We start from the raw sequence: 143,405 nt of genomic DNA, 5'->3' as shown, positions 1-143,405 counted from the left end.
CATTGATATAACTCACATAGGACGCCAGTCACACTGATGGGTGCGGTGCACAGTGTCTGTATGCAACCTATTGATGACGCCCCTTGTATTAACAGGCGGGCTGCCCAGTGTGCATTTGTCATCAGACAGGGTTTTGGGAAGGCCGTATCTCATGGTATGTATTTTTTCTGAGTTTTTTCTATGTTAGCTGTTTTTGATATTAGTGTTAGGACCCGCAATATTATGGGGACCCTTTACGTTGGGTTGCGGGCTTACTTTATTTTGGCCAAAATATTAAACCAATACCTCATATAGTGTATGTGTTTATCATATGCATGCATTTTTTTGCACTATATCATATCCTTTTCTGCAGGATGTGGCCAGGCCTCTTTATGTTGGCTAGGTTTTTCTGGGGCGTCTTTCACTGTGCGCTGCATTTTATAGTGCTGGGCAGCCCGCCTGTTAATACAAGGGGCGTCATCAATAGGTTGCATACAGACACTGTGCACCGCACCCATCAGTGTCACTGGCGTCCTATGTGAGTTATATCAATGTGTATTTTTTCTGCTAGGCAGCCAACCCCTGCAATATTTGGTTGGGGTGGTTGTTTTTATCAAGTAGTTTGCACCTGTGCCGCTCCTAGCCTTTATCAGTGGAGGCCTGCTGCATCCTGCTAAGTGTGCATTTGTCATCAGACAGGGTTTTGGGAAGGCCGTATCTCATGGTATGTATTTTTTAGAGCTACAATAGAATGCTTTAGAGCAGGGGTGGGGACTCTTTTTTCTACCAAGGGCCATTTATATATTTATACCATCCTTCGGGGGCCGTACAAACTCTGCCCACAAAGTACATCCTGACTCTGGCACTGGTGTCAGGACATAATCTTTCATTGCATGCCCTTCACTGGACACTGCATGTGTGTGCTAACGGTCCGGGAGCCTGAGGTTCCCCACCCCTGGATTAGAGCAAAGCATATTCATGTGTTTAAAAGGTCCAAAGTCCTGACCTAAATCCCATTGAGAATTTGTGGCAAGACTTGAAAACTGCTGTTCAAACGCTCTCCATCCAATCTCACTGAGCTAGAGCTCGTTTGTAAAGAACTATGGGCAACAATGTCAGCCTCTAGATGTGCAAAGCTGGTAGAGACCTACCCCAAAACCCTGAGAGTGGCCTGAATACAAATGCACATCACAATTATCAGATTTATATTTTTAAGTAATTACAAAACCATGTATCATTTCCTTTACACTTCAAAAATACAAAGTTTTAGGCCAGCGAGGAAAAAATGTTACACTGATTGTAATATATATATAGATATATATAACTATAAACATACACACACACATTTTTACACACATATACTGTATATATATATGCAAATATTATTATGTAAACTGCATTATCACTTTCTTGGGATAGGAAATTTGGTCCAGGAAATCATTTCAAAATTGAGCCAAGTGGTAAATTCCACGTCACACGGAAATGCTGGATTATGTAACACATTGTGCAAGAAGCATCACTGCAAACTTAAAAACATCTGTGTTTCCAGCTGCTGTGTAGCCCCATGGGATGTAATATTGTGGGAATGTTAGCTTGGCTTTATATACCTCTACAACTTGGAGGTCACCAGATCTACATCATAAAGCAGGTGTAAATGATATTGCAAAAATACCAAATATATTTCTAGTGTACAGATTTGCTTGGAGAAGAATCCATTTAGGCTTTGCAGCCCCCTTGGTGCTCACTTGTGGCATCTGCAGGATTTTTTCACAGTTGAATTGCTCTAAGAAATAGGGATGAGAGAATAGCTTCAGATAAGTGAGCGCTCGGGAGCGCTCCAGGTGTCCGGGTTCCTGATGCAGCGGTTCGGTAAGGCTGTAGCTATTCGGATAGGGACTTATCTGAATCTATGCGCTCATCCCTAGCAAGCAACCCTGAGGGTGTGAAGTTGTTGGGGACATCATATACAGCAGCACCCTCCGTATAGGCTTCCTATAGAGAACATTATTTTCAAAGTTAGGCAATGAACCATTTGGAATATTTACATGCAGTAAGGCTAGGTGCACCCTGCGCCTCTGCCCACTATCGGGCGCATACATTCAGAAGGTATGCGGCCTACAGGCCTTTGTATTATCAGGCGCAAGGTGGATTTTATACAATTGTCTAGTGGTGGTTTTGTGCCTTTTTTTTAGTGTGGATGAATGTGCATGCTACTGTATATCTTTAACCCTGTATATGAGGTGATGACACACTATTTTATATTTAATTTAGACGTAATATACTATCAGAGGAGGATTATAATGTGGGCAGTCTGGGCAACCGCCTGGGGCTCTGGGGGAGGCCCATGGCCAGATTGCCCTCTCTATAATATTGTTTGCGCCACCATCGGCAGCATACATCATTGAACAGGAAGCTTTCCTGTAGCTCCTCTTCCAGGAATAGAAAATCAGTACAGGAAGCTATTCTTGGCTTTATGCCTGGCGTTTTCTCTATGACTCAGCTAGCGCAAAGTCATCTCGCCAGCTGCGACATTTAGCACATACTCACTGGCAACAAGAGGAAGAAAGCTCAACATTGTTTGGAGAGGTGTGTGATTCTTTTTTTGTTGAATGAATTAGGGTTTGTAGGCGAGAGGACATGACATTATAATGAATTGGGGGCAGGAGAGGGGACATGACATTATAATGAATTGGGGGTGGGAGAGGGTTTCATGACATAATGAATTGGGTGTGGGAGAGAGGTCATGACATTATAATTAGTGATGAGCGAGTGTACTTGTTGCTCGAGATTTCCCGAGCACGCTCGGGTGGTCTCCGAGTATGTGTAACTGCTCGGAGATTAAGTTTTCATCGCCGCAGCTGAATGATTTACAGCTATTAGCCAGCTTGATTAGATGTGAGGATTACCTAGCAACCAGGCAACCCCCACATGTACTCAGCCTGGCTAATAGCTGTAAATCATTCAGCTGCCGTGATGAAAACTAAATCTCCGAACACTAACAAATACTCGAAGGTCACCCAAGCGTGCTGGGGAAAACCCGAGCAACGAGTACACTCGCTCATCACTAATTATAATGAATTTGGTGTGGAAGAGAGGACATGACATTATAATGAATTAGGTGTGGGAGAGAGGACATGACATTTTAATGATTTAGGGTTGGGGTGTGAGAGAGAGGATATGACATTATAATGAAGTGAGGGAGAGGACATGACATTATAATGAATTGGGGGTGGGGTGGGAGAGAGAATATGATAGTATAATGAAAGGGGGTAAGATGGAAATTATATGACTTTATAATGAATTGGGGGGTGGTGACAGAGGACATGACAATGAATTTGAGGTGAGGGGTGGGAGAGAAGACATGACATAAGTTGAGGGTGGGGGAAAAAAGTGGCCAATTATAGTTAATGGGGGGCACAATTCTGGTTCATCAATTTATTTACAGCTCTGGCAAAAATTAAGAGACCACTGCAAAATTTTCAGTTTGTCTGATTTTTCTCTTTATAGGTATATTTTTGAGTAAAATGTAAATTGTTCTTTTATTCTATAAACTTCTGACAGCATGTCTCCGAATTTCCAAGCAATAAATTTTGTATTTTTTTCTGAAAAGGAGAAATGGTCAAAATAAAAAAAAACAAAAAAACAGTGCTTTCACGCCTCAAATAATGCAAAGAAAACAAGTTCATAATCATTTAGAAACAACAATACTAATGTTTTAACTCAGGAAGAGTTCAGAAATCAATATTTTGTGGAATAACCATGATTTTTAATCACAGCTTTCATGCGTCTTGGCATGCTTGCCACCAGTCTTTCACACTGCTTCTGGCACAAAAAAATGAAGCAGTTTTTTGTTTGATGGCTTGTGACAATCCATCATCTTCTTGATTACATTCCAGAGGTTTTCAATGGGGTTCAGCGCTGGAGATAGGGCTGCCCATGACAGGGTTTTGATGTGGTCTCTTAATTTTTGCCAGAGCTGTATATTGCATCTTTAAGTGCACAATTCCATCATTTCTGCACCTGAAAGCCCATAAAAAAAAAAAAAACTTCAAATCTGCACAAAAACATATAGAAAATTGGAAATGTATAAAAAAAGGCAAAACCACATTATTCAGAACAGACTGCGATTGCATATTTAGTTATTTTTTTGTGTTTTCACAAGTGGGAACATTACCTAAATTTCCAGTTTAGTGCCCAGATCACACAATAACTTCCAGCAGATCGATATAACCCAATATGTTGTGAGAAGTGGATGTGTGTCAAAAACGCATGCCATTTGAAGTCATGTAAAAAGACATCAAAGTACATGGGTAAAAATCTACTTCTGCTTATTCCCGTTGGCACCCTGGCTTCCTCTGCTGGAGAAATGATCTTGGATGAAATGTGACAGCTGACGCCAATCAGTGGCTACTGATTGGCAGCCGTGGTTATGGAACATTCCCCACTGGAAGAACCACCTAGAGACTGGCAGGGAACACATGCAAAGATGCATGTTTATATTATTAATATTGTTGCATTTTTATGCTTTTTCCATTTATGGATGCTTTTGGTGTGTATTTGACACAGCATTTTGTTTTTGTTGTGATTCTGCTCTTAAATGGAATCTGTCAGCAGGTTTTTGCTACCTCATCTGAGAGCCGCCTAATGTAGGCAAAGAGAAGCTGAATCCAATAATGTGTCACTTAGATTACTGGGTGCAGCCGTTCTGACACAATCAGTTTTTAGATTTAGCAAAGAAGCTGAGCTGAGAAAGCTAACCCCGCCCACACCACATCTAACCCCGCCCATACCAGGCTCTGCATATACAATTCCTATAGGCAGTGAGGTACTTATCACAGAAGGGGGCCAGGAGACATGCACTGCTGTGTCCTAGCAATAATAAGCTCCTGGTGCTAAAATAATTGCAAGCAAACAATACCAGAGAGTTTGATAAGAGAGGCAAACGGTGTTTTAACCTCTACAATATGCTGTCTTCAAATTATATAGCAAAAACCTGATGACAGATTCCCTTTAACCCCTTCTCGCAGAGGGCAATTTCTTTTTTTTCCTCTCTTTCTCCTGCAATACCACAATTGTTTTTTGCTTCATTTTTTCTCATTACAGTTTAAATACAGCGTTAATGAATTTAATATTTTGGTAGATCTGACTTTTACGGACATAGTGATACCAAATGTGTATTTTTTTTATTGTTTACTGGGAAAAAGAGAGGGTGATTTGAACTCATAGGCTGTGTGCACACGTTGCAGATTTGGGTGCAGAATTTTCTGCACAAAATCTGCATCTCCTGGCTGTGTTTTTGATGCATTTTTTGTGCGTTTTTTGCGCGGTTTTGACTCGGTTTTTTATGCGGTTTTTGCACTGTTTTTATGCGTTTTTTGTGCGGTTTTTAATGCGTTTTTGAAAGCTAAATAAAGATGTATTATTGAACAAAAAAAAAAAAATTTGTGATGTCATTATTGTCCAGCCTCCTCTTTTACATTTGTCCCACCCACACTCCATTACACACATAGATAGATAGATAGATAGATAGATAGATAGATAGATAGATAGATAGAAGGAATGAGATAGATAGATATATCTATTGATAGATATATGGATAGTGTAGGGTAGGTGTCCACGTTCAGGATTACATCCGGATTGGATGCTCCGTACAACCGCAGCGTTCAACCCACAGCGTCCAGATGTTACAGCATAGTGGAGGAGATTTTATGACATCCCGTCTCCACTATGTGTGCGAACACGCATTCGGCGGCCCTGCGTTTATGGACATGCGGCGTGTCTTTTCAGAGTGCAGCATGTCTGTTTACCTTGCGGGAACACTCCATCGCCGCAAGGTAAATCACAGGGTCTTATGTATGGGGTGCGGAGATTCCGGATGTGTGCAATGAACACATCCGGAATCACCGCACATACAGAAGGGTGCGGCGCTTTGGGTGGAGAGAGTTTTCCGGCAATCCGGCCCGTGGACACATACCCTATAGATATATGGATAGATATATCTATAAATATATGTATAGATAGATTATCCATGGATATATAATAGCAAGGCCGATGTTTATTAATGTTTAATTTTAAAAAATGGTAAAAAAATGGCGTGGGCTCCCGCTCAATTTTCTGCACCAGAGGGGGAAAGCCGATGGCCGGGGGCCAATATTTGTAGCCTGGGAAGGGGGCAATACCCATGGCCCCTCCCAGTCTATGAATATCAGCCTGCAGCTGTCTGCGTAGCCTTTACTGGTTATTAAAATAGGGGAACCCCCTCCCCAAAAAAATGACGTGGGGTCTCCCTATATTTTATAGCCAGAAAGGCTATGCAGACAGCTGTGGGCTGATATTCATAGCCTAGAGAGGGGCCATGGATATTGGCCCCCCTGGCTACAAATACCAGCCCGCAGCTGCCCCAGAAATGGCGCATCTTACATTCCGGCACTTAGCCTCTCTCTTCCCACTCCCGAGTAGCGGTGGGATATGGGGTAATAAGGGGTTAATGTCACCTTGCTATTGTAAGGTGACATTAAGCCCGGTTAATAATGGAGAGGCGTCAATAAGACGCCTATCCATTACTAATCCTAGAGTAGTGAAAGGGTTAAAAAAAAAAAAGACACAGCCAGAAAAAAGAGTTTTATTATTCTAAATTTAACCATACTTACCATACTCTATCACCTGCAAAAAATGTAAAATAATAAACTGTATACTCCCTGTCCAACGCAGTCCAATTAATAACGAGTGTCCCACGACGATCTCCCCTATAGAACAGTGACATCGGGTGATGGCTCCTGCAGTGTATCACTGAGGTTACCTTAGCTCAAGGTCTCACTTTATGGCATTGCTGCGTGGGAATTTTCCCACACAGCAGTGGCACAAGTGAGACTAGGGACTATTTTTTACAGTGGCGGAGGAATACAGCGCGGAAGGATACCTTCCGTCAGTGTATTCTTGGAGCCCCTGGAGAGCGGTCGCATCAGCTGATGCTGCTGCTCTCCATGGGAGATCATCGTGGGACACTCGTTTTAATTGGATATCTGCGGATCAGGGAGTATAGTGTTTGTTTATTAATTTTAATATTTTTTACAGGTGACACTGGCTTCGGGGATCAAGGTGACAAGTGATGGTGAGTATGTACTCTATTTTGTATGTACTGTATGTCTATATGTGTGTATTGTATGTATGTATATACTGTATGTGGCATGTTGCGTGTTGTATGTACTGTACATGTGTTTTTTGTTTCTTTTTCACATTCAACACATAAGGCTACGTTCACATTAGCGTCATGCGACGCTGCGTCGTCGACGCACGACAACGCATGCGTCATGCGCCCCTATCTTTATCATTGGGGACGCATGCGTTGCGTTGTCGTGCGTTTTCGGTAAAACGCACGACGCATGCGTCGTTTCACCGCACCTGGGTGGCGTCGGAGACGCTACATGTTGCATTTTTGTAGCGTCCAAAAAACGCACGCGTCGCACTTGCGTCGCTCGTGCGTCGTCAATGCATTACAATTTCCCATTGAAACCTATTGACAACGCACTTGCGTCGCGTGTGTGCGTCGTGCGTGCGTTGTGCGACGCATGCGTCGTTAGATAAAATTAAACAAAAAAGTGTCTAGACAGTGTCTAGACAGTGCAAACAGTGATAAAAACATCCCCCATATATAAAGAAAATGTTTGGATTGTTTGTCACTTCTGCTGCAGGCTACACAACAGACAACATCAGACCAGACTGTCTTTTCATCCGCTGTCCAGAGATGTAAGTATAGAATGATTCTGTGCATTTTCTACATGTTTTTTGTTTTTGCAAGTTGTGTATTATATTCTGCACTGTGATTTTTTAAAGATATTGTTGTATTTTTAGTCTGGTTGTGATGTATGGCGTTGTATAGGATGGCGTTTCATTGTCTGCGGCCTTGATTATTGTTCTTTACAGGATAGATTTTTCTTTTCCATTTTTTGGTTTGGTGGTGTTTTTTGTATTCAGTTGTGATGTTTTATTCTTGCGTTATATGATGGCGTTTAATAGTCTCCGGTCCTGTCGGTTATTGTAAAGTATGGTAGTATAGAATGATTCTGCGCCCTTTTATTACATGTAATAATTTTTTAATGCAAGTTGTGTATTATGTTCAGCACTGTGGTTGTGTAAAGACATTGTTGTATGTTTCTGGTTGTGATGTATGGCGTTGTATGGCCTTTTATATTGTATCCGTCCCTGTTGGATTTATTGTAAAGTATGGTGTGTTAATGTTTCTGCCCTTAATTTTTGGGGGTTGATAATTTTTACCTTTCAAAAATCTATTGTGTTTTTTGGGTTTCTACATGCATACTGTACTTTTTAAACAAAAAAAATACTCTTTTGGGATTACTACATAGGGTCTGTTGTAGATTAGTTTTCTTATCTTTAGGCTTTTGTTTACTTTGGCATTGGGTTGTCTCTGCCATTGTTTCTTTTAATCAATGTGGCAGTGTTGTTTGCTCAGCGTTAGTTCAGTTGGAGTGCAATGTTCTTTGTGGTTGAAATGAAAATGTTTTTTTTTTTTTTATATTGCTGGATTGTGCATATGAGCATAGGATCAATGTTATTTTGTTTTTTTTTTCAGAATCAGAATTGCATTATGGCCAGCGATACCAGCAACACCCCACCGCTGACGAGTCCGGTGAGTACATGATCTACTATTGCTTACTATATTCGCTGTCATTTGTAGATGGGTCACTCAACTTTTTGGTAAACTATTTTGCAGGCTTCTTCAAGTGAGGAGGAGAACCAGGAGGAACAGAGGGAGCAGGAGCAGGGACCACGGGGCCAAGCTGTGGTTGCAGGACGGAGAGTAAGTTTTTATTTCAAACCTATTCATTTTTTTCTGTAATTTTTTTGTTTTTGCGGGTACGGGGGGTGGTGGGAGGGGGTGGTGGTGTTTGTGGTAGGTGGCGGTGGAGGAGGTAGGGACAACTTTTTTTTTTTTTCCTTGCAAACATTAATATTTTCTTTTTATTCTAGGTTTCACAACGGGCCCTGGATGAACCACTGGATATTGACCTGATGGTGGCATCCATAGAAGCACGGGGCCCGTTGTGGCACAGCCGTGACCCCCGGCACGCGGACCAGGGCATATTGCGGCGTCTGTGGTTAGAGGTGGCACAATCGCTGTGGGATGGCTTCGACAGCGCTTCCCCCAAGGCCAAAGCTAGTTTCCGTAAGTATTTCCAAAATGCTGCTGTGACCCATCATGCCAGGATTACACAACCGTCTGTGATGTCTTCTATTGGTATTGCACACGGTTGCGTAATCGTTTTCAATATATTCTCTAAAACATTTTTTATTTTTTTAATTTATACACAGTTAAACAATTGAGGACCAGATGGCGCTCCATGAAGGACCGCTTCAGGAGGGGCCTGAAAAAGGAGGGACAGAGCCGTAGTTGTGCTGCCGCTTCAAGGACCTCGGTGTACAAGTACAACCGTATACTGCAGTTCTTGCGACCGGTCCTTGAAAGCAGAGAGTAAGTATAGTACCTATGCACACACCTAGTTTTTACAACATGCATATTCACCTACTATATTCCAGCCACGTAGTTTATTGCCCAGCCAGTTATTTTGGCAAGTACAAAGTATAGAAATGAAGAAAAAAAGGAAATCTCACCGAGGCGTGAAAAGTAAAAAATACATACTTTTATCCTCTTCAATAATAAGCAGAGGATGAAACCTCAGCACAATACAATAGACACTATCTACGCGTTTCAGGTGACAGGGAACATCCGACCTGAAACGCGTAGATAGTGTTTTTATTGTATTGTGCAGATGTTTCATCCTCTGCTTCTGATTGAAGTGAATAAAGTATTTATTTTTTACTTTTCACGCCTCGTTGACCTCGAATTTTTTATTCATTTCTGGTCTTCTCACACTTGACACAGCGGCTCCCTTCTGTGATTACTACAATGGAGAGCTTGACTTACTAGTAATTTCCCTGAAATCATAAGTATACAGAAAACAGAAAGATAGTAGATTGGCCATGCCCAGGCAATATTTCATAGTGGAGTAGTATAGTGCCCATCCAGTTGTATCCCAGATTTTTTATACACAAAAAATTAAAATATAATAGACACGTCATACCTTCAACTGCAAGGCAGGTTATGTTCCCATGGTTGCTCAGCTCGCAGGACCTGTGATGTTGTCTCGGTCACATGACCGTGACGTCATGGCAGTTCCAACGTAAGCATAATTGTCTGGCGTTACAAACCGCAACCATGGGTGACTATTTGTAATTAAATAAATGCATTTTTTTTAATATTGATGGTGCATATGCAGTGTCAATATTAAAAATAGGTTAATATTAATGGCGGCAATGGATACCTGGCGGTAAAGTTAATTAATGACGCATGTGAAATGTGATATTTAGTATACTAATGGTTTCCTTATGTTTTCACAGAACACACAGCAGCACCCGCAAGGCTGTCCGACCCTCTGGAGCGGTCCTTTGTGAAGCGCCATCTGAACTGTCGCAGCCATCCCACAGCGAGAGCAGGTCTGCACCACCACAATCTGGCGAACCGGCAGCCGGTCCATCAGATGTTCCCCTGGCCGAGGCCTCTGGCGTTCCTTCCTTCGGGTCTTCCCGACAGCGTCAGCGGGCCTCGGACAGGGCGGTCATGCCCGAATTTTTACATTTGAGCACCGTATTTCAGAATGGTTTCAAGGCGCTGTGCGATAAAATGTCCAATATCGAATGGCGTCTTGAAAACATCGAAACGGATCTCTCGAGGCCGGCCAAACATTTTTTTAGTGCCATTCACAAGGGCATGGTTGAACAGCTTACGCCGGAACTCCAGATTTCGGTCATGCAGGGCTGCAATAATGCATATGTCACTGCTCTGCAGCAGGCTCGGGTCATGCAGTCAGCGACAAATGTGCCCGCAGTACCATCGCTGGCTGCCATGACTCCGACTCCTGCTGCAGAGCACCACCACAGAGCTCCGCGTGCCGAGGGCCACCGCCACCACAGAACAGAGCCCCAAAGTTCAGAGCATGACAGGCCTTCAAGGGCACACAGACGGGAAGCCGACCCACACCCAGAGGGAGAGAGGAGGCAAAAAAAGAAGAAGACGACGACGACAAGCACTACGACCTTGGCTATGGCTGCTCCCAAAACTACCACCAGAACACAGCCTGGGTCGACCCGGAGCACACCAAGTACCCAGGCTGGGTCTACACGGAGTACACCCAGTACCCAGCCTGGGTCTACAAGGAGTACACCATCACAGCCTGGGTCTACCCGGAGCCGGAGTAGCCAGCCAAGGACACTGGTCGTCCCTCCTCCTCCCTCACCTCCTGCTTTGGCAGTCTCGCCACCATCAACTGCCTGGATTGATGTCGGCATCCCGTCTAGTGTCATAGACTATGCTGCTTCCTCCCCCTCGTCCTCCTCCTCGGTCTCCTCAACACCCCCAAAAAGTGGGGGATATCAATCCCCTTTAATCGCTGATGTTGATACCCCTAACATTTCCCATTCCTTTTTTTTTTGTGTCCCTAAATAAAATTTATTTTTTTTTTTAAAAAATTAGTTTTTATTGTCTCAAATAAAGTTTGCACCAAATCACACCTTGCGCCGTATACACAAATCTTGTCTTTGTAACACCTGATGTGCAATGTCTGACAATATTTTTTCAATTTTTTTTTTTTCATTTTTTTATAGGGCTGTCGCTCATTGTACTATCAGATGTTACAAACACAAACAGCATTGCTCATTATGTCAAGTTTACAATGTACCATCACACAACGATTTCAGTATTGATAAAGTTGGTGTTTGTGTGTAACCGACGTTATCTTTTCTGAAATCGTAAAACGATTAGGCCCCTGCTGTGTCAGCGAATGATTTGGAATTTTTTGGGGTAACTGGTCACACGCTGTCATTGTTGGATCGGCGTGTTTGACACCGATCCAGCGATGTCTTTGTTTTAAACAAGGGAATATTGGGTTACTAGCGCAGTGTTTTAAACACTCAAATAAAATGTGAACAATACCCCACAAATATAAAAAGGTGTCAACCACGTCCCTCGCCGTCATCTTTCCGCACTGACTGACACTGTGATTCCCGCCCGTAAAGCAGAGCACACCGTTGACTTAATAATAAACGCTGTGCTGTGCTTTAGGGCTGGCACAGTACGGAAAGCTGACGGCGATGGACGTGTCACACACGTAAGGGTTTTTTGTATTTTTTAAAATTACATTTACAATGGTAAACATCGTGAGTGCGGCCATAACACGGGGACTTGCTCTTTTTTGGTCGCTGGAGAGCTGTCTGTGTGACAGCTCTCCAGCAACCACGCGACAAATAAACAACGATCACGGTCCGGTCGTATCACTGGTCGGTCTCGTTGGATAATAGTTTTATTAATGTACATTAAGAATATTGGTCAGGTGAGGTGGTAGCAATGTTCACAGTGTCGCCACTATTTGACTCTGGACGATTTATAGCATCCTAAGTACAATAGTGTTAACTCTGTAGAGTTTTGCAAACATGATCGTCTCCCTCCTTGTCAAGCCAGGTTCCATATGCAAATAGTCTGCAGGATTAAAAATGGTTGACAAGGTGGGAGCCGATTATGTTATACGTCAAAACTATGGAACACACAAATTTTGTGGGACACACATTACTTTCAATAAAATTGGATTTTATTACTATTACTATGGAAAAACGTATGGGAGATTTGTTTTTTGAAAACGGAAAGGCACAAGAACTTTATTTCAAAACACAACGCATTAGACAATCAGGGGACATTATAGGATGGTTAAATGACATGGACTCCACAGTGTTTACATGACATCATAATAACAAGAAGAATTAAACCATTTGATCTTGCCATGAAACACGGCCAACATCTGAAACAAAGTATGCAGCAAATTGGTCCCTCATATGAGCAATCTCCACAGTTGTCCGCAGAGGATGATCTTGATAATCAGGCAATGGATTTGGTATGGGTTCATCGAGTTCCACGTTGACTCTCTCTTTATCAATAATAAAATTGTGGAGAACCACACACGCCTTCACCACCTCATCCACTGTCTCAATTTTCAAATTTATAGCGGATCCTAAGATACGCCATTTGGAGACAAGGATTCCAAAGGCGCACTCCACAGTTCTTCTGGCCCTGGACAGTCTATAATTAAATATAGTTTTGGTGCGGTCCAACCCCCGACTGGAGTACGGTTTAAGTAGGTTGCCACTCATTTGAAAAGCCTCATCCCCAACAACAACAAATGGCAGGGCCGGGCCTTCGGTGTTGGGAAGAGGTCGTGGATGGGGGAAATTAAAATTGTTATTGTACAATCTTCGGCCCATATCAGACTCCTTAAATGTCCGTGAATCATTTGCACGGCCAAACGCTCCAATGTCCACAGCGAGAAACCTGCAGTCCGCACCTGCAATTGCCATCAGCACGGTGGAAAAGTATTTTTTTATAATTAAAAAAAAGAGATCCACTTCTTGAAGGCTTGGTAATCCTAATGTGCTTCCCATCCACGGCTCCAATACAGTTAGGGAAAGAACACACTTGTTCGAATTTTTGGGCGTTGGCCTGCCATATTTCTTTTGTAGGGATGGGTAAAAATTCCTCCCGGAGGTTGTCCCACAATGCGCGGCATGTGTCGGCAATAATACCAGACAGTGTGGAGACTCCAATCCGAAACTGGAAATGCAGTGATCTCAATGTCTCTCCGGTAGCAAGGAAACTGACAAGAAGAAAAATAAATAAATGTAATTAATTAAATTGATTTGAAAAAATTTTTCATTCATAATTACAATCCCCCATCCCACAATAGCAAAACACATTACTTTACAAAATAGAAAGAACATATAAATCCTTCACATTGCATTACGTACCGTAGAGTCACCAGCAGACGTTCCTCGGGGGAAATCGATTTACGGAGCTGCATGTCCTGCCTGGAAATGCTTCCTTCCACCAGACGCAGCAGATATCAGAAGCTGTTTTGTGACATCCTGGTGTATTCGAAGTATTTCTCCTGGTTCTCATTTAATTCACCAAACAGACAATGGTAGGCTCCACGACTCTCTCGGACTTCCACTATAGGGTGTAGCCAAAAACGCCGACGACTCCTTCTCCCTAGTTTGTCTCTTTTCCTCTGTTCATGACAGGCAATAGCATAAGCAATAGCAAGGGCTAATTCCAGCTCAAAATTGAGGTAGATACTCTCCATGGTACGCTCCATCCTGATGCTGTATGGTTGGAAATAATCTATGTCGGGGTATATATACCACTATTACATTAATACCCACCCTCATCTACCCATTGGTGGCATTATCTATTGTCTAGACACTAGACCCACCCTCTTCTATTCATTGGTGGTGTTATCTAGTGTCTAGACACTAAATTGTGTGTAAAGATATAATCATTGTTTGACAACGCATGCGTCGTAAAACGCTGCGTTTTTTGTAAAAACGCACAAAAAACGCTGCGTTTTACGACGCATCCGTCCGACGCTTGCGTAAAAAAAGGTGCGTTTTTGCGTGTGTTTCCGATCCGTCGTGCGTTGCGTCGGCGACGCAGCGTCGCATGACGCTAATGTGAACGTAGCCTAAGTCGGATGATTGCACCACTACTGTCCCATCATTGGCTACTGTGTCACTCACTGTCACTGTAGCAGGCATACAGTAGCCCGATGGGACTTGTAGTCCCATCGGAAGATGCCTGCACACACACACCCCCTAAGACCCTCCACACAGCCCCGCACACACCAAGACAGCCCCACACACACGCGCACAGTACCGCATACACCCGCACAGTCCCGTACACACCCGGACAGCCCCGCACAGTCCCATGCACACCCGGACAGCCCCGCACAGTCCCACGCACATCCGGACAGCCCCGCACAGTCCCACACACACCCGCACAGTCCAGCGCACACCCGTACAGTCCAGCACACACCCGCACAGTCCAGCACACACCCGCACACACCCAAACAGTCCCACGCAGCGCCACACACACCCGGACAGCCCGCACACCCCGCCCACACACAGACATGCACACAGTCACCGCCCACACTCTGCCCACACTTTTCCCTCCTCCCGAACTGCAGCGTTTCTCGGACCCACATCCGCAGCAAAGCCGCAGATCTTTTTTACATCTGCGGTTTTGCTGCAGATGTGCCCACCCGACTCAATGCAAGTCTATGGGTGCAGAAACACTGCAGTTCCGCACAAAAGAAGTGACATGCTGCAGAAAAAAAGCTGCGTTTCGGTGCGGCTTTTTCCGCAGCATGTGCACATCAAGTCTGAGGCTCCCATAGACTTACATTGGTTGTGCACTACAGTGCGGATTTGATGCAATTCCGCGCTGCAAAAAACGCTGCGGATCCGCAATCAAATTCACTTGTGCACACAGCCATATTTTTTTTTTACTTTTTCATGTTTTTTATAACATTTTTTTTCCACTTTCTAAAGCACACTCCCAGCCATCATGGCAACTGATTGGCATTTCATGATCACATCACAGGAGCGCCAATGTGCACATATAGAAGTATACTGCCTGATGATCCAAATTAGTATTTAACAAAGAAAAACAAAAAACTAATATATCCAAATAACTTTATTTATAACACTTTTAGGATTAAAAACTAACACAACACCCAAACCCAATGTAGCGGGAGTGGGTAATAAAAGCCTGGCCCGAATGTATCAAGGGCAAAGGGTGGGAGTAAGTGGACTAAAATACAATACTATGTGTCCCTATACTGCTCCCTGCCTATCTGCGGAGGTTGGCACCCTCTTGGACGCAATATGGCGCCCCCGCTCTCGTCGACTGTCCCTTAAAACCCTATGGGTCCCTATACCTAGGTGGGAATGCTGTACCTCTACCGATATTACCAAATAGCCCACAACCTAGGGCCCAAATAATAATACTAGTCTATACCAAACCGACGCCAGGTGGTAATTCACCAAAAACAACATACAACACCCGGTCTGACCGTACACAAACCCTATAATAAAGCACACACATCGGAGATGTATGCTGTGCCTGGTTGCTCCTGCAAAATGGAGTTCCGTGTGCTTGAATCACATCGGAGATGTATGCTGTGCCTGGTTGCTCCTGCAACCAGGCACAGCATACATCTCCGATGTGATTCAAGCACACGGAACTCCATTTTCCCATATGCCTCCTGAGGAACCACATCATGGGGGGAAACGCGTAGAGGCAAGACCTGAACACAGATAAGTGTATCAGGTTTTTTAATTGTTTTTGGTATTTCACCATTTGTGTATCGCTGACCAGCTCAGAGGTTTATATGAGTGCTTTATTATCTGTGATATAATTTCAACTTGTATCTTCCAATATACATTAATACCTGATTACTTGTGGTATAATTCTAACTTGTATGTTCTAATATCTAGGTATATTTTGCTCTTTGCTTGTCTAGGTACTTTTCAAGTTATCTATTTATATAGTTTTCTGGGGTCTGACCGAGTTACAGGGCACCGTCACTATAAGTCACTAGTGTAGCCCCTTAGGCACCACCCAAAGACGGTATCCCTAGTTTTTGAGGGATTGTGTGAGGGTAAGCTAGGTGCAGCCGCCGAGGAGCGGGGGCGCCATTTTCGTTCAAGAGGGTGCCAACCTCCGCTGGTAGGCAGGGTTGTCTGGTTAGGGACTCTATAGGGTGTCCTAGCCTTTAATAGTAGGCGGTGTATAAGTGTATAGGGTTTGTGTACGGTCAGACCGGGTGTTGTATGTTGTTTTTGGTGAATTACCACCTGGCGTCGGTTTGGTATAGACTAGTATTATTATTTGGGCCCTAGGTTGTGGGCTATTTGGTAATATCGGTAGAGGTACAGCATTCCCACCTAGGTATAGGGACCCATAGGGTTTTAAGGGACAGTCGACGAGAGCGGGGGCGCCATATTGCGTCCAAGAGGGTGCCAACCTCCGCAGATAGGCAGGGAGCAGTATAGGGACACATAGTATTGTATTTTAGTCCACTTACTCCCACCCTTTGCCCTTGATACATTCGGGCCAGGCTTTTATTACCCACTCCCGCTACATTGGGTTTGGGTGTTGTGTTAGTTTTTAATCCTAAAAGTGTTATAAATAAAGTTATTTGGATATATCAATGTGCACATATAACATAATGTGCCCCTCTACCGGCCTGCTGTAAATGCCGCCATCAGATATTGACAGCAGTATTTAACAGCCATGGGTGGAGCTCCATTCACAGCAGTTAGAGGCAGATAATTGGCCGAATATTACAGCATGCATCAAAGTCAGGGGGCCGGCGTAATACCTGTGTATCATACGTCAGTAAGTGGTTAAAAGAATATTTGCAATTTTACATAAAAACATTTTTAGGCTCCCCATAAAAGCCTATGTAAAAAAAAAAAACCTTCCAGAGTGACTGCAGACTTTTATCAGATGACCGGACAACACTGTTAAAAAAAAGCTAAAAACACTGCACATAGGAACAGCAAAGAGGTTTTACAAGAGAAATGAATAAGAAGAGTCTTTCAAGCATCTTTAGGCAATTTTATGACTGTCTGTGAGAAAAAAAATAAAACTTCTTCAAGTAACTTAAGAGACATATTGGCATGGCAAGCATGGTTGATGTGACACTGACAACAGTCATATGAGGGACAGTGTAAGGGTATGGTCACACCAAGTCTTTTTACTGAGTTTTTAAAGCAAAGACTTTACAAATCCTCCAGAAAAATAAAATCAAAACTACTCAAAAACTTGGGAGTTCCTGCTAGGTTTCCACTACAAGAACTCAACAAATAGACTGGTGTGCACATACCCCAAGAGCCCATCACACTAGCATTGTCATTTTATTATTATTATTTATTATTATAAAGATGGATCGCCCCCCAGTAGGGCAGTGGGGTACTCGGATCTGGGCCCTTCGGTTCTCAAGGGGGATGTCACGGTGGCTGACCTGGTCCGTGGCCCTAGTGGATGTCCGTTGATAAATGGGGGAAAGGTCTTTAAAGGGGAAATATTCGTGACGCCACCTGTGGTATTCGGTCAGGGTGACCGACGCTGCTTAGGGGTCCGCTGGGGCGATGTTATGGCAGCTAGATGGTATACCTTCCCACAGGTGAAGTATATCCCCAGGGCTTCCCGAAGTGTAGATGGTGATGGTGTGAGGCGCAGTGAAGAACGAGGACACAAGGTTGCAGTCTCTTTACCTTTTTACTAAAGGCTTCAGCATCCACAGTCCAGAGCACCAGATCACAGGACAGGCAGAGTCCGGCCGGTCTGAAGGCAATTCCAGAGTCCCTTTATCCAGGTGGAAATCAGTAGCCTTCCTCTAGCGCCTGAGTGTTGTAGTCCCTCCCTGCTGAGCTTCTTCGTGAGGTCCTCACAACTGTTGTTTGTGTTCTAGATGTTAAGTCTTTCTCTTTGTCCCCCTGATGGTAAGGATAGGACAAACCCGTATGACTGATGGCCTGAGGCTTTTTACAGGGACCCTATCACGCCCCAGCCCCAAGTTGCCACCGTGCCTCCTGAGTATAAGGCCGGGCAGCCAACGTGGAATTAACTGTCCTGCCAGTCTCTGAAGTAAAGCGTAAAGATCCTTACTCCCTCAGTGTTCTGGCTACTGGCTTCTGCGCCTCAGAAAGGAGGCAGCCTTTTACAGGGCAGAACTCCTTCTGATTTCCTCTCCTTTTGCTATGACTTCGTTTCTCACCCGCTACAACACAATTCTCTTCGAGTCCTTTCTTAGGATGCTGCTGCACGTGAGGCAGGCGCAGCTCCGTGGCCTTCTATCTAGGCCTCTGACAGGATCCCACCCATCAGGGACCACTCTGTCTGCAGCTCTTAGATGTTCCTCCTCCCCCTGTCTGCCTGACAGGTGCTGCCTGGGTGAAGCACAGTCAGCTTCTGCCTAACTTCCTATCCAGCCCACCAGTTTTACCTAATTGTGAAGAGTGCCCTACTAAATAGGAGCATAGTTCCCCCTGGCGGACTGGAGTGTGAAGTGTGGTGTATGGTTTGTGATACCTGGTAAGATTTCCTTTATTGCCATCAGACGTAACATCACTTCCCCCTAGAGGAGAACGATATTACTGCTACGACCAGGACCCTGGGGCGCTGCAATAGCACCATTTATGTCATGGCGCTTTACATGTGAGGAGGGGTAAATATAATAAAAACAAGTACAATAATCTTAAACAATACAAGTCCCTACTGGTACAAGAGGAGGGAGGACCCTCCCTGCAAGGGCTCACAATCTACAAGGGATGGGTGAGGATACAGTAGGTGAAGGTAGAGCTAATCATGCAGCGGTTTGGTGGATCCGTGGTTATTGCAGGTTGTAGACTTGTCGGAAGAGGTGAGTCTTCAGGTTCCTTTTGAAGGTTTCCATGGTAGGCGAGAGTCTGATATGTTGGGGTAGAGAGTTCCAGAGTAGAGGTGATGCGTGGGAGAAATCTTGTATGCGATTTTGGTGAGAGGGGAGTAGAGAAAGAGATCTTGTGAGGATTGGAGGTTGCGTGCAGGTAAATACCGGGAGACTAGGTCACAGATGTATGGAGGGGACAGGCTGTGGATGGCTTTATATGCCATGGTTAGGGTTTTGAACCGGAGTCTTTGGGTAATGGGGAGCTAGTGCAGGGATTGACAGAGGGGAGGCAGGGGAATAGCGGGAGGACAGGTGGATTAGTTGGGCAGCAGAGTTTAGAATAGATTGGAGGGGTGCAATAGTGTTAGAGGGGAGGCCACAGAGCAGGAGGTTGCAGTAGTCAAGGCGGGAGATAATGAGGGCATAGACTAGGGTGTGTGCAGATTCTTGGTTGAGGAATGTATGGATCTGGGAAATATTTTTTAGTTGAAGTCGGCAGGAGATGGAAAGGGCTTGGATATGTGGTTTGAAGGTGAGATCAGTGTTAAGGATTACATTGATGCAGCAAGCTTGTGGGACTGGAGAGAATAAGCAGCCATTTATGTCCATGGATAGGTCTGTGGGGGAATCAAGTGAGATGAAGAATTCTGGGGGAGTCAAGAAAGATGAAGAATTCTGTTTTGTTAATATTAAGTTTTAGAAATCTTGCGGAGAAGGATGAAATAGCAGATAGACATTGTGGGATTCTGGTTAGTAGGAGGTGATATCTGGTCCAGAGATGTAGATCTGTGTGTCATCAGCATAGAGGTGATACTGAAAACCGTGAGATTCTATGAGCTGTCTCAGGCCAAAGGTGTAAATGGAGAAGAGCAGAGGCCCTAGGACTGAACCTTGCGGGACCCCGACAGATAGGGGGGAGGTGAGGAGGTGGTGCGTGAGTGAGAGACGCTGAATGTCCGGTCTGTTAGGTATGATGAGATCCAGGATAGGGCCAAGTCTGTGATGCCAAGGGATGAGAGGGTCTGTAGTAATAGGGAATGGTCCACTGTGTCAAAGGCAGAGGACAGGTCTAGGAGGAGGAGGACAGTAGGGTCGCTTGCTCTTGGCGGTTAATACGTCATTGGTGACCTTAGCTAGGGCAGTTTCAGTGGAGTGATGCGGCCAGAAGCCAGATTGTAAGCGGTCGAAGAGGGAGCAGGAAGAGAGATGGGAGGACAGTTCAAGATGGAAGTGATGTTCCAGTAGTTTTGAGGCATAGGGGAGAAGTGATATGGGGCGATAGCTAGATGCAGAGAATGGGTCAAGAGAAGCCTTTTTGAGGATAGGTGTGATTGAGGCATATTTAAAGCTTGAGGTGAAAACACCAGTTGTTAGTGATAGGTTGAAGAGGTGGGTTAGGGTTGGGATAAAGACTGTGGTGAGGTTTGGGATGAAGTGGAATGGGATCGGGTCAAGTGCACAGGTGGTGAGATGTGATCTTGAGTGGAGAGCCAATCTTCTGTAATGGTGGAGAAGTTGGTTTTGGAGGAGGAGGGCTGAGCAGTTAGGAGAAAGAGCTCTGATGTTATCAATCTTCTGCTTGAAAAATGAGGCAAAGTCTTCCGCTGAGATGAGTGGAGAGGGAGGGGGTGCTGGGGGACGGAGGAGAGAATTGAAAGTGTTGAATAACTGTTTAGGGTTGCGAGACAGGGAGGATATGAGAGATGAGAAGTAGGTTTGTTTTGATGCAGCGAGTGTGGCCTTGAAATTAGTGAGGGACTGTTTGAATGCAATGAAGTGCTCATTGGAGTGGGATCTTTTCCATCTCCGCTCAGCAACCCTGATCATTTCCTACTAATGAGGATGTCCAACTGCTATTCTTCTAATCTCAGCTACCAAATCGTGGTATCCACAGCAAACCTACATTTGTCTGTGAGACAACCCTTACGTTTATTGCTTGATAAAAAAATAGATTTTTTTAATGGAAATATTGCTTGTAATATCAGTCTAATGTCTTCAGCACTTTTTGGTTAATGGCCATCCTGCAAATGCTGTGATGGTAAAATATTTGAAATTCTGTTGGAAAACCAATGATGCCCCTTAGTGGAGCAACATGGTGTAACATTTATTCTCCAACGGATGTCATTTTTGTAAGAAAAAATTAGGTATAGAACACAAAATTGTCCTTTTATACAGTGCTAAAGTAACTAATATTTATGCTAACAACACTTAGTACTATATACTATACATTTGACATCTTTTATGTACATGTGAATGATGCATATCAGTAAGACTTTGTTCACACACTGCTACTAATGGGTTACCTATGAATCTGTTTTGAGGACATTAAAGGATATATCTGAGACATTGTGAAAAACTAAAAATGTGCCGAAGCACTAACAAGCAGGTAGTTGCTAATGTGGCACCCCCAGGGGTATTTGCCACAAAAATAGTTACTGACAGTAAATACAAATACTAAAATAGCAAGACTGCACTACCACCTCCGGCCAGAAGGGGGAGCTCCAGAGACTCCCCTTGATCCATTCTGGTCTGAGAGAAGAAATGGCAGTTGGGCTAAGGAGCTGATAGTGAGAGGTCATACAGTTGAATCTCTAACAGCCCTGTGACTGTTACCAGGCCTAAATCACCGGCCTGAGGAGAAGAGGGATAGAGAAAAAGGACATTGTGAGAACCGGGTAGCATTAATCACTACCCAGAACAGGCGCAAAGACGGATACCGGATCCGTGGCTGTATTCATTATATATAACTAGATGGCAGCCCGATTCTAAAGAATCGGGAGTCTAGAATCCATATATACTTTATTTATTCAAATGTAAGAATAATACAATTAATAAATAATAGTAAGAAAGAACAAAAATAATAGGCAGTATATGGAGAAAACACCAAACAAAAGTTCAAAATTGGTGTGAAAATGTCACTGAACCACTTCACAACTAAATATATATAGTTTTGGTAAATGGTATTATCATTTTTTTGACGAAATTCGGCAGGAGCTTGAAGAGCAACGTCACTGGGCCCGCCTCCACGCAGTAGAAACTTGCTGTGAGGTAAAAATTCAAAAATCACACCAAAATGGCGGGCGGAGTGTGTCATAGTACGGCACGTTTCTGATTGGTCGCTCGCAGCAGGCGGCAACCAATCAGACACTGGACACTGTTGACGTCACTTATCTCCGGACATTAGCTCCGGACATTAGCTCCGGACAAAGCCACGGAAGTTGGCACAAATTGCAGGAAGTAGTATTCTAGGCAATTATATATTAGATACAGCAACCGGAAAAACGTGAAGTGATATCAGTTTCACTAGGGCCGGACGCAGCAACAGATACAGAGTTCAGCGGTACTCCCAGAGGGGGTAAACCGATAAAAGGACTCGGGTTGCCCGTCGAACCAGGACCCGGAGGGGACAGATTGGGCCGGCAGCCAGTTCACATACAGCAGCAGGGCCACACAGAAATTGCGCACAATAAGAGGCGAAGACCCCGGCAGGGTCAAAGTAACTCAGAGTTCCCATACACACTCCGGTGACAGGACTGGTTGTAAATCCTTTTATGTTAAAGTAAACTGGTTAAACGTTTCAGTGCCTCAGTCTTTCATTTGGACAATAGCCATCTATCCAGGATCGGGATCGTCACCGCTGGGAGAACCTGCTGCTGATCAAGTAAGTGCCTGTCCCCTCACGATACCCCTTACACTGTGCATTGCCTGAGGCCACAGCACCGGGTCAAGCCACCCGTGACATCCCCCTCAAGAGACAGACTCCATTGGTCCGGTGCTGGGTATCCCGGTCTCCTGGGCGTCACAATTGGCGTCACGAACAGGATCCAGCCAGCCCGTATACCGGGTATTGTGTGCCATGATTGGAGTCCAAAATTGTGAAAACTTGGATGAAAAATCTTGAAAATTGACTTTATTAAAGAAAATTCAATTTCCCATTGAAAACTATTGAAAGTGACTTTTCCCCATTGGTTATAATGGAGTAAAGATGGCCGCCATCCCCTGAGGTAATCACTTCATAACCGTTAGGCACGAGACTGTTAATTGAGCTACGCCATCACCTGAGCCCCAGTCTAACTGAAAAACTTCAGAATCCGCCATTACAGAGCGCGGTGGGTGGGTGTCATTGTGGGCGGCACCAAGCTGAGCGCTCTGACATCAGAGCAAGGGGAAAATCGATCCTGCTGCACAGCGGAACGAATCTACACTATCCCGACGGAAGCGGAGGACCGGAAGGGTCCGGATTAACTAAGGGGGCACAGTATGTCGCAGCACGGAGACGCCGCAGCACCCGGCGACGCTAATGCAGCTGAAAGACAGAATGTCGATAGAGAGTCCGGTAGCGCAGCGGTGCAAGGAGTGGCGCCCATCATGTCGGTGCTGATGCCATATACCCCGGGTGGCCCATGGCTTCCAATGTATGAAGGTGAGCCTAATACCCTTGACGATTTCAGAGAAAAGATGCTGGCCCATTTTGACATGTTCCCCGTGGGTGAAGTTCAGCGTGTTAGTCTCCTGATGATGCAGTTAAGTGGCCATGCTAAGCGAGAAGTCACAGCATGGGCAGCTGATCTAAAAGGCACTGTTGAACGCATATTTGCTGGATTAAAAGCTACATTTGAAACCACTGCCAGCAGCAAAGCTAAAGTACGATTCTTTAATTGCAAACAAAAAGTTAATGAGTGCGTGAGAGACTTTGCCTTAAACCTGTAGGAAGCCCTTAAATCACTTACACTGGCTGAACCCATTTTTAACACCGGAGCGGATAAACTGCTAAGAGATCAATTTATTGAGGGACTCTACACCCCTTCTCACCGGGGGCATGTGAGCATGCTTGTTTTTAAGAACCCTGAATTGACATTTGCCCAATTAAAGGAGAGCGTTATACGTCTCCAGCTGGCAGAAGCACCTCGGGATCAGGAGCCTGCGCAACTCATGGCAGAGGCTCCTCAACAACATGGAGTACCAGTGACATCAGCTATGTCCGGGGCCATTGCTAAGCCCCTGGGGCCCACTACTAATGAGGCTCTTCAACAAAAGCTTGACTCTTTAACTGATGTTGTTGCTTCAATGGCTAAAACCATGCAGGAGATGAGAGGACCCAAGATGGAGTTGGCAAACCGTAGAGAAGATGTTCCATGGATGAGACCCCGGAGATACCCGACATGGAGAGGACGACCCCGCGACCGCTACCAACCGGATGGACAGCCCATTTGCCGCCGTTGCCAGCAGCCAGGCCACTTTGCACGAGATTGTGATTTAAATGGGAATCCCCTGGGAATGCGGGCCGCTTCGCAGGAATGAACTTTCAAGGCCCAACACCCTGGCACGACAGGTACATCGGAGGACAACCCATTATCCCTATCGTGCTGGACGGAATGCCCCTCAACGCTTTGCTGGACACAGGTTCCCAGATTTCATCTATACCATATATCCTTTATAAGAGGTACTGGGCTGATGCAGATATTGATAAAGGGCCCTCTGATGTTGAACTAGATATATGGGCCAGTAATGGTAAGTTGGTACCGAAACTAGGATTCAGGGAGATGACCATAAAGATTGGTAAAGTAGAATTGAAGAAACAGGGTATAATTGTTGTTGATGTTGACCGGCGGAACTGTGAACCAACTGTATTGATAGGAATGAATGTGTTAGAGAACTGCTTTTCCGAAGTCATTTCTGTCTTACAGCAAATTGCTGAAACTGCCCAATCCTGCCAGCAGAGAGTTCTCCGGAGGGAAATAAAAGTATTGATGTTAAGGCAACAGGTAGAAGTTGCAGGTGGAGAAATCGGCAGTGTGAGGGTAAGTGATCCAACGTCTATTGTAATCCCACCAAAAACAGAAATGCTGGTATGGTGTAGAGCAGCCATTGGTACTAAGGGACGAGATTATCAAGCCTTAATAGAACCAGTGTACACCGACAGCAGGCCCACTATACTCACAGCACGAGGGATAGTCGAGGTACACCGGGGACGAGTGCCGGTACGACTTTTGAACTGTGGAGAGGAAGAGGTCACTTTGCCAAGGTATGCTACAATGGCAAAGCTATATACTGTTGACAACAATGCCATCACAACCATTGAGCCCTTAGAACCAACCTGTCAGGTGGAAGGCAATGGCTCAGATGGAGAAATGGAGGATTGGTGCCAACAGCTACACGTGGGCATAAATTCAACACCTACCCATCAAAAACAAGGGGTTTATAGGCTAGTGACGGAATATGAACAAGTCTTCAGTAAACACCCATTGGACTTCGGACGGATAGAAGGGGTAGAACACACAATCCCCACAGGTGACCATCCCCCAATAAAAGAAAGATATAGACCCATACCGCCCGCTCACTATCAATGTGCAAAAGATATGCTGAGGGAAATGAAACAGGCCGGGGTAATAAGAGACAGCTGTAGCCCCTGGGTGGCCCCTCTAGTGATTGTCAAAAAAAAAGATGGAACTATGAGAATGTGCGTAGACTACCGGCAGATTAATAACATCACCCATAAAGATGCCTACCCCTTGCCTAGGATAGAAGAGTCCTTGACTGCTTTGAAATCTGCTAATTATTTTTCCACCTTAGACTTAACAAGCGGGTATTGGCAAGTCCCTGTGGCTGAGAGAGATAAGGAAAAGACGGCATTCACCACACCAATGGGTCTAAGTGAATTTAATCGCATGCCATTCGGACTCTGCAATGCATCCGGTACCTTCCAGCGGCTGATGGAATGCTGCCTCGGACACAAGAACTTCGAGACCGTCCTCCTGTACCTAGATGATGTGATCGTCTACTCAAAGACTTACGAACAACACTTAAAAGACTTGGCAGAAGTGTTCGAAGCCTTATCCAGGTATGGCATGAAAATCAAGCCATCCAAATGTCACCTTCTCAAGCCAAAGGTACAGTACCTGGGACACATCGTGAGTTCGGAGGGAGTAGCACCGGATCCCGAGAAAATAACCGCCATAAGGGATTGGCCGAGACCTACCAGCGCAAAAGAAGTGAGGCAATTCCTGGGATTGGTGGGTTACTATCGCAGATTTATAAAAGGATTTACCAAGTTGGCAGCACCCTTGCAAGACGCCTTGGTAGGGCAGACGAAGAAACCTTCAAACTGAAACCCTCCTTTCCAGTGGAACGACGAAAGGGAAGACTCCTTTGAACAACTAAAGAAGGCACTAACCGGAGAAGAGGTTCTGGCATACCCAGATTACCATCAACCTTTCATCCTCTACACCGATGCCAGTAATGTGGGACTAGGAGCGGTGCTGTCACAAAAGCAAGAAGGTCGGGAGAAAGTCATCGCCTTTGCAAGTAGAAAGCTCCGGCCTACTGAAAGAAATCCAGAAAATTATAGCTCCTTCAAATTGGAACTACTGGCAGTAGTTTGGGCTGTGACGGAGCGTTTCAAACACTATCTGGCCGCTGCAGAATTTATTGTCTATACTGACAACAATCCGTTGACCCACCTGGACACAGCCAAATTAGGTGCGTTAGAACAGCGATGGATAGCCCGGTTATCTAATTACAACTTCAAGATCAAGTATCCAGCAGGTCGCAAGAATGGAAATGCCGATGCCCTATCCCGGATGCCACACTTGAGAGATGTAGAAGAAGAAACGGGGGAGCTTGAAGAAATTGAACTACCAGCCTTCCATCATCCCAAGGCAAAACATCATCAGTCAAGTACCTATCAGAAACAACAAGAGGTGAATTTTAATCCGTTAGCACACCATAGATGGGCTGACACCCAAGACAGCAATCCGGCTGTGAAGTTGGTGAAGGAACTGCTGACTGAGCAAAGTGCATATCCCGATGAGGATGCCCCAGAAGAGACGCATCAACTCTGGAAAGAGAGAGGCAAAATGTTCCTGTATCAAGGGAAGCTCTGTAGAAGGTACACCAATCCGAAAACACATGAATTGGTTTGGCAGATTATCGTGCCTAAACAAGATGTCAAGATGGTCCTCGAAGCTTACCATAATGGTGCTGGTCACTTTGGTTGGAAAAAGTTAGAAGTACTTCTAAGAGAAAGATTTTATTGGGTCGGGATGAGAAAATCAATCGAACAGTGGTGCAGAAATTGTGGCCCGTGCAACCTCAGAAGAAACGATCAAAAGAACCAAAGAGCACCACTGCAGCCCATAATCACCAAACAACCACTTGAACTTGTAGCCATAGACCACGTGAAGTTAATACCAAGCCGGTCCGGCTATGTCTATGCCTTGACCATCGTGGACCATTATTCACGCTTCTTGGTAGTAGTACCCGTAAAAGATCTGACAGCAAAAACAGCAGCCAAAGCGTTCCAAACGTACTTTTGTAGACCCCATGGATATCCGGAACAGGTTCTCACCAACCAAGGTACAGCCTTTGAATCAGAGATCTTCGGAGAATTCTGTAATATGTATGGTTGCAAAAAGATCAGGACGACAGCCTATCATCCACAAACAAACGGCTTATGCGAGAAGATGAACCATATTGTAATAGACCTACTAAAGACTTTACCTGAGACAGAAAGGAATCAATGGCCAGAGAAATTGCCTGACTTGGTGGATCTGTATAATCATGTCCCGGTGAGCTCCACCAACTGCACCCCAGCTTATCTTATGCGTGCAAGACCCGGCCAATTACCAATCGATCTAGAAATGGGAATTCTGAAACCAGACGCAGAAGTTCAAGACTCCAATTGGGATATCATACGGCAAAAGCAGTATCGCCAAGTGCAAGAGAGTGTGGAAAGAAGCCTTCAGCAAACTAGAGAAAGACAAGAGCGAACTTTCAACCAGAATGCTCTAGCGACCCCATTAAGACCGGGTGACCAAGTGCTCAAGAGAAATCGTTGAACCAATAAACTGGACAATCAGTGGGAAGCCGTACCCTACACAGTTTTACCAACAAGAGTGGATAATCCTAAAATGTGTCTCATTAGCAAAAACGGAGGCTTAACATCTGTACTAGTGTCAAGAGACAATCTTAAATTATGTCCGGAAGCATTGAAAGAGCCAGACGATGTCCAGCCAGAACCAGAAGTTATTCAACCCATACAGGTTCAACCAGTAAAGGAAAAAGAAGAGGAAGTGTATCACACCTGTATAGGAGACTTTCCCAAAACCCTACTAACATACCATGGTGCAGTAGTGGTTCCCATGGTGGCCTTTTACCCAACACCGAACCCAATACCAGAAGTCCCAAGACAGGAAGAGGCTGACCCCGTACTACAGGAGGTTCCAGGCCAGGAAGAACAGATTCCTGGTCAGAGTAATCCCATTCACGGTGGACTTGCCAACTCCATAGTCGTGGAATTATCTTTAGCAGAGCGGGCAGATACTACATCCGCAGTAGACAGTAGCACACCACATGAAGAGACATCACTATTACGTAGATCACAGCGTAGTACCCAGGGTCAATTACCGGCCAGGTATGCAGATTACCAACTATAAAGCTCATAATGTGAATTGTATATATGTTATGCCGTATATAGTTAAACAGAAAATGTAGTATAGTCATTGTTATCAGTCTGCAACGTTTAAGCCCAGTGCCTACAGAGACTTGTCTGTATGAACTTCTTGCATATTCTTGAACTTTTTATCAGCCCGGAGGCACTAAATCAAAGCTCCGGAAAGACTGCTTTTTGAACTTTGCTTTTTGCTCTTTTTGAACTTTCTTTAGACTTTATATTGATAACTCCGTTGGAAAAATGGAACTAAATTCCTGGACACTAAGTACAGTGCCTTTCCTAATACCTTCAAGGATAGAACTGTATTAATGGACGCTATTTGAAGTGACTTTTTACAGAACTCTATTTTTGTTTCCTTGAGTGGTTTTTGTAACTTTTCATTTTTAAGACTCTGTACATATTAATTGTTATTTCAAAATGTTATTGTCCCACAGTCCCGGAGTACTGTTCTTAACTAAGGGGGAATGTGGCACCCCTAGGGGTATTTGCCACAAAAATAGTTACTGACAGTAAATACAAATACTAAAATAGCAAGACTGCACTACCACCTCCGGCCAGAAGGGGGAGCTCCAGAGACTCCCCTTGATCCATTCTGGTCTGAGAGAAGAAATGGCAGTTGGGCCAAGGAGCTGAAAGTGAGAGGTCATAGAGTTGAATCTCTAACAGCCCTGTGACTGTTACCAGGCCCAAATCACCGGCCTGAGGAGAAGAGGGATAGAGAAAAAGGACATTGTGAGAACCGGGTAGCATTAATCACTACCCAGAACAGGCGCAAAGACGGATACCGGATCCGTGGCTGTATTCATTATATATAATACAGCAACCGGAAAAACGTGAAGTGATATCAGTTTCACTAGGGCCGGACGCAGCAACAGATACAGAGTTCAGCGGTACTCCCAGAGGGGGTAAACCGATAAAAGGACTCGGGTTGCCCGTCGAACCAGGACCCGGAGGGGACAGATTGGGCCGGCAGCCAGTTCACATACAGCAGCAGGGCCACACAGAAATTGCGCACAATAAGAGGCGAAGACCCCGGCAGGGTCAAAGTAACTCAGAGTTCCCATACAAACTCCGGTGACAGGACTGGTTGTAAATCCTTTTATGTTAAAGTAAACTGGTTAAACGTTTCAGTGCCTCAGTCTTTCATTTGGACAATAGCCATCTATCCAGGATCGGGATCGTCACCGCTGGGAGAACCTGCTGCTGATCAAGTAAGTGCCTGTCCCCTCACGATACCCCTTACACTGTGCATTGCCTGAGGCCACAGCACCGGGTCAAGCCACCCGTGACATCCCCCTCAAGAGACAGACTCCATTGGTCCGGTGCTGGGTATCCCGGTCTCCTGGGCGTCACACTACCTACATGCCTTTTGTGCCCGGAGCTGTCAGATGACATTGCATCCACAATCACCCAACCTCAACCCAACTGAGATAGTTTGGAACGAAGAGTGAAGGCAAAGCAGCGAACAAGAGCTCAGCACCACTGAGAACTCCATCAAGACTATTGAAAGCCATTCCATGTGAATACTTAAAGAAGGCGCTTGAGAGGATGCCAAGGATGTGTATAGCAGTGATCAACGTAAGGCTGGGGACAGACGAACTTATCAAAAGTAAAAAAAACTCAGGCGAGTTTCATCTGTGTGACATCTGCTTTTAACATCCGTGTACGATCTATTTTCATACATTTACTTTCAGAAATGTAAATGATCAATTAAAGTTTTCTAGGTTAAGAATGAAAGTATCCGTAAAAATCGGATATCAGCACCCATAGACTTGAATGGGCAAGTCTCACTTGATATACACAAGAAACTAGTGCATGCTGTCATTTTTTCTCACAATCAGACTGAAAGAAACATCATTAATGTCATATCTCATCAAAATTCGCAGGCGTCCGATTTATACTCTTGTCTGCACAAGCCCTAAAAGTGGTACTTTGCGGAATCTGAGGTTTAAGGAAGTTGTCCACTACTTGGACAACTTCTTGTCATACCCCTCGATAAAATAATAAAGTCTATACTCACCTCCCGTGCCAGCACCGTTCCCGTGGTGTCGGAACCCGCTATCCCGAGGATGTTGTGCGGTTGTTGTGACGTTGGTGTCCAATCAGCACAGGCGTCACTGTCTCCACCTTCAGACAAACCGAACATGAAGAGTAAGTCAGAGATCAGCTGCAGCCTGGACTTCCTCTTCATGTTCGATTTGTCCAAAGGCGGGGACACTGACGCCTGTGCTGATTGGGCACCGGGGTCACGTGTCACACCACATGAGAGCCATGGGGAGAGCAAGTGTTGACACCGCGGGAACTGCGCCGGCACGGGTGGGGAGTATAAGCTTTATTATTTTATGGGGACTAAAATCAGAGTTACTTACCGATAACGGTATTTCTCTGATCCCATGACGGCACCACGTAGAGATGGATCCGCCCACAGGGACAGGAAACCTACAGGTGAAAAAGGCGGTACCTCTCTCCCACATCAGTTGGTTTACAGAGCATTATACAGAAGTTTCAGCTGCAACTCAAATGGTTATACAAAACAAAATTTATTCAATTTAAGCTTAATAGAGGTACCGCGTGACTAAATACTAATAACTCACTCTAGTGTGCATACGTGTGTGAAAGGGAGGGAATGTACAGGTGCCGTCATGGGATCAGAGAAATACCGTTATCAGTAAGTAACTACGATTTTCTCTTTCCGCATGACGGCACCACGGATAGAATTACAAAGATTGTACATTAGGGGAGGACCACTGCCTCCAGAACCCTTTTCCCAAAGGTGAGATCTGAAGAAGAGGTCAAGTCTAGGCGGTAATGTTTGAAAAATGTAGAGAGAGAAGACCAGGTGGCAGCTCTACATATCTGGTGTATTGAAGCGCAGGCTCTCTCCGCCCAGGATGATGCCACTGGTCTGGTTGAATGGGCTCCTATGTCCTCCAGGATGGCCGCCCCACAAGAGGAGTAGGATAGGGTGATGGCATCTCTTATCCATCTCTCCAGTGTGGCCTTTGACGCTTTTTGTCCCTTTCGTGGACCCTGGAAGCAGACAAACAGAGCCCTATCCTTCCTACACTCTCTTGTGGCTGTTAGATATTTGATCAGGCACCTTTTTACATCTAAAGTATGCAGTGCTTCTTCCCTTTCATTCTTGGGACTGGGGCAGAAGGAGAACAAGGAGATCTCCTGGGTCCTATGAAACTGTGACGAAACTATGGGAAGGTAAGCTGGGTCGGTCCTAAGAATTACTATCTTCAAGTATTTGAATGAAGGGTGGGTACGCCGATAAAGCTTGTATATCACTAACGCGGCGGGCAGAAGTTAAGGCTACAAGAAGGGAGGTCTTAAAGGATAAGATTTTTAAAGGAACCTGACAGGGGTTCAAAGGGGGTCTTAGTTAGTGCATTTAGTACAAGATTTAGGTCTCAGGGAGGAGTAGTATGGAGATGGATAGGCCTTAATCTACTTGAGGCTCTAATGAATCTCATAATCCAGCGATTTTTGGCTAAATCATGGTTGTACAATGCTCCCAAGGCCGCTACCTGTACTTTCAGGGTGCTGGTAGCCAATCCCTGTTCTAACCCTTTCTGTAAGAATTCAAGTATTTTGTCTATTGGGATTTCTCCAATGCTTTAGTGGTTACTAGCTTTCTACTCTGTAGTAGAGTGGATACTAATTTTGATGAGAAACCCCTACCGCTTAGGAGTTCCCTCTCAAAAGCCAAGCTGTCATGTGTAAATTTCTTCTGTGCGGGTGATACACTGGTCCCTGGCATAACAGATCTGGAGTGTCCGGCAGAACCCAGGGGTCTGAAACAGACATCCTTCTCAGCCAAGAGAACCATATTCTCCGGGGCCAGAAAGGAGCTACTGCGATTACTATTGCTTTGTCCTCCCGTATTTTCCTCAGTACCAAGGGGATGAGGGATATTGGTGGGAAAGCATAAGCAAGATGATAATTTCAAGGTATTGTGAAGGCGTCTAGAGCTACTGGGCCCCCCAGGGAACGATTGAACAGAAGGTTTCTATTTTCCGATTCCGACTGTTCACAAATAAGTTTATTTCTGGCTGACCCCAGAGTTTTACAATCTGGTTGAATACTGACTGGTTTAGTTCCCATTCTCCTTGTTTTAGACGTGTTCGACTTAGAAAATCCGCAGTTCGGTTCTCTGAGCCTTTTATGTGGATAGCTGTCAGAGACCCTAGATTGTGCTCTGCTAGACGAAGGATGGACTTGGTTACTTCTATCAATGCTCGAGACCTGGTGCCCCCCTGGTGGTTTAGATATGCTACCACTACCTGGTTGTCCGAGAAGACCCTTACGTGTTGGGAGCAAAGAAAATCCAGAAAGTGAACGAGAGCTAGCTTTACTGCCAGCAACTCCTTCATGTTCGAGGAGGCTAATTTGTGTTCTTGAGTCCAGGGACCTAGTGCTACCTGATTGTCTAGATGTGCATCCCACCCCCAGGGACTTGCATCCGTGGTTAAGGTTTTTGCTGCTGGTAATACCCAAGGAACCCCCTTGGTTGAATTGACTGGGTCCGCCCACCACGCTAAGGAGTGTACTGTCTTTAACGAGATGTTTAATTGTCCGTCTAAATTTCCATGCAGAGAAACGCCTGCATCTAATATTTCCCACTGCAGGTCCCGGTTATGGCTTTGTGCCCACTGCACTGCCCGGATGCAGGCTGTCATTGACCCCAGCAGGAATATTGCCTTTCTCAGGGTAGTGAATGGGGAATCTGTCATTTGTGATACCATCGGTGTCATTTTTTGGATCTTCCCCTGTGGAAGATATCATTTCTGTTTGATCGAGTCTAGGATTATCCCCAAGTACTCCTGTGCCTGACTTGGTACAACTCTGGATTTGGGTATATTCAGCATCCATCCTAGACTCGCTAGAGATCTCATGACCATATCCAACTGTTTGCAGTGGTGGGAGGAGACACCGACCACCAAGAGATAGTCCAGATATGGGACTATTAGAATGTTTTGTTCCCTTATGTGGGCCATTACTACTGACATTATCTTTGTAAATACTCTTGGTGCAATGGCTAACCCGAAGGGGAGAGCCCTGAATTGGTAATGTTTTACTTCCCCCTGGATTTCCACCGCTACTCTGAAGTATTTCCGGTGGTCTCTGTGAACGGACACATGGTAGTATGCTTCTATTAAGTCTAATACAGTCATGAAACACGAAGGAAAAAGCATCTTTACACAAGATTTTATTGTCTCCTTTTTGAAATGTTGGACTTCCAGGAACTTGTTTAGTCTTTTTTAGATTTATGATTGCCCTGTACGTTCCATCTGGCTTTCTGCGAAGAAAGAGAGGGGAGTAGAAGCCTTCACCTTTCACCTGGTAGTGGACTTCTTGTAATACCCCTTTCCCTATTAGATTCAAGATTTCTTCTTGAATTACCGACTGTTCGTGTGATGTTTTTTGGGGAGTTACCATGAAAGAATTGTTTGGAAGGGCACGGAATTTTAATTTTAGACCTTCTCTGCTCAGTATCCAAGAACTCGTGGATATTTTTTCCCAGGCCGGGAGAAAGTAGGCCAATCTCCCTCTGACCCGGGGAACACCTTCATTGTGGCTTTTTGTAATCAGGGGGTTTATTGAACATAAAGCCTTTGTTCTTATTTCTTTTATCCTCCCATCCATCTTTGTTCCCCTTTGGGGGCCTTCTTCACATAAATCTTCTGTTCCGAAAAGGCCGCCTGTATGATTGACTGGGGAACCCGGAGAAGGATTTTTTCTTGTTTCCTGCCTTGTCCAAGATGTTGTGTAAGGTTGAACCGAATAGGAACTCGCCTTCATACGGAATTGAGCACAATTTAGTCTTAGTCTGCAAGTCTCCCGGCCAGTACTTTAGCCATAGGGTGCGTCTTGCGGCGTTTGAGAAGGAGGCTAACATGGCTGCTAACCCAGCATAGTCCACTGATGCGTCCACCAGGAAAGCTGCTGCTTCTTTCATTACAGAAACTGATTTTTGAATTGTTTCTCTTGAGACTTTCTCTTTTAGTTGGGAATCTAAGTGATCCAACCACACCATTAGGGCGCGGGCAGTACATGTGGCTATGGCCGGTTTTAATCCTCCCCCTGCCGCTTCCCAGGAGCTCTTTAAAAAAGTTTCTGCTTTTTTTAACCATCGGGTCCTTCAGGGTGCCCATGTCTTCGAAGGGAAGGGCAAATGTTTTAGAGGCCTTTGCTATAGCCATGTCCAACTTTGGTGCTTTACTCCATAGGGAGCAGGCCGGATCGGCAAAGGGATATTTTCTCTTAGGTGTTAGAAGAACCTTATCGGGCTTTTTCCATTCTCTTTTAATTAGGGAGTGGATTTTCTCATTTATCGGGAATGCTCCCCTTTTTTTTGTTCTAGGCCACTGAACATTAGATCTTGGTCCGTTTTTTCAGGACGTTCGTCTACCAGCCCCATAGTTGTCCTTACGGCTTTTACAAGGGCATCTGTCTCTTCAATAGGGAAGCAGCTGCATCCCCCTTCTGAGGATGATGAAGAAAACTGGGAGGATGACGAATTACTAGAGTCAGACAGTTCACTCTCTGACTCACTCAATGTTAGATTCTGGAGGTCTATGCCTGGACCTACGTTTTTTCTTTGAGGTCTTAATGCCTTTAAGGGCATCTTCGACCTGGCTTCTTATCAGTGTTTTAAGGTCTAAAGCAAAAGTCGGAGATTCCTCCTGGATTGTTTTTTCTATGCACGCGCCGCAGAGCTTTTCCTCCCATGTAGAGGGTAGCTCTTCAGTGCATATAGCACATACCCTGTGCTTGGATTTCGCTATGCATTTCTTCCCCTAGAAAAAAAATAACCCCACATTAACGAGCGGACTTTCACAGAGATCACTCACCCTCCTGTAGAAAGAGAGATACCGTCTCAGGCCTAGGGATTATTTCCACAACTGGATCCACTTCTGGCCGTGCCACCTTGGTGGAGCTTCGGCTGTGCTGTGATCCCGAGCGGCTACTGCTGCGCTGCTGGGAAGAAGTGTCCCCTTTGCGCTGGCGCTATGGATGCTGGCGCTTCTGCCGCTGCATCTACACCTGTTCAGGGGACTGTTGTACAGCCTCCTGCACAACTTGCTGTTCATGGTCACTCATCGTGACTACAGACGCTTCTATTCCCCTTCAGGGGGTTTAAATAATTTTTCTCCCGCCAGGAAGCGCAGCGCAATCACAGTGATGCACCGCCGATGGAAATGACGGTTAGTGCATGCGCACTGCGTGAACCCCAGCACTATCCTGTGCCGCTCGTTTCTTTGGGGGGGAATGCGCGCACGCCAATGTCGGCGTCTTCCGCTGTCTCCCCGCCCTGCATGTCTGTGGGTTTGTACAGTGGCCCGGCGCCGTGTGCATATAGAGGCCGCTTCCATCCTCATGCTGTGCAGCATCGACCGCAAATGCTGGCATCTCCCCCCTCCATCGGTTCCAGCGACTGAGAACTTGTGTCGCATGAATGCAGTGGCTGCCGCCACCCTCACGCTGTGCGCCGCACGCTGCTATGGAGGACCCCTTTCAAGTGACCGCCGCCACTATGGGGAAAAAGCTCCTCTTTTTTTTTCCCTCGGGAGAGGCAGACTTGTTCCTCCTTCACTGCCTCTCCCCACTCACCCTCAAGGTCCGACCCCGGCTGTGGTGCTTCAGGGGAAGAAAAATGTTACCAACCCTGCCGAGGCAGGGAGCCCCACTGCCTGAGACCGTACTGGATCGGCCCCTGGCATCTCACGAAGATTCCTTAGGTACGTGCTGTAGGTTCCCCATCAGGGACAGGAAACCAAGTGATGTGGGAGAGACGTAGCGCCTTTTTCACCTGTAGGTTTCCTGTCCCTGAGGGCGGATCCCTCTCTCTCCGTGGTGCAGTCATGGGGGAAAGAGAAATATTTTGATCGAGAAGGGGTTGACCTAGTAGTGGACAACCCATTTAACACCTATTCTGGTTTGTTTCACACATTTCTTTATACCTTTTTTTCTACGTGTTCCTTGGTGGTTTTGCCACCATCAAAATGAACAGGTGTATATAGCACGGTTATCGGTATAAGTAGACTTAATAGCATTGTATCAGCCAGAAATATGTCAAGTGGACTGACATCTACCATCATTAATATCTATCACTGCTATCACTTTAGGTGGACTGTGAAGCATTATCTAATTAATATATAGGTCTGCTAAGGACTTCAGGGTATTGCGATAACCAGTGTTCTACAAATGGGACTGACGACTTCTATTAATACTCTTTTTGACACTCATTGGATCACCTCTTTACCATAGTTGTAATTGTCTATTTTCCTGTTCCTTTGGCTTGCAGGAAAATTTGAAAAACGAGAGGTCAAAAGAAGTTGGGAGTTAAAACAAATTTATTTTAAAAACTATATACAAAATAGCAGTATGTACATCATTTCTTGTGAACACGAACAACATAAAACAAAGCAGCATTTGATGGTTCTCCCTGAATGCAAGTGTAAAGACATTAAACAAAAGTTAAAATCACATAAAACCAAGAACATAACCTAGATAAAAACGTTAACTTAGAAATGGATAACATATCACATTTCAAATATGGAGTTTGTGAAATAATTCTGTAAAGCCACATTCACTCAAGTTTTTGGTGCGTTTTTCACAATGCATTTTGTCAAAATATTTTACTTCATGGGTGCAGAAAACCTGCAACATCAAAAACTCACCAAAGCCTCATCGTGTGACCATGGCCATATAAGTAAAAGCATATAAAAGCATAGGTTCTTGTGTGACACACAGCCCTCGATTTTTATCTAGCAAAGCCTGGGAAGAATTCATACGTTTCATTCTCCCAGTCATCTGCCTGCCTTTCCAACACAGGTTTATCAGCTATACAAGAATGGACATGCCAAAAACAAAACCGACTGCTTGAGGGAGAATAAGAAGGCAAGAATGTACTAATACGGCCCCTGTCACATAATTCAAACGGCAGCTCGCCCTAGCCATGTGTCAGAATGGGCTGCAGTCTGTAGAGACACTGCTCCTAAGACCTGTGTCTCAGTGTCAGAGGAGCTGTATTGTAAGCACATTTACCTCTGTGAGCCGTCGAGAAGTGTGTGACAGAAGAAGAAAAAAAATCTTCTCGGCTGACTGGGCAAGTAGGAGTGAGGGTGGAGACGAAATTAATTTGTGCTCAGTCAGCTAAGATTTATTTCCTCTTGTCACGCACTTTTCATTGGATCACGGAGGTATGATGTAGCTCTTGTCTGTTGAGACACAGGTTTCAGGAACAGTGAAACAGTGTTTCTTCAGACTGCAGCTCAATACTGACATGACTAGTATGGGCTGTGTTTGAATTATTTGATGGGGACAGTTTTATTATATTCCGGGAGAACCCCTTTCAAGTGCAATTCTGCACGCACAGTTTTTATTCATTACGAAAATCAGCAACAGGACCCTGAAGTTTCATCACTTTGGTCTGCCCATAACACCATGAAGCATTCCCTGCCATGGAACGGTTTTCCATGCAGTCTTTCCTTTGCTACTTTAAGAGCCTTTCATACATATTTATAAACTGCATGTGGCTATTACTCTTGATAGTTATGTAGTCACACTACACTTTTCCTGCCTCCATTTAGAGCCTTTGCAAACTAATTAAAGGGGTTGTCTGCATTTTATTTTACTTCGATGCATGTATTTGAGGCTAAAAATCATTTTTGCAATTATGCTTACTAAACAAAATTGTACAATTTGCTTCTGTGTTGCACTGTCTGTTGCTGGCTGCAGAATAAGTTAACCGAGTGACCATCAGTGAGCTCGCTCGAAATGTCTTAAGGGGAGAGCTTTTAGAGCTATAATCTGTCCTTTTCTGAACTTCTCTCAGACCACATCAAAGTTGAATCTGCAGGAAAAGAAAGAGCTTGCGACAGCCAAACAGTGAAAAATAAAACCCCCAAATTATTGTTAATCTTAAATACAATGCATTTCAATAAAAAATAATAATTTATAAAAAATGTACTATATTACTATATATAGTATATATCATCATTTTGTCATCTCCTGTGGTATTATGTACATATATTGCATAAACCAACCTGGAAATTAGCATTCTGACATGGAATAGGACCCATGCCCAATAGTCTCCTGCCATGGTGTGGTAGCCACTAGAACTTGACCACCGAGCATGCTGGAGTGTCTCATCACACCAGAATATGAGGACCAAAGTACGTATTATAGTTGTAGGAGAGGACAAAGGACCCTCTGACTGGGGGAACCCAACCCAACAGACATTTATGATTTAGCCAATTAAAACTGGTACTTGTCAGAATGTTATTTTAAGCAATTAAAACGATATATATGTTGAAATTCTCTGCCCTCCGAATCAAGTGTTACAGTAGAACCATGAGACTTTTACAGTAAGATAACCCTTCCAATGGCAATCCTAAGGAATAAATAAATAAAGAGGAGCTGTCTGGTACATTGGGTAGTTTGGAGTAATTGTCAGATTTTCACGTTTTCCCCAAATCCTCTGAAACATATCCATGAAATCAGACATGGACTTGCTTTCTTGTAATTTCCTTCTGTGTTGTTTTCCCAATAGGCTTTAGCAGGTGGCGCCCAAACTACAAGTGGAGAACATAGGAAAAGTTAGAACAGATATACATCCATATATACAGTACACAAGGAAAATTAGTGAAGGATCAATCAGCGAATCAAATCGTTGGGCATAAGAGCCTGCAGTCAGACGACAGCATCTATTGTATTGGGGGCACTCCTCCAGCCTCTAGCTGCCCCCTGGGCTGTCCAGGTCACAGTTGTGGGAGGCGATCGAGGCCATTTTGTTGTAGCTCACAGCAAACGCTGTGGGCTTCGTTTTGCCCGTCATTGCGCACAGTGCTTAGTGTGTGCGATGACAGAAGCACTGAGCAGCCGAGGAGAGAAGGTGCCGGAGAGCGCAGGTCTCAGGTGAGTATCTGCGGCGGTGGTTACAGCCTGTTAGTATTACACTACATGCTGAGATCACTGCCCACTGCCGACCTGTTCAGGGCACAGCAGTGCGATCATCCATGTGCTGTGCTCTGAACAGACTGACAGTGGACACAGTGCTGAGTGGGAGCGCAGGGAAGGTAAGTACAAATGTATATTGCTTTGTTTCTATGCATTGAATGGATGGGTGAGACATATACGAGGATGGAAGAGGCCCATATACCAGGATGGAGGAGGCCATATACCAGGATAGAGGAGGTCATATATCACGATGGAGGATACCATATACCAGGATGTGGAACATATAGCAGGATGCACTATATGGGGCCATTATACTGTGGGGCACTAAATGGGGCCATTATACACAGTGCCCGGAAACTCTGATGGTTTACTAACGCCACCTCTGTTCAGACTAATGGAGCGCAGCGGGACCCGGAGTGGCTCTTGCTACAGCCTATGGAGCGTTGTTTTCTGAGAATGCCATGGAATACATCGGACCTGCGTGGGATCTTTTTGAGTTCTAATAAATTGGTGAATGAGGTATATTGACTTGTCTTTATTTCTCATTTCATTTTTTTTCAGGTTTCCATCTGTGGACTACGTCGGATTCTCAGGACCATAGTGCACCAGACTTTTTTCTTTTTTTTCCCCAAAAATAAATTGGTGAACCAGAGAACATGGCGGGGAGTGTTTTTTTTATAAATAAAGTTTACTTTTCTGCCTATTTTTCTTTCATTACCGGGTTAGTAATGGGGGTGTCTCTTAGACAGCTCTCCAATACTAACTCAAGGGCGGGATGTCAGATGTGATTTTTGACAAATTTTTGACAAATCACAGCTGTCACGAACCCCAACTACCATTACTCTAATTGCTAACACATCAGGGCAATCAGGAAGAGCGAAGGAAAAGCTCCAGAATTGGCACATCTAACGTGATTCGCCAATTATGGGGCGGCGATGGGCTGCTACAGACCCATGTATCCAATACATTAACGGACCATGTTATACAGTTGACCTAGTCTTATGACCACTTCACACAATAGATATATTGCTGCCGAGTATATAGTTTAAAGAGATTATCCAGGACTTTTTTTTTTAATTAAAGTATGGGTGAAAGAACTAACAGGCCGATAGTTGCTAGCCATCTGCCTATTGTCCCCGGCACTGATCTCTGCTGAAACAAAGCTGTGACCGCTCCTGTTGGCGATTCAGCGGCTTTTGATGGAGTCACGTCGACAGAGCAGCGACTTCTCTTCTACCCTGGTCTCTTGATGGGGCATGACTGCTGACATCATAGGGACGGCAGCCGACTCCCAAGTTGCCTAACTGCATAAGGTCGGCAATCACACCCTGTGACAGAAGAAGAGCTTCTCTGTTGATGTGGAGCAGCTGAATCACTGGCAGCAGCGGTTGATGACTGCTCTGAGCTTGCACCAAGTACAACAGGCGGGTAGTTGCCTGTTTGAACAACTGAAAATAAGGTGGATGAAAGATCATGAACGGAAGTTTTTCTGCTAGTCATGTAAAAGTTTTACAAACAGTACCATTGGGGCTTCAGGACTGGAGAACGGAGACTCCTCATGAGATCTATTTTCTTTATCGACAGAGTCATCACCATTTCTGTGTGCAAACTTCTGCTTTAAGGCTCTGGCTATAATGGCTGCAGGGTCTGTGGGATCATTGAGCGAACGTCTCTTCTTGTCTTTCCTGGTTAAGGGTGTCCCACCAGGGGATCTAAGGGGAAAAAGTAGTGACCACAAACATCACTGTCACTATGTAACATAAGCGCCGACAGGCTATAACTTAGATCTTCATACAAGCCATTTTTCATGTATTGCGGCTAGGTCTAATAACAATTGTTTCATTCAATTTTCGGAAAAGACATGTCTGAGACACTATTATTGGCACTAGTACAACATGTTAATAATTCGGGACAGACTAATCTGAAATGTTAAATCTAACATAATATTGAAATCATGTTTGCATAAGTTAGTTTCAACTTTGTAAGTGACTGAGTTCCAACTCTCGGCACAGCGCCCTCGCCCCAACTCTGGGTACCAGAATGATTTTGGGTGGGAGTTGGGGGGCCCAGAGTCAAACAGCATAGGGCAGTACGCCTATGCCTGCAAGGGCTCCCCTGCACGTCCGGGCCCCGATGCAGCTGCACTGATTGTATTTCCGCCCCTGCTCTTGTGAACCACGCAACCTTGATAAAGAACATAAAAATTAGCAAGAAAAAAAAAGTACAATTTTTCTGGATTCATATGGCAGATTTTAAAAAACAAAAAAAAGCAGAATACTCAGAAGAGCAGCGGGAAATAAAATAGGAGCAGAAACTGGTCACTTCTGATCTGCTGACAAGTCCTCTTTAACTACTGCTGGACTGCACATAGACTAAACATCTGGGCGGTCCACACATTACTCTGCACTGACATTCTATGGAGTGGGAAGTTGGACAGCAAGACTTCCCAGAGAGATGGCAAACATGGTTTATTACCCGTGTACCTTCTCAACCTCTGCATACATAGTGCTGAACCAGCACTTGTGTATATCGATTAGGAATCTATAGCACTGATTGTGCTTCTTCCTCCAGGCTCAGTAAACATGGGATCTCTGGGTGTAGGGATGAAAGGAGCTTCTATGTAGCTAGGAGATTGATATTCGCCTGCAACTGGGGCTAATGTAACAACCACAGTTCTAGGGGAAATCACTATTAAAAAAAAAAATTATATATATATATATATATATATATATATATGTGTAAAATGCCCCCCCCCCCCCCCACACATTTTTATGACCTTATGGGGGGCATTATTAAATAAATAAATCAAAACTAAAAGAAAAGTAAAAAAAAGAGAGAGAGATACTGCCAGTTTGAATCTTTGTTTGTAGCCATGCCCGGTTGAAAACAAAATGTGTCCTGTATATAAACATTGCATAGCTTCAGCTTGAAAAAAAAAAAAAAAAAGACCTTGGTCTATCAAATTCAATCTTTCTCCCCAACCGTATTTCAGCGATGAGATCTCATCTCTCAAGATCTTGGTCCCAAGATCTCCATCTGCGCATGCGCCACCTCCCGGAGGCCATTTTCCCGAAGTCCACCGCACAGGAAAGCATGGACGAACTGACGGGGGGCTCTGGCCTTTCACGAAATGTCGGCAGAGCCCCATGCAGCACCTGAGACACCCCTGTGGCACAGGAGCCCCCCTCCGCAGCGCAGGACACCTGCACACTCCCTCAGCCCAGCCTGCAGCAACGCTCCACACCTGCCTCCTCCAGCAGCGACCCTGGGACCCTGCTTCACTGCAGCCACCCCCCAGTAAGCAATAAGACGCATGCATTATAAGAAGCACAACCAATTAATTAAAAAAAGGTTTGTTTTTTTCCTATTTTTCTCCTCAAAATTTGTGGTGTGTCTTATAATCCGGAGCGTCTTACAAAGCGAAAAATACGGTATACATTGTTTGTCACTAAATTAACTACCGTATATACTCGAGTATAAGCCGACCCGAGTATAAGCCGACCCCCCTAATTTTGCCACAAAAAAACTGGGAAAACTTATTGACTCGAGTATAAGCCTAGGGTGGAAAATGCAGCAGCTACCGGTGAATTTCAAAATAAATGCTCCATACTGTTCATTATGGCCCCATAGATGCTCCATATAAAGCTAGCTGTGCACCGTTCATTATGGCCCCATATAAAGCTGTGCACCGTTCATTATTGCCCCATAGATGTACCATAGAAAGCTGTGCCATATAGTGCTCTGCACCGTTCATTATTGCCCCATAGCTGTGCCATATAGTGCTCTGCACCGTTCATTATTGCTCCATAGCTGTGCCATATAATGCTCTGCACCGTTCATTCTTGCCCCATAGCTGTGCCATATAATGCTCTGCACCGTTCATTATTGCCCCATATAAAGCTGTGCACCGTTCATTATTGCCCCATAGATGTACCATAGAAAGCTGTGCCATATAGTGCTCTGCACCGTTCATTATTGCTCCATAGCTATGCCATATAATGCTCTGCACCGTTCTTTCTTGCCCCATAGCTGTGCCATATAATGCTCTGCACCGTTCATTATGGCCCCATATAAAGCTGTGCACCATTCATTATTGCCCCATAGATGTACCATAGAAAGCTGTGCCATATAGTGCTCTGCACCGTTCATTATTGCCCCATAGCTGTGCCATATAGTGCTCTGCACCGTTCATTATTGCCCCATAGATGTACCATAGAAAGCTGTGCCATATAGTGCTCTGCACCGTTCATTATTGCCCCATACCTGTGCCATATAGTGCTCTGCACCGTTCATTATTGCCCCATAGCTGTGCCATATAGTGCTCTGCACCGTTCATTATTGCCCCATAGCTGTGCCATATAGTGCTCTGCACCGTTCATTATTGCCCCATAGCTGTACCATAGAAAGCTGTGCCATATAGTGCTCTGCACCGTTCATTATTGCCCCATAGCTGTGCCATATAGTGCTCTGCACCGTTCATTATTGCCCCATAGCTGTACCATAGAAAGCTGTGCCATATAGTGCTCTGCACCGTTCATCATTGCCCCATAGCTGTGCCATATAGGGCTCTGCACCGTTCATTATTGCCCCATAGCTGTGCCATATAGTGCTCTGCACCGTTCATTATTGCCCCATAGCTGTGCCATATAATGCTCTGCACCGTTCATTATTGCCCCATAGCTGTGCCATATAGTGCTCTGCACCGTTCATTATTGCCCCATAGCTGTGCCATATAGTGCTCTGCACCGTTCATTATTGCCCCATAGCTGTGCTATATAGTGCTCTGCACCGTTCATTATTGCCCCATAGCTCTGCCATATAGTGCTCTGCACCGTTCATTATTGTCCCATAGCTCTGCCATATAGTGCTCTGCACCGTTCATTATTGCCCCATAGCTGTGCCATATAGTGCTCTGCACCGTTCATTATTGTCCCATCGCTGTGCCATATAGTGCTCTGCACCGTTCATTATTGCCCCATAGCTCTGCCATATAGTGCTCTGCACCGTTCATTATTGCCCCATAAATGTACCATAGAAAGCTCTGCCATTGCTGCTGCTGCAATAATAAAAAAAAAATTGCCATACTCACCTCTCTTGCTTGCAGCTTCTCGGCGTCCCGTCTCGGCGTCTCTCCGCACTGACTGATCAGGCAGAGGGCGGTGCGCACACTAGTACGTCATCGCGCCCTCTGACCTGCACAGTCAGAGCGGAGAGACGCCGGGAAGATGGAGCGGCGCCCGGCGGGTGGAACGGGGATAGGTGAATATGTTATACTTACCTGCTCCCGGCATCCCGCTCCTTCCCCCGGACAGCTGGTCTTCGGTGCCGCAGCCTCTTCCTCTATCAGCGGTCACCGTTACCGCTCATTAGAGAAATGAATATGCGGCTCCACCCCTATGGGAGTGGAGTCCATATTCATTTTTCTAATGAGCGATCCCACGTGACCGCTGAACAGGGGAAGAGCTGCGGCACCCGGAGACCGTGGGACTGCAGGGAAAGCACCAGGAGCCCCGGAAGCAGGTAAGTATGCCTCAGCGCCCTCTCCCCCTCAACCGCCGACCCTGCCGCCCACCGTGACTCGAGTATAAGCCGAGAGGGGCACTTTCAGCCCAAAAATTTGGGCTGAAAATCTCGGCTTATACTTGAGTATATACGGTATAACCCGCAATGTTATGTGTACTGAGGAAATCATCCAGTCCTTTTTTACAAGCTGTAATAGTGTCTGCCATTACTACCTCCTGCTGTAGGGAACTCCAGTCTGACTGCTTTAGCAGTTAAGAACCCTTTCCTGTTTCTCTACCGGAATCGCCTTTCTTCCACCCATAATGAGTGCCCCCTGGTCCTTAGTATGGTCTTTGGAAGGAATAAGTCATGCTCCACTCCTCTGTACTGACCACACATATATTTATACATGTAAATGAGATCTCCTCTGAGGCATCTTTTTTTCTAAACTAAACAAGCCCAACTTTTCCAACCTCTCATCAGATAAAAGGCATTCAGTCCCTTGTAATAACTATTATTTCAAAGGAAAGAAAAAAAGGGGCTAAAATTATTCAAAAACCCAGACAAGAACATTTTTAGAGCTGTTAAAAACACATGTACAATAAAAACCCGTAAGGGGGTTGGACGGGTCATGCACTGGTTAAAGAAGTAGTCACAGAATTGTATTTTATTTTTTGCAGTTTTCTCCTTCATTCTATTTAAGGCTGCCGTCACACTAGCAGTATTTGGTCAGTATTTTACCTCAGTATTTGGTCAGTATTTTACATCAGTATTTGTAAGCCAAAACCAGGAGTGGGACAATTAGAGGAAAAGTATAATAGAAACATCTGCACCACTTCTGCATTTATCACCCACTCCTGGTTTTGGCTTACAAATCCTGAGGTAAAATACTGACCAAATACGGAGGTAAAATACTGACCACATACTGCTAGTGTGACGGCAGCCTCACGCTTGTCTGTAATAAAAAAAATATATATTTAAGAGAATCTATAACTGATATTACCTTTCGACCGCCCGAAGCTTGATGGAATTCATGCCTTTTAACACATCCATCATACTGGGAAGCGTCTCCACGTTGCCTTTCTCTGAGGCCGCTCTTTCCGTCGGGCTGCATTTGTGCAAAGCTTTACGTTCTCTTATTAGATCGAGTGCAGATTTGGCAGAGTTTAGTTTGGTCGGTGGGGCTGGAGGTGGCGGAGGAGGAGGAGGCGGCGGCGGTGGAACTACTGGTGTTGTACATTGGAAGAACTGTGCGGAAAGTGGTGTAGAAGCTAAAGACGGCGGTGGGAGGGCGTTCCCTGGGCTGCCAAATGAGCACATCGATTCTGTATCTGAGAATAAAAAGAGATCAAATCACACTAAATAGCAAGTTTGGCCTGTTTAACCCCTGAAGGGATTAATAAGGAGACACTAATGGCTTACGAGACTGTGCGGCTTTGGACTCTTGTAGGGCAACGATTGTGGCAATCTGTGCTCGGAGCTGCAGCAGCTCATCTTCTAAAGCCGCTATTTTCTGAATGGTATGATCGTTTGCAGGAAGAAGACTCTTTTCACACACTCTCTTGGCCGACATCATAGTGAGAAATCCTGAGTCTGCGTTATATGGTTCCATGGACTTATTTGATGGAAGATCATATCTGATGAAAGAGGCCACAATCACTACAGAACCATTAAGTAGTAGTTATTAAAGGGACTCTGTCACCAGGTTTATGCTACCGCATCTGAGAGCAGCATGGTATAGGGGCCAAGACCCCGAATCCAGTGATGTTACTGGGCTCCTTGATGTAGTTTTGATAAATCATTGTTTTAACTTCTGCAGCTCTGCTAGTCCTCTCAATGATCAGATATGCAGTCATTGATATTCACAAGCTCCGGCTAACCATGTCAGACAGAAGACTATAAATCAATGGTGCAGGTGGGGCTGGATTGAGCCCATACAATATGGGAGAAGAAAAGAACTCACCATAAGTAATAAGTACCTTGGTATTTTTATTGGTCTTGTTACACCAAATGAAGCACACAATCGCAGGAAACAGTCATCACCTACATGCACCAGCGCTCTCCTGTAACATGTCAGCTGCTAAAGATACCAAGACCCTTATGATGCGTGACACTTTTCTTCTCCATATTTTCATATTGTATTACTGGACAATTTTCTATGGCCGCTAAGCACCACCTATGTTATTTTATGACAGAGGCCATAACGATAATTGTTCAGTGTCAAATATATATATACTAGCTATTGAACCCGTTCTACGCCCGGGTGGCAAGCATTTATATTGGTATATGGTCTCCATCCTGGTATGTGCTGCTCCATCCTGCGTCCCCATCCTGTCATGTGCTGCTCCATCCTGCGCCCCCGTTCTGTCATGTGCTTCTCCCATCCTGCGCCCCCATCCGGTCATGTGCTGCTCCCATCCTGCGTCCCCATCCTGTCATGTGCTGCACCCATCCTGCGCCCCCATTCTGACATGTGCTGCACCCATCCTGCGCCCCCGTTCTGTCATGTGCTGCTCCCATCCTGCGCCCCCATTCTGACATGTGCTGCTTCCATCCTGCGCCCCCGTTCTGTCATGTGCTGCTCCCATCCTGCACCCCCGTTCTGTCATGTGCTGCTTCCATCCTGCACCCCCGTTCTGTCATGTGCTGCTGCCATCCTGCGCCCCCGTTCTGTCATGTGCTGCTGCCATCCTGCGCCCCCGTTCTGTCATGTGCTGCTGCCATCCTGCGCCCCCGTTCTGTCATGTGCTGCTGCCATCCTGCGCCCCCGTTCTGACATGTGCTGCTCCCATCCTGCGCCCCCGTTCTGTCATGTGCTGCTTCCATCCTGCACCCCCGTTCTGTCATATGCTGCCCCATCCTGTCATGTGCTGCTCCCATCCTGCGTCCCCATCCTGTCATGTGCTGCTCCCATCCTGCACCCCCATTCTGACATGTGCTGCTCCCATCCTGCGCCCCCATTCTGACATGTGCTGCACCCATCCTGCGCCCCCGTTCTGTCATGTGCTGCTGCCATCCTGCGCCCCCGTTCTGACATGTGCTGCTCCCATCCTGCGCCCCCGTTCTGTCATGTGCTGCTGCCATCCTGCGCCCCCGTTCTCATGTGCTGCTGCCATCCTGCGCCCCCGTTCTGACATGTACTGCTGCCATCCTGCGCCCCCGTTCTGTCATGTGCTGCTGCCATCCTGCGCCCCCGTTCTCATGTGCTGCTGCCATCCTGCGCCCCCGTTCTGACATGTGCTGCTCCCATCCTGCGCCCCCGTTCTGTCATGTGCTGCCCTATTCTGTCATGTGCTGCTCCATCCTGCGTCCCCATCCTGTCATGTGCTGCTCCCATCCTGCGCCCCCGTTCTGTCATGTGCTGCTCCCATCCTGCGCCCCCGTTCTGTCATGTGCTGCTCCCATCCTGCGCCCCCATCCTGTCATGTGCTGCTCCCATCCTGCGTCCAAATCCTGTCATGTGCTGCACCCATCCTGCGCCCCCATTCTGACATGTGCTGCTCCCATCCTGCGCCCCCATTCTGACATGTGCTGCACCCATCCTGCGCCTCCATTCTGACATGTGCTGCTCCCATCCTGCGCCCCCGTTCCGTCATGTGCTGCTTCCATCCTGCACCCCCGTTCTATCATGTGCTGCTTCCATCCTGCACCCCCGTTCTCTCATGTGCTGCTTCCATCCTGCACCCCCGTTCTCTCATGTGCTGCTGCCATCCTGCACCCCCGTTCTGTCATGTGCTGCTCCCATATGCCCCATACGCTGCTCCATAAAGGTTTATGACCCCCATCAGGTGGCGTAAAACAAATAGCCCGCCCATCTCTCACAAAAAAAACATAAGTCTTTTATCATCTTTTTATTTATTATTAACTACTTCAGCACATATCTCCCCTCACATAGTGCTCCTGATTATATATATATATATATATATATATATATATATATATATATATATATATATATATATATATATATATATATATATATATATATATATATATATATATACACACACACACACACACACACACACAGTACAGACCAAAAGTCTTGAAGCTCATCAAGAGAATGCCAAGAGTGTGCAAAGAAGTCATCAAAGCAAAAGGAGGCTGCTTTGAAGAATCTAGAATATAAGACATATTTTCAGTTGTTTCACACTTTTTTTTGTTAAGTATATAATTCCACATGTGTTAATCCATAGTTTTGATGCCTTCACTGTGAATGTACAATTTTCTTAGTCATGAAAATACAGAAAAATCTTTAAATGAGAAGGTGTTTCCAAACTTTTGGTATGTACTGTATATGTGCATATGTATATATGTGCGTATGTAATATATATATATATATATATATATATATATATATATATATATATATATATATATATATATATATATATATATATATATATATACACACACACACATACATACAATACAGACCAATAGTTTGGACACACCTCTTTTAACAAAAAAGTGTGAAACAGCTGAAATTATGTCTTATATTCCGGGTTCTTCAAAGTAGCCACGTTTTGCTTTGATGACTGCTTGCACACTCTCGGTATGTGTGTGTGTACGTACGTACGTACGTACGTACGTACGTACGTACGTACGTACGTACGTACGTACGTACGTACGTGTATATATATTCAAATTGTTCAGAGACCTGGTAGATCTGCAGCTGATAAAACGGGAGCTTAAGTGAAACTACCGGAAGAAGCCCATTAAGTGATACATCACTGGAGTCAGGGTCTCTCTCCTTTTCAGAGGATAAATCTCATGATAGATTCCCTTTGTAAGTAGTACGTTAATATTACCGAAATCTGGTGTACATCAGTGCATTGTCATCAAACAAACATGGGGAATCTGCCAAGGAAGCAATGCCAGGTCTCTCACACTCTTTAGCTTCTAATACTCCGGGTCCTATGAATTTCTGCAAGAGAGAAATAAAAGATATTATGCCAAAAAGCAAAGCTTTTGTATTAATCTCCATAAAGGGAATCTGTCACCTAGTTTTTAGTATAAAATCTAAGAGCAGCGTGGTGTAGTGATGGAGACCCTGATTCCAGCAGTGTCACTTACTGGACTGATTGTTGTCATTTCAATAAAATCAGAGTTATATCAGGAGAAGATTATCACTAGAGGACTAGTTGTCTTGTGTTATGTAGTCTTCCTGCTCTAAGTAACCTCACCCCCTCCACTAATTAATAGTTTTCTGCATATGCAGAGTGTACGCAGAAAGTTGCCTATCAGTGCAGCGCAGGGTTATTGAAAGCTCAGAATTCAGAGAACTGCTATATCTGCAACAGATAAAACAGTGATTGCATCAAAAATGCATCAAGCACAGCCCAGTAATGATATCGTTGGAATCAGGGTCTCTGCCAGTATATCATGCTGCTCTCAGACTGAAAATAAAAAACCTGGTGACAGATTCCTTTAAACACTTGGGCTATTTTAACACAAAGTGATATTATTAATCGGGGTTGTATTATTTATTTTTAATTTATTAAAAAGGTGCTTGCCAAGAGGAATAATCCATATAATGTACTAGCAGCACTTTATCAGCCTCCTAATAAAGTTCTTAAAGAAGCCCACCTCCCATCAAAGTTTTTGTCCTCTTAATATATTGCATTCATCCTATTATATAGCACTGTGTACTTACAATTGCTGATTTTGGCTTTCTACCCAGCTAATTCTTCTCTGCTCTATAAAGACACAGGAAGTCTTTTGTCCCTACATTTATCATTCCCCTCTTCACCTCCTGCCAAAGCTGCTCCGCTATTCACCCCACCACAGACTTTTGCACTGACTATGACTCATACAGGGAAATTGACCTCCTGCTAGTACACCACGCTTAGAAGGATTCAGCTAGTCAGTTTTTAAACATGTGGTGTCATAGGCCTAATGGAAAACAGAAGAATTACCTGGGTAGAAAGGCAAAATGAGCAATTGTAAGTATACATGACAGCTTTATTTTGCAGTCATTACAATTACAGGGATACTAAATCTACAGTTTAAGGATTTGCACATTGTCACGATAAAAGCATTTATGAAAAAAACAAAACAGTTTTTTGTGTTGTCAAATTCCAAGAGCTGCACCATTTCTATACTTTTATGGACTGAGCTGTATCAGTGCTTGTATTCTGTAAGACGAGTTGTAGTTTTCAGTAATACCTTGTTTGGGATATAGGTGGCTTTTGATACATTATTTTTTGGGAGGTCTGATGAACAAAAATACCAGTTCTTTATGCTTTTTATTGCATTTAGCATTTAGTACAAATAACATGACTGTTGTCAATGTAGATGCAGCAATACTAAATATACGCTGGCCCTATAAGCTGAGGCTTGCAACTTGCCAAAGAGCCACAATATCCAAATCTGGGCAGCTTCATGCAGTCAGTCCTAATAACAAACATCCTGGTAGGTCATGAGTGCATGAGGTGACATCACCAGGGTGTTTAACCCCTTTACTTCACTGTCACGACCAGGCCAACTGTTACAATTCTGACCAGTGTCACTTTATGAGGTAATAACTTTGGAACGCTTCAATGGAACCCACTAATTCTGAGACTATTTTTTGTGACATATTGTATTTCATGATAATGGCAAAAATGTATTAGACATGAATTGTGCAAGTCAAAAAATGTATTTAGTAGTCCATGGATGTGTTGTACAGTTAGGGGCAAGAGGACTAGGCAGTTGCCTAGGGTCCCCACTACCCCAGCCAGTGGCGTTCTGCTAATAGCGGCAGACAACATGGCCACTATGGGGCCCGTGAGTGAGGGGGGCCTGGCGCAAACGCCACTCCCCCGAATTCAACTGCATCAGCATCATAGTTGCTGATACAGTTGAAATCTCTGATGGAGGAGAGAGGGTCAGCTGACAATCCCTCTTCCATCATTCCCCCTCTGCCGCAGCGGGCGCAATGACGTCACTTCATCGTGCACCACACTGAGTCGACACAGTCGGCACAAGTGTCCAGTTAGAAAATTACATAGTGGTGTTATGGGCCAAAAATTACTGGGCGTACAAATTTGTCTCAGCCACCATGAGATTTTCAAAATCCTCAGAGAAAAAGACATTGAAACACCAAGGTTACTTACTGGTAGCCGGTTTTTCCGGAACCCATGACGGCACACCTGAGAGAGGGGATCCGCCCAGTCAGGACAGGAAACCCTACTGAAAATAAAAGGGCGGTACCTCTCGTTCGCTTCAGTTGGTTTTCAGAGCATGAGAGGCCCCCCTGGTTAGTACACATGGCAATCCAACACCACATCATATTAACTAAAAAAGCACCCAAAACAATAGTGCACACCGAAAAGGTGATAAAAAGGGGGGGAATATACGGGTGCCGTCATGGGTTCCGGAAAAACCGGCTACCAGTAAGTAACCTTGGTGTTTTCCCTTCCCCCATGACGGCACACCTGAGAGACTTTTGTAGAATGAAACCTTAGGGAGGGACCACCGCTTGGAGTACCCTTCTACCAAAGGTTAGGTCAGCAGAGGAGGAAAGGTCTAGCCGGTAGTGCTTGAAAAAAGTTGAGGGTGAGGACCAGGTAGCAGCCTTGCAAATTTGATCAATTGATACCTCAGCCCTTTCCGCCCAGGAGGTAGCCACGGCTCTGGTAGAGTGAGCCTTGATGCGTTCAGGAACCGGAGTGCCACCCGCAGAGTAGGATAAGCTAATGGCCTCCCTAATCCATCTAGCAATAGTACTTTTAGCTACCCCACACCCTCTTTTGCTACCCTGAAAGGCTATGAATAGGGTTTGGTCTTTCCTCCACTGACTAGTCATAGATATGTATTGTAACATAGATCTTCTCACATCTAGCATGTGGAACTTTTGTTCCCCTGGATTTCTAGGATTACTACAGAAAGATGGTAAGGTAATCTCTTGACTCCTATGGAACTTTTGAACCACCTTGGGGAGATAAGCCGGGTCTGGTCTTAGGGTACCGTCACACTATACGATTTACCTACGATCACGACCAGCGATATGACCTGGCCGTGATCGTAGGTAAATCGTAGTGTGGTCGCTGGGGAGCTGTCACACAGACAGCTCTCCAGCGACCAACGATGCCGAGGTCCCTGGGTAACCATCGGGTAACTAAGCGCAGGACCGCGCTTAGTAACCCGATGTTTACCCTGGTTACAAGCGTAAAACTAAAAAAAAAACAAACAGCACATACTTACATCTGGTGTCCGTCACGTCCCTTGCCGTCTGCTTCCCGCACTGTGACTGCCGGCCGTAAAGTGAAAGTGAAAGCACAGCCGCTGTGCTCTGCTTTCACTTTACGGCCGGCAGTCACAGTGCGGGAAGCAGACAGCAAGGGACCTGACGGACACCAGAATGTAAGTATGTGCTGTTTGTTTTTTTTTAGTTTTACGCTTGTAACCAGGGTAAACATCGGGTTACTAAGCGCGGCCCTGCGCTTAGTTACCCGATGTTTACCCTGGTTACAAGCAAACGCATCGCATCGCTAGATCGGTGTCACACACACCGATCTAGCGATGACAGCGGGAGATCCAGCGATGAAAGAAAGTTCCATACGATCTGCTACGACGTACGATTCTCAGCAGGATCCCTGATCGCTGCTGCGTGTCAGACACAGCGATATCGTAACGATACCGCTGGAACGTCACGAATCGTACCGTCGTAGCGATCGAAATGGTATAGTGTGACGGTACCCTTAGAACGATCCTGTCATCAAAAACCTGAGTATAAGGAGGGGATATTGACAGGGCTTGTAAATCACTTACCCTACGTGCCGGTGTTAAGGCTACTAGGAGAACTGTTTTAAGGGTAAGTAACTTAGGTGATAACTCCTGTAAGGGCTCAAAAGGGTGTCTAGTTAGAGCTTCTAAGACCAAATTTAGATCCCAAGGAGGGATTTTTGGGATAACGACCGGCCGAGATCTACTGCAAGATTTTATGAATCGTGAAACCCATCTATTGGAGGCAAGATTACAGTTATATAGTGCCCCCAAGGCTGAAACCTGAACTTTAAGGGTGCTGGTTGCTAACCCAAGATGTAATCCTGCTTGCAGAAATTCTAGGATAGGACCCACTGGAGCCACCTCCCCCAATGGTTCACCCAGGAAGTCAAGAAATTTTTTCCATGTCCTACCATAGATTCTAGAAGTTATGGGTTTTCTGCTTTTTAACAGGGTGGAGATTAATCCTGGTGAGAATCCATGGCGACTTAGTAACGCCCTCTCAAATTCCAGGCTGCCAGATGGAAGCCCTTCATCTGAGAGTGGGTTACTGGGCCCTGGGTTAGTAGGTCCGGAATTTCTGGCAAAATCCATGGATCTGTTATCGACATCTGCCTTAGAAGGGAGAACCATGGTCTCCTTGGCCAAAATGGAGCTATGAGGATAATTTTCGCCTGATCCTCTCTGATCTTCCGGATCACAGCTGGGATCATCACTATCGGGGGGAATGCGTAGGCCAGAGAAAACTTCCAAGGTATTAGTAGGGCATCTACTGCGAAGGGATGTTCTTTTGGATTTAAGGAGCAGAACTTTCTGACTTTTTTGTTGTGTGAGTTGGCAAACAAGTCTATTTCTGGTGAGCCCCAGGCTTGGACTATTTGTTGAAATATCTGGGGGTTTAAAGACCATTCCCCCTGTCTTAAAGGTACCGTCACACTAGACGATATCGCTAGCGATCCGTGACGTTGCAGCGTCCTCGCTAGCGATATCGTCCAGTGTGACAGGCAGCAGCGATCATGCCCCTGCTGTGCTGTCGCTGGTCGGGGAAGAAAGTCCAGAACTTTATTTCGTCGCTGGACTCCCCGCAGACATCGCTGGATCGGCGTGTGTGACACCGATTCAGCGATGTCTTCACTGGTAACCAGGGTAAACATCGGGTAACTAAGCGCAGGGCCGCGCTTAGTAACCCGATGTTTACCCTGGTTACCATCGTAAAAAAACAAACAGTACATACTTACATTCAGCTGTCTGTCCCTTGCCGTCTATTTCCTGCACTGACTGCTGGCCGCAAAGTGAAAGTGAAAGCACAGCACAGCGGTGAGTCACACAGCGGTGACTCACCGCTGTGGCTGTGCTCCGCTTTCACTTTGCGGCCAGCAGTCAGTGCAGCAAACAGACGGCAAGGGACAGACAGCTGAATGTAAGTATGTAGTGTTTGTTTTTTTATGATGGTAACCAGGGTAAACATCGGGTTACTAAGCGCGGCCCTGCGCTTAGTTACCCGATGTTTACCCTGGTTACCGGGGACCTCGGGATCGTTGGTCGCTGGAGAGCTGTCTGTGTGACAGCTCTCCAGCGAGCAAACAGCGACGCTGCAGCGATCCGGATCGTTGTCGGTATCGCTGCAGCGTCGCCAAGTGTGACGGTACCTTAAGCCTCTGCGACTCAGGAAGTCTGCTTGAGTGTTTTCTATGCCCCTGATGTGTAGTGCCGACAGAGATAACAGGTGTTGTTCTGCCAGTTGGAAGAGGAGTTTTGACGCATTCATGAGGCCTTTGGACCTCGTCCCCCCCTGATGATTGACATATGCCACCACTGCTCGATTGTCTGTTAGGATTCGAGTATGGTGACCCTGGAGTAAAGGGAGAAAATGTCTTAGGGCTTTCTCCACTGCCCATAGCTCTTTTTCGTTTGATCCATAGTTCTTTTCTCGTATGGACCAGGTACCTTGTACAGAGTGAGATCTCAGATGAGCTCCCCAACCTGTACCGCTTGCGTCGGTCGTGATGATGTCTTTGACCGGATTTTTCCACCGGACCCCCATTGTCAGGTGGTGTTCTACAGTCCACCAAGCTAGGGAATCCCTTACGCTCAGGGAGAGACATAGATTTCCTTCTAAATGCCCTCTTAACAGTCTTTGAGCTGAGAGAACTTCCCAATGTAGTTGTCTTAGGTGGAATTGTGCCCATTCTACTGCCGGTATACACGATGTTAACGAGCCTAGAAGGGACATCGCCTTTCTGAGAGTCATTGCGGGTTGACGTATTGCTGTACTGGCCAGGTTTATTATCTTGTCCACTTTGTTTTGTGGAAGGAGGCAGAGCTGACGCTCGGAGTCCAGTATTAACCCCAGGAAGGACTGTATTTTTACTGGCAGTAGTCTGGATTTGGGGATGTTTATTATCCAACCCAGCTCCATTAGAGTTGATGTTACCACTGATACTTGATGAGTGCAGTGGGACTCTGACCTCCCCATTACCAGGAAATCGTCCAGATATGGGACAATTACTACATCCCGGGACCGGAGGTATGACATTACTTCCACCATCACTTTGGTGAAAACTCTGGGGGCTGTAGACAGGCCGAATGGAAGAGCTGTATATTGATAATGCTTTACCTGATTCTGAATATAGAGAGCTACTCTCAAGTATTTCCGATATTCCTGATGTATTGGTATATGGTAGTAAGCATCCTTTAAGTCTATTACTGCCATGAAGCAGTGTTGGAAGAGAAGTTTTATGGTCGTGTTTATAGACTCCATCTTGAAAGTGTAGTTCTCTATGGATTGGTTGAGCTTCCTTATATTTATAATAGTTCTCCAAGAACCATCCGGTTTTTGGATCAAGAAGAGGGGGGAGTAAAACCCGTCTCCCTCCTCCTGAACCGGGACTTCCTGAAGAACCTTTTTGTGGACAAGTCCCAAGATCTCGGTTTCTAGGGCAGATTGTTCCTGCTGAGACTTCCGTCGGGGAGTTATTATGAAGTTTCGTCTGGGAGGACAGACGAATTTTATTTTTAGGCCGTCTCTGATGATGTTCGTGACCCAGATACTGGGGGAGATATTTATCCAGGCCGGAAAGAAGAGGGAGAGTCTTCCTCCCACTTCTGGCGTAACGTCATTGGGGGGATTTTTTTGCCGATGTGGAGGGCCCTTTAAACATATAGCCCGATCCTCTTTTATCTCTAAAGTCCCAATTTTTTCTCTCCCCTGGGGGGCGACCTCTATTATATCTTCTCCTCCGAAAAAAAGGTTTTTTAGGATCTTTAGGGATGTTGGGAAAACCTTTCTTCTTATCTCCTGCATGTTCCAGGATGTCTTCAAGTTTTTTCCCGAAGAGAAGTTGGCCGTCACATGGAATAGAACACAGTTTGTGTTTAGATGGCAAATCCCCCGGGCAACCTTTGAGCCAAAGGGCTCTTCTTGCCGCGTTGGACAAACCCGCGGCTCTTGCTGTTAGTCTTGCGGAATCCGCAGAAGAGTCTGCCAAAAAAGCTGCTGCTCCTTGTAGTAAAGAAATATTTGCAAGGATGTCAGTTCTGGGTACTTTGTTTTTAAGCGGATCTTCTATCTGTTGTAGCCAGACCATTAGGGCACGGGCCGTACATGTTCCCGCAATCGCCGGCTTAAGGCCCCCCGCTGAGGCTTCCCAGATGTGTCTCAGGAAACTATCTGCTTTTTTATCAAGCGGGTCTTTGAGAACACCAGAGTCCTCTAACGGAAGGGATGATCTTTTTAAACATTTGGCTACTGCCCCGTCAATCTTAGGGATTTTCTCCCAGGACTCAGAGTCTTTATCCTCAAAAGGATATCTCCTTTTGGATGAAGAGGGCAAGGAACCCATTTTTTCGGGCTTTTTCCACTCTCTCAATTAATGCTTTTATTTTTGCATTAACCGGAAACGTGCGTTTCCTTTTCTCTTCTAGGCCACCAAACATGACATCTTCTAGAGACCTAGGTGTCTTCTCCTCTTTAACCCCTTCCCGACCTGTGACACAGCGTATGCGTCATGAAAGTCGGTGCCAATCCGACCTGTGACGCATATGCTGTGTCACAGAAAGATCGCGTCCCTGCAGATCGGGTGAAAGGGTTAACTCCCATTTCACCCGATCTGCAGGGACAGGGGGAGTGGTAGTTTAGCCCAGGGGGGGTGGCTTCACCCCCTCGTGGCTACGATCGCTCTGATTGGCTGTTGAAAGTGAAACTGCCAATCAGAGCGATTTGTAATATTTCACCCATTATAACGGGTGAAATATTACAATCCAGCCATGGCCGATGCTGCAATATCATCGGCCATGGCTGGAAATACTAGTGTGCCCCCACCCCACCCCACCGATCGCCCCCCCAGCCCCCCGATCTGGCCGGTACACTGCTCCGGCTCCCCTCCATCCAGTGCTCCGCTCCCCCCGTGCTCTTGTCCGCTCCCCCCGTGCTCCAATCACCCCCCCGTGCTCCAATCACCCCCCCTGCATTCAGATCCACCCCCCCCCCGTGCTCCGTTCCACCCCCCCATGCTCCGTTCCAGCCCCCCGTGCTCCGTTCCACGCCCCCCGTGCTCCGTTCCACGCCTGCCGCGCTCCGATTCCCCCCCCGTGCTCCGATTCCCCCCCCCCCCCCCCCGTGCTCCGATCCCCCCACACCCCATCATACTTACCGATCCAGCCGGGGTCCCGTCCGTCTTCTCCCTGGGCGCCGCCATCTTCCAAAATGGCGGGCGCATGCGCAGTGCGCCCGCCGAATCTGCCGGCCGGCAGATTCGTTCCAAAGTGCATTTTGATCACTGAGATATAATCTATCTCAGTGATCAAAATAAAAAAAATAATACATGACCCCCCCCCCCCCCCCTTTGTCACCCCCATAGGTAGGGACAATAAAAAAATAAAGAAAATTTTTTTTTCCACTAATGTTAGAATAGGGTTAGGGTTAGGGGTAGGGCTAGGGTTAGGGGTAGGGTTAGGGTTTCGGTATGTGCACACGTATTCTGGTCCTCTGCGGATTTTTCCGCTGCGGATTTGATAAATCCGCAGTGCTAAACCGCTGCGGATTTATGGCGGATTTACCGCGTTTTTTTCTGCGCATTTCACTGCGGTTTTACAATTGCGATTTTCTATTTGAGCAGTTGTAAAACCGCTGCGGAATTCGCACAAAGAAGTGACATGCGGCGGAATGTAAACCGCCGCGTTTCCGTGCAGTTTTTCCGCAGCATGTGTACAGCGATTTTTGTTTCCCGTAGGTTTACATTGAACTGTAAACTCATGGGAAACTGCTGCGGATCTGCAGCGTTTTCCGCAGCGTGTGCACATACCTTTAGAATTAGGCTATGTTCACACGGTGCGGATTTGGCTGCGGATTGGCCGCTGCGGATTCGCAGCAGTATTCCATCAGGTTTACAGTACCATGTAAACATATGAAAAACCAAATCCGCTGTGCCCATGGTGCAGAAAATACCGCGCGGAAACGCTGCGTTGTATTTTCCGCAGCATGTCAATTCTTTGTGCGGATTCCGCGGCTTTTTACACCTGTTCCTCAATAGGAATCCGCAGGTGAAATCCGCACAAAAAACACTGGAAATCCGCGGAAAATCCGCAGGTAAAACGCAGTGCCTTTTACCCGCGGATTTTTCAAAAATGGTGCGGAAATATCTCACACGAATCCGCAACGTGGGCACATAGCCTTAGGGTTAGGGTTGGAATTAGGGTTGTGGTTAGGGTTGTGATTAGGTTTATTGCTACAGTTGGGATTAGGGTTAGGGGTGTGGGGGGGTTAGTGTTGGAGGTAGAATTGAGGGGTTTCCACTGTTTAGGCACATCAGGGGTCTCCAAAGGCAACATGGCGCCACCATTGATTCCAGCCAATCTCGTATTCAAAAAGTCAAATGGTGCTCCCTCACTTCCGAGCCCTGAAGTGTGCCCAAACAGTGGTTTACCCCCACATATGGGGTATCAGTGTACTCAGGATAAACTGCGCAACAATTATTGGGGTCCAATTTCTCCTGTTACCCTTGTGAATCTAAAAAAATGCTTGCTAAAACATTTTTGAGGAAAGAAAAATGATTTTTTATTTTCACGGCTCTGCGTTGTAAACGTCTGTGAAGCACTTGGGGGTTCAAAGTGCTCACCACATATCTAGATAAGTTCCTTGGGGGGTCTAGTTTCTAAAATGGGGTCACTTGTGGGGGGTTTCTACTGTTTAGGCACACCAGGGGCTCTGCAAACGCAATGTGACGCCCGCAGACCATTCCATCAAAGTCTGCATTTCAAAAGTCACTACTTCCCTTCTGAGCCCCGACGTGTGCCCAAACAGTGGTTTACCCCCACACATGGGGTATCAGCGTACTCAGGAGAAACTGGACAACAACTATTGGGGTCCAATTTCTCCTGTTACCCTTGGGAAAATAAAAAATTCTGGGCTAAATAATTATTTTTGAGGAAAGAAAACGTATTTATTATTTTCACGGCTCTGCATTATAAACTTCTATGAAGCACTTGGGGGTTCAAAGTGCTCACCACACATCTAGATAAGTTCCTTTGGGGGTCTAGTTTCCAAAATGGGGTCACTTGTGGGGGGTTTCTACTGTTAAGCCACATCAGGGGCTCTGCAAACGCAACGTGACGCCCACAGAGCATTCCATCAAAGTCTGCATTTCAAAATGTCACTACTTCACTTCCGAGCCTCGGCATGTGCCCAAACAGTGATTTACCCCCACATATGGGGTATCAGCGTACTCAGGAGAAACTGGACAACAACTTTTGGGGTCAAATTTCTCCTGTTACCCTTGGGAAAATAAAAAATTGCAGGCTAAAAGATCATTTTTGAGAAAATAATTTATTTTTTTTTATTTTCATGGCTCTGCGTTATAAACTTCTGTGAAGCACTTGGGGGTTCAAAGTCCTCACCACACATCTAGGTTAGTTCCTTTGGGGATCTAGTTTCCAAAATTGGGTCATTTCTGGGGGATCTCCAATGTTTAGGCACACAGGGGCTCTCCAAACGTGACATGGTGTCCGCTAATGATTGGAGCTAATTTTCCATTTAAAAAGCCAAATGGCATGCCATCCCTTCCGAGCCCTGCCGTGCGCCCAAACAGTGGTTTACCCCCACATATGGGGTATGAGCGTACTCAGGACAAACTGGACAACAATATTTGGGGTCCAATTTCTCCTATTATCCTTGGCAAAATAGGAAATTCCAGGCTAAAAAATCATTTTTGAGGAAAGAAAAATTATTTTTTATTTTCATGGCTCTGCGTTATAAACTTCTGTGAAGCACCTGGGGGTTTAAAGTGCTCAATGTGCATCTAGATAAGTTCCTTGGGGGGTCTAGTTTCCAAAATGGGGTCACTTGTGGGGGAGCTCCAATGTTTAGGCACACAGGGGCTCTCCAAACGCGACATGGTGTCCGGTAACAATTGGAGCTAATTTTCCATTCAAAAAGTCAAATGGCGCGCCTTCCCTTCCGAGCCCTGCCGAGTGCCCAAACAGTGGTTTACCCCCACATATGAGGTATCGGCGTACTCGGGAGAAATTGCCCAACAAATTTTATGATCCATTTTATCCTACTGCCCATGTGAAAATGAAAAAATTGAGGCGAAAAGAATTTTTTTGTGAAAAAAAAGTACTTTTTCATTTTTACGGATCAATTTGTGAAGCACCTGGGGGTTCAAAGTGCTCACTATGCATCTAGATCGGCGTACTCAGGACAAATTGGACAACAACTTCCGTGGTTCAGTTTCTCCTTTTACCATTGGGAAAATAAAAAAATTGTTGCTAAAAGATAATTTTTGTGACTAAAAAGTTAAATGTTCATTTTTTCCTTCCTTGTTGCTTCTGCTGCTGTGAAGCACCTGAAGGGTTAATAAACTTCTTGAATGTGGTTTTGAGTACCTTGAGGGGTGCAGTTTTTAGAATGGTGTCACTTTTGGGTATTTTCAGCCATATAGACCCCTCAAACTGACTTCAAATGTGAGGTGGTCCCTAAAAAAAATGGTTTTGTAAATTTCGTTGTAAAAATGACAAATCGCTGGTCAAATTTTAACCCTTATAACTTCCTAACAAAAAAAAATTTTGTTTCCAAAATTATGCTGATGTAAAGTAAACATGTGGGAAATGGTATTTATTAACTATTTTGTGTCACATATCTCTCTGGTTTAACAGAATAACAATTCAAAATGTGAAAATTGCGAAATTTTCAAAATTTTCGCCAAATTTCCGTTTTTATCACAAATAAACGCAGAATTTATTGACCTAAATTTACCACTAACATGAAGCCCAATATGTCACGAAAAAACAATCTCAGAACCGCTAGGATCCGTTGAAGCGTTCCTGAGTTATTACCTCATAAAGGGACACTGGTCAGAATTGCAAAAAACGTCAAGGTCTTTAAGGTCAAAATAGGCTGGGTCATGAAGGGGTTAAGCCCCATTGCAGATCTAACTGCTTTAACCAATTTATCTACGTCCTCAGTTGGGAAACATGGACGACCTCCTGAATCACTGTCCGAGGAGGAATCTGAAGACTGGACAGAGGCCGAGGAGGTAGAGGGAGACCGGGATGTTTTATGACTCCCCTGTCTCTGAGAGGCATCTGACTCTGGACGGTTTACGGCTTCTCCTTCTTGGTTCGCTAAGGGCCAATTTCAAGGAGTCTTTTATTTCAGCCTGTATTATGGCTTTTAGGCTAGTGGCAAAATTAGGGGTCTCTTCTTGTATGGTTTTACTAATGCAGTCAGCACAGAGATCCTTCTGCCACTGAACTGCAAGCGGGTTTTTACAAAGGGCACACTCTCGGTTCTTTGTTTTACCACCAGCTTTCCTGGACCCCTAGTGATCAAAACAGACAAAAATGGACCCTGTTACCATAAGGGTGACATTCACGTAGATCACTCACCACTGCCGACAGTCAAGGGTACCGATTTTGGAGGCTGGACAGATGCACGTGAAACGTCCCTCCTGGACGCCGACTGCTGTTCCTACCACTTGAGCGGCTGCTCCTGGTATGCTGGTGGCTCGGCAAGGCATCTGATGAGAGCTCCATTTGCTGCTGCTGCTGCTCCTGTTGTCCTACTTCCATGGTGAAGTTTTTGGACATGAGCGCGTCTTCTGTGGTCTAACCCCTTTTTATGGGGGAACCACTGCACTCCCCGCCTCCTTCGGTGCCCAAATTAACCCCCTCCCACTCTCTGCCGTGCCGCCGGAGTTCCCTTTCACCGGCCGGCGTTCTCATCATGGGCGCCGCCATCTTGGATCCGGCGCCCGCCCCCGACGTCACGCGGGCACGCCCATTCCCAGCGTGCCTTGCGCGTGACGTCAGACGAGCGACCCGGAAGCGGCCACCGCACCTGGACGCCGGCAGAGAGGGGAGGGCGGCGTGGCAGCCATGGAAGGGAACCCAGCCCTCTGACCACGCTGCTCAACGCCCGCTCGGACGCAGAGACCCGGGGGACCTGCGGACGGCGCTTCCAGACTCCCGAACCCGACGCACAGGCGCTGCCTGATTCTTCCACGCCGGGACGGGACCTGGGTAAGTGAACCGCCGTGTTCAGTAAGAGGGTCCCTGTCAGGACAGGAAACCCAACTGAAGCGACTGAGAGGTACCGCCCTTTTATTTTCAGTAGGGTTTCCTGTCCTGACTGGGCGGATCCCCTCTCTCAGGTGTGCCATCATGGGGGAAGGGAAAAAAGTCTATTTCTATGAGGTCGGTGGTGTCAAATTGGATTCCTGATTGCGCTACAGAATCAGGAATCTGTGGCTCAATCTTCGGAAGATGAGGTCCATACGGGGTCAGTAACGGTGGGCGCTGGTTCATTTTCTGTCCTGGGGAATATAAAGAGGAGGAGCAAGAGGATGAAAAATAAAGGAAGGTGGGATCCTCTCCCTCACCTCCGGTGTCAGAGGCATGGAAAGCGCATGCCTCCCCTGCTGAATAACTTGTTTGGGACAATTCTTTTTTCACAAAAATTAATAAATAAATAAATAAACACAACCGGAGGTTGGTCAGTGATGTGTCGCTGATCAGTGCTGAAGGGCTGTAGGACGGAGGTACGGATGTGACTCTTTTTCCACTTTACTATCTGACACTATCCCTGACTAAATTCAGAAAAAAAAGTAGACAGGGTAAAAAAAAAAAAAAAAAGTCATGGAAAACAGCGAGTGCGGATCAGTACAAAGCCGGCTGTCAGTCAGTGTCGGAGTGTGGTACCAGCCTCTCCTCATTGTGTACTGAGTGATGAATGAACCTGTGCCAGCTGCACCCCTATGACTGAAAGCCCGAGGCTTCCGGGGGAATAAAGTTAATTTCTTGAGCTCTTAGTGCAGCGGCCACACGGCGTCAGAAAGATATTTATCTGCAGATTGCCCCCATATCAGCACAGCAGGGTAATAGCATTTTTTCACACGACAGGTTCCCTTTAATATTCTGTGGATTCACATGATGTGCACAAACCTGGAAATGAGGTCGGGGGCATTGTTCCAATGGCAGCAATGTTCCAATAATTCGAACCACACTACGGGTCCAGCCATAGTTCTTACGCTCCAAAATTTGGATACACTAGAGAGGAATAAATCAGAAAAAACAGAGTTAGGGAGAAGTCAGCACAGTCTCCTCACCACGATCAGTTCTGACCTTCTCAGTGGGCATTCCATTTCTGCCAGAACTGTGGGAATCTAGTGATGTTACACGACCCCCAGGAGAGCCAGTGCCGACACCAGAGGTGAGACTAGAGATTATTATTTTATGTGGTGGAAACAGTGATGGAGAAGGGGTTGTCTGAGTAGTGGACAAATATGGGTTAAAAAACATATATATATGCATATATGTTTACGTCATCAGGATTTTGTGCTTTGCGTGGGTTTTTAGACAATGGAGCAGGTCACTTTCACCCACTGAAATTAATGGTGAAAAAACGCAGGTATCAGGTTTTGCTGCATTTTCTTATGCCAAAACCTGATTCTATAAAATAGGAATTTTTCTATTTGAACACTAAGCTTTATCAGCGTGCGCAAGAGACAAATCTAGCATGCCAAAAAATGCAAGAATGACCAAGGAAAACCTGCTTTTTTCTGCAGTTTCTTTCTTGCCAAGAGATCAGGTTTTGCTGCACACACAAAAAAAAAAAACAATGAAAAAACACCTAGCGTGAACCTATCCTAAAGCTCCACTCCAGTGCGCTGGAGTGGTGCTAGTAATCTCAGGTCCCTGCCCCTAGTATTATACTTACCCCCTGCTTCTTCACCTTTCATTGGCACCGCACCGCCATCTTGTGACCACAACTTCTGACTGACCGGAAGTCAGAAGTAACAGTCACAAGCTCTCAATGCAAGTCTATGAGCGATAGCCTTATTCTCTCTATTATATACTTGCATTGAAAGTGCCCCCCAGATCGGTCAGCAAACACTGGAGCGATCTCACAACCTGCAGAAGACGGCGGCTGGAAAATATAAGACTGGGTTCAGGGACCTTAGACTAGAAGCACCACTCCAGCGCCCGGGTGACCGGCCTTTACCTATAGATTTAATCAGTGTTACAAATAAAGTAGGTCTTTACTTTCGATTCCAATTTTGTGCTGGCAGGTTCCCTTTTCGGCCCACTTGGTCATCTGTGCCTGCTAGTGTCCCTGTCGGGGACAATATGAAACGTCAAGTTGAATGAGACGAATATTTGTGCCAGAAATTGTGGCACCCTATATCTCCATAACCGAGTGGAGAAAAAAAAAATAAAAACAAATGAAACAATTTCATCTAAATTCCTGCCAAAACATACAGGAACGTAGAATTTATAATTCTTACATTTGGGAACGTTCCTCTTTAAAGGGAATGCGACACGATTTGTATCCATACGATAATATATGTATCGTATATATGCAATTTTTTTATATAATCATTCACGTTTAAAAACACGCTTTAACAGTTAGTTTTGTATTATTTTTTTATTGTTATTTGCTGATGTGCAGATACGGCAGCCTCAGGCCCTATGAGACTGCGGTTGGCATCTTGTGTACGTGGACGGCAGCAACAGGAGCGCATGGGCAGCCTTACATTGTACTACTGATCCCAGGCTTCCAAGCTGATCTCACCACTGGCAGACATCAGTGATGCAGGGATAAACGAGTCAGGCTTTACTCCTGCGTCTGCAAACAAGGTCCGGGCCCCAGCGCTGCCGTAATGACTTCATCCAGCGGTGAGTATACGTCACTGGGCGAAATCCCCACCGCAGCGCTGGTGCAAGTACCTGGGGAGTGCTCATTACTGTGATCTGAGCACAAAAGTCACAATGATATGACAGCTCCACTCAGATCACAGTTATGCTCTAGAGCTGTGTATCTAGTTCTATCATGTGTGATACATTCTGCAAAGCCGTGTATCTAATCCTATCGTGTGATACCGACTGGTGTGTTATCACATTGAGGCAAAAAACTAAATGACTCTGGACTATGACCCTACACTTCATACTCCTTTATCCTTTTGCAAATACCTAAAAAGGGTGGGAAAGAGTGGCGTCAGACACATGGAGCAGACCCCCACACATTTACTGCAGGCATAATGCCGGCTAGCCCTGCACTAGGTCACGACAATGTCTAATATAGGGCCCAAATTCTGCTCTACGCCACAGACTGTATGGCCATCATTGGACACCTCGTAAAGGATTTGCATCCTTTTAGCAACATGCCAACTACTTTCTCTGGCTGAGAGGAGCAGGAAGTCACTCACAAGTTTGGTGGTCAGTCAGGGGGCACAGACCCCACCTACTTCATTAAGTAACGGACCATGGAGAAGGGATCAGATGTGATCACTGTGGGAAGCTGCATATAGCCACCAAAGGGTTAATGTGCCAGCTCGGGCAATGGGGGTCTTCAGCTCAGGCACAAGGGGGTCCATGATCTGCTAGCTTCTGGAACTAATAATTCAGCTTATCCAGTGGCATTATGTATCTGGGGTACATTCAGTAAATCGTCCATGCCCCTTTTACAACGACAGGCCCACTATATAATAAAGTGCCAGAGCAAAAAGGGGCAAGATGTCACTGCATTTTCTGTACAAATACATCCTTCTCCACACCAGAAATTGACCCCCAGAATTTCCTAAATGACGGCAATATCTATATAAATACCTGCAGATCGATTCCTTCAAACAGCACGTGAGGAAGGCGACTTGCAATAGCGCGTACACAACTGCGTCTGCGGGTGAACCGCTCCCATACCGGCACAAGCTGGGAAAAATACAATAAAGGTTGTCTTGTTAGGTCAAAAGCAAACAATATTGAGGCCATCAGTAGTCACTAAGATCAGAACCACAACCATGGCGGCTGCCTACTGGCAGTACAGGGGTTGTCCTGTGATGGACGCTTCATGCCTATGCACAGGAGAGGAAAGGCTCGGTCCAGAAATGAGTGGTTTTTTCCCACTGCACCCTTTAGTCATCAGTAAGATGCGTCTTCCATTGCTGTCCCCTGCAGCGCTACGCCAGTTCTCCCTGTAGCTTGTGACTACAGCTCTCCCTTACCGACTCACACTGCCGACCTAGAGTTCCTTTCTTACAAACTTACATTGAGAAAGTGAGCGACAGAGAAACGCTGTGGTCACCACTGCATTCACACGAGACAGGAGAGTATCGGAGCGGTGCTGGAAATGGCAGGAGATGGGGACCGATAGGTCCTCTAAAGCACACAATGCACATACTGTACTGATAACTAACAAAGGTGAAACATAAAGCTGGAAAGGCCAAAACACTAACGGGCAAGTAGCTACTAACTGGATAACAACTATCTGCCTGTTCTATCCAGCGCCAGCACAGATTGGTCACTGACCGCTCCTGCCAGCGATTCAGCTGCTCCATGTCAACAGAGCAGCTCTTTTTCTTCCGCTCTACTCTGTTGATGAGGCGTGACTGCCAACGTCGTGCTGACAGCCAGATCCTCGCAGATAGGCAGCTGGGAGCTGGCTGTCAGTCAGCACGATGTCAGTAGTCACAGCAACAGAGAGCAGAATCGCCACCACGAGCGACCCTTGACCCCTCTGTGGCGTCAGAGATCGGCAGGCAGGTAGTTAGGAACTCCCGGCCTATTTGTTATTAGGCATAAAGTAAAAAATAATAGCCCTGGATAACACGGTTAACAGTATGATAACTTTGGGAGAAGTGGCTCAGAAGTGGAGAAAGAAGTAGATTTCTCCGATCATAGGAATGGTTGCGGAGCCCAGTGACGGACAGGGAGCATGTAGAGGGTTTTGCTGTCTTTTACATGTCTATCACTGCCCCGATGACCCCCGTCCCGCTGGAGAGGTCACGTCTCCTTTTCCTCCACTGGTGCACAGTCCATAGGGGCAGTGACATGGGGGTATCAGTGAGCAATCACTGGTATAATGGACAATAGGGTGGAGACCCCGATGCCTGCAGCGATGTGTGCGCCACCTCCCATGCCCATCACTCACCTGCTCAGTGGGCACTCCCAGGTATTCCAGCAGCTGACGGATCAGCTCCAGGAGCAGAGACATGGCTGCACAGATGACGGTGGCCCCTTCCTCCAGCTCACTGACCGATGGTATCAGGCAGTTCAGATGCAGCCACTATAGACCGGAAATACCGGCGGCGGCCCGTCCTCCTGCAGCCGGGGCTAGTGTGAGGGCAGGTGGCGGGCAGAGCACGGACCGAGCGCAGGACATCACTCACTGCGCGGCCGGGGATACTGACAGCTCCGGGACAGGACGAGGAGGACGGACGAGACTCATTCAAAAGAAGCGCCGCGAGATCACGTCCTGCGATCTGATTGGACAGTTCAGGTGTGTGATGACATGTGACAGATTCCAAAGCCAATCAGCTGTAGGTGTCTCTGTGGGCGGGGTTAGGTAACGGTCGCCGTGTCCCTGAGGCTGGAGAAGAAGATTGGAGAAGACGTGCGAACCAAGAAAGGCTGAGCGGCCGGTGAGGTGTAAGTACTAGTAGCCTGTCTGGGGACGGTGGGTCCTGGCTGCTGGGGGCGGTGAGGAGTAAGTAGCCTATATGGGGGGCGGTGGCTGCTGGGGGCGGTGAGGGGTAAGTAGCCTATATGAGGGGCGGTGGCTGCTGGGGGCGGTGAGGGGTAAGTAGCCTATATGGGGGGCGGTGGCTGCTGGGGGCGGTGAGGGGTAAGTAGCCTATATGAGGGGCGGTGGCTGCTGGGGGCGGTGAGGGGTAAGTAGCCTATATGGGGGGCGGTGGCTGCTGGGGGCGGTGAGGGGTAAGTAGCCTATATGAGGGGCGGTGGCTGCTGGGGGCGGTGAGGGGTAAGTAGCCTATATGGGGGGCGGTGGCTGCTGGGGGCGGTGAGGGGTAAGTAGCCTATATGAGGGGCGGTGGCTGCTGGGGGCGGTGAGGGGTAAGTAGCCTATATGGGGGGCGGTGGCTGCTGGGGGCGGTGAGGGGTAAGTAGCCTATATGGGGGACGGTGGCTGCTGGGGGCGGTGAGGGGTAAGTAGCCTATATGGGGGACGGTGGCTGCTGGGGGCGGTGAGGGGTAAGTAGCCTATATGGGGGACGGTGGCTGCTGGGGGCGGTGAGGGGTAAGTAGCCTATATGGGGGGCGGTGGCTGCTGGGGGCGGTGAGGGGTAAGTAGCCTATATGGGGGGCGGTGGCTGCTGGGGGCGGTGAGGAGTAAGTAGCCTATATGGGGGACGGTGGCTGCTGGGGGCGGTGAGGGGTAAGTAGCCTATATGGGGGGCGGTGGCTGCTGGGGGCGGTGAGGAGTAAGTAGCCTATATGGGGGGCGGTGGCTGCTGGGGGCGGTGAGGGGTAAGTAGCCTATATGGGGGGCGGTGGCTGCTGGGGGCGGTGAGGGGTAAGTAGCCTATATGGGGGGCGGTGGCTGCTGGGGGCGGTGAGGTGTAAGTAGCCTATATGGGGGGCGGTGGCTGCTGGGGGCGGTGAGGGGTAAGTAGCCTATATGGGGGACGGTGGCTGCTGGGGGCGGTGAGGGGTAAGTAGCCTATATGGGGGGCGGTGGCTGCTGGGGGCGGTGAGGTGTAAGTAGCCTATATGGGGGGCGGTGAGGGGTAAGTAGCCTATATGGGGGGCGGTGGCTGCTGGGGGCGGTGAGGGGTAAGTAGCCTATATGGGGGGCGGTGGCTGCTGGGGGCGGTGAGGGGTAAGTAGCCTATATGGGGGACGGTGGCTGCTGGGGGCGGTGAGGGGTAAGTAGCCTATATGGGGGGCGGTGGCTGCTGGGGGCGGTGAAGTGTAAGTAGCCTATATGGGGGGCGGTGGCTGCTGGGGGCGGTGAGGGGTAAGTAGCCTATATGGGGGGCGGTGGCTGCTGGGGGCGGTGAGGAGTAAGTAGCCTATATGGGGGACGGTGGCTGCTGGGGGCGGTGAGGGGTAAGTAGCCTATATGGGGGGCGGTGGCTGCTGGGGGCGGTGAGGAGTAAGTAGCCTATATGGGGGGCGGTGGCTGCTGGGGGCGGTGAGGGGTAAGTAGCCTATATGGGGGGCGGTGGCTGCTGGGGGCGGTGAGGGGTAAGTAGCCTATATGAGGGGCGGTGGCTGCTGGGGGCGGTGAGGGGTAAGTAGCCTATATGGGGGGCGGTGGCTGCTGGGGGCGGTGAGGAGTAAGTAGCCTATATGGGGGACGGGGGCTGCTGGGGGCGGTGAGGAGTAAGTAGCCTATATGGGGGACGGGGGCTGCTGGGGGCGGTGAGGAGTAAGTAGCCTATATGGGGGACGGGGGCTGCTGGGGGCGGTGAGGGGTAAGTAGCCTATATGGGGGGCGGTGGCTGCTGGGGGCGGTGAGGAGTAAGTAGCCTATATGGGGGGGCGGTGGCTGCTGGGGGCGGTGAGGGGTAAGTAGCCTATATGGGGGGCGGTGGCTGCTGGGGGCGGTGAGGGGTAAGTAGCCTATATGGGGGGCGGTGGCTGCTGGGGGCGGTGAGGGGTAAGTAGCCTATATGGGGGACGGTGGCTGCTGGGGGCGGTGAGGGGTAAGTAGCCTATATGGGGGACGGTGGCTGCTGGGGGCGGTGAGGGGTAAGTAGCCTATATGGGGGACGGTGGCTGCTGGGGGCGGTGAGGGGTAAGTAGCCTATATGGGGGGCGGTGGCTACTGGGGGCGGTGAGGGGTAAGTAGCCTATATGGGGGGCGGTGGCTACTGGGGGCGGTGAGGGGTAAGTAGCCTATATGGGGGGCGGTGGCTGCTGGGGGCGGTGAGGAGTAAGTAGCCTATATGGGGGGCGGTGGCTGCTGGGGGCGGTGAGGGGTAAGTAGCCTATATGGGGGACGGTGGCTGCTGGGGGCGGTGAGGGGTAAGTAGCCTATATGGGGGACGGTGGCTGCTGGGGGCGGTGAGGGGTAAGTAGCCTATATGGGGGGCGGTGGCTGCTGGGGGCGGTGAGGTGTAAGTAGCCTATATGGGGGGCGGTGGCTGCTGGGGGCGGTGAGGGGTAAGTAGCCTATATGGGGGGCGGTGGCTGCTGGGGGCGGTGAGGAGTAAGTAGCCTATATGGGGGACGGTGGCTGCTGGGGGGGTGAGGGGTAAGTAGCCTATATGGGGGGCGGTGGCTACTGGGGGCGGTGAGGGGTAAGTAGCCTATATGGGGGGCGGTGGCTGCTGGGGGCGGTGAGGGGTAAGTAGCCTATATGGGGGGCGGTGGCTGCTGGGGGCGGTGAGGTGTAAGTAGCCTATATGGGGGGCGGTGGCTGCTGGGGGCGGTGAGGGGTAAGTAGCCTATATGGGGGACGGTGGCTGCTGGGGGCGGTGAGGGGTAAGTAGCCTATATGGGGGGCGGTGGCTGCTGGGGGCGGTGAGGTGTAAGTAGCCTATATGGGGGGCGGTGAGGGGTAAGTAGCCTATATGGGGGGCGGTGGCTGCTGGGGGCGGTGAGGGGTAAGTAGCCTATATGGGGGGCGGTGGCTGCTGGGGGCGGTGAGGGGTAAGTAGCCTATATGGGGGACGGTGGCTGCTGGGGGCGGTGAGGGGTAAGTAGCCTATATGGGGGGCGGTGGCTGCTGGGGGCGGTGAGGTGTAAGTAGCCTATATGGGGGGCGGTGGCTGCTGGGGGCGGTGAGGGGTAAGTAGCCTATATGGGGGGCGGTGGCTGCTGGGGGCGGTGAGGAGTAAGTAGCCTATATGGGGGACGGTGGCTGCTGGGGGCGGTGAGGGGTAAGTAGCCTATATGGGGGGCGGTGGCTGCTGGGGGCGGTGAGGAGTAAGTAGCCTATATGGGGGGCGGTGGCTGCTGGGGGCGGTGAGGGGTAAGTAGCCTATATGGGGGGCGGTGGCTGCTGGGGGCGGTGAGGGGTAAGTAGCCTATATGGGGGACGGTGGCTGCTGGGGGCGGTGAGGGGTAAGTAGCCTATATAGGGCGGTGGGTGCTGTCTGCTGGGGGCGGTGAGGTGTAAGTAGCCTATATGGGGGGCAGTGGGTGCTGTCTGCTGGGGGCGGTGAGGTGTAAGTAGCTTATATGGGGGGCAGTGGGTGCTGGGGGCGGTGAGGTGTAAGTAGCCTATATGGGGGGCGGTGGATGCTGTCTGCTGGGGGCGGTGAGGGGTAAGTAGCCTATATGGGGGGCAGTGGGTGCTGTCTGCTGGGGGCGGTGAGGGGTAAGTAGCCTATATGGGGGGCAGTGGGTGCTGGGGGCGGTGAGGTGTAAGTAGCCTATATGGGGGGCGGTGGGTGCTGTCTGCTGGGGGCGGTGAGGTGTAAGTAGCCTATATGGGGGGCAGTGGGTGCTGTCTGCTGGGGGCGGTGAGGTGTAAGTAGCCTATATGGGGGGCGGTGGCTGCTGGGGGCGGTGAGGGGTAAGTAGCCTATATGGGGGGCGGTGGCTGCTGGGGGCGGTGAGGAGTAAGTAGCCTATATGGGGGACGGTGGCTGCTGGGGGGGTGAGGGGTAAGTAGCCTATATGGGGGGCGGTGGCTACTGGGGGCGGTGAGGGGTAAGTAGCCTATATGGGGGGCGGTGGCTGCTGGGGGCGGTGAGGGGTAAGTAGCCTATATGGGGGGCGGTGGCTGCTGGGGGCGGTGAGGTGTAAGTAGCCTATATGGGGGGCGGTGGCTGCTGGGGGCGGTGAGGGGTAAGTAGCCTATATGGGGGACGGTGGCTGCTGGGGGCGGTGAGGGGTAAGTAGCCTATATGGGGGGCGGTGGCTGCTGGGGGCGGTGAGGTGTAAGTAGCCTATATGGGGGGCGGTGAGGGGTAAGTAGCCTATATGGGGGGCGGTGGCTGCTGGGGGCGGTGAGGGGTAAGTAGCCTATATGGGGGGCGGTGGCTGCTGGGGGCGGTGAGGGGTAAGTAGCCTATATGGGGGACGGTGGCTGCTGGGGGCGGTGAGGGGTAAGTAGCCTATATGGGGGGCGGTGGCTGCTGGGGGCGGTGAGGTGTAAGTAGCCTATATGGGGGGCGGTGGCTGCTGGGGGCGGTGAGGGGTAAGTAGCCTATATGGGGGGCGGTGGCTGCTGGGGGCGGTGAGGAGTAAGTAGCCTATATGGGGGACGGTGGCTGCTGGGGGCGGTGAGGGGTAAGTAGCCTATATGGGGGGCGGTGGCTGCTGGGGGCGGTGAGGAGTAAGTAGCCTATATGGGGGGCGGTGGCTGCTGGGGGCGGTGAGGGGTAAGTAGCCTATATGGGGGGCGGTGGCTGCTGGGGGCGGTGAGGGGTAAGTAGCCTATATGGGGGACGGTGGCTGCTGGGGGCGGTGAGGGGTAAGTAGCCTATATAGGGCGGTGGGTGCTGTCTGCTGGGGGCGGTGAGGTGTAAGTAGCCTATATGGGGGGCAGTGGGTGCTGTCTGCTGGGGGCGGTGAGGTGTAAGTAGCTTATATGGGGGGCAGTGGGTGCTGGGGGCGGTGAGGTGTAAGTAGCCTATATGGGGGGCGGTGGATGCTGTCTGCTGGGGGCGGTGAGGGGTAAGTAGCCTATATGGGGGGCAGTGGGTGCTGTCTGCTGGGGGCGGTGAGGGGTAAGTAGCCTATATGGGGGGCAGTGGGTGCTGGGGGCGGTGAGGTGTAAGTAGCCTATATGGGGGGCGGTGGGTGCTGTCTGCTGGGGGCGGTGAGGTGTAAGTAGCCTATATGGGGGGCAGTGGGTGCTGTCTGCTGGGGGCGGTGAGGTGTAAGTAGCCTATATGGGGGGCAGTGGGTGCTGGGGGCGGTAAGGTGTAAGTAGCCTATATGGGGGGCGGTGGATGCTGTCTGCTGGGGGCGGTAAGGGGTAAGTAGCCAATATGGGGGGCAGTGGGTGCTGTCTGGTGGGGGCGGTGAGGGGTAAGTAGCCTATATGGGGGGCAGTGGGTGCTCTCTGCTGAGGGCGGTGAGGGGTAAGTAGCCTATATGGGGGGCAGTGGGTGCTGGGGGCGGTGAGGTTTAAGTAGCCTATATGGGGGGCAGTGGGTGCTGGGGGCGGTGAGGTTTAAGTAGCCTATATGGGGGGCAGTGGGTGCTGTCTGCTGGGGGCGGTGAGGGGTAAGTAGCCTATATGGGGCGGTGGGTGCTGGCTGCTGGCGGTGGTGAGGTGTAAGTAGCCTATATGGGGGGCAGTGGGTGCTGTCTGCTGGGGGCGGTGAGGGGTAAGTAGCCTATATGGGGGACGGTGGGTCCTGGCTGCTGAGGGCGGTGAGGAGTAAGTAGCCTATATGGGGTGGTGGGTCCTGGCTGCTTGGGGCGGTGAGGGGTAAGTAGCCTATATGGGGGGCGGTGGGTGCTGGGGGCGGTGAGGTGTAAGTAGCCTATATGGGGGGCAGTGGGTGCTGGGGGCGGTGAGGTGTAAGTAGCCTATATGGGGGGCGGTGGGTGCTGGCTGCTGGCGGTGGTGAGGTGTAAGTAGCCTATATGGGGGGCGGTGGGTGCTGGCTGCTGGCGGTGGTGAGGTGTAAGTAGCCTATATGGGGGGCAGTGGGTGCTGTCTGCTGAGAGCGGTGAGGTGTAAGTAGCCTATATGGGGGGGGCGGTGGCTGCTGGGGGCGGTGAGGTGTAAGTAGCCTATATGGGGGGCGGTGGCTGCTGGGGGCGGTGAGGGGTAAGTAGCCTATATAGGGCGGTGGGTGCTGTCTGCTGGGGGCGGTGAGGTGTAAGTAGCCTATATGGGGGGCAGTGGGTGCTGTCTGCTGGGGGCGGTGAGGTGTAAGTAGCCTATATGGGGGGCAGTGGGTGCTGGGGGCGGTGAGGTGTAAGTAGCCTATATGGGGGGCGATGGATGCTGTCTGCTGGGGGCGGTGAGGGGTAAGTAGCCTATATAGGGCGGTGGGTGCTGTCTGCTGGGGGCGGTGAGGTGTAAGTAGCCTATATGGGGGGCAGTGGGTGCTGTCTGCTGGGGGCGGTGAGGTGTAAGTAGCCTATATGGGGGGCAGTGGGTGCTGGGGGCGGTGAGGTGTAAGTAGCCTATATGGGGGGCGGTGGATGCTGTCTGCTGGGGGCGGTGAGGGGTAAGTAGCCTATATGGGGGGCAGTGGGTGCTGTCTGCTGGGGGCGGTGAGGGGTAAGTAGCCTATATGGGGGGCAGTGGGTGCTGGGGGCGGTGAGGTGTAAGTAGCCTATATGGGGGGCGGTGGGTGCTGTCTGCTGGGAGCGGTGAGGTGTAAGTAGCCTATATGGGGGGCAGTGGGTGCTGTCTGCTGGGGGCGGTGAGGGGTAAGTAGCCTATATGGGGGGCGGTGGGTGCTGTCTGCTGAGGGCGGTGAGGTGTAAGTAGCCTATATGGGGGGCAGTGGGTGCTGGGGGCGGTAAGGTGTAAGTAGCCTATATGGGGGGCGGTGGATGCTGTCTGCTGGGGGCGGTGAGGGGTAAGTAGCCTATATGGGGGGCAGTGGGTGCTGTCTGCTGGGGGCGGTGAGGGGTAAGTAGCCTATATGGGGGGCAGTGGGTGCTCTCTGCTGAGGGCGGTGAGGTGTAAGTAGCCTATATGGGGGGCAGTGGGTGCTGTCTGCTGGGGGCGGTGAGGGGTAAGTAGCCTATATGGGGCGGTGGGTGCTGGCTGCTGGCGGTGGTGAGGTGTAAGTAGCCTATATGGGGGGCGGTGGGTCCTGGCTGCTGGCCGTGGTGAGGGGTAAGTAGCCTATATGGGGGGCAGTGGGTGCTGTCTGCTGGGGGCGGTGAGGGGTAAGTAGCCTATATGGGGGACGGTGGGTCCTGGCTGCTGGGGGCGGTGAGGAGTAAGTAGCCTATATGGGGTGGTGGGTCCTGGCTGCTTGGGGCGGTGAGGGGTAAGTAGCCTATATGGGGCGGTGGGTCCTGGCTGCTGGCGGTGGTGAGGGGTAAGTAGCCTATATGGGGGGCGGTGGCTGCTGGGGGCGGTGAGGTGTAAGTAGCCTATATGGGGGGCGGTGGGTGCTGGCTGCTGGCGGTGGTGAGGTGTAAGTAGCCTATATGGGGGGCAGTGGGTGCTGTCTGCTGGGGGCGGTGAGGTGTAAGTAGCCTATATGGGGGGCAGTGGGTGCTGGGGGCGGTGAGGTTTAAGTAGCCTATATGGGGGGCGGTGGGTGCTGGCTGCTGGCGGTGGTGAGGTGTAAGTAGCCTATATGGGGGGCAGTGGGTGCTGTCTGCTGAGGGCGGTGAGGTGTAAGTAGCCTATATGGGGGGCAGTGGGTGCTGTCTGCTGGGGGCGGTGAGGGGTAAGTAGCCTATATGGGGGGCGGTGGGTGCTGTCTGCTGAGGGCGGTGAGGTGTAAGTAGCCTATATGGGGGGCAGTGGGTGCTGTCTGCTGAGGGCGGTGAGGTGTAAGTAGCCTATATGGGGGGCAGTGGGTGCTGTCTGCTGAGGGCGGTGAGGTGTAAGTAGCCTATATGGGGGGCGGTGGGTGCTGTCTGCTGAGGGCGGTGAGGGGTAAGTAGCCTATATGGGGGGCGGTGGGTGCTGTCTGCTGAGGGCGGTGAGGGGTAAGTAGCCTATATGGGGGGCAGTGGGTGCTGTCTGCTGAGGGCGGTGAGGGGTAAGTAGCCTATATGGGGGGCAGTGGGTGCTGTCTGCTGAGGGCGGTGAGGTGTAAGTAGCCTATATGGGGGGCGGTGGGTGCTGTCTGCTGAGGGTGGTGAGGTGTAAGTAGCCTATATGGGGGGCAGTGGGTGCTGTCTGCTGAGGGCGGTGAGGTGTAAGTAGCCTATATGGGGGGCAGTGGGTGCTGTCTGCTGGGGGCGGTGAGGGGTAAGTAGCCTATATAGGGCGGTGGGTGCTGTCTGCTGGGGGCGGTGAGGTGTAAGTAGCCTATATGGAGGGCAGTGGGTGCTGTCTGCTGGGGGCGGTGAGGTTTAAGTAGCCTATATGGGGGCAGTGGGTGCTGGGGGCGGTGAGGTATAAGTAGCCTATATGGGGGGCAGTGGGTGCTGTCTGCTGGGGGCGGTGAGGGGTAAGTAGCCTATATGGGGGGCAGTGGGTGCTGTCTGCTGAGGGCGGTGAGGTGTAAGTAGCCTATATGGGGGGCAGTGGGTGCTGTCTGCTGGGGGCGGTGAGGGGTAAGTAGCCTATATGGGGCGGTGGGTGCTGGCGGTGGTGAGGTGTAAGTAGCCTATATGGGGGGCAGTGGGTGCTGTCTGCTAAGGGTGGTGAGGTGTAAGTAGCCTATATGGGGGGCGGTGGGTGCTGTCTGCTGAGGGTGGTGAGGTGTAAGTAGCCTATATGGGGGGCGGTGGGTGGTGTCTGCTGAGGGTGGTGAGGTGTAAGTAGCCTATATGGGGGGCAGTGGGTGCTGTCTGCTGAGGGTGGTGAGGTGTAAGTAGCCTATATGGGGGGCGGTGGGTGCTGTCTGCTGAGGGTGGTGAGGTGTAAGTAGCCTATATGGGGGGCAGTGGGTGCTGTCTGCTGGGGGCGGTGAGGGGTAAGTAGCCTATATAGGGCGGTGGGTGCTGTCTGCTGGGGGCGGTGAGGTGTAAGTAGCCTATATGGGGGGCAGTGGGTGCTGTCTGCTGGGGGCGGTGAGGGGTAAGTAGCCTATATGGGGGGCAGTGGGTGCTGTCTGCTGGGGGCGGTGAGGGGTAAGTAGCCTATATGGGGGGCAGTGGGTGCTGTCTGCTGAGGGCGGTGAGGGGTAAGTAGCCTATATGGGGGGCAGTGGGTGCTGTCTGCTGAGGGTGGTGAGGTGTAAGTAACCTATATGGGGGGCGGTGGGTGCTGTCTGCTGGGGGCGGTGAGGTGTAAGTAGCCTATATGGGGGGCAGTGGGTGCTGTCTGCTGAGGGTGGTGAGGTGTAAGTAGCGTATATGGGGGGCAGTAGGTGCTGTCTGCTGGGGGCGGTGAGGTGTAAGTAGCCTATATGGGGGGCAGTGGGTGCTGGGGGCGGTGAGGTGTAAGTAGCCTATATGGGGGGCGGTGAGGTGTAAGTAGCCTATATGGGGGGCAGTGGGTGCTGTCTGCTGGGGGCGGTGAGGGGTAAGTAGCCTATATGGGGGGCAGTGGGTGCTGTCTGCTGGGGGCGGGGAGGGGTAAGTAGCCTATATGGGGGGCAGTGGGTGCTGTCTGCTGGGGGCGGTGAGGGGTAAGTAGCCTATATGGGGCGGTGGGTGCTGGCGGTGGTGAGGTGTAAGTAGCCTATATGGGGGGCGGTGGGTCCTGGCTGCTGGCGGTGGTGAGGTGTAAGTAGCCTATATGGGGGGCAGTGGGTGCTGTCTGCTGGGGGCGGTGAGGGGTAAGTAGCCTATATGGGGGACGGTGGCTGCTGGGGGCGGTGAGGGGTAAGTAGCCTATATGGGGGGCGGTGGCTGCTGGGGGCGGTGAGGAGTAAGTAGCCTATATGGGGGGCGGTGGCTGCTGGGGGCGGTGAGGTGTAAGTAGCCTATATGGGGGGCGGTGGCTGCTGGGGGCGGTGAGGAGTAAGTAGCCTATATGGGGGGCGGTGGCTGCTGGGGGCGGTGAGGGGTAAGTAGCCTATATGGGGGACGGTGGCTGCTGGGGGCGGTGAGGGGTAAGTAGCCTATATGGGGGGCGGTGGCTACTGGGGGCGGTGAGGGGTAAGTAGCCTATATGGGGGGCGGTGGCTGCTGGGGGCGGTGAGGTGTAAGTAGCCTATATGGGGGGCGGTGGCTGCTGGGGGCGGTGAGGAGTAAGTAGCCTATATGGGGGGCAGTGGGTGCTGTCTGCTGGGGGCGGTGAGGGGTAAGTAGCCTATATGGGGCGGTGGGTGCTGGCTGCTGGCGGTGGTGAGGTGTAAGTAGCCTATATGGGGGGCGGTGGGTCCTGGCTGCTGGCCGTGGTGAGGGGTAAGTAGCCTATATGGGGGGCAGTGGGTGCTGTCTGCTGGGGGCGGTGAGGGGTAAGTAGCCTATATGGGGGACGGTGGGTCCTGGCTGCTGGGGGCGGTGAGGAGTAAGTAGCCTATATGGGGTGGTGGGTCCTGGCTGCTTGGGGCGGTGAGGGGTAAGTAGCCTACATGGGGCAGTGGGTCCTGGCTGCTGGCGGTGGTGAGGGGTAAGTAGCCTATATGGGGGGCGGTGGCTGCTGGGGGCGGTGAGGTGTAAGTAGCCTATATGGGGGGCGGTGGGTGCTGGCTGCTGGCGGTGGTGAGGTGTAAGTAGCCTATATGGGGGGCAGTGGGTGCTGTCTGCTGGGGGCGGTGAGGTGTAAGTAGCCTATATGGGGGGCAGTGGCTGCTGGCGGTGGTGAGGTGTAAGTAGCCTATATGGGGGGCAGTGGGTGCTGTCTGCTGAGGGCGGTGAGGTGTAAGTAGCCTATATGGGGGGCAGTGGGTGCTGTCTGCTGGGGGCGGTGAGGGGTAAGTAGCCTATATGGGGGGCGGTGGGTGCTGTCTGCTGAGGGCGGTGAGGTGTAAGTAGCCTATATGGGGGGCAGTGGCTGCTGGCGGTGGTGAGGTGTAAGTAGCCTATATGGGGGGCAGTGGGTGCTGTCTGCTGAGGGCGGTGAGGTGTAAGTAGCCTATATGGGGGGCGGTGGGTGCTGTCTGCTGAGGGCGGTGAGGGGTAAGTAGCCTATATGGGGGCAGTGGGTGCTGTCTGCTGAGGGCGGTGAGGGGTAAGTAGCCTATATGGGGGGCAGTGGGTGCTGTCTGCTGAGGGCGGTGAGGGGTAAGTAGCCTATATGGGGGGCAGTGGGTGCTGTCTGCTGAGGGCGGTGAGGTGTAAGTAGCCTATATGGGGGGCAGTGGGTGCTGTCTGCTGGGGGCGGTGAGGGGTAAGTAGCCTATATAGGGCGGTGGGTGCTGTCTGCTGGGGGCGGTGAGGTGTAAGTAGCCTATATGGGGGGCAGTGGGTGCTGTCTGCTGGGGGCGGTGAGGTTTAAGTAGCCTATATGGGGGGCAGTGGGTGCTGGGGGCGGTGAGGTGTAAGTAGCCTATATGGGGGGCAGTGGGTGCTGTCTGCTGGGGGCGGTGAGGGGTAAGTAGCCTATATGGGGGGCAGTGGGTGCTGTCTGCTGAGGGCGGTGAGGTGTAAGTAGCCTATATGGGGGGCAGTGGGTGCTGTCTGCTGGGGGCGGTGAGGGGTAAGTAGCCTATATGGGGCGGTGGGTGCTGGCGGTGGTGAGGTGTAAGTAGCCTATATGGGGGGCAGTGGGTGCTGTCTGCTGAGGGTGGTGAGGTGTAAGTAGCCTATATGGGGGGCGGTGGGTGCTGTCTGCTGAGGGTGGTGAGGTGTAAGTAGCCTATATGGGGGGCGGTGGGTGGTGTCTGCTGAGGGTGGTGAGGTGTAAGTAGCCTATATGGGGGGCAGTGGGTGCTGTCTGCTGAGGGTGGTGAGGTGTAAGTAGCCTATATGGGGGGCGGTGGGTGCTGTCTGCTGAGGGTGGTGAGGTGTAAGTAGCCTATATGGGGGGCAGTGGGTGCTGTCTGCTAGGGGCGGTGAGGGGTAAGTAGCCTATATGGGGCGGTGGGTGCTGGCGGTGGTGAGGTGTAAGTAGCCTATATGGGGGGCAGTGGGTGCTGTCTGCTGAGGGTGGTGAGGTGTAAGTAGCCTATATGGGGGGCGGTGGGTGCTGTCTGCTGAGGGTGGTGAGGTGTAAGTAGCCTATATGGGGGGCAGTGGGTGCTGTCTGCTGAGGGCGGTGAGGTGTAAGTAGCCTATATGGGGGGCAGTGGGTGCTGTCTGCTGGGGGCGGTGAGGGGTAAGTAGCCTATATAGGGCGGTGGGTGCTGTCTGCTGGGGGCGGTGAGGTGTAAGTAGCCTATATGGGGGGCAGTGGGTGCTGTCTGCTGGGGGCGGTGAGGGGTAAGTAGCCTATATGGGGGGCAGTGGGTGCTGTCTGCTGGGGGCGGTGAGGGGTAAGTAGCCTATATGGGGGGCAGTGGGTGCTGTCTGCTGAGGGCGGTGAGGGGTAAGTAGCCTATATGGGGGGCAGTGGGTGCTGTCTGCTGAGGGTGGTGATGTGTAAGTAGCCTATATGGGGGGCGGTGGGTGCTGTCTGCTGAGGGTGGTGAGGTGTAAGTAACCTATATGGGGGGCGGTGGGTGCTGTCTGCTGAGGGTGGTGAGGTGTAAGTAGCCTATATAGGGCGGTGGGTGCTGTCTGCTGGGGGCGGTGAGGTGTAAGTAGCGTATATGGGGGGCAGTAGGTGCTGTCTGCTGGGGGCGGTGAGGTGTAAGTAGCCTATATGGGGGGCAGTGGGTGCTGGGGGCGGTGAGGTGTAAGTAGCCTATATGGGGGGCGGTGAGGTGTAAGTAGCCTATATGGGGGGCAGTGGGTGCTGTCTGCTGGGGGCGGTGAGGGGTAAGTAGCCTATATGGGGGGCAGTGGGTGCTGTCTGCTGGGGGCGGGGAGGGGTAAGTAGCCTATATGGGGGGCAGTGGGTGCTGTCTGCTGGGGGCGGTGAGGGGTAAGTAGCCTATATGGGGCGGTGGGTGCTGGCGGTGGTGAGGTGTAAGTAGCCTATATGGGGGGCGGTGGGTCCTGGCTGCTGGCGGTGGTGAGGTGTAAGTAGCCTATATGGGGGGCAGTGGGTGCTGTCTGCTGGGGGCGGTGAGGGGTAAGTAGCCTATATGGGGGACGGTGGCTGCTGGGGGTGGTGAGGGGTAAGTAGCCTATATGGGGGGCGGTGGCTGCTGGGGGCGGTGAGGAGTAAGTAGCCTATATGGGGGGCGGTGGCTGCTGGGGGCGGTGAGGTGTAAGTAGCCTATATGGGGGGCGGTGGCTGCTGGGGGCGGTGAGGAGTAAGTAGCCTATATGGGGGGCGGTGGCTGCTGGGGGCGGTGAGGGGTAAGTAGCCTATATGGGGGACGGTGGCTGCTGGGGGCGGTGAGGGGTAAGTAGCCTATATGGGGGGCGGTGGCTACTGGGGGCGGTGAGGGGTAAGTAGCCTATATGGGGGGCGGTGGCTGCTGGGGGCGGTGAGGTGTAAGTAGCCTATATGGGGGGCGGTGGCTGCTGGGGGCGGTGAGGAGTAAGTAGCCTATATGGGGGGCGGTGGCTGCTGGGGGCGGTGAGGGGTAAGTAGCCTATATGGGGGGCGGTGGCTGCTGGGGGCGGTGAGGGGTAAGTAGCCTATATGGGGGACGGTGGCTGCTGGGGGCGGTGAGGGGTAAGTAGCCTATATGGGGGGCGGTGGCTGCTGGGGGCGGTGAGGTGTAAGTAGCCTATATGGGGGGCGGTGGCTGCTGGAGGCGGTGAGGTGTAAGTAGCCTATATGGGGGGCGGTGGCTGCTGGGGGCGGTGAGGGGTAAGTAGCCTATATAGGGCGGTGGGTGCTGTCTGCTGGGGGCGGTGAGGTGTAAGTAGCCTATATGGGGGGCAGTGGGTGCTGTCTGCTGGGGGCGGTGAGGTGTAAGTAGCCTATATGGGGGGCAGTGGGTGCTGTCTGCTGGGGGCGGTGAGGGGTAAGTAGCCTATATGGGGGGCGGTGGCTACTGGGGGCGGTGAGGGGTAAGTAGCCTATATGGGGGGCGGTGGCTGCTGGGGGCGGTGAGGTGTAAGTAGCCTATATGGGGGGCGGTGGCTGCTGGGGGCGGTGAGGAGTAAGTAGCCTATATGGGGGGCGGTGGCTGCTGGGGGCGGTGAGGGGTAAGTAGCCTATATGGGGGACGGTGGCTGCTGGGGGCGGTGAGGGGTAAGTAGCCTATATGGGGGGCGGTGGCTGCTGGGGGCGGTGAGGTGTAAGTAGCCTATATGGGGGGCGGTGGCTGCTGGAGGCGGTGAGGTGTAAGTAGCCTATATGGGGGGCGGTGGCTGCTGGGGGCGGTGAGGGGTAAGTAGCCTATATAGGGCGGTGGGTGCTGTCTGCTGGGGGCGGTGAGGTGTAAGTAGCCTATATGGGGGGCAGTGGGTGCTGTCTGCTGGGGGCGGTGAGGTGTAAGTAGCCTATATGGGGGGCAGTGGGTGCTGGGGGCGGTGAGGTGTAAGTAGCCTATATGGGGGGCGGTGGATGCTGTCTGCTGGGGGCGGTGAGGGGTAAGTAGCCTATATGGGGGGCAGTGGGTGCTGTCTGCTGGGGGCGGTGAGGGGTAAGTAGCCTATATGGGGGGCAGTGGGTGCTGGGGGCGGTGAGGTGTAAGTAGCCTATATGGGGGGCGGTGGGTGCTGTCTGCTGGGGGCGGTGAGGTGTAAGTAGCCTATATGGGGGGCAGTGGGTGCTGTCTGCTGGGGGCGGTGAGGTGTAAGTAGCCTATATGGGGGGCAGTGGGTGCTGGGGGCGGTAAGGTGTAAGTAGCCTATATGGGGGGCGGTGGATGCTGTCTGCTGGGGGCGGTGAGGGGTAAGTAGCCTATATGGGGGGCAGTGGGTGCTGTCTGCTGGGGGCGGTGAGGGGTAAGTAGCCTATATGGGGGGCAGTGGGTGCTCTCTGCTGAGGGCGGTGAGGTGTAAGTAGCCTATATGGGGGGCAGTGGGTGCTGTCTGCTGGGGGCGGTGAGGGGTAAGTAGCCTATATGGGGCGGTGGGTGCTGGCGGTGGTGAGGTGTAAGTAGCCTATATGGGGGGCAGTGGGTGCTGTCTGCTGGGGGCGGTGAGGGGTAAGTAGCCTATATGGGGGACGGTGGGTCCTGGCTGCTGGGGGCGGTGAGGAGTAAGTAGCCTATATAGGGCGGTGGGTCCTGGCTGCTGGGGGCGGTGAGGGGTAAGTAGCCTATATGGGGCGGTGGGTGCTGGCTGCTGGCGGTGGTGAGGTGTAAGTAGCCTATATGGGGGGCAGTGGGTGCTGGGGGCGGTGAGGTGTAAGTAGCCTATATGGGGGGCGGTGGGTGCTGGCTGCTGGCGGTGGTGAGGTGTAAGTAGCCTATATGGGGGGCAGTGGGTGCTGTCTGCTGAGGGCGGTGAGGTGTAAGTAGCCTATATGGGGGGGCGGTGGCTGCTGGGGGCGGTGAGGTGTAAGTAGCCTATATGGGGGGCGGTGGCTGCTGGGGGCGGTGAGGGGTAAGTAGCCTATATGGGGGGTGGTGGCTGCTGGGGGCGGTGAGGGGTAAGTAGCCTATATAGAGCGGTGGGTGCTGTCTGCTGGGGGCGGTGAGGTGTAAGTAGCCTATATGGGGGGCAGTGGGTGCTGGGGGCGGTGAGGTGTAAGTAGCCTATATGGGGGGCGATGGATGCTGTCTGCTGGGGGCGGTGAGGGGTAAGTAGCCTATATAGGGCGGTGGGTGCTGTCTGCTGGGGGCGGTGAGGTGTAAGTAGCCTATATGGGGGGCAGTGGGTGCTGTCTGCTGGGGGCGGTGAGGGGTAAGTAGCCTATATGGGGGGCAGTGGGTGCTGTCTGCTGGGGGCGGTGAGGGGTAAGTAGCCTATATGGGGGGCAGTGGGTGCTGGGGGCGGTGAGGTGTAAGTAGCCTATATGGGGGGCGGTGGATGCTGTCTGCTGGGGGCGGTGAGGGGTAAGTAGCCTATATGGGGGGCAGTGGGTGCTGTCTGCTGGGGGCGGTGAGGGGTAAGTAGCCTATATGGGGGGCAGTGGGTGCTGGGGGCGGTGAGGTGTAAGTAGCCTATATGGGGGGCGGTGGATGCTGTCTGCTGGGGGCGGTGAGGGGTAAGTAGCCTATATGGGGGGCGGTGGGTGCTGGCTGCTGGCGGTGGTGAGGTGTAAGTAGCCTATATGGGGGGCAGTGGGTGCTGTCTGCTGGGGGCGGTGAGGTGTAAGTAGCCTATATGGGGGGCAGTGGGTGCTGGGGGCGGTGAGGTGTAAGTAGCCTATATGGGGGGCGGTGGGTGCTGGCTGCTGGCGGTGGTGAGGTGTAAGTAGCCTATATGGGGGGCAGTGGGTGCTGTCTGCTGGGGGCGGTGAGGGGTAAGTAGCCTATATGGGGGGCGGTGGGTGCTGTCTGCTGAGGGCGGTGAGGTGTAAGTAGCCTATATGGGGGGCAGTGGGTGCTGTCTGCTGAGGGCGGTGAGGTGTAAGTAGCCTATATGGGGGGCGGTGGGTGCTGTCTGCTGAGGGCGGTGAGGGGTAAGTAGCCTATATGGGGGGCAGTGGGTGCTGTCTGCTGAGGGCGGTGAGGGGTAAGTAGCCTATATGGGGGGCAGTGGGTGCTGTCTGCTGAGGGCGGTGAGGGGTAAGTAGCCTATATGGGGGGCAGTGGGTGCTGTCTGCTGAGGGCGGTGAGGTGTAAGTAGCCTATATGGGGGGCGGTGGGTGCTGTCTGCTGAGGGTGGTGAGGTGTAAGTAGCCTATATGGGGGGCAGTGGGTGCTGTCTGCTGAGGGCGGTGAGGTGTAAGTAGCCTATATGGAAACTCCCTTGACTTGGTCTTCTCCCGACTTTGCTCAGTGGATGACTTCACAAACTCCCCTCTCCCGCTCTCTGACCACAACCTTCTTTCATTCTCTATCAAGAACTGCCATCCCGCTCAGGTCACCCCCACTTTCCACACCTATAGAAACATACAGGCCATTAACACCCAGAAACTTATGATGAACTTGCAGTCCTCATTGGCCCCTATTTCCTCCATCTCATGTCCTGATTCTGCATTGAAGCATTACAATGAAACCCTGCAAAGTGCTCTGGATGAAGCTGCTACTCCTATACATAAAACAACTCGGCACAGACGGCAACAACCGTGGCACACGCTGCAAACACGTTTCCTGCAGCGGTGCTCCAGGTGCGCAGAACGTCTGTGGAGAAAATCTAATCTACCCGAAGATTTCATCCATTATAAGTTCATGCTAAAGACATACAATTCTGCCCTTCACCTCTCCAAACAAACCTACTTCAACACCCTCATCACCTCCCTGTCCAATAACCCTAAACGTCTCTTTGACACGTTCCAGTCCCTACTCAACCCAAGAGAGCAGGCCCCAACCACGGATCTCCGTGCTGACGATCTGGCCAATTACTTCAAAGAAAAAATTGACCACATTCGACAGGAAATCATCTCCCAATCTCTTCATACCATGCACTGTCCTCCCTCCCCCACTGCATCTAGTTCACTCTCTGACTTTGAAGCAGTTACAGAAGAAGAAGTAAGCAGGCTCCTTGCATCTTCTCGCCCGACCACTTGCACCAGTGACCCCATTCCGTCACATCTCCTCCAGTCCCTTTCCCCGGCTATCACCTCTCACCTAACAAAAATATTCAACCTTTCCCTCACTTCCGGTATTTTTCCCTCCTCATTTAAGCATGCCATCATACATCCATTACTTAAAAAACCATCCCTCGATCAAAACTGTGCCGCTAATTATAGACCTGTCTCTAATCTTCCCTTCATCTCTAAACTCCTCGAACGCCTGGTCCACTCCCGTCTTACCCGCTATCTCTCAGATAACTCTCTTCTCGACCCTCTTCAATCTGGCTTCCGCTCTTTACACTCTACTGAAACTGCCCTCATTAAAGTCTCTAATGACCTACTAACAGCTAAATCTAATGGTCACTACTCCATGCTAATTCTCTTGGATCTCTCTGCAGCATTCGACACTGTGGATCATCAGCTCCTCCTCACTATGCTCCGCTCCATCGGCCTCAAGGACACCGTTCTCTCCTGGTTCTCCTCCTATCTCTCTGACCGATCCTTCACTGTATGTTTTGCTGGTTCCTCCTCCTCTCACCTTCCCCTTACTGTTGGGGTTCCTCAAGGATCAGTCCTAGGCCCCCTACTCTTCTCGTTGTATACTGCCCCTATTGGACAAACAATCAGTAGATTTGGTTTCCAGTACCATCTCTATGCTGACGACACCCAATTATACACTTCTGCTCCCGATATCACACCGACCTTTTTAGAAAACACCAGTGATTGTCTTACCGCTGTCTCTAACATCATGTCCTCCCTCTATCTGAAACTAAACCTGTCAAAAACTGAACTCCTCGTGTTCTCTCCCTCTACTAACCTACCTTTGCCTGACATTGCCATCTCCGTGTGCGGTTCCACCATTACTCCAAAGCAACATGCCCGCTGCCTTGGGGTCATCCTTGATTCTGACCTTTCATTCACCCCCTACATCCGATCACTGGCTCGCTCTTCTTACCTGCATCTCAAAAACATTTCTAGAATTCGCCCTTTTCTTAATTTCGACTCTGCAAAAACTCTGACTGTTTCACTTATTCATTCTCGTCTGGACTATTGTAACTCTCTACTAATCGGTCTCCCTCTTGCAAAACTCTCCCCGCTCCAATCTGTCCTGAATGCTGCAGCCAGGATCATATTCCTCACCAACCGTTACACCGATGCCTCTACCCTGTGCCAGTCATTACACTGGCTACCCATCCACTCCAGAATCCAGTACAAAACTACTACCCTCATCCACAAAGCACTCCATGGCTCAGCACCACCCTACATCTCCTCCCTGGTATCAGTCTACCACCCTACCCGTGCCCTCCGCTCCGCTAATGACCTCAGGTTAGCATCCTCAATAATCAGAACCTCCCGTCTCCAAGACTTTACACGTGCTGCGCCGATTCTTTGGAATGCACTACCTAGGTTAATACGATTAATCCCCAATCCCCACAGTTTTAAGCGTGCCCTAAAAACTCATTTGTTCAGACTGGCCTACCGCCTCAATGCATTAACCTAACGATCCCTGTGTGGCCTATTTATAATAAAAAAAAAAAAAAAAAAAAGGTTCCTCGCATCATGTTCTCATACACTTTATGCAGTATTGGCCCTCTGTGTCTGTACTGCTACATACTTAGGCAGGTAACTGGTTCATGCAGCTTTACATGAACACCTGAGCCTTACACTATAGCTGGTCCGAATAACTAAAGCAATTGTTACCATCCACCTCTCGTGTCTCCCCTTTTCCCCATAGTTTGTAAGCTTGCGAGCAGGGCCCTCACTCCTCCTGGTATCTGTTTTGAACTGTATTTCTGTTATGCTGTAATGTCTATTGTCTGTACAAGTCCCCTCTATAATTTGTAAAGCGCTGCGGAATATGTTGGCGCTATATAAATAAAATTATTATTATTATTATTATTATTATATATGGGGGGCAGTGGGTGCTGTCTGCTGGGGGCGGTGAGGGGTAAGTAGCCTATATAGGGCGGTGGGTGCTGTCTGCTGGGGGCGGTGAGGTGTAAGTAGCCTATATGGGGGGCAGTGGGTGCTGTCTGCTGGGGGCGGTGAGGTTTAAGTAGCCTATATGGGGGGCAGTGGGTGCTGGGGGCGGTGAGGTGTAAGTAGCCTATATGGGGGGCAGTGGGTGCTGTCTGCTGGGGGCGGTGAGGGGTAAGTAGCCTATATGGGGGGCAGTGGGTGCTGTCTGCTGAGGGCGGTGAGGTGTAAGTAGCCTATATGGGGGGCAGTGGGTGCTGTCTGCTGGGGGCGGTGAGGGGTAAGTAGCCTATATGGGGCGGTGGGTGCTGGCGGTGGTGAGGTTTAAGTAGCCTATATGGGGGGCAGTGAGTGCTGGGGGCGGTGAGGTGTAAGTAGCCTATATGGGGGGCAGTGGGTGCTGTCTGCTGGGGGCGGTGAGGGGTAAGTAGCCTATATGGGGGGCAGTGGGTGCTGTCTGCTGAGGGCGGTGAGGTGTAAGTAGCCTATATGGGGGGCAGTGGGTGCGGTCTGCTGGGGGCGGTGAGGGGTAAGTAGCCTATATGGGGCGGTGGGTGCTGGCGGTGGTGAGGTGTAAGTAGCCTATATGGGGGGCAGTGGGTGCTGTCTGCTGAGGGTGGTGAGGTGTAAGTAGCCTATATGGGGGGCGGTGGGTGCTGTCTGCTGAGGGTGGTGAGGTGTAAGTAGCCTATATGGGGGGCAGTGGGTGCTGTCTGCTGAGGGTGGTGAGGTGTAAGTAGCCTATATGGGGGGCGGTGGGTGGTGTCTGCTGAGGGTGGTGAGGTGTAAGTAGCCTATATGGGGGGCAGTGGGTGCTGTCTGCTGAGGGCGGTGAGGTGTAAGTAGCCTATATGGGGGGCAGTGGGTGCTGTCTGCTGGGGGCGGTGAGGTGTAAGTAGCCTATATGGGGGGCAGTGGGTGCTGTCTGCTGGGGGCGGTGAGGGGTAAGTAGCCTATATGGGGCGGTGGGTGCTGGCGGTGGTGAGGTGTAAGTAGCCTATATGGGGGGCAGTGGGTGCTGTCTGCTGAGGGCGGTGAGGTGTAAGTAGCCTATATGGGGGGCAGTGGGTGCTGTCTGCTGAGGGTGGTGAGGTGTAAGTAGCCTATATGGGGGGCGGTGGGTGCTGTCTGCTGAGGGTGGTGAGGTGTAAGTAACCTATATGGGGGGCGGTGGGTGCTGTCTGCTGAGGGTGGTGAGGTGTAAGTAGCCTATATGGGGGGCAGTGGGTGCTGTCTGCTGAGGGCGGTGAGGTGTAAGTAGCCTATATGGGGGGCAGTGGGTGCTGTCTGCTGGGGGCGGTGAGGGGTAAGTAGCCTATATAGGGCGGTGGGTGCTGTCTGCTGGGGGCGGTGAGGTGTAAGTAGCGTATATGGGGGGCAGTAGGTGCTGTCTGCTGGGGGCGGTGAGGTGTAAGTAGCCTATATGGGGGGCAGTGGGTGCTGGGGGCGGTGAGGTGTAAGTAGCCTATATGGGGGGCGGTGAGGTGTAAGTAGCCTATATGGGGGGCAGTGGGTGCTGTCTGCTGGGGGCGGTGAGGGGTAAGTAGCCTATATGGGGGGCAGTGGGTGCTGTCTGCTGGGGGCGGGGAGGGGTAAGTAGCCTATATGGGGGGCAGTGGGTGCTGTCTGCTGGGGGCGGTGAGGGGTAAGTAGCCTATATGGGGCGGTGGGTGCTGGCGGTGGTGAGGTGTAAGCCTATATGGGGGTGGTGGGTCCTGGCTGCTTGGGGCGGTGAGGTGTAAGTAGCCTATATGGGGGGCAGTGGGTGCTGTCTGCTGGGGGCGGTGAGGGGTAAGTAGCCTATATGGGGTGGTGGGTCCTGGCTGCTTGGGGCGGTGAGGGGTAAGTAGCCTATATGGGGCGGTGGGTCCTGGCTGCTGGCGGTGGTGAGGTGTAAGTAGCCTATATGGGGGGCAGTGGGTGCTGTCTGCCGAGGGCGGTGAGGTGTAAGTAGCCTATATGGGGGGCAGTGGGTGCTGTCTGCTGGGGGCGGTGAGGGGTAAGTAGCCTATATGGGGCGGTGGGTGCTGGCGGTGGTGAGGTGTAAGTAGCCTATATGGGGGGCGGTGGGTCCTGGCTGTTCTGTCCCCACATGAGGCGAATGGAGGTGTGGTTGATTAATAAGTGTTGTGAGAGAGAAACGTACCTCCGTATTTCTTCGATGTGAGGCAGACAGGACCAATGCTGCTCAGCATCTGAAGAGATGATGCACTCCAGGCATTGTGTAATCCAGACTTGTTTATTTTGTAGATCTGGACATACAGCGTATAACTGGTAATACAGAACTTCTCCAGAAATGCAGGGTAGACAGGGCACAGTAAGATGTAGCACCAAGTGTGTCTGCAAGTGTGAGCAGCATGAGAGAGTGGTCGAAAGATTGATGCCTTCCTAAGCCCAGTTCAAAAGCACGTCCTCTCACAACAAAGTAAACTGGAAATGGCTGCCAGAGGAAGAGAAGATTTGACCCCTGAACCGGATGTAAGACATGCCCACAAGAAATACATGAAAAACAAGCTGCCATACAGAAAAAGGCCATTGGGTGGCAGCAGAGTAAAATATAACAACATACATGGAAACTGAGGAATATACATGGAACAGCACACTCCCCGTCTGAAATTCCGAAAGGGACTTCACTATATCAATGTCCTTAAAAAGTCCAACAACCTAGAAAATGAAACCAAACATGCATGTAATGAAATAATAACTTTAAACAAGACATTAAGTCAGTTCCTGAGATAATCCAATGGAAAACCCATCTTCGGATCAGAGAAGCCGCACTAGGCCAAACTATCTCTGACCCACTGTAATCCAATGGGTAAAGTACTAGTGCAGTGTTCTGTTCATAGTTTATCCTACCGGATTGTCCTCGATTGGTAGTACCAGTACGAGCTCGTGGATTGGCCTCTGAAATGTCTTAGGTTCACCTTTCCTAAGGACTTTCAGCTCCACCTTCCGGACCTTACCGTCTTCACTAGGGAAAGTCTTTTTAATGATTCCCATAGGCCAGTCAATCCTTTGAGCTTGTTGTTCCTTCATTAACACAATATCTCCTTCCTTCAAGTTCGGTTTACTCTGTCGCCATTTTCTTCTTCCTTGCAGAACCACAAGAAACTCCTTTCTCCATCGGTTCCAGAAGTAATTGGCGAGGTACTGTACGCGTTTCCACTGCTTCTGGTAGGAGTTTGCTTGAGTAAACTCTCCACTGACTGTTAGCGGGTTCCCGATCTTCTGGGTAAGAAGAGTAGCCGGCGTAAGAATAGTTGGCGTTTCAGGATCCATTGACACTGGGACAAGGGGTCTTGAGTTGATTATGGCAGAAACTTCAGCCAGAAGAGTAACCAAGGTCTCATGCGTAAGTCTTGAAGAGTTTATGTCCATAAGCATAGAGTTCAAGATGTTGCGTGAGATCCCGATCATCCTTTCCCAGGAACCTCCCATGTGAGAACTATGCGGAGGATTGAAGATCCAGGTGCAACCTCTTTCTGCCAGTTGATCCTGAATTGACTTGATGTCAATATCCAGCTCTCGACATGCACCGATGAAGTTGCTTCCGCGGTCGGACCTTAACTGTTTCACTGGTCCTCTGATCGCTAGAAACCGCCGAAGGGCGTTAATCAGGCTGGATGTGTCCATAGATTCTATCACTTCTATGTGAACGGCACGGACACTCATGCAAGTGACCACAAAAACCTCATAGACATTGTTCTGTCAGGAAGTAGCTATAGTTAGCCCATATTAGCAAAAAAGCATACCCACTCAATACGACAAATCAAAAAAAGGAGAAGAAAGAGCTATACTGGGTATATCTATGTATAAAATCCAAAATTTATTAACATAATTAAATATACATATACAGACACAAAAAAACCCATGTGCAGGAACACTACACCGGGATGAACAGGATCCCCCAAATAGCCCTAGCAAAATATCAGTAAGAGTAAGTAAGCATAAGGTGCATAGTGCTAGTGTCCAGATACAATGTACCTGCCCAAGTAACGTCCATCTATGCCAAGCCCTCAGTGGGGCAAAATCTCAAGGCATGGGGAAATAGGCAAGCACTTACCAAGGTAAGAGATGGAGGATCAAAGGCCAGGTGGGGGGCTTCTTGTGTCTGTATATGTATATTTAATTATGTTAATAAATTTTGGATTTTATACATAGATATACCCAGTATAGCTCTTTCTTCTCCTTTTTTTGATTTGACTCATGCAAGTGAATAGTACGGCCCAACGTTTGCTGTTGGCATGACCTCCACGAGTCCTGCGGGCAGATACCATCCATGGCCCAAAGACGTCTAGGCCAACGTAGGTAAAAGGCGGTTCGGTGCTCAGTCTGTCGAAGGGTAGGTCAGCCATTTGTTGATGTACCTGTTTTCCTCTAGTTTTGCGACATTGCACACAGCGATGTACTGATCCCGCTACACGTCTTTTCATGCCTATGATCCAAAGTCCCGCAGACCGTATCTTGCCCTCTGTGATCTGCCTGCCTTGGTGTTCAGTTTTTTCATGAAAGTGCCGAATCAGTAGATCGGTGATGTGATGTCTACTGGGAATGATGCAAGGATGTTGCTCTGAAAACTCTAGCTTGGCTCGACTTAATCGACCTCCGACTCTCAGCAAACCGAAGCTGTCCATTAGTGGATTCAAATGGGCAATGGGGCTTTTCGGAGGGATCTGCTGTTTGTGGTATAAGCATTCCCATTCGGTACTGAATACACTCTGCTGGACATAAAGTATTATAAGAGACTCACAGTGAGAAATGTCCTCAGCAGAGAGTGGTTTTTGGCAGACGTGCCAACCATGACAGTCTTTGTCTCCATGTGAATTGTGATAAGATCTCGCAATGTGGACTAACCTTGCAATAGTCCTGACGAGTTTCATCCAATTGGAGAAGCGTTCGAAGCGCTGACAACCGAGGGTGGAGGTTGGTTTTGCATTCGTGGCCAGAGCACTGACCTCGGAGCGGACTTCTGGATCATCGTCCGGATCCTGGATGCTGAAGAATTCCTGAACACATTCACTTCCCTTCTGTTCCAGCAGAAACTTTGGACCTGAAAGCCAAGAGTTAGCAAAGGAATTTATAGACATAGGTCTAGTGGCATGGTCGGCTGGATTAAATTCAGATGGGATATAGTGCCACTGTTCAGGTTTGGAAGACCTTCTTATTCTCTCAATGCGGTTACTGACGTACACGTAGAAGCGCCTTGTTTGGTTGTAGATGTAACCTAAGACAACTTTACTGTCACTGTAGTATTGTACGTCATCTATGTGAGTGTCCAGCTCATGCTGAATAAAGTCTGCGAGTTCTACTGCAAGCACAGCCCCACAGAGTTCCAGCCTGGGAATAGTGTGGTCAGGCTTGGGAGCCAACTTAGCTTTGCCGAAAACGAACCCAACATGATCTTGATTGTCAGATCCCGTTACCTTCAGGTAGACAACAGCTGCAATGGCCTCCGTGGATGCATCCGAGAACACATGGAGTTCCGTCCTGGTGCTAGCAGCAAGTGAGATTCCAGCGTAGCATCTCGGTATATGGATTTTATCCAAGGCACACAAAGACTGCTTCCAGGTTTCCCATTTTGGTTCCTTATCAGGAGGTAGAGGGGTATCCCAGTCCTTGACAGTTTCGGACAGCTGTCTCAGAAGGGATTTACCTTGTATGGTAATTGGTGCTACGAATCCCAGTGGGTCATACAGGCTATTTACCACTGACAGGACACCACGTTTAGTGAATGGTTTGTCTGCACAGTTGATTTGGAATCCGAAGGTGTCGGCTGACAGGTTCCACCTCAGGCCTAAGCTTCTCTGCACAGGCGGACGGTCTGGTCCCAGGTCTATGTCCTTGAATCCAGGTGCGTGGTAGCTTGACTCAAAGGCTCTCATGACAGCTGGGCTGTTTGAGGCAATTTTGTGCAGTCTAAGCTTAGCTCGGTACAGCATATGTTGGGTCCTTTTGAGTAGGTCGATTGCAGCTTCTTCTGTAGGTAGAGATTTTAGTCCATCATCTACGTAGAAGTCTTTCTCTACAAAGTCTCTGGCGTCTGTTCCATACTCGGACTCTCCTTCTTGTGCGGTTCTCCGCAGGCCATATGTTGCCACAGCGGGTGAAGGGCTGTTCCCGAATACGTGCACCCGCATGCGATACTCCACCATCTCTTTGCTGGGGTCATTGTCCTTGTACCACAGGAACCTGAGGAAATTCCTGTGGTCCTCTCGGACTATGAAACAGTGGAACATCTGTTCAATGTTGGCGGTGATGGCAATGGGCTCTTTCCTGAACCTCATCAACACTCCTACTAGGTTGTTTGTCAGATTAGGACCTGTGAGGAGGACATCATTGAGAGATACGCCTTGATGTTTGGCGCTTGAATCAAAGACAACTCTAATTTGTTTAGGTTTCTTCGGGTGATATACTCCAAATGAGGGTAGGTACCAGCACTCCTCGTTTTCCTTTAAGGGAGACGCTGGCTCCGCATGGTTGTTATGGAATATTTTGCCCATAAAGGTGACAATGTGTTCTTTCATCTCCGGTTTATTGCTTAGCGTGCGCTGGAGAGAGTTAAATCTGTACAAGGCTTGTTCACAATTGTTCGGGAGCCTTACCCTGGTAGCTCGGAAGGGTAAGGGGAAAACCCAGTGATTGGTTTCGTCCTTAAGGAACTCATTGTCCATTATCCTGACAAATTCCTTGTCTTCCATAGATGGGGCTACTTTGTTGTCATCCTTAGTGGTATGAAACACCAATTTTCCCAAGTCGTCTGCATAGGGAGAAGGGATAACATCAGGCAGCTGTACAGAATCTGGAAGCTTTTCCTTCACCTCATAGTGATGAGGACATGGTTTGCAGAAGGTAGTGCGCCCGTCTCGGCGTACGTACGTCTTAAAGGAATGGACTCCTGTTTGGTCCAAGCATACATTTCCTATGACTACCCACCCCAAGTCAAGTCTCTGGGCGTAGGGGGCGTAGTCAGGACCATTACACTGTTGGCGGACCTTATGTATCCTCAAATTGTCTCTGCCGAGCAGAAGTAGGATTTCAGCATCTGTGTCCAAAGTGGGATAACGCTGGCTAGGTGCCTTAAGTGTGGTTGGTGGAAAGCAGCTTCCGGGGTAGGGATCTCATCCCTTTGGTCTGGTATTTGATCGCATTCAATTAGCGTAGGTAGGGGTATTTCTACGTCTTCATTGACAGGAGAAGCGATGAAACCTTGTGCTCTTCTGCCGCTAGTCTCTATGCGCCTCGAGCAAGTATTCAGAGTGTAGGGCGTTGCTGGTCCCTTGATTCTAAAGGCTTCAAAGAACTTAGGTCCAGCTAGGGATCGATTGCTCTGATCGTCAATGATGGCATACATTTTTACAGCCTTCTCTGGTTGCCCTTCTGGATAGACTCTGATTAGGCATATCCTGGCACAGCATTTAGCACTTTGATTCTCCCCACATACCTCTGAGCATGAGCAGGACACAGCTGTGGTGGACTTGGCGTGATTCTGTGGCTCCCCGCCATGGTTTGTAGCGGGACCAGAGGTAACTGCGACTGCTGGATCGCTGGTGACTGAGCCTGGGTGCAAGGCTGATGGGTGTCTGTCGCTATGACACTCTTCACACTTAATGGCAGATTTACAGTCCTTGGCCATGTGTTCTGATGAAGCGCAGCATTTGAAACATATCCCAAGTTCGCTGAGGATTTTCTTGCGCTCCTGCATGGTTTTGGACCTGAAGCCTCTACATTTGTTCAGTGAGTGTGGTCTTTTATGAATGGGACACTCACGATTGAAAGACTTATCCCTCGACGGAATAGTGTACTGCTTGTCGGCAGGTACTGCAGGCGATGGCAGGTTAGTCTTTCTGACGCTTACACTGTTCCTTGAGTCCTTGCGTCTGTGCGACGCTTTCATACCTTGATGAAGGTGTTGCTGGAGCTGCAGTGTTAGACTCCAGGAAGTCGAGGCTAGGGTCGTTCCTCATTTGGGCTTGTTCGTCAATGAACTTGCAGAACTGAATGAACGGAGGAAAGGTGACGTCATGTGACCTTTTATACCTGGAGACACACACTGCCCACTTCTCTTGCAGACTATGTGGCAGCTTTGAGATGATCGGGTTCACCCCGTGGGCAGTGTCCAGGTAGCACAGTCCAGACAGACGAGGGTCTCTTTTAGCAAGTTCCAGCTCCATAAGCAGGTCACTTAAATCCAGAAGCTTGTGGGCTTCCTTAAGGTTGATCCTTGGAACGTTCTGCAGTCTCTTGAATAGGGACTTTTCTATGGCTTCAGCGCTGCCGTAGGTTCTTTCGAGTCTCTGCCAGGCAGCAGCGAGACCTGCTTCAGCTTGCCCCACATAGACGGTCCTAAGACTCTTGATACGGTTTGTGGATTCAGGACCCAACCATTTTACCATGAGGTCGAGCTCCTGCTCCACGGATAGGTTGAGATCAGCAATGGCGGCCTTGAAGGTTGCTTTCCAGGCTCTGTAGTTCTCTGCACAGTCGTCGAATTTTGAGAGGCTAGTGCTGATTAGCTCCCTGCTCACCATGAACCTGGCAAACTCGGACATGTCTGATCCTTCACTCCTTGTTACCATATTAGCTTGTGGTGCCCCTCGGGCGTATAAGCTGTGTGGCGTGGAAGGGTGAATTGTTCCCGGGTAGAATGATGTCGCTGCAGGGTTGAGCTGTGGTTTAACCTCTGGAGATTCTGATGACTGCTGCTTGAACTGTGGAGGCGGGCTGGAGTGTGCTTTGTGGTCGTCTTGCGGTGATGACTGCTCCTGAGAGGGTACATCACGGCGTTGGTCTTGGGTCTCTGTAGGGGCTGTGGGCGATACTGGCACCATAGGTTGGGCTGACTTGGACGTTTCCGCAATGTTGGGTTGAACGTCACTGGAGAAGGTGTGCGCTGCAGGTATCTGTTTCTGCACGTAGTCTCTGGTACGAACAGCTGGGTCGTCTTCTTCCTGTGGTGGCAGGCAAATTGGGTCGAGGTTTTGCTTCAATGCTTGCTCGAGTATTTTTACTTCGGCTAATGCAATTTCTTCCTCCATTTCTGTTTGAAGAATCTTTGCTCTAGCCTCTGCTTCTGCTCTCTTCGCTTCTGCTTCTGTTTTCTTTTCGGTGTATGAACGTCTTAGCTTGGACCGCTCTGCATTTAAACGGGCCTCTAGGATTCTGTCGCTGAGGGCTGAAGTTCTTGAGCAGGATGATTTGTATGACCGAGCAGAGTGTTTAGACAAGGCTGACCTGTGCGATCTAGTTTCTTGCAGATGGGTGATACGAAGCTCCGCTTTATCTTTGGCGTCTTGCACGGCGGCGTCCCTTTCTCTGTCTGTGGAATCTGCCTTGCTTAACTCTGATAGGGCTTCGTCGATTTTAGATTCTTTTAGGATGGCAGCATACTTCGCGGACAGTCTCTTGTATCTGCCGTGGGCCACGTCTAGCTGTCTTATAGTGTCCTGTAAACCCGCTGCATCATTTTTATGGCGTTGGACGCTTGACATAAGGGAGGCGACTCGTTCTCATAGGTCGTCCAAGTTGTCATTGAACTCATCCCTTGTGGAACAGTAATTCTCGAGGACCTTTAATGTTGGCTTGATGGAACGTACTGGTCGTGCATCTGGGTCTGCTGTGGAAGCGGGCTCTGCTTCCTGGTCTTCATAATGGACAGTATCCGGTTGTATTTGCTCTGTTTCAGCATTGGGGAACTGTGGAAGGTCCTTTTCGGCCATTTTGATTTAAGGTGCGCTGTCCCTTTAAGAAACTGAACCTTTGAATTGGGGGCTGGAAATTGCGGTGCAGCTTAGTTGCGACCCCCTGATAAGATTCTCAAGGTGTTGTTGGAGAATTGTGGGGTTCTGCGGTCCGACGATCTGCAGCAGTGTGGTATAATACACAGAGAGTCTTTATGTACAATGCAGTCTGAGGTGATGCTGCAGGAGATTTCTTAGCAGAGCAGGGCTGCAGTATGTGAGCGGGCAGAGAGCGGGCACGTGAATAGTGATATAAGGGTGATTCTGGCCGGGCTTCAAGGCAGTCTTTCGACTGTTCTGTCCCCACATGAGGCGAATGGAGGTGTGGTTGATTAATAAGTGTTGTGAGAGAGAAACGTACCTCTGTATTTCTTCGATGTGAGGCAGACAGGACCAATGCTGCTCAGCATCTGAAGAGATGATGCACTCCAGGGATTGTGTAATCCAGACTTGTTTATTTTGTAGATCTGGACATACAGCGTATAACTGGTAATACAGAACTTCTCCAGAAATGCAGGGTAGACAGGGTACAGTAAGATGTAGCACCAAGTATGACTGCAAGTGTGAGCAGCATGAGAGAGTGGACGAAAGACTGATGCCTTCCTAAGCCCAGTTCAAAAGCACGTCCTCTCACAACAAAGTAAACTGGAAATGGCTGCCAGAGGAAGAGAAGATTTGACCCCTGAACCGGATGTAAGACATGCCCACAAGAAATACATGAAAAACAAGCTGCCATACAGAAAAAGGCCATTGGGTGGCAGCAGAGTAAAATATAACAACATACATGGAAACTGAGGAATATACATGGAACAGCAAACTGGCTGCTGGCGGTGGTGGTGTAAGGAGCCTATATGGGGGGCGGTGGGTGCTGTCTGCTGGGGGCGGTGAGGAGTAAGTAGCCTATATGGGAGGCAGTGGGTGCTGTCTGCTGGGGGCGGTGAGGGGTAAGTAGCCTATATGGGGCGGTGGGTGCTGGCTGCTGGCGGTGGTGAGGGGTAAGTAGCCTATATGGGGAGCGGTGGGTGCTGGCTGCTGGGGGCGGTGAGGTGTAAGTAGCCTATATGGGGGGCAGTGGGTGCTGTCTGCTGGGGGCGGTGAGGTGTAAGTAGCCTATATGGGGGGCAGTGGGGGCGGTGAGGTGCAAGTAGCCTATTTGGGGGGCGGTGGGTGCTGGCTGCTGGCGGTGGTGAGGTGTAAGTAGCCTATATGGGGGGCAGTGGGTGCTGTCTGCTGAGGGCGGTGAGGTGTAAGTAGCCTATATGGGGGGCAGTGGGTGCTGTCTGCTGGGGGCGGTGAGGCGTAAGTAGCCTATATGGGGCGGTGGGTGCTGGCTGCTGGCGGTGGGGAGGTGTAAGTAGCCTATATGGGGGGTGGTGGGTTCTGGCTGCTGGGGGCGGTGAGGTGTAAGTAGCCTATATGGGGGGCAGTGGGTGCTGGGGCGGTGAGGTGTAAGTAGCCTATATGGGGGGCGGTGGGTGCTGGCTGCTGGCGGTGGTGAGGTGTAAGTAGCCTATATGGGGGGCAGTGGGTGCTGTCTGCTGGGGGCGGTGAGGGGTAAGTAGCCTATATGGGGCGGTGGGTGCTGGCTGCTGGCGGTGGGGAGGTGTAAGTAGCCTATATGGGGGGTGGTGGGTCCTGGCTGCTGGCGGTGGTGAGGGGTAAGTAGCCTATATGGGGGACGGTGGGTCCTGGCTGCTGGGGGCGGTGAGGAGTAAGTAGCCTATATGGGGCGGTGGGTCCTGGCTGCTTGGGGCGGTGAGGGGTAAGTAGCCTATATGGGGTGGTGGGTCCTGGCTGCTGGCGGTGGTGAGGGGTAAGTAGCCTATATGGGGGGCGGTGGCTGCTGGGGGCGGTGAGGTGTAAGTAGCCTATATGGGGGGCGGTGGGTGCTGGCTGCTGGCGGTGGTGAGGTGTAAGTAGCCTATATGGGGGGCAGTGGGTGCTGTCTGCTGGGGGCGGTGAGGTGTAAGTAGCCTATATGGGGGGCAGTGGGTGCTGTCTGCTGAGGGCGGTGAGGTGTAAGTAGCCTATATGGGGGGCAGGGGGTGCTGGGGGCGGTGAGGTGTAAGTAGCCTATATGGGGGGCAGTGGGTGCTGTCTGCTGAGGGCGGTGAGGTGTAAGTAGCCTATATGGGGGGCAGTGGGTGCTGTCTGCTGGGGGCGGTGAGGGGTAAGTAGCCTATATGGGGCGGTGGGTGCTGGCGGTGGTGAGGTGTAAGTAGCCTATATGGGGGGCGGTGGGTGCTGGCTGCTGGCGGTGGTGAGGTGTAAGTAGCCTATATGGGGGGCGGTGGGTGCTGTCTGCTGGGGGCGGTGAGGGGTAAGTAGCCTATATGGGGCGGTGGGTGCTGGCGGTGGTGAGGTGTAAGTAGCCTATATGGGGGGCGGTGGGTGCTGGCTGCTGGCGGTGGTGAGGTGTAAGTAGCCTATATGGGGGGCTGTGGGTGCTGTCTGCTGGGGGCGGTGAGGGGTAAGTAGCCTATATGGGGGGCGGTGGGTGCTGGCTGCTGGGGGCGGTGAGGTGTAAGTAGCCTATATGGGGGGCGGTGGGTGCTGGCTGCTGGGGGCGGTGAGGAGTAAGTAGCCTATATGGGGGGCAGTGGGTGCTGTCTGCTGGGGGCGGTGAGGGGTAAGTAGCCTATATGGGGGGCGGTGGGTGCTGGCTGCTGGGGGCGGTGAGGTGTAAGTAGCCTATATGGGGGGCGGTGGGTGCTGGCGGTGGTGAGGTGTAAGTAGCCTGTATGGGGGGCAGTGGGTGCTGTCTGCTGGGGGCGGTGAGGTGTAAGTAGCCTATATGGGGGGCAGTGGGTGCTGTCTGCTGGGGGCGGTGAGGTGTAAGTAGCCTATATGGTGCGGTGGTGAGTTGTAAGTAGCCTATATGGGGGGCGGTGGGTCCTGGCTGCTGGCGGTGGTGAGGTGTAAGTAGCCTATATGGGGGGCAGTGGGTGCTGTCTGCTGGGGGCGGTGAGGGGTAAGTTGCCTATATGGGGGGCGGTGGGTGCTGGCTGCTGGCGGTGGTGAGGTGTAAGTAGCCTATATGGGGGGCGGTGGGTCCTGGCTGCTGGCGGTGGTGAGGTGTAAGTAGCCTATATGGGGGGCGGTGGGTGCTGGCGGTGGTGAGGTGTAAGTAGCCTATATGGGGGGCAGTGGGTGCTGTCTGCTGGGGGCGGTGAGGCGTAAGTAGCCTATATGGGGGGCGGTGGGTCCTGGCTGCTGGGTGTGGTGAGGTGTAAGTAGCCTATATGGGGGGCGGTGGGTGCTGTCTGCTGGGGGCGGTGAGGAGTAAGTAGCCTATATGGGGGGCGGTGATGTGTAAGTACTAGTAGCCTGTCTGGGGACGATGAGGGGTAAGTAGACTATATGGGGCAGTGGGTCCTGGCTGCTTGAGGCGGTGAGGTGTAAGTAGCCTATATGGGGGGCGGTGGGTGCTGTCTGCTGTGGGCGGTGAGGTGTAAGTAGCCTATATGGGGGGGCGGTGGGTGCTGTCTGCTGGGGGCGGTGAGGTTTAAGTAGCCTATATGGGGGGGGCGGTGGGTGCTGTCTGCTGGGGGCGGTGAGGGGTAAGTAGCCTATATGGGGGGCGGTGGGTGCTGGCTGCTGGCGGTGGTGAGGTGTAAGTAGCCTATATGGGGGGGGGGCGGTGGGTGCTGGCTGCTGGGGGCGGTGAGGTGTAAGTAGCCTATATGGGGGGCGGTGGGTCCTGGCTGCTGGGGGTGGTTAGGTGTAAGTAGCCTATATGGGGGGCTGTGGGTGCTGTCTGCTGGGGGCGGTGAGGTGTAAGTAGCCTATATGGGGGGCGGTGGCTGCTGAGGGCGGTGAGGTGTAAGTAGCCTATATGGGGGGCAGTGGGTGCTGTCTGCTGAGGGCGGTGAGGTGTAAGTAGCCTATATGGGGGGCGGTGGGTGCTGTCTGCTGAGGGCGGTGAGGTGTAAGTAGCCTATATGGGGGGCGGTGGGTGCTGTCTGCTGGGGGCGGTGAGGGGTAAGTAGCCTATATGGGGGGCAGTGGGTGCTGTCTGCTGAGGGCGGTGAGGTGTAAGTAGCCTATATGGGGGGCGGTGAGGGGTAAGTAGCCTATAGGGGGCAGTGGGTGCTGTCTGCTGAGGGCGGTGAGGGGTAAGTAGCCTATATGGGGGGCAGTGGGTGCTGTCTGCTGAGGGCGGTGAGGGGTAAGTAGCCTATATGGGGGGCAGTGGGTGCTGTCTGCTGAGGGCGGTGAGGTGTAAGTAGCCTATATGGGGGGCGGTGGGTGCTGTCTGCTGAGGGTGGTGAGGTGTAAGTAGCCTATATGGGGGGCGGTGGGTGCTGGCTGCTGGGGGCGGTGAGGTGTAAGTAGCCTATATGGGGGGCGGTGGGTGCTGGCTGCTGGGGGCGGTGAGGAGTAAGTAGCCTATATGGGGGGCAGTGGGTGCTGTCTGCTGGGGGCGGTGAGGGGTAAGTAGCCTATATGGGGGGCGGTGGGTGCTGGCTGCTGGGGGCGGTGAGGTGTAAGTAGCCTATATGGGGGGCGGTGGGTCCTGGCTGCTGGCGGTGGTGAGGTGTAAGTAGCCTATATGGGGGGCAGTGGGTGCTGTCTGCTGGGGGCGGTGAGGGGTAAGTAGCCTATATGGGGGACGGTGGGTCCTGGCTGCTGGGGGCAGTGAGGAGTAAGTAGCCTATATGGGGTGGTGGGTCCTGGCTGCTTGGGGCGGTGAGGGATAAGTAGCCTATATGGGGCGGTGGGTCCTGGCTGCTGGCGGTGGTGAGGGGTAAGTAGCCTATATGGGGGGCGGTGGCTGCTGGGGGCGGTGAGGTGTAAGTAGCCTATATGGGGGGCGGTGGGTGCTGGCTGCTGGCGGTGGTGAGGTGTAAGTAGCCTATATGGGGGGCAGTGGGTGCTGTCTGCTGGGGGCGGTGAGGTGTAAGTAGCCTATATGGGGGGCAGTGGGTGCTGGGGGCGGTGAGGTGTAAGTAGCCTATATGGGGTGCGGTGGGTGCTGGCGGTGTTGAGGTGTAAGTAGCCTATATGGGGGGCAGTGGGTGCTGTCTGCTGAGGGCGATGAGGTGTAAGTAGCCTATATGGGGGGCAGTGGGTGCTGTCTGCTGGGGGCGGTGAGGGGTAAGTAGCCTATATGGGGCGGTGGGTGCTGGCTGCTGGCGGTGGTGAGGTGTAAGTAGCCTATATGGGGGGCGGTGGGTCCTGGCTGCTGGCGGTGGTGAGGTGTAAGTAGCCTATATGGAGGGCAGTGGGTGCTGTCTGCTGGGGGCGGTGTGGGGTAAGTAGCCTATATGGGGGGCGGTGGGTCCTGGTTGCTGGGGGAGGTGAGGTGTAAGTAGCCTATATGGGGGGCGGTGAGGGGTAAGTAGCCTATATGGGGGACGGTGGGTCCTGGCTGCTGGGGGCGGTGAGGAGTAAGTAGCCTATATGGGGCGGTGGGTCCTGGCTGCTTGGGGCGGTGAGGGGTAAGTAGCCTATATGGGGGCGGTGGGTGCTGGCGGTGGTAAGGGGTAAGTAGCCTATATGGGGGGCGGTGGCTGCTGGGGGCGGTGAGGTGTAAGTAGCCTATATGGGGGGCGGTGGGTGCTGCCTGCTGGGGGCGGTGAGGTGTAAGTAGCCTATATGGGGGGCAGTGGGTGCTGGGGGCGGTGAGGTGTAAGTAGCCTATATGGGGGGCAGTGGGTGCTGTCTGCTGGGGGCGGTGAGGTGTAAGTAGCCTATATGGGGGGCAGTGGGTGCTGTCTGCTGGGGGCGGTGAGGTGTAAGTAGCCTATATGGGGGGCAGTGGGTGCTGTCTGCTGGGGGCGGTGAGGGGTATGTAGCCTATATAGGGGGCAGTGGGTGCTGGGGGCGGTGAGGTGTAAGTAGTAGCCTATATGGGGGGGCGGTGGGTGCTGTCTGCTGGCGGTGGTGAGGTGTAAGTAGCCTATATGGGGGGGGCGGTGGGTGCTGTCTGCTCGGGGCAGTGAGATGTAAGTAGCCTATATGGGGGGCGGTGGGTGCTGTCTGCTGGGGGCGGTGAGGTGTAAGTAGCCTATATGGGGGGCGGTGGGTGCTGTCTGCTGGGGTCGGTGAGGGGTAAGTAGCCTATATGGGGTGGTGGGTGCTGGCGGTGGTGAGGTGTAAGTAGCCTATATGGGGGACGGTGGGTCCTGGCTGCTGGCGGTGGTGAGGTGTAAGTAGCCTATATGGGGGGCGGTGGGTGCTGGCTGCTGGCGGTGGTGAGGTGTAAGTAGCCTATATGGGGGGCAGTGGGTGCTGTCTGCTGGGGGCGGTGAGGGGTAAGTTGCCTATATGGGGCGGTGGGTGCTGGCTGCTGGGGGCAGTGAGGAGTAAGTAGCCTATATGGGGGGCAGTGGGTGCTGTCTGCTGGGGGCGGTGAGGTCTAAGTAGCCTATATGGGGGGGCGGTGGGTGCTGTCTGCTGGGGGCGGTGAGGAGTAAGTAGCCTATATGGGGGGCAGTGGGTGCTGTCTGCTGGGGGCGGTGAGGGGTAAGTAGCCTATATGGGGCGGTGGGTGCTGGCGGTGGTGAGGTGTAAGTAGCCTATATGGGGGGGCGGTGGGTGCTGTTTGCTGGCGGTGGTGAGGCGTAATTAGCCTATATGATATGGGGGGGGCGGTGGGTGCTGTCTGCTCGGGGCGGTGAGGTGTAAGTAGCCTATATGGGGGGCGGTGGGTGCTGTCTGCTGGGGGCGGTGAGGTGTAAGTAGCCTATATGGGGGGGCGGTGGGTGCTGTCTGCTGGGGGCGGTGAGGTGTAAGTAGCCTATATGGGGGGGGGCGGTGGGTGCTGGCTGCTGGCGGTGGTGAGGTGTAAGTAGCCTATATGGGGGGCGGTGGGTGCTGTCTGCTGGGGGCGGTGAGGTGTAAGTAGCCTATATGGGGGGGGCGGTGGGTGCTGTCTGCTGGGGGCGGTGAGGGGTAAGTAGCCTATATGGGGGGCGGTGGGTGCTGGCTGCTGGCGGTGGTGAGGTGTAAGTAGCCTATATGGGGGGGCGGTGGGTGCTGGCTGCTGGGGGCGGTGAGGTGTAAGTAGCCTATATGGGGGGCGGTGGGTCCTGGCTGCTGGGGGTGGTGAGGTGTAAGTAGCCTATATGGGGGGCTGTGGGTGCTGTCTGCTGGGGGCGGTGAGGTGTAAGTAGTCTATATGGGGGGGGCGGTGGGTGCTGTCTGCTGGGGGTGGTGAGGAGTAAGTAGCCTATATGTGGGGCGGTGATGTGTAAGTACTAGTAGCTTGTCTGGGGACGGTGAGGGGTAAGTAGACTATATGGGGCAGTGGGTCCTGGCTGCTTGAGGCGGTGAGGGGTATGTAGCCTATATAGGGGGCAGTGGGTGCTGGGGGCGGTGAGGTGTAAGTAGTAGCCTATATGGGGGGGCGGTGGGTGCTGTCTGCTGGCGGTGGTGAGGTTTAAGTAGCCTATATGGGGGGGGCGGTGGGTGCTGTCTGCTCGGGGCAGTGAGATGTAAGTAGCCTATATGGGGGGCGGTGGGTGCTGTCTGCTGGGGGCGGTGAGGTATAAGTAGCCTATATGGGGGGCGGTGGGTGCTGTCTGCTGGGGTCGGTGAGGTGTAAGCCTATATGGGAGGCGGTGGGTGCTGGCGGTGTTGAGGTGTAAGTAGCCTATATGGGGGGCAGTGGGTGCTGTCTGCTGAGGGCGGTGAGGTGTAAGTAGCCTATATGGGGGGCGGTGGGTGCTGTCTGCTGGGGGCGGTGAGGTGTAAGTAGCCTATATGGGGGGCGGTGGGTGCTGTCTGCTGGGGGCGGTGAGGTGTAAGTAGCCTATATGGGGGGCGGTGGGTGCTGTCTGCTGAGGGTGGTGAGGTGTAAGTAGCCTATATGGGGGGCGGTGGGTGCTGGTGGTGGTGAGGTGTAAGTAGCCTATATGGGGGGCGGTGGGTGCTGGCTGCTGTGGGCGGTGAGAGGTAAGTAGCCTATATGGGGGGCGGTGGGTGCTGGCTGCTGTGGGCGGTGAGGGGTAAGTAGCCTATATGGGGGCGGTGGGTCCTGGCTGCTGGGGGCGGTGAGGGGTAAAAGTAGCCTATATGGGGGGCGGTTGGTGCTGGCTGCTGTGGGCGGTGAGGGGTAAGTAGCCTATATGGGGGCGGTGGGTCCTGGCTGCTGGGGGCGGTGAGGGGTAAGTAGCCTATATGGGGGGTGGTGGGTGCTGGCTGCTGGCGGTGGTGAGGTGTAAGTAGCCTATATGGGGGGCGGTGGGTGCTGTCTGCTGGGGGCGGTGAGGGGTAAGTAGCCTATATGGGGGGCGGTGGGTGCTGGCTGCTGGGGGCGGTGAGGGGTAAGTAGCCTATATGGGGGGCGGTGGGTGCTGGCTGCTGTGGGCGGTGAGGGGTAAGTAGCCTATATGGGGGGTGGTGGCTGCTGGGGGCTTACCCAGAGGAGTCTCTATACGCTGTGTGCAGTTCTCACACACACACACACCCCCCCCCCCCCCCCCCCCTTGATTATCTGCTCATCTTTCTGTTCTGACTTCCAGCTCGGATCAGACATGGACGCTGTGGCCGTCGTCGCCCATTTGCGGGACCTGGCTTCTGATCCGCAGAATAGAGCCAGTATTGTGAGGGACAGGAGTTGTCTGGCTGGTCTCATCCTTTTTCTTGGCCACCAGGACCCACAGGTGGCTGAAGTGGCTCTGGAGGTAAGATGCTGGGCGGTGATTTCTTTATACAAGCCGTGCTAGCTCGGTACATGTCACTGGTACAGGGCCTTAGATGTGGAGGCTTTTGGTGCTCCCTTGGCGCGTGGCCACAGTTGTGTGCACTGTTTCACCTTCACACTGGATGCTTCTGCATGCGTCGTTTTGACCCTGCGCCGACTGCAACATGATGCGTAGTCCGCTGCCGTGCCGAACGCTAGTGTGAAACCAGCCTTACTCAGAACTGCACGTATCTGCCTTTTCAGAGCCGGCTCACTGCTGTGAATGATGCACCCACCTGTGCATATATCTAGGCACCTGTCAGTCCAGTGCAGCAGGGAGAAGCCACCGGGACCACCTATCCACCTAGTGTGGTCTGTGGGGGCTTTTTTTTTTCTGTAACGTGCAGCAGCATATCAGTCAGCCATACCTGGATGAGATAATACAGCCAGTGCATGATACATGTGGCCCGTTGATTGGGCAGCATATATCAGCTGACAGGTTCACTTTAAGACTGGCCTTGCGCACGTCAATCTTAAAGGGATTCTGTCAGCAGTTTTTTGGGTTTTTTTGCTATGAAATCTGAGGACCGCATGATGTAGGATCTGAGACACTAATTTCAGCAATGTGTCACTTATTAGGCTGTGTGCTGGTGTTTCAATACAATAAACATTTTACCAGCAGGAGATTAACACTACAGGACTACAGCTCTCGTGCCAAGTGGTCAACTTCGCCCCCACTACTGATTATTGTCAATATGCAATGTATACAGAAATCTGCTAATCAGTGGTATGGACAGCTGCTCTACATCTAAAAACTCTAATTGTATCACAACTGCTGCACCCAGTAAACTAAGTGGTATGATACTGAAACCAGGGTCTCTTTCCTTACATTATGCTGCTCTCAGATGAGGCAGCAAAAAACCTTGTGACAGATTGCCTTTAAGGCTAAGTTCACATTGCGTTAAAGCAGCCCGTTCAGCACATGCGTTAAACGGGCTGCATTAACGCAAGTTCCAAAATGGTATCGCGCTAGCGCAGATAGAGCTAGCAGATGCTCTATCTGCGCTAGCGGTGACGGACCCGGGAACGCTACAGCCCGCGTCCCAGGGTCCGTCACTCAATGATGGCACATCGCTAGCGCACGCCCATTTTGGGCGTTCGCTAGTGATGCGTCGACATAGGGCTTAATGGCAGCGTTAACGGACTGCTTTACACCGTGTTATGCCGCGGTGTAACATAGTCCGTCTAACGGACTTCCTATAACGTAATGTGAACATAGCCTAAGGGGGTGATTTTATACCTAAAAATGTTTTTATATCTTATCTTTACACCCTAAGCATTTTTGTAAATAGATTTATTATAGAATACCCTACACTACCCTATTGTCACGACTCTGTTGCCAGGTGACCCGGGATCAGTGGCTCCTTCCCTGACCCTAATGCTAGGGGGCACCCCAGCTCGCACTGTTCCCTGTTTATACTTCTGAAGGTGAAGATGGCGGGTCCACGTACCTTGCCTTATCTCCTGAATCTGCCCTCAGTATTTTCCCTTCCCCCACCAAGGAGAGAGTGAGTAGTAGTGCACTCTAGTACACCAACCAGATGAACAAAGTAACGCAAACACGGGAAACGGAACGCCTCTCTTCCCAGCCATGCAGCATAATCTGACGATGTGTGTCAGTCAGGACCCAGATTATACAGGGAATAGGAGTGGGTAATCGTGCTCAGCTGAGAGCCGTAGCTCCCAGAGCTCTCAACATGGCCGATTTAACCCCTGTGCTGCCAAAAGAAATTCAAACAGTTTAAAAAGGTGAAGTGCTTCTTTTCAGCGCAGTAGTAGAAGCAATAAGACGCTGCGGTCTTCTGGCTCCTCTGTCGTGTTAACCCCGTGAGATATATCCTGCTAATCCGTATGGTTTTTTTTTGTTTTTTTTTACTTCACTGCTTGCTTTGTTTGAGAGGAGTCTCAAACTAGGAGTCATCAGTCACTTCCCGACGACGTCTATCCTTCCTAATAGAAAAGGATGTGATCAAGGGGTGGAGATGCAGTCACTTACCACAGTTTCTTTAATCATCGTCACCCATCATAGATGTTCTGAATCCATGGACTGGTGGAAGACGTGACAGAGATGCCTGTACTCCTCTTCTGTCTCCATTGCCGCAGCTTCTTGCAGTGAAAGGAGACTGTATCAGGTGTCAGCGATAGAAGCAGGGTGAGTGACGCAACAGTTTTTATCACTGTCCTCAAATGAATCTTCATGAGGGGTCAGTGATAGGTTTTGGGCAGTGCTGGTGTCGCTTACCTTTCTTCTATCACCGACCTCAAACAAATGGTCTTCATGGGGCAGCATTGATGTCACTCACCCTGATTCTATCGCATCTCCCCGATGACAATTCGTTTTATGGCGGTGATAGAATGTGGGTTAGCACTGGTGTCACTCGCCCTGCTTCTATCATCACACCCTGGTGACGTCCTGCTTCAGGAGTGGTGATAGATGCTGCGGGGAAGTGAGTGCAGGACAATCCTCCTGATTCCTTGCTTTAGACTCCTCCCAAACGAAGCGTCGCAGGAAGTGAAGTAAAAAAAAAAAAACACATTTAAGGATTAGCTATATAGGAGAAATATAGATTGTATTCTAATAAAGCAAATTACAAAAGTGCTTAGGGTGTAAAAATAGATATAAAGGACGTTTTAGGTATCGGGCACTCTTATTAATGAAAGGCTTACTGGAGTACCATGTGCCAAATTCTTTAAGAGGCACACACCACTTAATGAATTTTGCATAGCTATGCTTCTCCAGTCTTGGAGTTTAGTAGCAATTCTAGCATAAGAAACGCCATTACTTTTGCTGAATTTTTTTAGATGGGTGTAGTCCCAGACGTCCCACCCCAGTTTTGCCCATTTTTGCAGATTATTATGCATTAAAAACTTTAATGAATCCCATATTGTAAACATATGGTTAGATGCAGGGGCCGACTGTACAGCTCAGCTGGCAACTAGTCTTTGTGGAGCGGTCTCAGCTCTTGAGCATGCATCACACAAAACTACCTATTTTTGATGGATATTTGTGTATTAATGTTAGGGGCTTGCATGTGGCTCCCAGAGTTAAAATGGGAACCTGTCATTGGATTTATGCTGCATCATGGCTGCAAAGTCTGTTTTTCCTGTCACCAATGACAGCACCATTATATTCATTGGTGCTGTCATGGGTTCCGTAAAAAACACATTACCGGTAAGTAATATACGTGTTTCCTCTTGACCCTTTTCCTCTTTTACAGGCAATTCACTACTTGTGTGAAAATCCTAATCACTGTAAAAAACTGAGAAGTGAGCTCGGTATGATGGTGAGCCTGGAGAACATTAAGAACAGGTAAGCTGTAGTAGTGATGTCTGTACTAAGTGAGTGTACATCTAGCCTAAATGTAGGGAGAAGAGAGCTGTCAGTGTGATGCCCTGGACATCTAAGGGCGCATGGGCCTGTGTTTTTGTATATGAAGCTGCAAAGTTCAGGTCAGGAGACTTGCGGACAACCCGTACATCATGAATCGTGCACGGACCGAGCAGCACAGACATCTGAATCAGGCTTAAGATTGCATGCACTTGTTTTGCAAAATCGTAATTCTCCAATGATGGTGCAATTTCTGTAAATCCAGCCTTAAAGATCTAGTGTTGGCATGTCTCACTAGACATCACGTGTTGTGTAACTAGAATAATTTTCCATTTTGTAATATTCAGTTTTCAGGAAAGTTGTCTTTACCTGTTATTTATTGTAAAAAACAAACTGTGCTTTACACACCCTCCCAGGGTTTCCGCTTCTGCTCCTCGTCTGTTATTGCCTGTATTGCCGACATCCCATCATCAGAGCTGTAGCCAATCCGTGACCCCAGCAGCTCTGTCCATGTAGACAGCATGAGCCGCTGCGCTCACTGATTGCCTGTAGCGTTGTTGGCGTGACAGCAGTAATACAAATAATAAAAGAAACCTTGAGCAGCGGTGAAGACTCGGCGGTAAGTAAAGCATAGTTTTTGTTTTAACAACAAATTGTCCCTTGAGACTCAACTGTAAAGAAAAAAAAAAAAGACATATAAGAAACTTTTTAATTAAAGGGGTTGTCTCATGTTTGCAGGTGGCTAATATTGCAAAGTGCTTGTAAAATCAAGCATGTTTGCAATTTGCTTGTCCTTTAAGAACACATGGATTTTTCCTTCTAGGATGATGTAACCCCTTAAGGGTATGTGCACACGATGCAGATTTAGTGCAGAATTGGTGCAGAACTGCAGCAGATTTTTCTGCTGCAGAAACGCTGCAGAACTGCACTGTGATTTACAGTACAATGTAAATCAATGTGAAAAGAAAAAAGCTGTGCAGAAAAATCTGCGCAGAAACGCTGCAGATTTCAAAGAAGTGCACGTCGCTTCTTTTGTGGAGTTCTGCAGCGTTTCTGCGCAGATTTTTTTCTGCACCATGTGCACAGCTTTTTTTTCACATTGATTTACATTGTACTGCACAGAAACAGCACCGAAACTGCATCAAATCTGCAGATGCAGATTTAGTGCAGAAAATTCTGCACCACGTTTCCTACGTGTGCACATAGCCTTACTCTGTACTTTCTATAGTGCCCTTTTCCAATAAAGAACCATATGACCACTGGTGATAGATGCATAAACTCTATTTTTCTCCTTCGCCTCATTGGGGGACACAGGACTGTGGGTGTATGCTTCTGCCACCAGGAGGCTGACACTAAGTAAACTTGAAAAAAAAAAGTTAGCTCCTCCTCCATCGTATACACCCTGACACTGGCTACCAGAGACTCCAGTTTATGCTTAGTGTCTCAAGGAGGCACATCTCTGGGTCCTGGATCGTTGGACCCGATTTTTCAACATCTTTGGATTGAAGGGGCGACGGACCTTTTTGAGGGTCCAATCTCCCCAAACCATCAACGGGCAAGTACGTGCGATGTTTCTCCACGTATCCTTCCCCGCGACGTGGGATTCTTCACCGGACTAGCCCTGACCACCCTGAGGTAGCTAGACTCCAGGCTGTACAGGTGCTCATAAGATGTCCGTGTGTTCCCCCCTGAATTCTACACCCCTGCGGTGTTAGCTGGGGTGGTGGACGGTCCCTCTCCTTATCCTGGGGATAATGGAGATAGGGTTCCTGCACCGTCATTGGTTCTACCCCTCGATAGTGCGGTATGATTGGGGGGCTCCTGGCATTACCTGTGGCTGTGTCTTCCGGGAGTGCGGTGCCTTTTTTTCTGCTGAGGCCGGGGCGGCGCTGCGGCGTGGTCCGGCGCTCTGGCGTTGGGACGGCGGCGCTGCGGGGTGATCCGGCGCTGCTGCATTGGGACTGCTGCGCTGCGGCGTGGTCCGGCGCTGGGGCGTTGGATCGGCGGCGCTGCAGCGTTGTCCGGCGCTGTGGCGTTATGTCGGGCGACGCTGTGGCGCAGCTACGCTGCAGCATGGTCCTGCGGCGTTGGGCTCAGCGCCGCTGTCCCCCCAGAGGCTTCGGCTCTGCCTGGCCGCTTCGCGCGTGGAGCGGCTTCCTGGAGCCGGGACTTCCGGCCATCGGACCACGCTGGGAGGCTCCGCCCCTTCCGGCGCGTCACTTCCGGTTCCGGCTCTCCTCGCTCTAAGGGGGGAAAAATTGAGGCCCCGGCTTCGGGCCTGCTCCAGGCCGCAGCATCGTTTGGCGGTCCCTCCCCCCTTAGGCCGGCTATGCATATAAAACAGCGTTTTTGGGCTCAGCATCATGTTATCAGATCCATCTCGGTACTCGTGGGGACACAGGACTGGGGTAAGTGCTTCTCCCTTCATCTGGCTGAAGCATTCCTTTTTTCCCAGTCTCTGGCCCTGGGTATAGCATTACGGATCATTATGTCTAGAAGGGTTAAGACTCACACGGTTCTTTTTACCAGTTGTGTATCTTGTAGTGCCCTTTTTCCACACGCCCAAAGTAATCGCCTCTGCGAGGCCTGTGACTCTGAACGCGTCCAGGAGCCCCCCCCTGCCAGTTCTCCAGTAGTCTCTCCGGCTCCGGTCCCTCAAGCAGATGCTGGGGTAGCTCCACCGAATGGGTCACGTCTTTGTCACAATCCATGGCGTCCCTTACTGAAGCGATCAAATCTCTGCAGACCCCGGCGGTCGGGACCAATAGTCCGCCTGTCTTAGAGAGGGCCTCGGGGTCTCAGGAGTCTTCGGCCTGCAGGGGGCGCGCTCTCACTCGACAGACGCATGGAAAGCGGATTCGCAAAGCGTCTCCCAGGCACTCAGGTGCTTCCGCATCCTGGAGTTCCGTATCTCGCTCTCCTTCCCCTGCAGAAAGCGGTGAAGTTGAGACTGACTACGAGTCAGAAGGGTCTCTTAATTTTGATAAACCTGGGTTTCAGGAGTCAGTAGACAGCCTAATTGAAGCTGTCAATCAGTCTTTGGGGATAGAAGACTCGCTCGTCTCTTCCTCTGATCATAAGGTCTCATTTAAGCGGTCTAAACGGGCCCATAGGGTTTTTTCCTCTCATCCTGAGTTCGAGGACCTGATTCAACGCAATAGGGAGCACCCGGACAAACGCTTTTCAGGGCAAAGAGCTCTGAAGGCTAGGTATCCCTTTGCTTCGGAACTTTGTAGTGATTGGGCAGAAAATCCTTCTGTAGATCCTCCAGTGTCCCATTTAGCCTCTAACACGTTACTATCTCTCCCTAATGGCTCATCGATTAAGGATCCTACGGATCGTCTTATAGAGAGCTTGGCTCGTTCCGTCTTTGAGGCCTCAAGCTCAGCACTTTTTCCTTCTTTTGCGGCAACCTGGGTTGCCAGGGCTATGATATCTTGGTCTGACTCGTTATCTAAGGCTCTCCAGGATGGTAATGTGTCAGCAGAATTGGCTGAAATGTCATCTCAGGTAGCTATGGCCGGTAGCTATCTGATTAACGCATCTCTGGATGCGACAGATTGTGCTTCCTCGGCTGCATCTAATGCTATTGCCATCAGAAGGGCCCTTTGGTTAAGGTCCTGGCGGGCTGATTCTACTTCTAAGAAATCTCTTACATCCCTGCCGTATCAGAGTGGTCGTTTGTTCGGAGAAAAGCTGGATCAGCTCATTTCTGACTCTACAGGAGGGAAAAGTAAGTTCCTTCCTCAGCAGAGGGCCAGACAGCCTTTTCGGCGCCATTTTCAGGCTCGCTTTAGAACCTTTCGCTATGTCAGATGGGCCCCAGCATCAGGTTGGGCCGACCCTGCGCAGGAGAATCAGGACCGAGACGGTCAGACCCCTTATACGGCCAGCCAGGGGGGAAGAATGCGTCCCCAGTCTTCTAGATCTAGAGGATCTAGGACGCAAAGATTTTCGGCCAAGTGACTGGAGGCCTCTTCCGGGCATCTCCAGAAAGGTAGGCGGACGTCTACTTTTATTTCGCCAGGTCTGGCTTCAGGTAATCCACGACCAGTGGGTGGCAGAGCTCATATCTTCAGGTTACAAAATAGAGCTGGTCTGTCTCCCTCCTCCCCGGTTCTTCCCATCCCGTCTTCCCAAGTGCAAATCTCTTCGTCAAAGCTTGTTCAATTCCATAGAGTCTCTCCGTATCAGCGGTGTCATTTCTCCTGTTCCAAAGGAAGAAAGATTCCAGGGCTTTTATTCCAATCTTTTTGTAGTGCCCAGAAAGGATGGAGCAGTGAGGCCTATCCTAGATCTCAAACTCTTAAACAAGTTTGTCCGCATTCGACACTTTCGTATGGAGTCTCTGCGGTCGGTCATCGCCTCTCTGGAAAAGGGAGAATTTTTGGCCTCAATAGACATTCAGGATGCTTATCTTCATATTCCCATCTTTCCGCTCCATCAAAGATTTTTCCGGTTTGCCGTAAACAATCTACATTTCCAGTTCACGGCATTACCTTTCGGACTGGCCTCCGCTCCCAGGGTGTTCACAAAAGTCATGTCGACTGTGGTGTCCATTCTACACTCCCGAGGTATTGTCGTCTTGCCATACCTAGACGATCTGCTGATCAAGGGACCGACATTTGTCTTGCAAGGAAAATGTCGACATCACTCTGGACACCCTTTCCCGTCTAGGTTGGTTGGTAAATTTAAGGAAGTCGTCTCTACGGCCGTCTCGAAAAATCTCTTTTTTAGGCATGATCTTCGACACCTCTCAAGCCTTAACTATCCTTCCCCAGGACAAGGTCCTAGCCCTTCGGTGGGAAGTGAGGAACCTGCTACAACCATACCCTCATACGATTCGGTCCGGGATGAGGGTGTTAGGAAAGATGGTTGCAACCATAGAAGCGGTTCCGTTTGCACAGTTTCATCTTCGACCCCTCCAACATGCAATCCTATCAGCATGGAACAGAAATCCTCTCTCTCTCAACCGCAAATTTCGGTTGTCTTTCCAGACCAAACAGGCTCTCGCTTGGTGGCTAAACAGCTCATCTCTACTCAGGGGGAAGCCCTTTCCCCCAACCAATTGGTTAGTGGTCACAACAGATGCCAGTCTCCTGGGTTGGGGAGCAGTGTTCTTCCATCACACAGCTCAGGGACGCTGGTCTCCTCAGGAATCAGAACTCCCCATCAATATCTTAGAGATTCGAGCGGTCCGGCTAGCCTTGTTACGTTTTCACCATCTTCTGGCGGGTCGCCCTGTCCGGATTCAATCGGACAACGCCACAGCGGTAGCTTACCTAAATCACCAGGGGGGCACCCGCAGCAAGGCAGCCATGCAGGAGGTAAAACTGATTCTACTCTGGGCGGAGAGAAATCACTCTGTGATCTCAGCGGTCCACATTCCGGGCGAAGAAAACTGGGCGGCAGATTTCCTAAGCCGTCAGGGTCTAGCCTCCAGGGAATGGTCTCTCCACCCCGAGGTTTTTTTGCAGATATGCCATCTTTGGGGAACTCCAGACGTGGATCTAATGGCGTCCAAGGTGAATGCCAAGGTGCCCAGTTTTGTCTCTCGGTACCGAGATCCCCTGGCTATCGCCGTGGATGCGCTGGTACTGTCTTGGAACCAATTTCATTTCTCTTATCTGTTCCCTCCTCTGGCACTGCTCCCGAGAGTAATCAAGAAGATCAAATCAGAGAGAGTGCCGGCCATCCTGATCGCTCTGGATTGGCCACGACGGACCTGGTATGCAGACCTGGTACAACTTCTAGCCGGGGTTCCTTGGCGGCTCCCCGATCGGCCAGATCTTCTATCTCAAGGGCCGATCTACCACCAGAACTCAGAGGTCCTACGTTTGACGGCCTGGCCGTTGAATCTTGGGTTTTAACTCAGGCTGGTTTTTCTCAAGAAGTGGCTGATACTATGATCAGTGCACGTAAGTCCGTTTCGGCCAGGATTTATTATCACACTTGGAAGGTGTTTCTTTCCTGGTGTAGAGAACGCGGGCTGCCCCCTCTGCGTTTCTCCGTTCCAAACATTCTAGCCTTCCTTCAAGCAGGCCTGGATTCTGGGCTTGCTCCGAGTACCCTTAAAAGGCAGGTTTCGGCTTTATCAGTACTTTTTCAGCGCAGGATTGCTCCTAATCGTCAAGTCAGGACTTTTTTCCAGGGAGTCGCTCATAAGGTCCCTCCTTATAAGACTCCTTTGGAAGCTTGGGACCTTAATCTGGTCTTAAGGGCTTTACAGGACGCTCCTTTTGAGCCTCTTCAAGAGGTTTCTTTGATGTTTCTCTCTTGGAAAGTCGTATTTTTAGTGGCCATAACGTCCATAAGACGGGTATCGGAGTTGGCAGCTCTTTATTGTCGTCCTCCTTTTTTGCGATTTCATCAGGACAAGGTGGTGCTCAGACCAGCACCGTCCTTTTTGCCGAAGGTTGTTTCATCATTTCACATTAATGAAGATATTGTTCTGCCCTTTTTGTCCGGCACCTACGCACCGTGTTGAAAAAGCTCTCCATACGTTGGATCTGGTGAGGGCTCTGAGGAGGTACGTTTCCCGTACGGCCCCCTTTCGCCAGACGGATGCTCTGTTTGTCCTTCCGCAGGGTCGCAGGAAGGGATGCGCGGCTTCAAAATCTACCCTGGCCAGATGGATAAGGGCGACCATTCAGGAGGCTTATCACTCCATGGGCATGACGGTTCCGGCCGGAATCAAGGCTCATTCGACTAGAGCAGTGGGGGCTTCCTGGGCCGTTCGGCACCAGGCCTCAGCAGAACAGGTTTGCAAGGCTACGACCTGGTCTAGTCTGCATACGTTTGTCAAACATTATAATGTCCATTCCCAGACCTCTGCAAACGCAAGTCTGGGTAGAAGAATTCTTCAAGCGGCAGTGGCGCATTTATAGACAAACATTATCTGGCTGTCTTTTTCTGGTGAGTGATTTTTCCCACCCAGGGACTGCTTTAGGACATCCCACAGTCCTGTGTCCCCCAATGAGGCGAAGGAGAAATAGGGATTTTTGGTTACTCACCGTAAAATCCTTTTCTCCAAGACGCTCATTGGGGGACACAGCTCCCTCCCTGGTAGCCTTATGGCTGCTTTGGTTATATCTGATTACATTAGTCAGTAGGATCTTTTCTAGACATAAAGTTTCTGTACTTATGCTGTTATATTATTTTTTGTGTTTTTTGTTCTCCTACTGCTTTTTGCACCAAACTGGAGTCTCTGGTAGCCAGTGTCAGGGTGTATACGATGGAGGAGGAGCTAACTTTTTTTTTTCAAGTTTACTTAGTGTCAGCCTCCTGGCGGCAGAAGCATACACCCACAGTCCTGTGTCCCCAATGAGCGTCTTGGAGAAAAGGATTTTACGGTGAGTAACCAAAAATCCCTATTTTTTTCTCAGTGACACGAGGAGTAATCGTAGCAAACTACTCGCCCATCGTATACACATGTCACTAAGTGTGCCGGGTCACTTGCATACACCAGAAGCCAAGAACAAGCCAAACAACCTACAGTTCTTCATTGCAAGTGCAAACAAGAGAGCAAAGACCATAACGCTCCACATCCATGGGCTTGATGACCTGGTAAGGCTTGAGATTGCTATTCTCCGCACAGAACTTATAACTTGCTAAGATATCCTTATGTTCATTTGGAGATTTAAAAAAGGGCGTCCAAGATTATCATTTTTGTTTTATTTTTTTAAGAGAATGGCTATAAATGAAAACAACAAGTTTCCAGGTGTAATCCAGCTTCTCCATGCCTGGTGGCGTTCTCTGACTGCTTTCCTATAGGAGATGTAAATCCATATTTCTCTATCGCCTTTCATTGGGGGACACAGGAACCATGGGTGTATGCTGCTGCCACTAGGAGGCTGACACTATGCAAATAAAAAAGTTAGCTCCTCCTCTGCAGTGTACACCCTACCGACAGGAAGTAGGATATTCAGTTTAGCTTAGTGTCAGTAGGAGGTGGACACGGGTCTTTCATTAGACCCTTATCTACCTCAATGTGCGTCGTTCCTTTTCAGGTTTTCCGGAGGGATACAGGGTGAGCAGTCACACCTGTAGTCCCACAAGGCGGACTATGAGTACGGTGTGTACTGCCACCCCGTATCCTCATAGATCCATCTCCAGGACCAAGATCCTAGCACACAAGCGTGCTCAAAAGTCCGGTCCTGGCTCCGTTCCCCACCCACTCGCCCACCAGAGCCTGTCGGTTGGAGGAGACGAGGACGTCCATCAGCTCCCTGGACGTCTGATATTTTCCCACAGAATGAGGTTAGTAAGGACGGCGTGGGATTTTTTAGGTGAGTATTCCAAAGTACCTCTGGGTCCTTCCTCAGTTCCAGGGTAGTCATTTGGGGGTCCCTTGGGATTTTTTCCAGGCTGCATTGACCTGGTTGACATTTTCTCATGGGGCGGGGGTCGTCGCCCCATTAGCGTGGCAGCCGCGCTGTTCTTGGCCTTACAGGCGGCCGCGCTGCCTTTTTTTTCCCGCACTGTGCTCTGTCCCGATGCGGCGGCCTCTGCCTTTTTTCCCCCTGCGGCTGCACTGTTTCTGTCCTGGCGCGGCGGCCTTATGGTAGCCGCGCCGATTTCCTTACGGCCGCACTATTCTTTTCTGACACGGCGTGGCCGCCTCGCTGGCAGCCGCACCGCTTTCTCCTGCGGCTGCACCGCTTTCTTCTGGTGCGGCGGCTTTGCAGGCACCGCCGCCGCTTCCTCCTACGGCCGCACTGTGCCCTTTTACCACGGCACGGCGGCCTTGCAGGAAACCGCGCCGCTTCACCCGCCGCCGCGGCCCTTCCCGGCGGCCGCCGGCCTTAAATTTAGGCCCCTGCTTCTTCCGGGGCCTACTTCCGGCGCTGCGTCTCCTCCCACTTCCTTTCCCTCGGGCGGGCTTTTCTCCCGCCCGACTATTATCGGCAAGCTCCGCCCACCGCCGCAATCTTGGTGCTCCTGGCCTGGCAGTTAAGCCCCGCCCACCACTCCCAGGCAGCCACAGATGCTTATTTCAGTGCCAGGAACGTTTTTCTTTGCACATCCTAAGAGTGCAAATTCCTGGCATCCTCGCATCTCCCCACTGCTGTTCTTCAGACCTGCAGCAAGTTTCGGACAAGAGTGCCCCAGATGTGTCTGCCTGTTCTCCTAGGGGCTATCGTTCCTGAGGAGCATCTTCAAGGCCGTGCAACCTTCCATCTGGATCCCGCAGTGTCTGCCGTGAGTACCTTTGCACCGCAGTTTGTCTCAATCCCCAGTCCCCTAGTCTTCTGACATTTACCTCAGGGGCCCGTTCGGTCTAATTTTAAGGAAGGTCACTCCCGACCTCCTACTTTTTCCTGTGCCTGTGCCTTAGTGAAACACTTTCAGGGTGCGTCTTGTAACCGCAAGCTTCCCTCAGACAGGCCTGCAGCAACCCACATTATGTTCACCACCCAAGACCCCCCCCCCTGCTGCTCCGCCTCAGAGCGAAGTCCCCACCCCAGGCTGGGCCTCCCCTCTGTCTCTATCAATAGCGGATCTCACACGGGTGTCCCAGACCCTTGTGTCCGTGCTCGATCGGTTGCCCCTGCAGACTTCCGCAGTAGCCAGCGGGTCGCAAGAAGCTCCGTCCGAGTCTTCCAATACAGGCCGTGAAAGATCCAGACAGGAACGCTGGTCTGAGTTCTCTCCTCGGTCCATCTCACCCCACGGTCCTTCTCTGTGGTCGACTTCCCCCTGATCCTTTCTCCTCCCCCCCCCCCCCCCTTCCCCGAGTAAGGCGAGGTTTTTCTCTGATGCGCCTTCGGAGGATAATTTGGGGCCGGAGTCTAACCAAATCATAACATGAGGGATATGGTTCAAGGCCTCATTGGAGCGTCCAATCTGACCTGTGGCATCAAAGATTCCTCGACGGAACCCGCAGATCAGGCGGTTTCGTTTAGACGGTCTAAATTACCTCCCAAGGGATTCGCTCCTCATCCTGAATCGAGGAGCTTCTGGCCAGAGAAAGAGCGAATTCGACCAGACGTTCTCACAGAGACAAGCGTCTTGGAGTCTCATATCTCTTTCCTCCGGACCTCATCGCCAACCGGAATGAGAGGCGTTAGAGAACGACCTCTCCCTCTGTGGATCCACCGCTGCTAGACTTGCCACCAACAGTCTTCTCGCTGTCCGGTGGGGAGACTGACAGATTCCATCGATAGGATCATGGAATCCTTCGTGAATTCGACTTTGGAAGCTGCCGCATCATCTCTATGCCCGGCTTTCGCTTCCACTTGGGTTTCGAAGTCTGTATCCGAAGGGGCTAAACAACTCCGTTGGGGCATTCAGGCCGGAGCTCCACCAGACTGGATGGCGGAAGTTTCCACCCAGATTACTCACGCCGGGGAATAATTTGTTCCCTGGACGTCGCGTCTTCAGTACAGTAATGTTGTTGCCAGCCGTCACTCTGTTTGGCTCGAGTCATCAAAGAAGTCCCTTACGGGCCTGCCTTTTTCAAGGGTCACGTCTTTTCGGTTCCAAGCTGGACCAAATTACTAAGGAAGCCACTGGCGGCACCAGTTCTCTTCCTAGGCGGCAACTTCGGTCTTTTCGGCTTTTCTCGTCGCTTTGCAGCATCAGATTCCTTTTTCGCAACAGCAGAGGCCTCAGGCACGTTAAGAGAAGAAGGTATTCTTCGACTCACTCCTTCCTGGCGTTCCCTCTACTTCTAAGGTGGATTCTCCAGGTCCAGGACTGGAAGTTCCACCTAGGCATGACCCACGACTAGACTCCAGCCCATTTCCCAGGCTGGGCAGCCGTCTCCTGTTCCTCAGGGACGTCTGGGTCTCCTCAGTAGAGGACGCATGGGCCAGGGAACTTGTATCCTCTGGATACAAAATAGATTCATTTCACGGCCCTGGGATCGTTTTCTTTGAATCCCAACCTCCAAGAGACCCCGCTCTAGTCCCGGGTTTCTTTACAGCCATTGTTTCCCTCCTTAAATCCGGGGTAATCGTTCCCATCCCAGAACAGGAACGGTTCAAATCTCTTTGTACTGAAAGAGGACTACACGGTTCGTCCCAGTCCGGATCTCAAATTGCTTAACAGGAAGTCTCGTCTTGAAACACTTCAGGATGATATTCCCTCATTCAGTAATCGCTTCCATGGAGGCTCAGGAATTTCGGTTTCAGGCTCCCGAAAGTCTATCAATCTTCCCCGACGCTCTAGCCGTTGCGGGTGGCTCGTCAATAGGAAGAAGTTCCGTCTTGTTCGGCGCCTCGTATCTCTGGGCATGTTCTTCGTCACTTGTCTGACCAGAGTCTTTCTTCCCGAAGACACGATTTCCCTCCTTTGTCGGGACGTTCGCTTGCTCCAGGGTTCTCGGCTCCCCTCCTTTCCGATGGGCCATAAAGGTCCTAAGGAGGTTGGTTGCAACATCGGAAGCAATTTTCCCTTCGCCCGTTTCATTCAAGACTTCTTCAGCAGGCTATTCTATCACAGGGGGACACGTCTGTCTTCTCCCTGCATCGTCCGATCCGGCTTTCTCCCGGGTCAAACGGTTCCTCGACTGGTGGCCGAGGTCACTTCTCTTATCCCAGAGCAGATCCTTCACAGCATATCCTTTCTTCCAGTTCCCTGGCAGGTGGTGACGATGGACGCCAGCCTGCTCGGCGGAGGCGTGGGGCTTTGTCACCTGTTCTTTTCAGGGTTGTTGGTCGGCACAGGAGTCCTCTCTACCGATCAATGTCCTCGAGTTCCGGATCATCTTTCTGTCTTTCACTGGATAAGGATTCTCAGCAGCCTGCCAATTCGAATCCAGACAGACAATGACACAGCAGTGGCATATGCCAACCTCCAGGGGTGGACTCTGAGTTCTCTGGCCTCTGCCGAGATCCCAGGATCCTCCTCTGGACAAAGGCTACGGTCCTGGTGAGATCCGCAGCGCATGTCCCCGGCGTGGACTATTAGGCCGCCGACTTCCTCGGCTGCGAGGGCCTCGCGGCAGGGGAATGGTCCTTACTTCAGGAGGTCTCCTACCTGATTGCTCTTCGATGGGGGACTCCAGAGGTGGACCTCACGGCGTCCCGATTGAAAAGGAATGTCCCTCGGGTCGTCCCAAGGTCCCGCGATTATCTCGCAGTGGTGTTTACTCTTTGGCCATTCCTTGGTCGCAGTTCGTGCTCCCCTATCGGTTCCCACCCCTTCCCTTGCTTTCCAAGCTGTCGAAAAAGAAGGGGTGCCGGGCATTCTGATCGTCCCGGATTGGCCCAGGAGGTCTTGGTTTGCGGACATCGTCAATCTTCTCGCGGACGCCCCTGGTGCCTTCCAGACAGACCGGATCTGCTGTCCCACGGTCCGATCTGCCACCCGAATTATCAGTCGCTCAGTTTAACGGCGTGGTTGTGGACACCACAGTTCTAAGTGTTCGGCCTTTCGGCCCGGATGAGTCACACTATAATCCAGGCTAGGAAGCCTTCGTCTTCCAGGATCTACTATCGTACCTGGAAGGCTTACTTCCGTTGGTGCAAGTCCAACCGCTTTTCACCTATGTCTTTTTCCCTGCCTTCCATTTGGTTTTCCTTCAGGCAGGACTGGATTCGGGCTTCACTCTTAGTTCCCTAAAGGACCAGGTTCCTGCGCTCTTCTTCCCTTTGAGAAGATGTTATCTTCTCAGCCGCAGGTTAAGACCTTCCTTCAAGGAGTAGCCCATTCTGTCTCTCCATACAGGGCCTCTGTGGATTCATGGGATCTAAAGGTTGTGCTGGTCATTCTTGGGGGTTCCCCCCTCTGAGCCTCTCAGGGAGTTTTCCATGTCGGTTCTATCTGGGAAGGTGGCTTTTCTCAGGTCCATCACTTCGATCCGCCGCATTTTCAAATTGGCGGCCATTTCTTGCCGATCTCCTTTCTTGATTTTCCACCAGGACAAGGTGGTCCCAGGCCTCCGCCTTCCTTCCTTCACAAGGTGGTTTTCACCTTTCCACCTCAACGAGGACACCGTTCTACCTTCCTTTTGTCCAGTTCCGATTCATCCTCTGGAGCAATCGTTGAACAGGCTGGACCTCGTCAGGGCAGTGAGGATCTCCCTTGCTAGCACGGCTGCTTTCCGAAAGCTGGATTCTCTTTTCGTCATCCCTGATGGTGCGTGTGAACGCCTGCCGGATTCCAAGGCGACTATTGCTTGTTGGATCAGGATTCCAAGGCGACTATTGCTTGCTGGATCAGAACGGCAATTTTGGAAGCTTACCGGGTCAAGAACAGAGTGCCCCTCCAGAGAGAAAGGCTCACTCTACCCGGGCAGTCGGCGCTTCCTGTGCGGTACGTCACAGGGCTTTCACCGACGGCTTCGCAAAGCGGCAACCTGGTCTTCCATCCACACGTTTCGCTGAACTTTACAAGGTCCATACCTATGCTTCGGCGGACGCCAGCCTGGGCAGAAGGATCCTGCAGGCGGCAGTGGTGAGTCCTCGGACCTGATGAAAGTCTGTTTTTCCCACCCCAGGGACTGCTTTGGGACGTCCCATGGTTCCTGTGTCCCCCAATGAAAGGCGATAGAGAAAACAGGACTTTTGGTTGCTTACCGTAAAATCTGTTTCTCGGAGCCTTCATTGGGGGACACAGCTCCCTCCCAAGTTGAACAGCTTTGTTTACTGTTTACGTTTGAGTTCTTTGAACACTCTTTGAGTGTTTGAAACTGTTAATCTGTGGAGCGCCATGGAATTTGTTGGCGCTATATATAAAGTTTATTATTATTATTATTATTATTATTATTATTATTATTATTGTTTTATTCTTTCTCCTTTACACATTGCTTCTCCTACTGCTTTCTCACTAACTGAATATCCTACTTCCTGTCGATAGGGTGTACACTGCAGAGGAGGAGCTAACTTTTCTATTTGCATAGTGTCAGCCTCCTAGTGGCAGCAGCATACACCCATGGTTCCTGTGTCCCCCAATGAAGGCTCCGAGAAACAGATTTTACGGTAAGCAACCAAAAATCCTGTTATTGCTGCTAGAGAGTTCAATCCTAATTTCCTTCGCATGCACTAGCCACTATATTCTAGTTGTGACTAAGGGTACCGTCACACAGTGCAATTTTGATCGCTACGACGGCACGATTCGTGACGTTCGAGCGATATAGTTACGAGATCGCAGTGTCTGACACGCTCCTGCGATCAGGGACCCCGCTGAGAATCGTACGTCGTAGCAGATCGTTTGAAACTTTCTTTCGTCGTCTAGTGTCCCGCTGTGGCGGCATGATCGCATGGTGTAACATATATCGTATACGATGTGCGCATAGTAACCAATGGCTTCTACATCGCACATACGTCATGAAATTATCGCTCCAGCGTCGTAGATTGCAAAGTGTGACAGCAGTCTACGACGCTGGAGCGATATTGTTACGACGCTGGAGCGTCACGGATCGTACCGTCGTAGCGATGAAAATTGCACTGTGTGACGGTACCCTAACTTATCTATCCAAGTAAAAATTAAGTTCCAAAATTGAGATTTATTTTTAGTAGGAAGAAGTGACCACTATGAAGCTCTATAGTCACTTATCAGAGTATTTCTTGCATTTCAGGAGAGGAAATGCCTATGTGAAGAAGTGTTATTAAAGGTGAAAGGTGTCATCAGCTTTACATTTCAGATAGCAATCAGAAGGTGCACCGTGCGGGTGAAGCCAGACCTGGCCACAGAGGTAGGAGAAAATGACAAATTAAAGATTGCTGTGTTGTAGGGCAAAAATTACACTGCTGCCACACCAATTTTCATTAAAAAAAAAAGTGTGATGGGACTTACTAGGAGAGGTTGACGCCAGCTCATAACTGCTGGGAGTTTCATTTTTGGAGCAAATGCAGCACAGGATGTGCCAAATTTATTATGAGGCATATACAGTACATCTGAGTACGTTTGATGCTTGTTAATCCAGTAAGCTGGCTTCTGTTTAAAGGGGTTCTCCAAGAATGTACTAAAATGGCCCCATCACATAATTTAAATGCAACCCGTCCTACTAGTCAGGATGGGCTGCAGTGTGAAGAAACGCTGCTCCTGAGACCTGTGTCTCAACTGACAGAAGTTGTATTGTAAGCACACATGCCTACATAATCCGAGGGGGAAAGTGTGACAAGTAGAACTATATCTTCTCATCTAACTGGGCACACATTACTGAAGCTGCATAAGAATATACTTTGTGTTCAGTCAGCCTAGAAGATTTTTCTTCTCTCTATTCGCTTCTATTTATTTCTTCTCTCTATTTTTTTGCGATGTGTTTGAATTTTATGATGGGAGCCATTTTATTACATTCCTGGAGCACCCCTTTCATGACTAGTTTATGAAAACTTTCCCCAAATCTATTTTTTTTTCTCCTTGTGCACATGGCCTTAATCTACCAACTGATGAGTTTCATGCCAGAAATTCAGATTGTGTTATTTGTGTACAATTCTATAGGCAAGAAAAGGGTGCTCTGACAAGAGGCACAGTCTATCTGCTAGCTAGTTCTATGCAGTCAACATTGAAATTGCAAAACAAAGATGGAAAAGTTGTGGAATTATGGCAATCACTGGATGGATAGATATGTTACTAGCACATGAATAAGAAATGGAAGCAAATTTTTGGAAACACTTTACATTTATTCCGTATGGAGTATGAGCAGCATTTGCAGAAATACATTTACACGCCTTGGCTGCTATCAGGGAGGTTATTAATGGTTGTCTGAGGAATGTTCTTTTGCACTGAATGTATTGGGGCATGCAAATCATCAAGATCTGCCGCTGGCAGCTACCTTTGTAATTGCAGACAATGATGTCCCAGATGTGCCCAGTGGTAGACAAGTCAGGAGACGCTATAGGTCATGGCAATGCTTTTAGGCAGCATAGGTTTCACAAAGTAGCACGAGCAACATAGGGACTGGCGATGTCATACCGACTGTTTCATTTGCATATCATTAATGTGTGTCATCCTGTGATTTCCTTAATTCCACAACTATGCCTTCTTGGTGTTGTAACCTCAGTGTTGGGGAGTGTATATTATAGTGGAGTATGTCCTTTTACGTAATGTTGCTGCTTCTGCTGATCTGCAGTGTGCTACAAAGGCATTATGGTCACAGTAATCTTGTTACATTTGTCATTTTCTTTTTGCTTCCTCTCCCCATGAATGTACATGGATTACACAGTTGTTCTTGTTCACAGTGTTTAACCTCTGCAATCGCAGAAACAAAAGTTCTGAAGGCCCAGCAGGTGATCAGGAATGACTGCGGTGAAGAGGTAAGCTCACACACATTTTAGCTGACTGTTTGGCACCTGAAACAGTTAGGCTAGTCAGCGACTCTGCTCACATAGCCAAAAACATTTGTGCGACTTACTGTTGTGCTGTTTTATAATGTGATTTTGTCATAGGATCGCCTGTGACTCTTGCTTTAGGTCCACTGCTTGGTCTGACACCTGGACACAGGACATGATGCTTTACTACATCCAGGGTGACTGCTCCCATGTGTAATCTTTGTCTTCTGTGCTCCATTTACATAGGTTTATGTACCACTGCTAAGTACGAACAGTCCAGTAGAAAAGAGCCAGTGCTTGCCAGACTACTTACCGGAAGAGGAAAGTCCTCAGAAAGATCTAGAAAAGGCTCTAGTTCATCCAGCAGCAAAGGATGAGACCCATGGAAGTTGGGTGAACGCTGCCGCCAGCTTCCTTAGTAAAACCTTTTACTGGTGACATACAGGACATGTTCAGTGATATGTTATTCCCCGGAGAACTCTGTACATATCTTTCTATATGTATTTTATATGTGATTTACTTACAGAAGAACAGAACACTAGCCGTTTCCTTATCTTTTTCAGTGACTACCTGCATCTGAATTTCACAAGGTCCTCCTTAGTATTTTTGTAGACAGAAGATACTTGGAAATTTCTGGTAGCATTCTGTAAGGGTACCGTCACACAGTGGCATTTTGATCGCTACGACGGCACGATCCGTGACGTTCCAGCGATATACTTACGATCTCGCTGTGTCTGACACGCTATTGCGATCAGGGACCCCACTGAGAATCGTACGTCGTAGCAGATCGTTTGAAACTTTATTTCGTCGTCAAGTGTCCCGCTGTAGCGGCATGATCGCATCGTGTAACAAAGGTGTGGACGATATTCTCCACCTCCTGTGCTGATTCTACATCGCAAATACGTCATGAAATTATCGCTCCAGCGCCGTGCATTGCGCAGTGTGACCGCAGTCTACGACGCTGGAGCGATAATGGTGTGATGCTGGAGCGTCACGGATCGTGCCGTTGTAGCGACCAAAGTGCCACTGTGTGACGGTACCCTTAGATAATTGTAAGAAACTTCTTCCAGTATGTTTACCCATGTAGTGAGATTTCAGCCTGACGTCTCGTTGCCTACGTGCTGTTAAAGCCCACAGACCATATAGTGTGGTAGTCAAAAATGTGCTCCTATTAAACTAGCATAGGACCACTTTAAAGGGAACTTGTCAGCAGGATTGTGCTCAGTAACCTACAGACAGTATCAGGTCGGCGCCGTTATACTGATTAACCCTGCTGTTCTGTTAGGTCAAAAATGACCGTTTTTGAAATTCTATAATGTTATAAAAATTCAGCGTGTGATTCTGAGACTTGAGGCTCCCTGACTTTTCGTCATTAGGGGGGTACTCTCTGTGGGAATTTTTTTTTTTTTTAATTTTTGTTTACTTTATTTGGTACAATTTTTTTTACACTTGTACTGTTCGGTCAAAAATGACCGATAGGCCTTTATTCAGCTCTCCAGACAATTTTTGACAAAAATAAAGGTGCTATCACCTCATTTTGAACTATATATTGCATCTACTACTATTTATCAATGTATCTGACTACTTTTGGTCAGAAAAGATTTACACATACCAACATTTTCAAGTTGCGATACAGCCGACGGATTCGCTTCCAGTATAGCTATGCGCAATTTATTTCACTGGTTTTTATTTACCCTGCTGTTCATATAGATCTAGTTCCATTCAGTTGTCAACATTTCATATTGTAAATCATGATTTTCTGATTTTCCATGTGTTTGCTGGTTGTACAGTATTACACTGTGCAATGCTGTCCTAAGCAGAATTCACCTAAAGTGTTGTACTGTGAGCTTTTTCCTGCTGCAGGGTGGTGTCTGCTCTGATCTTATCTGTAGACAGATAACATAGCAGTGTAGAGTTTCAGTTCAGCTGGAGACAACACAGAGTGAGCAGAGGTTCAGACGTCAGAGCTCTGAAGTCCCATTTTTACAGGTATGTTACAGATAAATTATTCTTTTATTCTAAAATTATTCAATATTCTCACTGCTGTGATAAAATGGATGATAGGGGGTTAGCATTAGGGTTGTGTAGACTGAATGTCTGCTTATGAGTACATATTCTCACTGCTGTGATAGAATGGATGATAGGGGGTTAGCATTAGGGTTGTGTAGACTCAATGTCTGCTTATGAGTACATATTCTCACTGCTGTGATAGAATGAGTGCATGCCTCATTTTTGTTTGCGACGCTCCAGCACCATAATCACAGGGCATATCTCAATGTGTGACGGGACGTTATTGTGTGTATTGTTGCGAAATTGTTTTGATTTTTTTTTTCATTCATTGTTTATGGATATATTTTATTTTTTCATTCAACAGTGATGCCTTACAGCATGACAAGAAGACACTTCACCCAAGCTGAATTGGAGGAGTTTATAAACGACTCCGATACAGACGAGGATGTTAGGTCCGGTCAAAAATGACCGGGAACAGTATAAGTGTATAAAAAACAACGTTTTTTGCCATTTTATAGAGAAAAAAGCTTTTTTTTTTTTTTTTTTTGCCTTTGAAAAAAGTATATCTACATAATGTTTGATATTATTACTTATAGTTAACATTTAGATCAAGATTTTTTTTTTATCTGCAAAAATAATCAATTTTTACAAAAATCGAAAAAATACCATGTTCCCTTTTGGATATAAAAAAGATATAAAACAAGCTTTGTATTTATTTTTTTTTCTGGTATTTGAACAAACATCTTCACAAGCAATATAATAGTGCAAAAACTGTTTAAAAAAACCACTTAGATTAGCTAAAAATGATTATTTTATAAGGACGGTCAAAAATGACCGGGAACAGTACAAGTGTATGTGAAATCTAAACAGAACAGCAGGGTTAAAAATTAAACAACGATCACAAGACTGATTTCATCAGCCAAGGTATCATTATAATCGTTATAACGGCACCAACCTGACACTGTCTGTAGGTTACTGTGCACAATCCTGATGACAGGGTCCCTTTAAGGATATATGTTCAACTTGTACATAATGCCATTGTCTATTTTTCTTCAAGCACTTATTACTGTATTGTGTTGTCTTAGTTCTGTATACATCTCTGTTCTCGCCATATAAATAAAATAAGGGCATTGTTCATGTAGGATTCATAATTTGGATTGGTGCATTTATCCTCAAAACCCAAGTGTGTTACAGGTCATCAGAATGGCAATTTCATCAAAAGATCAATGTCATGACTTTGGGACATAATAGATATAGAAAAACTGACTGAACAGCAATCTAATCTGAACTGGTGCATAACCAAAAAAGTCATATAGCAAATAGATTAATGGCTGCACTCAAAATTAATCTGTGCTAGAGCAAGGAAATGTGCGATACATGAAATGGGAATAGCATAATGGCTTGTGAAATATATGAAAAAACACAAGATTTGGCCAAAAGTTGTGAGCCCATCCACCAATCGTCAAGGTAATCTCAGAACGGATGGGTACCTGAGCTGACTGCCTAGTGTGAACACTTACCTATGGCTAATAACGTGGTAAAGCCTGCTTATATAGGAAGCTCAGAACCAACTGTGTTAGGATGTACCGTATATACTCGAGTATAAGCCGACCCGAGTATAAGCCGACCCCCCCTAATTTTGCCACAAAAAACTGGGAAAACTTATTGACTCGAGTATAAGCCTAGGGTAGAAAATGCAGCAGCTACCGGTGAATTTCAAAAATAAAAATAGATGCTCCATACCGTTCATTATTGCCCCATAGATGCTCCATATACAACTGTGCTATATAGAATGCTCTGCACCGTTCATTATTGCCCCATAGATGCTCCTTATAAAGCTGTGCCATATAGAATGCTCTGCACCTTTGATTATGGCCCCATAAATGCTCCTTATAATGCTGTGCCATATATGCTCTGCACCGTTGATTATGGCTCCATAGATGCCCCTTATAATGCTGTGCCATATATGCTCTGCACCTTTGATTATGGCTCCATAGATGCCCCTTATAATGCTGTGCCATATATGCTCTGCACCTTTGATTATGGCTCCATAGATGCCCCTTATAATGCTGTGCCATATATAATGCTCTGCACCTTTGATTATGGCCCCATAGGTGCTCCTTATAATGCTGTGCCATATATGCTCTGCACCTTTGATTATGGCCCCATAGGTGCTCCTTATAATGCTGTGCCATATATGCTCTGCACCTTTGATTATGGCCCCATAGGTGCTCCTTATAATGCTGTGCCATATATGCTCTGCACCTTTGATTATGGCCCCATAGGTGCTCCTTACAATGCTGTGCCATATAGAATGCGGCTGCAATAAAAAAAAAAATCACATACTCCCCTCTCTTCTCAGGACGCCGGCGCTTTCAATAATTACCTGCTCCTCTGCGGCTCCGTCTCCAGCACTGACGCTCAGCAGAGGGCGCGCACTGACTACGTCACAGCGCCCTCTAACCTGAGCGTCACTGCTAGAGGACGCTGCAGACGGAGCCGCACCGGAGCGAGGAGCAGGTAATTATAGCGCTGCGCTCCCCTTACCTGCTGCGGCGCGGTCCCTGCAGTCCCTGGCTTCTCCGGCGCTGCAGCTTCTTCCTGTAATTGAGCGGTCACATGGCACCGATCATTTACAGCAATGAATATGCGGCTCCTCCCCTATGGGGGTGGAGCCGCCTATTCATTTCTGTAGTGAGCGGTGCCATGTGACCGCTCAGTACAGGAAGAATCTGCAGCGCCGGAGAAGCCAGGGACTGCAGGGACCGCGCCGCAGCAGGTAAGTATGACTACACAGCCCCCGCTCCCCCTCACCTGCCAACACCCGGGTATATGACTCGAGTATAAGCTGAGAGGGGGACTTTCAGCCCAAAAAAATGGGCTGAAAATCTCGGCTTATACTCGAGTATATACGGTAATTAAAATCACAGCATTTCATGTATCGCACATTTCCTTGCTCTAGCACAGATTAATTTTGAGTGCAGCCATTAATCTATTTGCTATATGACTTTGGGACATGTCAGCAGAAACTTCTTCAACAGTCAATAGGAAGCACGATCAAAATTGGTGCAAAGTAAAGGGAAGAAAATGTGGCGGAGATGCAGGTTCTCATAAGAGCTGGCTATTTTCTAAACTGGTCAAGTTTATGCCCAGAGGCTGCCCCCTGTTGTCAGCTGCAATCTGTGATGGAATCCAGGCAACTGTTTATTACTCTAGACTAGAGTCACCACAGTTCTCACTGAAATTGGTAACCTGTCCATGTCAAATAGTAAAAAAAAAAAAACCACGTACTGGGTCCTCCAAGTAGAAAGATGCACTTTGATCCAGGTACCTGCTGTGGCATTAGCTGCGGGTGTCACCTGTGCTAGGGGGGGGGTGTCTGGCGCTGGGGGGTGTCGGGCAGTGCTGCCCAATGCTGGTTTCCGGTGCAGCCCCCTGCAGTTCCATGGGTTTCCACCTGTGCAGTGGACTCCGGGAAAATGGTCGCCAGGGGCTGCGCATGCGCAGATGGAGATCTCTGCACCGAGATCTCAGGAGTTGAGATCTCAGCCCTGAAATCTCATCTCCTGAAATCTCGGTGGCCATTTTCCCGAAGTCCACCACACAGGAGGAAATCCATGGAACTGCCGGGGGCTCGAACGGAGACCAGCATGAGTACCACCGGGCAGCACCGCCTGACACCCCCACAGCGCCGGACACTCCCTCATCCGGCCTGCAGCAACACTACTGGGTAAGGTATATCCGCATTATAAGAAGCACCCCCATTTTCTCCAGTCACCTTCCACGACAGCAGTATCGGAGGATGTCTCCCCACCCTAATAGGGGACAGGAAACAGAAGAGGTTAAATATCCCTCCCCTTCCTGCAACCACCAGTGTTTTTTCCTGTCCCCTATGGGGCATGAAGAGGTTCTTCGATGGTGCTGCCGTGGCCGGCGAACGGGAGTGCTGGTACCTGATAGCCGGGCAGTCGCGGTTGGGAGCTCCGCTCTCCTTCCTCAGACTGCTCCCATCTCCGCGATCTTCGCGTGACTTGGGACCTTCACCCGCTCTTCCTGCGCCACTTTCGGGTGGCAATGCAGAGCGGTGTAGTGCCCCGGGGTCCTCCTGCAGCTCCCCGGCTTCCTCTCTCCTCCACGCTGGGGCTGGCGCGCGCGCACCGGAACTTCCGGTTTTTCGGGCTGGAGCTCCTGCCAGCCTCGATAGGTTATTTATTCCTGGCTGGGGAAGCCTCCAGGTAAGACGTCTGTCTGTGACCCTCACTGACGTTATGGATGGCGACAAACCCTTACACTCTGCTCCTGCAGAGCCCAGCGTGCACCCCTCTACCGTAAGTAGTGGGATGATGTCCCTTGCTGTCCACTTTTTGTTTAAATTTAAGCGACTTAGTCCACCTTTTCTCTCATTCCAGGGAGAAAAAGGTCTCGGCCCCTAGGAAGCCCAGCCGCAAGTGTGCTGCTTGTACGTCCAAGCTTTCCTCGACGTATAAAAAGAAGCTCTGCCAACCATGCACAGACGAAGTGCTGCGTAGCGAACAGCCATCACTGATGGACAGCATCAAAACCCTCATTAGACAGGAGGTTCAGTCTTCTATGCGGCCTTCTCTCAGGCCCCGACTCCGCAGCCCCCCCCCCCCCTTCCAAGAAAAGAAAGATAGGCCCGGTACCCCCAGACTCTGACTCAGGCAAGATACATGCCTCGGGTTCAGAGTATAGCTGGGAAAATGAGGGTTCTGCTTCTACTTCTGCTCCCAAATCTGACAGTAAAAAATACCTCTTCTCCTCTGAGGATTTGGAAGAGTTAATTTCCATGGTGAGAGGCACCATGGGGGTAGAAGAGGAGGTAGAGGGCCATTCCGTACAGGATGATGTGTTCGGGGGTCTGAAACCTAAGTCGGTAAAGGGATTCCCCATACACGAAAACATCGAAAACCTTATCCTCCAGGAGTGGAGTCTGCCAGAAAAGGGGTTAAGCGTCCCATCTGAGTTTAAAAACCGGTTTCCCCTTGAGGGAGACTGTTCTTTATTTGACATGCCCAAAGTGGATGTCCAGGTGTCAAGGGTAACCAAGAAAACAGCTCTACCCTTTGAAGATTCCTCTCAGCTGAAAGATCCTATGGATCGTAAAACTGAGTTTATTGAGGAAATCTTCGGAGACCTCAACTAATTTATTGAGATCTAACATAGCCTCAACATGTGTTGCCAGATCATTGTTTCTATGGCTTCGCACCTTGGAGAATCACCTCGTACAGGGTACATCCAGGGAAGACATCCTTAAATCTCTCCCTCTGCTTCATAGAGCAACTGGATTCCTCGCGGACGCCTCCGCGGAATCAGTTCGGGTAGCCGCTAGATCCGCTGTCCTCACAAATTCGGCTAGAAGGCCCTTGTGGCTTAAGTCCTGGGGAGGAGATATTACCTCAAAGTCCAAACTTTGTGGTATTCTTTTCCAAGGTCATCATGTTTTTGGGTCAGCCTTGGATGACATCCTGGACAAGACTTCGGACAAAAAGAAAGTTCTTCCAGAACAAAGGAATCCGAGGAAGCGTTTTTTTCGTTCCTCTCGTGACCAACGACCCCAACAGAATTATAGGGGTAAGGGCAAATTGGGACGATGGGGCTACCCCAAAGGTGGGAAAGCCAGAAATATCCTGGTCCCCCAACCCCAGCAGTCCTCTGAGAAGCAATGACTGCTCCCCGGTCGGGGGTCGACGCTCGGATTTTCTCTCCCGGTGGCAGGAGATCACAGGGATCGATGGGTCCTGCGTACCATACAGGATGGCCTAAGATTGGAATTCGAGTCTCCTCCTCCTCACCGTTTAACGATCACCTCTCCACAATCTCCAAAACTTCAGGAAGCTCTGAGGTCAGATATTCTAAGCCTGCTTCAAGCAAAGGTGATTTCCCATGTACCACGTCGGGAGAGAGAAGGCCATTACTCCCATCTCTTTCTGGTGAAGAAACCCTCCGGGAAACACCGTATCATCGTAAACCTGAAACCTCTGAATCAGGTGATAAGATATCGAAGATTCAAGATGGAATCTATCAGATCAGCAATCCCGCTGATTGGGCAGAACTGGGTAATGGCCACGCTGGACCTGAGGGACGCATACTACCATGTGCCAATACATCCGGACCACAGGAAGTTCCTCGGGTTCGCTACTTCCCACAACAAACGGATCAGCCATTATCCGTTCAATGCCCTTCCTTTCGGAGTATCATCAGCTCCACGTGTCTTCACCAAGATCATGTCAGAAGTGTTAATCTTTATCCGACAACAGGGGGTTTGTGTCATTCCATACTTGGACGACTTCCTCCTCATTGCCCCATCAGCTTCACGCCTCAATCAGGACGTGACGAAGGTTCTCAATATTTTAACATCTCTCGGGTGGATTTCAAATCTGACAAAATCAGATCTCCAGCCGTCTCCACAGAAGAAATTCCTAGGAATTCTTCTGGACTCAGAGAAGAGAATGTCCTTCCTACCCAGGGACCGTCAGATCGATCTTGTCCACAGGATCTCCAGGTTCAGAGGCCAGAAGTCCCCAACTCTAAGAGACGCTATGTCAATCCTGGGTTCGCTAACATCATGCATCCAGGCAGTCTCCTGGGCCCAAGCCCATACGAGAATTCTTCAGTCTCACGTCCTGTCATATTCAAGAGGACACCAGATGGCTTTATCCAGGAAGATCCCTCTTCCCACTCATGTAAGATCCTCCCTCTCGTGGTGGCTGAACTCCCGAAACCTACATCGGGGAGTCAGCTGGGATCAGACTCCTCTCAAAGTACTCACAACAGATGCAAGTCAGAGCGGTTGGGGTGCCGTGATCGGGAGTTCCCACTTTCAAGGGTTGTGGCCCCCAGATGTGAGACGCAGTTCCTCAAATCCGAGAGAATTAAAAGCAGTGGAGGAGGCACTGAAAGCCTCATCGGCCCTCGTCCAGGGTCACCAAGTACGAGTGATGTCCGACAATATGACCACTGTCGCCTATCTCCGGCACCAAGGGGGCACAAGACACTCGAGCCTAAAGTTAACTGCTGGAAGGATTTTTTCCTGGGCAGAGAAGCACCTCCTGTCCATCTCCGCAGTGCATATAAGGGGTTTGGACAATTCCCAGGCGGATTATCTCAGCAGGAGGGACTTTCATCCAGGGAAATGGTCCCTAAACCAGGAGGTATTCCTATCCTTGGTCCAGAGGTGGGGAACCCCCGAGGTGGACCTGTTCGCCAGCAGGCAGAATACAAAGTCAAACACCTTCTCCCTAAGCACCTCAAACGAAGCACAGGAGCTGGACGCATTCTCCCATCCCTGGGAATTTGCCCTAGCATATGCCTTTCTGCCGATCCCATTGATATCCAGAACGTTACAGAAGATCCGGATAGACCAGGTTACAACGATTCTAATAGCCCCATTGTGGCAAGGGAGAGGCTGGTTCAACACGTTAACAGACATGTGTCTAGAAGGTCCGATCCTTCTTCCCCAAAGACGCGACTTGCTTCAACAAGGTCCCCTATTTCATCCGGACCTGCACAAGCTAAAGTTAGCAGCCTGGTTTCTGAAGCCAAGATCCTGAAAGCCAGAGGGCTCTCTCAAGACGTGATTGAAACCCTACAAAAAAGTAGGAAGCCGCTAACTAATGCCATTTATTATGGCAAAATATGGAAAAAAATTTCTTCATGGTGTTCCCCGAATAGACCGGATCCATTCAATCCAGATATTGCACAGATCCTTCAATTCCTCCAGAAGGGCTTGGAGCTGGGGCTCTCACCTAGTACCCTAAAGGTTCAGGTGTCAGCTCTGGGGTCTTTCTTCGATCAAGATCTGGCAAATCACCGATGGATCAAACGATCCATAACATCAGCAACTAGAATCCGTCCGAGACGTCTTATCCACACCCCTCCGTGGGACTTCTTGTTCTAAAGAGTCTGACCGGTGACCCATTTGAACCCCTTTCAGCCTCCAACTTAAAAATCCTGACCCTTAAAACCGTCTTCCTGGTGGCTATCACTACCGCCAGGCGTATAGGGGAGATACAGGCTTTGTCAATCCAGGAACCATTCCTGACCATAACTATGGACAGCATAATACTCAAATTAGATCCTCCCTTTATGCCTAAGGTTGTCTCAGAATTCCATAAAAATCAAGAGATCATCTTGCCCTCATTCTGTCCAAATCCCTCTAATTCAAAAGAGGAGGTCTTTCATACCCTGGACGTCCGCAGAGTGGTCCTGTTTTATCTTCAGCAGACAAAGTTGGAGAGTGGATCAGAATCTGTTCGTCCAGTGGTCAAGACGAAATAAAGGCAAGAAGGCAGCCAAAAGCACAATAGCAAATTGGATTAAACAGGCCATTAGTCTTGCATACTCATCCCAGAATCTGACTCCTCCAGCTTCTCTAAAAGCTCACTCCACCCGTTCAGTCTCAACTTCCTGAGCAGAGAGGGGTAACGCATCATCGGAGCAGATTAGCAGAGGCGCCACCTGGTCGTCAGTCCATACTTTCACCAGACACTACAGGCTCAACTTCAATAGGGACCTATCGTTTGGCAGACGAGTTCTCCAGGCTGTTGTCCCTCCCTAAAGAAATTAGCGGTTGGTATCACTCCGATACTGCTGTCGTGGAAGGTGACTGGAGAAAATAGAATTACAACTTACCGGTAATTCCCTTTCTAGGAACCTTCCACGACAGCACTAATTTCCCTCCCTATCTGATTTATGTAGTAGATGTTTCCTGCACTTAAGTGGTAACTATACATGCTACTGTGTCCAGAAAAAAACACTGGTGGTTGCAGGAAGGGGAGGGATATTTAACCTCTTCTGTTTCCTGTCCCCTATTAGGGCGGGGAGACATCCTCCGATACTGCTGTCGTGGAAGGTTCCTAGAAAGGGAATTACCGGAAAGTTGTAATTCTATTTTCTCCCCAAGTTTGGTGGGGGGGAATAGTGCGTCTTATAATCTGAAAAATACGGTATATATGCAAATAAATCCAGTGGCATAGAAAATAAACTAGGCCACAAGGTAATGGCACATAGGAAATCATGAACAAATCTGCATGGGTCTATACAATTCAAAGACCATGAAAAGTGCATACAAAGGACAATGTAGTCAGGGGTATGCTGACATATGGAACCTGTTTCCACAGAAGGGCAGGAAAAGGAAGGCCAGAATTCAAACCCAACAATAATGGAATGGATGTGTCCAACAAAGAGCCATAGGAGCTGAGAAAAATAGGAGCAGGTGAGCACCCCACGCGTATCGCCATAACAGTTGTGGCTTATTCCGGGGAAAGGAGTGTGCTGTGTCCAGCAAGTGCAGAATATAAATACTATCGCTAATTAAGTAACAAGAATAATCTGGAAGCGTACTAACTGGTGGTATTATGGAACGAGCGAGGGAAATGTGGTCGCAGCAATCTTGTCAATAAAGTTGTTCATGACCCCAATAGCGCAAGCGCCAGAGAGCTCCACTTGTGCATGCGCACCTGAAGTGAAGGTCCTGGAGTAAAATGCAGGCGCCGTGTAGAAATATGGGGATTCATATTGGAGAGAGGAAAAACTCCCAAGTGCGCTTGCATGAGATGGCGCTATCGCACAGGCGTGCCCCAGAAGAAAAGATGACATATACATAACCTAGTGCCGAAAAAAAGGTCTATAATAAACATTCCTAATAAACAAGGTGTCCCATCTATAATTATCTAAAAAGGCATGATCACCTAAAACAGAATATTTTCATATACACAAACCACATTTGTGATGAAATGGTCCAACATAGTTTTAAATGTATCAACAAATGTTATTTTCACTGAGCATGCACAGAACTGATTTACAAGATAGTAACACTTTTATTATAAAAAAAGGGGCCATATTTCCAATGGTGATGATAGGCAAAAGATGGTGAGTCACCTAAAAACCACCCTGCTAGCCTAGTACAATATGTTACACATATATAGTGTAATCAAGGCCAGTGGGAGCAGTGTATAACGGTCAACAAGACATGTAGCAATGAGATGAAGAGTTAGTCAGAAACAGTATAATATAGAAAACCACAAATGGTCACAGTGTTGAGTATTCCATAATGATATTATTTAAACATATGAATGAAATAATAACAATAGTTTATTGATGTTTAAACATATATAGCAGTTCTTAAAGGGATCCCCATTAATCAAATGAGGTGTCAACCCATAATGGGTTCTGTTCTCCTTTCTTAGACTAGGGTCAAAATCCGGGCATGCCAAACCAATGAATGAACTTCACAAAATTGGCAATCTCGATAGTCCCGGTAATCTTGAAATTGGTCACACACTGTACTATGAACAGGCTGTCGCCGATTGAGCGTAATCCTGATGTCACAGAAGGGCCCCAGACAATCGTCCAAACAGAAATACCAACAATCCAGGAATTTAGATCACATAAATAGATACGTTTCATGGATGGAGAGCTCGGTATGCGTGTGCATGCAAAGAGACCGCACAACCGTATACCCAAATATCATGATGAGAGATTCAGTAATAGAAAAACTTTGTATCCAGAGAGATATTTGAAAAATAATGATAATAATATGATACTGTGAATAGAACCAAAAAGCTATTATTGCTCAAACATATTACTGCAAGAGCTGATCAAGTAGTATGATAGAACACATATATGAATTAAAGGCCACAAACCGTATCAAACATCTATTATATGGGTAGCGTCCATACTGCTGTATATACATCTAAAAAAGGGGGGAAAGCAAACCCAGTTGGTCAGGAAATAGTATCTTAAAGCTTGACATCTGACCAGATGTTAGAGAAACTTCTGTTGAAAACTGATGGAGATGACAACACTGAATCGGTTTCCAGGTAGGTATACGTGGAAGGGATATTATGCTTGGAGAATCCAAGCAGTCAAACAGTGAAGGAGGAAAGCACCAAATTCTGATTAGGCTGGAGTAGATGAGCACATCAACAGTTGGAAAATTTCCAACAGGATTGTGGTAGGAGGAAATTTGGAAATTAAGACGACCTAGAAGAAAAACCAACAATAAGGTCAAGGTACCCAACATAGCTAGCCATAGAAACCAGAGAATAGCAATTCTTCATTAAGGCCATTCGGTGTCAGACATAAATCCAACATGATTCTCGACTAAGCAATTCCTTTGTTGGAATCCCACCCCGAATATTGCCATGAACTTGATCCACTACCATTATATGTAAACCATGTTGTCTACTCCCATGAAATTCCAAAAAGTGGGATGCTATTGAGGTATTGGGCTTATACTTTTCTAAATCGTGGACATGGACAAATCAACAGGTAAATCACGTTTCCTGATCAACAGTTCGAATAAAGCTTGGTCGTGATGGTTTCTGGAAAAATAGGAAGGGTGATGCTATCATTAGTAATCATATATGGACAGATAGTACATCCCCCACAGGGGAATGAGCCCGAAAGTTGACGGCCGGGCATAGTTTAATCGGTGGTCTTTTGAAATGGCTGGTAGTTAGATGATCCTTAAGAATTTTTGCCTTTCTGGCTATGATCCTTGGAGTGTCGGAGATGAAGGGCCTCTGTTTGGGTTCACTGAGTAGGATATCCCAATACCTACTCAGTACATCCTGGATATCATGCCATTGGTTATTATAGACCGTTATCAGATTGGTAGTACATGGTCCATCACGAATTTTGGGCTCTAAAAGAGTGCACCTATCACTGGTGGATGAATGTTGAAAGGTCTTAGATATCACTCTACGAGGATACCCCCTCTCAAAGAGACAGGTGGTGAGATCTAATGCCTCTCGAAAATCGGCATCTGAACTGCAATTACGCTTAACTCTTAAAAACTGACCTTTTGGTAAGTTATTACGTAGATGTCGAGGATGAAAACTCATGAAGTGTAGCAGATTATTTGTAGCAGTCGTCTTGCGGAATAATTTGGTCTGGATCAGAGTTGCCGTTTTTCATGATTTTGAGATCCAAGAAGTCCACAGTCATTGTGGAAAGAGAGGCTGTCAAAGTAATGTTCAAAGTGTTATTATTCAGCTCAGGTTGGTTTGAAAAGCATGCGATGGGCGCACGTGTGTCTCTTCTCACCAACCCATGAAAAGGTTGGCATATGAGGGTGCACAGCACACCCCCATCGCAGTGCCCGACACCTGTTTGTAAAAAGCCCGATCAAAGACAAAATAGCTGTTAGGCAGTACAAAAGATCCAGAATTAATGAGTGGTGTCTGCAATCACCTGAAATTTGCTGATTTAGGAAGAAATAGACCGCTTCAATGCCTAATGTGTAATCAATACACGTGTATAATGACTTGATGTCCATTGTTACAAGGATGGTGTTCAATGGAACCATCAAATCCTGCAACTGACTAATTAAATCAGAAGTGTCCAGTATTTATGAACCTAAAAGAGGAACAAACGGCTGCAAAAAATGATCTAAATAAATACAGGGCCTCTCAAAAAGGCTACCAATACCAGCAACAATTGGCCTACCTGGTGGTTCCTGGATGGACTTATGAATCCTTTCCAAGGATTGGGCTGGACTCCCTTTATTTCCAGTGGAAGGTAATGCTACATAATACAGTTGCAATTTAGGAAATTTTCAGTATATGTTTCAGCATGTCAGTAGCTTTATGCACAAAACAAGGTCCAAAATGACATGGATAAGTTGCCTGCACAAAGCCTTGACCTCCATCAACTAAGGGATGCAACAAGCTGGAGCTTCCTATCAGTCATCAGAGCCTGACCTCACAAATTGTGTATTGGCCATAAATTTCCATAGCCACTTTAGAATCTGGTAGAAAGCCTTCCCAGACAATTGAGGCAGTTACAGCTACAAAAACTATAAATGAACTTTATTACCTTTTAGCCATATGAGGTAGATGATGATGATGGCGGTTCCTTCAGAATGGGGCAGATTTTTCTGGTGGTAGCATTTCACCTTTCTTGCACCTTTAATCCATTCCAGATCAGGATTGTGCTCAGTAACCTACAAACAGTGTCAGGTCGGCGCCATTATACTGATTAAAATGATACTTGGGTTGATGAAATCCGTCTTGTGGTTGTTGTTTAATCTTTATTTTCAGTTTTGAGTTAATGATATGCATGTGCTCCGGGGCAGCCTGTGGGGGGGTCCTCATGTGGTGCTCTAGTTAGGTATTAATCTGTATAGCTACTGACAGGTCACTGATGCCTCACTGACCTGCTCCCTAGTTTGCATAATGAATATCTGTACATACTCTATACATACTGAAGAAAAAACCTCTCTGCAGCATAATTGCATGTTTAGTGTCTCAGTAATCACTGTTCTTGATGCAGTAGCAGCTATTGGTGTGTATAGAGATCCGATAGCTGCTTTTTCACAGGAGCCAACGGTGCCATCTTGGAGGAGGACATTATTTTTTTCTTCTCCAGCAAGATGGCGGTGCCTGTGCAATAGCAGCTATCTGACTTCTATACACACCTGTCCTCTAAAAAACCTGTCCTTCACTCACCCTCTCCAGCTCCAGCACTTAGGCTCCACTGTTGCTCCCGAACACTCGGGGCAGAGCTGCTATGCTAAAGTTGGCTGCTGTGCTGTTGGTGTGATGGCCGCGCTGTAAACCATAAGAAACATCGGAAGCAGTGTCGGAGATTCAGTGCAGGACCCGTGGAAATGAGCAAATCACATTTTAGTTTTTTTTTTTTATATACTGCAGCTGTGGAACAGGGTATTCAAAATAAAAACCCTAGTGACGGGGCCAAATTTTTTAAATCTGACCAGTGTCACTTTATGTGGTAATAACTCTGGAACGCTTCAACAAACACCAGTGATTTTGAGATTGGTTTTTCGTGGCACATTATAATCTATGATAATGGTAAATTTAGGTCAATATGTTTTGTGTTTATTTATAAAAAAAATATCAGAAATTTGACAGAAATGTAACAAAATTAGCAATTTTCAAACTTTGATTATCCCTTTAAGACTGGGGTCACACTTACAAGTGCAATGCGAGAAACGCACACGAGTCTCTTGCATCAATACCCGGCACTGCTACCGGCACTCAGGACTGGAGTGTTCAGCTGCATAGAAATACATGCAGCCGCACGCTCCGGTCCCGAGTGCCGGCGGCAGTGCCGGGTATTGATGCGAGAGACTCGTGCGAGTTTCTCGAATTGCCCTCGCCAGTTTGACTCCGGCCTAATCCAGATAGTCATACAACATCAGCACCATTTGCAAAATGTTATTTTATTTAGTTAGCATTTTAGGAGGTTTAAAAATGTAGCAGCAATTTTTAATTTTTTTTAAGGAAATTTACAAAATAATTTTTCTCCTTCGCCACATTGGGGGACACAGGACCGTGGGTGTATGCTGCTGCCACTTGGAGGAAAACAATAAGTAAATACAAAAAGGGTTAGCTCCTCCTCTGCAGTATACACCACCCACTAGCTCCGGATAGAACCAGTTCATACTTAGTGTCCGTAGAAGGCACACTGGGGTCTGCTATTCAGACCATACCTTTTTTCTTTTTATATTTTTTATAAACCTTTTTGCGCAAGAGGTAGACTGGGGCGACGGACCTTTTCAAGGGGCCGATCTCCCCCAAACAACAAAAAGCGAGCATGGCGAGTGTTGCCTCCCAGTACCCTCTCCTGCGAATGAACAATCCCAAACACCTAGATTACAGACTCACCAGAGGCCGACACCACACAAGGAGTTATATTGCAATTATATCTGCCTTTATTGCACAATTTAAAATTAACAATATTCCATAAAAACACCATTTAGTCCATACCACAGGGCAATATAATAATGTTAAAATAATAGCATACCCAATATAATTTCACAAGGTCCCCACTAAAATAAATACATAGAAAAATCTATACTTCATAATTCCCATAAAAAAATGTGACAAAATCTATAAAAAATATATACTAATACAACTTACATAAAAAAATGATAATGAAAAAAATATAAATAAATAGTACATATATATAAGGTGCTATGTGCCAAAACATATAAGCAGCTACCCAATGTTCCCACAGGTGCTTATTAGTGCAACTGTTGCTGAAAAAATGCTGAGTGCTAAACAGTAGGACAATCAATCCTACGCAAATGAAAGTGCTAAGTGCAACAAATACTTAAGGGAATACTAGTATGTGCCAACACATGAATCCAGGAACAGAGTAAATAAGTGCTATATATAAAATCAGAGAATGCACCAGTGCAGTACCA

General features: G+C 49.5%; 2 protein-coding genes across 3 annotated transcripts; one reads left to right on the top strand and one right to left on the bottom strand.

Moving 5' to 3' along the window:
* Positions 1–37,109: 37,109 nt before the first annotated feature.
* Positions 37,110–68,653, bottom strand: MTFR2 (mitochondrial fission regulator 2). Its single transcript, XM_069725975.1, has 8 exons — positions 68,366–68,653; positions 67,048–67,146; positions 64,384–64,488; positions 50,049–50,164; positions 46,660–46,874; positions 46,241–46,568; positions 41,258–41,447; positions 37,110–39,350 (listed from the first exon to the last, which is right to left on the bottom strand). Exons 1-8 carry the CDS (start codon positions 68,426–68,428, stop codon positions 39,276–39,278), a joined length of 1,191 nt encoding a protein of 396 aa, XP_069582076.1. The 5' UTR covers positions 68,429–68,653; the 3' UTR covers positions 37,110–39,275.
* Positions 68,654–68,759: 106 nt separating this feature from the next.
* Positions 68,760–129,363, top strand: LOC138637372 (armadillo repeat-containing protein 1-like). 2 transcript variants are annotated; one of them, XR_011312388.1, is made up of 8 exons: positions 68,760–68,862; positions 106,434–106,595; positions 109,873–109,964; positions 117,368–117,548; positions 124,507–124,623; positions 126,113–126,187; positions 126,449–128,191; positions 128,577–128,897. XR_011312388.1 is itself a non-coding variant. In XM_069725976.1 (7 exons), the coding sequence occupies exons 2-7, from the start codon at positions 106,446–106,448 to the stop codon at positions 126,638–126,640; spliced, it is 807 nt and encodes a 268-aa protein (XP_069582077.1). In that variant the 5' UTR covers positions 68,760–68,862; positions 106,434–106,445; the 3' UTR covers positions 126,641–129,363. The 2 variants fall into 2 exon arrangements, 1 of the variants encoding a protein (XP_069582077.1); XM_069725976.1 differs by having other exon boundaries at positions 126,449–129,363.
* Positions 129,364–143,405: the final 14,042 nt, after the last annotated feature.

Source organism: Ranitomeya imitator, chromosome 5, assembly GCF_032444005.1.
Source record: "Ranitomeya imitator isolate aRanImi1 chromosome 5, aRanImi1.pri, whole genome shotgun sequence".
NCBI lineage: Eukaryota > Metazoa > Chordata > Amphibia > Anura > Dendrobatidae > Ranitomeya > Ranitomeya imitator.
Note: the sequence above shows the minus strand (reverse complement) of the source record. Positions and strands in the feature narration are given on the sequence as shown.

Coding starts and splice junctions, on each gene's coding strand:
- MTFR2 (XM_069725975.1), bottom strand. CDS start 68,428: ATGTCTCTGCTCCTGGAGCTGATCCGTCAGCTGCTGGAATACCTGGGA. Junction 50,165..64,383: donor GCCCCCGACCTCATTTCCAG/GTTTGTGCACAT, acceptor TCTCTCTTGCAG/AAATTCATAGGACCCGGAGT. Junction 46,875..50,048: donor CTGATGTACACCAGATTTCG/GTAATATTAACG, acceptor CTCTTTCATCAG/ATATGATCTTCCATCAAATA.
- LOC138637372 (XM_069725976.1), top strand. CDS start 106,446: ATGGACGCTGTGGCCGTCGTCGCCCATTTGCGGGACCTGGCTTCTGAT. Junction 109,965..117,367: donor CTGGAGAACATTAAGAACAG/GTAAGCTGTAGT, acceptor TTTTTTTCTCAG/TGACACGAGGAGTAATCGTA. Junction 124,624..126,112: donor AGCCAGACCTGGCCACAGAG/GTAGGAGAAAAT, acceptor TCTTGTTCACAG/TGTTTAACCTCTGCAATCGC.